Below are 144,179 nucleotides of genomic sequence, written 5' to 3' on the forward strand. Positions count from 1 at the left end.
GAAAGAGGCCATTTGGCCCATCATGTCTGTGCCGGCCGAAAAACAATCCACCGATTCAATGAAGAGTGCAGGAGGGCATGCCAGGAGCAGCACCAGGCATACCAAAATGAGGTGTCAACCTGGTGAAGCTACAACACTGTTCCTCAGTGTAGTGTCCTAGGCCCAACCATCTTCAGCTGCTTCATCAAAGACCTTCCTTCAATCATAAGGTCCGATGATTGCACAATGTTCAGCAACATTCGCAACTCCTCAGATACTGAAGCAGTCCATGTAGATCTGGACAATATCCAGGCTTGGGCTGAGAAGTGGCAAGTAACATTCGCGCCACACAAGTGCCAGGCAATGACCATCTCCAACAAGAGAGAATCTAACCATCTCCCCTTGACCACCCCTTGGGGCGGCACAGTGGCGCAGTGGTTAGCACTGCAGCCTCACAGCTCCAGTGACCTGGGTTCGGTTCTGGGTACTGCCTCTGCGGAGTTTGCAAGTTCTCCCTGTGACCGCTTGGGTTTCCGCTGGGTGCTCCGGTTTCCTCCCACAGCCAAAGACTTGCAGGTTGATAGGTAAATTGGCCATTGTAAATTGCCCCTAGGTGGTAGGAGAATGGTGGGGATGTGGTAGGGAATATGGGATTAATGTAGGATTAGTATAAATGGGTGGTTGTTGGTCAGCACAGACTCGGTGGGCCGAAGGGCCTGTTTCAGTGCTCTCTCTCTCTATGGCTTTATGACATTCAATGGCACTACAATTGATGAATCCCCCACTATCAATGGTTTACCATTGAACAGAAACTGAACTGGAGTAGCCATATAAATATCGTGGCGACAAGAGCAGATCAGAGGCTAGGAATCTGGCAGCAAGTACCTCACCTCCTGACTCCCCAAAGCCTGTCCACCATTTACAAGGCACAAGTCAAGAGTATGATGGAATATTCTCCACTTGCCTGGATGGGTGCAGCTCCAACAACACTCAAGAAGCTCGACACCATCCAGGACAAGAAGCCTGTTGATTGGCACACCATCCACAAACATTCACTCCCTCCATCACCAATGGACAGTGGCAGCAGTGTGTACCATCTACAAGATGCACTGCAGCAACGCACCAAGGCTCCTCACACAGCACCTTCCAAACCCATGACCTCTACCAGCTAGAAAAACATGGGCAGCAAATGTATGGGAACACCAGCACCCCCAATTTCCCCTCTAAGCCACACACCATCCTGACTTGGAACGATATCACCATTTCTTCACTGTCGCTGGGTCAAAATCCTGGAGCTGCCTTCATAAAAGCACTACCAACCTCACATGGACTGCAGCAGATTAAGAAGGCAGCTCACCACCACCTTCTCAAGGGCTATTAGGGATGGGCAATAAATGCTGACTTAGCCAGTGATGCCCACATCCCATGAATGAATGAAGAAAAAAAAGTATTCAAATCCCACCTTCCAGCATTTGGTCCGTAGCCCTGCAGATTACGGCACTGGAGGTGCATATTCAAACTCCTTTTGAATGAGTTGAGGGTCTTTGCCTCAACTATCCTTTCAGGTAGTGAGTTCCAAAGCCCCACCACCCTCTGGGTGAAAAAGCTTTTCCTCATCTCCCTTCTAATTTTTCTGCCAATCACTTTAAATCTATGCCCCCTCATCACTGACCTCTCTGCTAAGGTGAATAGACCCTTCACCTCCACTCTCTCCAGGCCCCTCAAAATTTTGTACATTTCAATCAGAATCTTCCCTCAGCCATCTCTGTTCTAAGGAGAACAACCCCAGCCTATCCAATCTTTCCTCATAGCTGCATTTTTCCAGTTCTGGCAACATTCTCGTAAATCTCCTCTGTACCCTCTCTAGTGCAATTACATCCTTTCTTAATGAGGTGACCAGAACTGCACAGAGTATTCAAGTTGTGGCCTAACCGATGTGTTATACAGTTCCAGCATAACCTCCCTGCTCTTATATTCTATATTCAGCAGATAAAGGAAAGGATTCCATATGCCTTCTTAACCACCTTATCGACCTATCCTGCTATCTTCAGGACATTCATTCCAAGGTCCCTCACTTAGAACATAGAACAGTACAGTACAGGCCCTTCGGCTCACGATGTTGTGCCGACCCTTTAGCCTACTCTAAGATCAAACTACCTACATACCCTTCATACTACTATCATCCATGTACCTATCCAAGAGTCGCTTAAATGTCCCTAATGTATCTGCTTCTACTACCACCGCTGGCAGTGCATTCCACGCACCCACCACTCTCTGTGTAAAGAACCTACATCTGACATCGCCCCTAAACCTTCCTCCAATCACCATAAAAATATGCCCCTTGGTGATAGCCCTATCCGCCCTGGGAAAAAGTCTCTGGCTATCCACTCTATCTATGCCTCTCATCATCTTGTACACCTCTATCAAGTCACCTCTCATCCTTCTTCGTTCCAATGAGAAAAGGCCTAGCTCCCTCAACCTTTCTTCATAAGACATGCCCTTCAGTCCAGGCAGCCTCCTGGTAAATCTCCTCTGCACCCTCTCTAAAGCTTCCACATCCTTCCTATAATGAGGCGACCAGAACTGAACACAATATTCCAAGTGTGGTCTAACCAGGGCTTTATAGAGCTGCAGCATAACCTCGCAGCTCTTAAACTCAATCCCCCGTTAATGAAAGCCAACACCCCATACGCCTTCTTAACAACCCTATCAACTTGGGTGGCAACTTTGAGGGATCTATGGACGTGGACCCCAAGATCCCTCTGTTCCTCCAAACTGCCAAGAATCCTGTCTTTAAGCCTGTATTCTGCATTCAAATTCGACCTTCCAAAATGAATCACTTCACACTTTTCCAGGTTGAACTCCATCTGCCACTTCTCAGCCCAGCTCTGCATCCTGTCAATGTCCCGTTGCAACCTACAACAGCCCTCCACACTATCCACAACTCTAGCAACCTTCGTGTCATCGGCAAACTTACTAACCCAGCCTTCCACTTCCTCATCCAAGTCATTTATAAAAATCACAAAGAGCAGAGGTCCCAGAACAAATCCCTGCAGAACACCACTGGTCACCGAGCTCCAGGCTGAATACTTTCCATCTACCACCACCCTCTGTCTTCTATGGGCCAGCCAATTTTGTATCCAGACAGCCAACTTTCCCTGTATCCCATGCCTCCTTACTTTCTGAATGAGCCTACCATGGGGAACCTTATCAAACGCCTTGCTAAAATCCAAATACACCACATCCACTGCTCTTCCTTCATCAATGTATTTTGTCACATCCTCAAAGTATTCAATAAGGCTTGTGAGGCATGACCTGCCCCTCACAAAGCCATGCTGACTACCTCTAATCAAACTATGCTTTTCCAAATAATCATAAATACTGTCTCTCAGAATCCTCTCCAATAATTTTCCCACCACCGACGTAAGACTGACTGGTCTGTAATTCCCAGGGTTATCCCTATTCCCTTTCTTGAACAAGGGAATAACATTTGCCATCCTCCAATCATCTGGTACTACTCCAGTGGACAGTGAGGACGCAAAGATCATCGCCAAAGGCGTGGCAATCTCTTCCCTCGCTTCCCGTAATAACCTTGGGTATATCCCGTCTGGCCCCGGGGACTTATCTGTCCTCATGTCTTTCAAAATTTCCAGCACATCCTTCTTCTTAACATCAACCTGTTCGAGCATATCAGCCTGTTTCACGCTGTCCTCACAAACGTCCAGGTCCCTCTCACTAGTGAATACTGAAGCAAAGTATTCATTAAGGACCTCCCCTACCTCCTCCGACTCCAGGCACAAGTTCCCTCCACTATCCCTGATCGGCCCTACCCTCACTCTGGCCATCCTCTTGTTCCTCACGTAAGTGTAGAATGCCTTGGGATTTTCCTTAATCCTACCCGCCAAGACTTTTTCATGTCCCCTTCTAGCTCTCCTAAGTCCATTCTTCAGTTCCTTCCTGGCTACCCTGTAACCCTCTAGAGCCCTGTCTGATCCTTGCTTCCTCAACCTTAATTAAGCTTCCTTCTTCCTCTTGACTAGCTGTTCCACATCTCTTGTCATACAAGGTTCCTTCACCCTACCATCACTTCCTTGCCTCATCGGGACAAACCTATCCAGCAGTCGCAGCAAGTGCTCCCTAAACAACCTCCACATTTCTGTCGTACATTTCCCTGAGAACATCTGTTCCCAATTTAAGCTCCCCAGTTCCTGCCTAATAGCATTGTAAATCCCCCTCCCCCAATTAAATATTTTCCCATCCTGTCTGCTCTTATCCCTCTCCATGACTATAGTAAAGGTCAGGGAGTTGTGATCACTATCACCGAAATGCTCTCCCACCGAGAGATCTGCCACCTGGCCTGGTTCGTTGCCAAGCATCAAATCCAATATAGCCTCCCTTCTAGTCGGCATATCTAAATATTGAGTCAGGAAACCTTCCTGGACACACCTGACAAAAACTGCTCCATCCAAACTATTTGCACTAAGGAGGTTCCAATCAATATTAGGGAAGTTGAAGTCACCCATGACAACAACACTGTTACTTCTGCACCTTTCCAAAATCTGCCTCCCAATCTGTTCCTCCATGTCTTTGTTGCTATTGGGGGGTCTATAGAAAACTCCCAATAAAGTGACTGCTCCTTTCCTGTTTTCCTCCTTTCCCTCCCTATTCCTTTTGAAACATCTAAACCCCGGAACATCCAACATCCATTCCTGCCCCTGTGATATCCACGTCTCCGTAATGGCCACAACATCGTAGCTCCAAGTACTGATCCATGCTCTAAGTTCATCACCCTTATTCCTGACACTTCTTGCATTAAAATAGACACACTTCAACCCATCATACTGGCTGCAACTTTGCCCTGTCAACTGTCTAACCTTCCTCACAGACTCTCTGCACTCTGTATCTGTCTGCTGAACAGCTACCCCATCCACTGATCCGTAGCTCCGGTTCCCATCCCCCTGCCAAACTAGTTTAAACCCTCCCGAAGAGCTCTAGCAAACCTCCCGCCCAGGATATTGGTGCCCCTCCAGTTCAGATGCAACCCGCCCTTCTTGTACAGGTCCCACCTTCCCTAGAAGGTATCCCAATGATCCACATATCTGAAGCCCTCCCTCCTACACCAGCTCTGTAGCCACGTGTTCAGCTGCACTCGCTCTCTGTTTCTAGCCTCACTAGCACGTGGCATCGGAATCAATCCTGAGATTACTATGCTCATCCTGCCTTTTAGCTTCCAACCTAACTCCCTATATTCGCTTTTCAGGTCCTCATCCCTTTTCCTAGCTATGTCATTGGTAGCTATGTGTAGCACAACTTCTGGCTGCTCCCCCTCCCCCTTAAGAATCCCGTAGACTCGATCCGAGACATCCCTGACCCTGGCACCCGGGAGGCAACGTACCATCCGGGAGTCACGTTCGCAACCACAGAATCTCCTGTCTGTTCCTCTAACCATTGAGTCTCCTATCACTATCGCTCTCCTATTCTCCCCCCTTCCCTTCTGAGCCACAGAGCCAGGCTCAGTGCCACAGACCTGGCCGCTGTGGCTTTCCCCTGGTAGGTCGTCCCCCCAACCGTATCCAAAACGGTATACTTATTATTGAGGGGAACGGCCACAGGGGATCCCTGCACTGTGCGCCTAATCCCTTTCCTTCCCCTGACGGTCACCCAGCTACCTTTATCCTGTAACTTAGGTGTCACTACTTCCCTATAACTGCTCTCTATCACCACCTCAGCCTCCTGAATGAACCGAAGTTCCTCTACATTTCTCAGTATTTTCCCATTAATCGTGTATTTCTTTGCCTTGTTCGACCTCCCCAGGTTGAATTCCATTTGCCACTTTTCTGCCCATCTGACAAGACCATCAATATCTTTCTGCAGCCTACAGCTATCCTCCTCGTTATCTACCACACGGCCAATCTTTGTGTTGTTTGAAAACTTCTTGATCATGCCCCCTACATTTACGTCCAAATCATTAATATATAACACAAAACGCAGGGGACCCAGTAGCGAGCTCTGTGGAACGTCACTGGAAACAGCCTTCCGTCAAAATTACCCTTTGTTTCCTGCCACTGAGCCAATTTTGTATCCACCTTGCTGCATTTCTCTGGATTCCATGGAATTTTATTTTTTTTACCTGTCTGCCATGTGGGACCTTGTCAAAAACCTTGCTAAAATCCATGTAGACCACATCAACTGCATTACCCTCATCTATCTTCCTTGTTTCTTTGCTCATTCCACAAAAAGGTGACCAGCCTCTCTTAAAGGCACTCTGATCGTAGATAATTTTCCAAGTTTGAGGAAGATGGCGGGAAGAGACCTAGACAGAGTACCCAGGTTCCCTGATGCCACACTGGAGGCCCTGGTCCAAGCAGAAGAAGATTTTGTTGCCCCACCTCCCCCCCACCATCTCAACCTCTGGGGAGCAGAATGCCCTCCAGATGGCACCTACTCACCAGTGCAAACAGGTTACAGACAAGGTCAATGCCAGGAGCTTAGTTCCCAGGAATTGGCTGCAATGCTCAGAAGCTAAAGGACATTAAAGAACAAACCAGCGACTAATCTGTATGTAGTGCATGAGATCTTTAAATAGTTTTGCAGAAGGGTCGCTACTGTCTGTTACCATCAAAAGTTTATCAAATAGCGAGTCAAAAGATGAGGTAGCCCAATATCAGAAAAGGGTCCGACACAAGCATTTCAAATACTTCCAGCATGCACTTTGGGCATTACGGAGGAGCCTGGTCCAGTAAAGTAGGCAGTGCACTTTGGGCATGGGATGGATGTCTCATGTACTTACCGTATTGGACACTTAGGTGCCCATTTAATCCCCGTAAAACAGGCAAAGTGCCAGTGAGTTTCTATGCCCTGATGTATAAATTTAAATTATTTCAGGACTTATACTCTTTCACTTCTTCCTTTCACGTCTATGCTTTTTGTTACTGCTTTCTCAGGTAAATAAAGCCATTTGTATAGTGTTCCTAGATCATTATCAGGCTTTTGCACCATATATAGAGTCATCGAGAGATACGGCACTGAAACAAGCCCTTTGGCCAACCGAGTCTGTGTCGATCATCAACCACCCATTTATACTAATCCTACATTAATCCCATATTCCCTACCACATTCCCACCTTCCCTCAATTCTCCTACCATCTACCTATACCAGGGGCAATGTACAATGGCCAATTTACCTATCAACCTGCAAGTCTTTGGCTGTGGGAGGAAACCAGAGCACCTGGTGGAAACCCCCGGAGTCACAGGGAGAACTTGCAAACTCCGCACAGAACCGAACTCGGGTTGCTGGAGCTGTGAGGCTGCGGTGCTAACCACTGCGCCACTGTGCTGCCCAAATGAATAACTTATTACAATATATTTTTCTCTCCTTGCTTTGTGTTCTTTCTCTTTATTGTGTGGTGTGCTTTTGTAACATCCATTATCTGAGTTTCTTCTTTCTCACAGTCTATTTCTCAGTTCCATGCTTTTCTCCTGATCTTGTGAAGATCTACCAAAGATATTACCTAGCTAAGAACAGCTCAAAGATCTCTTGTGGACTGAAGATCCAACTGTTGATGATGTTGAGTGTTGGCACATGGACAAGGACTATAGGAACAGTTCCCCTCCAATCTCACATCATCCTGACATGGAACTTATCGCTGTTCCTTCACTGTTGCTGGGTCAAAATCCTGGAACTCACTTTCCAACAGCATTGCGGGTGTACCTACATCCCAAGGACTGCAGCGGTTCAAGAAGGCAGCTCACCACCACCTTCTCAAGGGCAATTAGAGATGGGCAATAAATGCTGGCCTGGCCAGTGATGCCCACATTCCATGAATGAATAATAAAAAGGAGGCCAATCAGCTGCTCGAGCCTGTTCTGCCATTCAGTTCGATCATGGTTGATCTATATCTTAACTTCATTTGCCCACTTTGGTTTCATAATGCTTGATACTCTTACCTAACAAATATCTATCAATCTCAGTTTTGAAATTTCCAATTGACAACCACCCCCCCCTCCCCCGCTCCCCCCCCCCCCGCCCCCCACCCCCCACCCCACCCCCCGCCTGCCTCAGTGGCTTTTTGGAGGTCAGAGTTCCATATTTCACTACCCTACTGCCCTTCATGTGAAGAAGTGTTTTCTGACATCACCTCTGAATTTCTAATTTTAAGCTCTAATTTTAGGGTTATACACTTTTGTTCTGGACCCCCTCATCAGTTTCTCTCTATCTAACTTGTCAAATCCTTTACTCACCTTAAACACCTCAATTATATCACCATTTAATTTTCTTTATTAATTTTACCTTGGAAATATTGTGAACTGTGAGGAGGATAGTGATAAACTTCAGGGGGACATAGACAGGCTGGTGGAATGGGTGAACAAGTGGCAGATGAAATTGAATGCAGGGAAGTATGAAGTGACACATTTTAGTAGAAAGAATGAGGAGAGGCAATATAAATTAAAGGTTATAATTTTAAAGAGGGTGCAGGCGCAAAGGGATCTGGGGGTATATGTGCACAAATCATTGAAGACTGCAGGACAGATTGAGGAAGTGGTGAACAAAGCAAATGGGATCCTGGGCTCTATAAAATCGGGACATAGAGTACAAAAGCAAGGAAGTTATGATAAACCCGTATAAAACACTGGTTCGGCCTTAACTGGAGTATTGTGTCCAGTTCTGGGGATCACACTTTCAGAAGGATGTTAAGGCATTTGAGAGGATGCAGCAAAGATTTCCGTGAATGGTTCCATGGATGAGGAAATTCAGTTACATGGATAGGTTGGAGAAGCTGGGTCTGTTCCCCTTGGAGAAGAGAAGGGTAAGAGGAGGGGTCTGGGCAGAGTAGATGGGGAGAAACTGTTCACATCGGCCAAAGGATCCAGAAGCAGAGGACACCGATTTAAGGTGATTGTTCATGTCACTGTTGCTTCTTTTGCCAAAGAACAAAGAACAATACAGCACAGGAACAGGCCATTCGGCCCTCCAAGCCTGCGCCAATCTTGATGCCCGTTTAAACTAAAACCTTCTGCACTTCCGGGGACCGTATCCCTCTATTCCCATCCTATTCATGTATTTGTCAAGATGCCTCTTAAACATTGCTATCGTACCTGCTTCCACAACCTCCCCCGGCAGCAAGTTCCAGGCACTCACCATCCTCTGTGTAAAAAACTTGCCTCGCACATCCCCTCTAAACTTTGCCCCTCGCACCTTAAACCTATGTCCCCTAGTAACTGACTCTTCCACCCTGGGAAAAAGCTTCTGACTATTCACTCTGTCCATGCCGTTCATAACTTTGTAAACCTCTGTCATGTTGCCCCTCCACCTTCGTCGTTCCAGTAAAAACAATCTGAGCTTTTCCAACCTCTCCTCATAGTTAATACCCTCCAGACCAGGCAACATCCTGGTAAACCTCTTCTGAAACCTCTCCGAAGCCTCCATATCCTTCTGGTAGTGTGGAAAAACTTTTTTAATCAGCGAGTGGTTAGGATCTGGAATGCACTGCCTGAGGGTGTGGTGGAGGCCTTCAAAAGAGAACTGGATATTATCTGAAGAGAAAATAATTGCAGGGTTATGGGGAGAAGGCAGGGGAGAGGGACAAGGTGAGTTGCCCTTGCAGAGAGCAGGCATGGACTCTATGATTCTATAGTCTATGAAACCTGTCCTCATCATTTAACCCTTTTAGCTCCAGTATCATCTGTTGAATCTACCCCACACCCCCTCTAAGGCCAATATATCCCTCCTGATCAAAATTGAACACAGTACTCCAGATGCAGCCTCACCAGAGCTTTACAATGCTGTGGCATAACCTCTACCCTTTTGTATTCCCGTCCCCAACATCCAATAGCCTTTTTAATTATTTTTTGTACATGTCCACTAGTTTTCAGTGATTTCTGGGCGTGAATCATTAAATCTCTCTGCTCCTCCACAATTCCAAGAGGGAGACACTCTTTACTGCTTGGTACATCAATATGAGTCATATTCAGCAGAGAATTTCATCTCTGAAAACATTAGAAAATTTACGTGGAAGTAATATAAGTACAAATAACCATCCTTCGTCCAAACTGGAAAATGAATGGTATTTAAAAATGCTGAAATTCACTTGAGTTAGAATAGATTCATCTTGAACACACTTCAGAGCTTCAAGATTGAAATCCAATAAGTGAGGAAAGTCGAAAGGGCTCTAATGATTCACAGACAGGAAGATTAAGTGGAAAAGTCAGAGTATTAACAATAATAGCTCATATTTATATAGCACTTTTAATGCAATAAAATGTCTCAAGGGTCTTCACAGGAGCATTATGAAACAAAATATGACACCAAGCCACAGAAGGAGATATTAAGGCAGATGACCAAACACTTGGTCAAAGAGGTAGGTTTTAAGGAGCATCTTAAAGGTAGAAAGGCAGAGAGGTGTAGGGAGGGTATTCCAGAGCTGAGGGCCGAGGCAACTGAAGGCTCGGCCACCAATAGTGGAAGGATTAATATCTGGGATGTTGAAGAGGCCAGAATTAGAGCAGCTATCTCAGAGGATAGTGGGGCTGTAGGAGATTACAGAGATAGGAAGGGTTGAGGCGATGGAGGAATTTGAAAGCAAGATGAGAACTTTAAAATCAAGGCATTGCTTGACTGGGAGCCAATGTAGGTCAGCGAGCGCAGGGGTGATAATGGACTTGGCGCAAGTTAAGATTCAGGCAGCAGATTTTTTGATTAAAATGCGATATAATTGTGACCATTACAGAGACAATGATTATGGAACAGGAAAGTGCTAAGCAAAGGATTCATGTTGATTTTGAACCAAGCTTTGGTGGTGCATTTCTAAGTACATATTTTGTATTTTGAAAGGTACAGAAAGAATTTAAAAGGTGTTAAGAAAGTTTTTGCTTTATACTGTCTACAGCCCTTATCAGTGTCAGCTGTGGCTCAGTTGGTAGCATGCTTACATTTGAATCACAAGATTCTTGGGTTCAAGTCCCACTCCAAGGCTTGAGCACAAGAATTGTGCTAAGGGACAGCCGCACTGTTGGATGAGACTTTAAACTGAGGCCCTGTCTGCCCTCTCAGGTGGATCTAAAAGATCCTATGGTATTATTTCAGAATAAAGCAGGGGAGTTATTCCTAGTCCTGGCTATTTTTATCCCTCTATCAACATCATACAGATTATCTGGTCATTGTCACATTGCAGTTTGTAGGAGCTTGCTGTGTGCATATTGGCTGCTGTGTTTCCTAAATTACAACAGAAACTACACTTCAAAAGTAATTCATTGGTTGCAAAGTGCTTTGAGACGTCTGGTGGTCATGAAAAGTGTGCAAAAATAAATGCAAGTCTTCCTTTCTTTTCTGAACTTCCAGACATTTGGAGAAGGCAGAGAAAGCAAACCTCCAACAGAGTAGGGGGTGGGTTAAATTTGGACTGGAATCAAAATGCATTGGATTTCTGCCCTGAGCAAAAGGGACTGTCAAGTCCAATTGGAGGTGAGTGGCAAGTCTTCTTCTTCCTCATCCCCCCTCCACTCCACGCTGACATCAAGAAGGACAGTGGGGTGGGGGAGGGGGGCAGAGTTTCCAGGCTCTCATGGGCTTTTATATTGCCATTATCTCACTATGCATTTCATATTACAATCACCAATTCTGTTTCAGGCTGGATATTGATCCAGCTATTTTTGTAAAAGGTGCTCATCAAAATAGTATTGATTTTGCTGGGAATCTTATCCACGTATCCATTACTCTGTGGGGATAAGGGTTCCCTCTAATCTGGTCTTCCTATGAGCTGGTGAAGTGTGCATTCATATCATAAAAGCAAAATACTGCTGATGCTGGAAATCTGAAATAAAAACAAGAAATGCTGGAAATGCTCAGCAGGTCTGGCAGCATCTGTGGAGAGAGAAGCAGAGTTAACGTTTCAGGTCAGTGACCTGACTTTCTGATGAAGGGCCACTGACCTGAAACGTTAACTCTGCTCCTCTCTCCACAGATGCTGCCAGGCCTACTGAGCATTTCCAGCATTTCTTGTTTTTATTATGTATTCATATCTTCTGGTTCTACCCTCTTGTCCATAAATCTAATGTTATCCTAGTTACTTAAGTTAAATCTAAATTACCTAAGTGACGTTTGAAGTGTGTAAATGTACTAAATTTGGTAATAAAGTTGATGAACTGCAGGCCACATGGCAAAATGATGTTGTAGTGTTAACTGAGACCTGGCTCAAAAGAGTGAGGATTGGATGCTTAATATTTCTCAGTACAAGGTATTCAGGAAAGATAGAAAAGGAAAAGGAAGAGGAGGGGTAGAAGTTTTGATCAAGGACAATATTTACAGTACTATAGAGAATATCTCTAAGTGGTCAAAGACAGAATCTATTGGTTGGAGTTAATAAAGGAGCTATTACGCTACTTGGTGTATTTTATAGATCACCAAATAGTGGGAAGAAGATAGAGGAGCAGATTTGCCAAGAAATTACTGAGAGGTGCAAGAGCTATAGAATAGTGATAATGGGAGATTTTAACTGCTGCAATATTGAACGGTGCAATAATTTTGCTCAGGAAAGGGAAGGGGAGCAATTTCTGAAGTGTGTTCAGGAGAATTTTCTTAATCACTATCCTTCCACCAATAAGGATGGAGACATTTCTGGATCTAGTCCTGGAGAATGAAGTGGGTCAAGTGGAGAATGTCACACTTGGGGAGCATCTTGGGAATAATGTTCATAGTATCATAAGGTTCAGATTAGTTATGGAGAAGGACAAGGAACAATCTGGAATAAAATTACTTAACTGGAGGAGGGTTAATTTCAGCAAATTGAGGAGAGATCTGACCCAAGTGAACTGGAGTCAAAGACTAGCAGGCAGAAATATAATGGAGCAATGAGTGGCCTCTAAAGAGGAGCTTGTTCAGGTAGTCTAGTTACATTCCCACAAGGAGGAAAGGGAGGGCAGGCAAAGCCAGAACTCTCTAGATGATGAAGGTAATAGAGGTAGGATGAAGCAGAAAAAAGGGGGCATATGATAGATAGCTTGATAATAGAAGGGAGAATTAGGCTGAATATAAAAAGTCCAGAGGAAAAGTGAAAAAAAGGAAATAAGAAGGGAAAAGAGCAGAAGGAGAATAGACTGGTGGCTAACAAATAAGGGAATCCAATGGTTTTTTACAGGCATATTAACATTAATTGGGTTGACAGCAGGGTAGTGGGGCAGGTTAAGGAACAAAGTGGAGATCTATTGGTGGAGACAAAAGACATGGTTGAAGTACTAAATGAGTATTTTACATTGGTACTTACCAAGGAATAAGACTTTGCCAAAGCTATGAAAAGGAGGTGGTCAGGATACTGGATGAACTATAGCCCCTTAACGTGCTCATGTGACATTCTGAATTCGGCAGAGGTGTTAACCATTTTAAAATAAAATCTTGTTCCTATCATGTAGTTTGTCACACTTTCTTTACCAAAATTCGATTCTAACCAAGGCTTCAACAGCTACACATATAAACTTAAAGGAGTCTAGTTTCTGGTGTGGACTTCAATAATTGTCCCAGATTTGGCTTATTGTAGGTAATAAAAAAACTTTCAACAATTTGTCTCTTGCAGACTTTCAGATAATCCAGTAATACTGCTTACAAGCATAAATACGAGCATACGAATTAGGAGGAGTAGGCCACTCGGCCCCTTGAGCCTGCTCCACCATTCAACAAGACCATGGCTATCTGATTGTAACCTCAACTCCACATGCCCGCCTACCACCATTAGCCTTCACCCCCTTGCTTATCAAGAATCTATCTATCTCTGCCATCTATTCCATCTTCGCTGCCTTCGGAGAATACTTGGCATCAGGTGGCAGGACTATATCTCCAACACAGAAGTCCTTGAAGCGGCCAACACCCCCAGCTTATACACACTACTGAGTCAGCGGCACTTGAGATGGCTTGGCCATGTGAGCCGCATGGAAGATGGCAGGATCCCCAAAGACACATTGTACAGCGAGCTCGCCACTGGTATCAGACCCACCGGCCGTCCATGTCCCCGCTATAAAGACGTCTGCAAACGCGACATGAAATCGTGTGACATTGATCACAAGTCGTGGGAGTCAGTTGCTAGCATTCGCCAGAGCTGGCGGGCAGCCATAAAGACAGGGCTAAATTGTGGCGAGTCGAAGAGACTTAGTAGTTGGCAGGAAAAAAGACAGAGGCACAAGGGGAGAGCCAACTGTGCAACAGCCCCGACAAACAAATTTCTCTGCAGCACCTGTGGAAGAGCCTGTCACTCCAGAATTGGCCTTTATAGCCACTCCAGGCGCTGCTTCACAAACCACTGACCGCCTCCAGGCGCGTATCCATTGTCTCTCGAGATAAGGAGGCCCAAAAGAAAAAAAAGAAAAAAAAAAGAATCTATCTCTGCCTCAAAAATATTCAAAGACTTTGCTTCCACTGCCTTTTGAGAAAGACAGTTCCAAAGACCCACGACCCTCTGAGAGAAAAGTTTTCTTATCTCTGTCTTAAACGGGTGACCCCTTATTTTAAACAATGATCCCTAGTTCTAGATTCTCCCACAAGGGGAAACATCCTTCCCACATCCACCCTGTCAAGACCCCTCAGGATCTTATATATTTGAATCAAGTCGCCTCTTACTCTTCCAAACTCCAGCGGATACAAGCCTAGCCTGTCCAACCTTCCTCATAAGACAACCTGCCCATTCCAGGTATTAGTCTAGTAAACCTTCTCTGAACTGCCTCCAACGTATTTACACCCTTCCTGAAATAAGGAGACCAATTATGGGTGGCACAGTGGCACAGTGCTTAGCAGCACAGCCTCACAGCTCCAGCGACCCAGGTTTGGTTCTGGGTACTGCCTGTGCAGAGTTTGCAAGTTCTCCCTGCGACCACGTGGTCTTTTTCCGCTGGGTGCTCGGGTTTCCTCCCACAGCCAAAGACTTGCAGGTTGATAGGTAAATTGCCCCTAGTGTAGGTAGGTGGTAGGAGAATTGAGAGAAGGTGGGGATATGGTAGGGAATATGGGATTAATGTAGGATTTGTATAAATGGGTGGTTGATGGTCAGCACAGACTCAGTGGGCCAAAGTGCCTGTTTCAATGCTGTATGACTCTATTGTACACTGTACTCCAGATGTGGTCTCACCAATTCCATGTATAACTGAAACATAACCTCCCTACTTTTGTATTCAATTCCCCTCGCAATAAATTATAACATTCTATTAGCTTTCTTAATTATTTGCTGTACCTGTATACTAACCTTTTGCAATTCATGCTCTAGGACAACCAGATCCCTCTGCATCTCAGAGCTCTGCTATCTCTCACCATTTAGATAACATGCTTTTTTTATTTTTCCTGCCAAAATGGACAATTTCACATTTTCATACATCATACTCCATTTGCCAGATCTTTGCCCACTCATTTAATCTATCTATATCCCTTTGTAGCCTCGTTATGTCCTTTTCACAACTTACTTTCCTATCTATCTTTGTGACATCAGCATATTTAGCAACCATACCGTCGGTCCCTTCATCTAAGTCATTTATATGTTTAAAATAGTATAGGAACTAGTGGTAAGCGTAATAAAATATATTAAAAAAGGAAAATAAAATAAATAATTGAATAAAATAATTAAGTAGTTACAGTAGATCGGTGATGTGTCATGGCTGCAGCATGTGGGAGCTCCTGGATGCCAGTGTGATCCAGGGCAAACACGTCTGCAGTAAGTGTTTGTGGTTCGAAGAGCTTCGGCTCAGAGTCATTGAACTGCAGACACTGCGACACATCAGGGAGGGGGAAAGTTACCTGGACATTTAGTACCTGGAGGTGGTCACACCCCTTAGGATAGGGTCTTCTGATTTGTTCAGTGGTCAGGGACAGGAGTGTGTGGCTGCAGCTGAGGCAAGTAAGGGGACCCAGAGGGCAGGAGCCTCAGCCTTTCCGATTCTCCAACAGGTTTGAGCTTCTTTCAGCTTGTTTGGATGAGAGTGGGGGCTGCAGGTGGATCAGCAATCTGACCATGGCACCATGGTACAGGAAGCCATTCAAGTGGAGGGAGAAAAAGGAATGTAGTGGGGACACTATAGTTAGGGGGATTGACACTGTTCTCTGCAGCAAAGAGCGAGAGTCCAGATGGCTGTGTTGCCTGCCGGTGCCAGGATTCAGGACATCTGCTCAGGGCTGGAGAGGAACTTACAGTAGGAGGGGGAGGATCCAGTCATCGTGGTCCATGTAGGCACCAACGACATAGGCAGGACAGGGAAAGAGGTTCTGCATAGTCAGTATGAGGAACTCGGTGCCAAATTAAGAAGCAGAACCTCATAAGTAATAATCTCTGGATTATTACCTGAGCCACATGCATATAGGCATAGGGCAATTAAGATTAGAGAAATGAATGCGTGGCTCAAAGACTAGTATGGTAGAAGTGGGTTCCAGTTCATGGGGCACTGGCACCAGTATTGGGGAAAGTGGTGGCTGTACCATTGGGACGGTCCACACCTGAACGTGGGGCCAGTGTTCTAGCGAGCCGTATAACTAGGGAAGTAGAGAGGGTTTTAAACTGAATAGTGGGGGCAAGGGATCAAATTTGGGAAGATATGGTAAATCAAGGAGTAGAGACAAGGCAAGAGCGAAAGGTATTAATATGGGAAATGATAGACTGTGACAGGAAGGGACAGAATGTACAAATCTAAGACTAAATCAACAGATAAGGCTAGAGGTTACAAAAATAATAAAAGGACAAAACTAAAGGCACTGTATCTGAATGCATGTAGCATTCGAAACAAAACAGATGAACTGAGAGCAAAAATAGAAATAAATAAGTACGATCTGATAGCCATTACAGAGACATGGCTGCAGGGCGACATAGATTGGGACTTGAATATTGAAGGGCACATGGCATTTAGGAAGGACAGGAAGCTAGAAAAAGGTAGAGTGGTAGCTCTGTTAATTAATGATGGTATTAACACAATAGAGAGGGATGACCTAAGTTCAGGAGACAAGGATATAGAAGCAGTTTGGGTAGAGATGAGAAATCCTAAAGGCAAGAAGTCACTTGTGGGAGTGGTGTACAGGTCACCTAACATTAACCACACTGTAGGACAGGGTATAAAGGAAAAAAGAATGGCAGCTTGTCAGAAAGGTACAGTGATAATCATGGGGGATTTTAATCTACATATAGACTGGAAAAATCAGATGGGCAGAGGTAGCCTAGATGAAGAGTACATAGAGGGAGAATGTTTTTGGGATAATTTCTTGGAACAATATGTTCTGGAGCCAACCAGAGAGCAGGCTATACTAGATCTGGTATTGTGCAATGAGATAGGATTAATTAATGACCTCATAGTAAGGCGCCCCTAGGTAGCAGCGATCATAATACGATTGAATTTTAGTTTGAGAGAAAGAAGAGCGGGTTCAAGACTAGTCTTTTAAACATAAATAAGGGCAATTATGATGACATGAAAGCAGAGCTAGCTAAAGTGAACAGGCAAATCAGGTTAAGGGATAGGTCAATAGAGATGCAGTGGCAGACATTTAAGAGGATATTTCAGAATACACAGAATAGATACATTTCAATGAGGAAGAAAAATTCCAAGGGTGGGACCCGTCATCCGTGGTTAACAAACAGCTAAAGATAGTATCAAGTTTCAAGGAAAAGCTTATAATTGCGCAAAGATGGGAGGCGGGTTAGAAGATTGGACAGAATATAAAAAACAGCAAAGAATGACTAAAAGATTGATAAGGAAGGTAAAACTAGAGTACGAGAAAAAGCTAACTAGAAATATAAAGATAGATAGTAGATATTTAAAAAAGAAAGGTTAACAAAGTGAGCGTTGGTCCGATAGAAAGTGAGTCTGGGGAATTAATATTGGATAATAAGGAGATGGCAGATGAATTGAACAGATATTTTGCATCGGTCTTCACTATTGAGGATACAAGTAACATCCCTGTATTAGCTGTCAGTCAGGAAATGGAAGGGAGGGAGGAACTGAAGAAAATTACAATCACCAGGGAAGTGCTACTGAACAAATTGTTGGAGCTGCGGGCTGACAAGTCCCTGGGTCCTGATGGACTTCATCCTGGGTGTTAAAAGAAATGGCTAGTGAGATAGTTGATGCATTAGTTTTAATTTTCCAAAATTCCCTAGATTCGGGGAAGGTTCCGTTAGATCAGAAATTAGCGAATGTAACTCCTTTATTCAAAAAGGGAGGAAGACAGAAAGCAGGAAACTACAGTCCAGTTAGCTTAACATCTGTCTTAGGGAAAATGTTAGATGCTATTATTAAAGACGTTATAGCAGGGTATTTAGAAAATTCAAGGTAATCAAGCAGAGTCAACTTGGTTTTGCGAAAGGGAAATCATGTTTAACCAATTTATTGGAGTTCTTTGAGGGAGTTACATGTGCTGTGGATAAAAGGGAACCAGTGGATGTATTGTACTTAGATTTCCAGAAGGCATTTAATAAGGTGCCACATCAAAGGTTATTGCAGAAAATAAAAGCTCATGGTGTTGGGGGTAACATATTGACATGGATAGAAGATTGGCTAGCTAACAGGAAACAGAGAGTAGGCATAAATGGGTCATTTCTCGTTGGAAAGATGTAACAAGTGGTGTGTCACAGGGGCCTCAATATTTTACAATTTATATAAATGAATTAGATAAAAGGACGGAAGGTATGGTTGCTAAATTTGCTGATGACACAAAGATAGGTAGGAAAGTAACTTTTGAAGAGGACATAAAAGGGCTACAAAGGGATATAGATAGGTTAATTGAGTGGGCAAAGACCTGACAAATGGAGTATAATGTGGAAAATTGTGAAACTGTCCATTTTGGCAGGAAGAATAAAAAAGAAGCATATTATCTAAATGGTGAGAGATTGCAGAGCTCTGAGATGCAGAGGGATCTGGGTGCCCAAGTGCATGAATTACAAAAGGTGTGCAGTACAGCATGTAATTAGGAAAGCTAATAGAATGTTATAATTTATTGCGTGGGGAATTGAATTCAAAAGTAGGGAGGTTATGCTTCAGTTATACAGGGCATTGGTGAGGCCACATCTGGAGTACTGTGTACAGTACTGGTATCCTTATTTAAGGAAGGATGTAAATGCATTGGAGGCAGTACAGAGATTGTTTTCTAGACTAATACCTGGAATGGGCGGGCTGTCTCAACGCTAGGATAGACAGATTTTTGGTCTCTCAGGTTGTCAAGGAATATGGGGGGCAGGTGGGAAAGTGAGTTGAAGCCCAAGATCAGCCATGATCATATGGGATGTCTTACTAGGCTTGAATCCGCTAGAGTTTAGAAGAGTAAGAGGTGACTTGATTGAAACATATAAGATCCTGAGGGGTCTTGACAGGGTGGATGTGGAAAGGATGTTTCCCCTTGTGGGAGAATCTAGAACCTGGGGTCACTGTTTAAAAATATGGAGTCACTTATTTAAGACCGAGCTGAGGAGAATCTTTTCTCTCAGAAGGTCATGAATCTTTGAAATTCTCTTCCTCAAAAGGCAGTGGAAGCAGAGTCTTTTAATATTTTTAAGGCAGAGTTGATAGATTCTTGTTAAGCAAGGGGGTGAAAGGTTATCGGGGGTAGGTGGAAATGTGGAGTGATCAGTTCAGCTATTAACTTATTGAATGGTGGAGCAGGCTCAAAGGGCCGAGTGGCCTACTCCTGCTCTTAATTTGCATATCCGTATGTTATATAAATTGTAAAAAGTTGAGACCTCAGCACAGCTCCCTGTGGCACACCACTCATAACATCTTGCCAACCAGAAAATGACCCATTTATGCCTACTCTCCATTTTCTGTTAGCTAGCCAATCTTCTATCCATGCCAATATGTTACCCATTACACCATGAGTTTTTATTTTTTGCAATAATCTTTGATATGGTACCTTATCAAATGCACATTTCTTCTTCAAAGAACTCCAATAAATTGGTTAAACATGATTTCCCTTTCACAAAACCACGCTGACTCTGCTTGATTACCTTGAATTTTTCTAAACGCCCTGCTATAACATCTTTAATAATAGCTTCTAATGTTTCTGACCATTTTTCTTAAACTGCTTCAAATATTCATCTCCACAAATGAATAAAGATAACTTTTGAAGATTACAGATGTTGGGATAGATGGTCATCCTTTATTCAACCACTATAATCATTTTGTATTTGAGAGGACTTGACAGGGTAGACACTGAGAGATTGTTTCCGCTGGCTGGGGAATGTATAAAATGGGGCCACAGTATCAGGATAAGGGGTTGATCATATGGACTGAGATGAGGAGACATTTCTTCACTCAAAGGGTTGTGAATCTTTGGAATGCTCTCCCTCGAGGGTTGTAGATGCTCCATCATTGATTATATTTAAGTCTAGGATAGACAGATTTTTGGTCTCTCAGGGAATCAAGGAATGTGGGGAGCAGGCGGGAAAGTGATTTGAAGTCAAAGATCAGCCATGATCATATGGAATGGCAGAGCAGGCTTGACGGGCAATATTGTCTACTCCTGCTTCTATTTCTTATGTAATTTTTTCATTTGTGGGATATGGGCATTGCTGGCTAGGTCAGCATTTACTGCCCATCCCTAATTGCCCTTGAGAAGGTGGTGGTGAACTGCCTTCTTGAACTGCTGCAGTCCATGTGGCGTAGGTACACCCCAGTGCTGTTAGGAAGGGAGTTCCAGGATTTTGACCCAGCGACAGTGAAGGAACGGCGATATAGTTCCAAGTCAGGATGGTATGTGACTTGGTGGTGTTCCCATGCATCTGCTGCCCTTGTCCTTCTAGGTGGTAGAGGTCTCAGGTTTGGATAGTGCTGTCTAAGGAGCCTTGTTGTGTTGCTGCAGTGAATCTTGTAGATGGTACCTTATGAAAGGTTAATGTGTGAAGAGAATGCACTACTACAATACTTACAAAGTTGTATAACAGCACATCTGTGGTAGTTTAGAATATGTGATCTGTTGAACTTTTAATCCTTAAATATTTATTGATTGCTAACGTGAACAGAACAATAATAGCTGCCTACCACCATTGTTATTTTCAGTTACCACCCAGGAAGCATTCATCAATTTAACATCTTTAGAATGATTGTCCTTATAGTTGCTTGTTGTACCAGAATGGAACATCACATTTCTCTTTACAATCAATTGAGGTAAAGACTTAAAATTAAAAGAAAAGTTCCTAGCTATACTCAGTGAAAAAAATGTGCTTTGGCAATCACAACAAAGTTAATCCGAACCAAGCTTATGCACCTATCCTCATAATTTAACCCTGATGTAATTCTGATGAATTTTACAATAACCCCTCCAAGGCCAATATATTTACGGAGGTGTTTCCCAAAAACCGAACACAAAGTTCCAGATGGGATCTAGCTGAGGCTCTGTACAACAGGAGCATCGCTTTTGAATTCCAACCCAAGACCTAGATTCCATTAATGCTTTTGATTCCATTTTGTACCTGTGCACTAGCTTCTAGTGATGTGTGTACATAAATCCCTTTGCTGCCCTAGAGCTTCTAGTCACTCACCATGAAGAAAATATTTTGATTTGTCTTTCTTGAGTCCAAAGTGATCTATCATCAGGTCCTGAAGATTTGTCTATCTTAAATCCCATTATTTTCCCATTATCTTTTTTTAATCTTATAATACATTTACTAAGTTCTTCCACTTGACTTAGTTTTAGGCTCCCTTGTACCCTCTTTCTCCACTGTGAAAACAAACAAAGTACTCAGCTACCATTTCCTTAATGTTCATTATATCCTGACTTGCATCTATCGTTAATGGATCCATATTCCCTGATAGGGCTCTATTTCTCTCAATATATTTATGGAACTTTAACTGTTAAGATATTCCTTGAAAGGTTTTTTAATATTTCCTGTTTGCACCTCTTATTAATTTATTTATCTTCTTTTATAGCTCTCCCAGTTCGTTGGATTGCTACCTTTCCTTTCATTTGTGTAAGCTTTCTCTTTTAGTTCAATGCTCTCTTTCCTCATTTGCTGACTATGGTTGCTCACCCTCACAATCGGAGCCTTTTAGGTGTATGTACTGGTTTTATATTCCACTTCTTAAAATACTCCCCACTGTTAGTTTGTGGGCCTCTGCCTCAGCCCATCTGATGCTGAAATCCTTGATTTTATAATTCTCATTTTTAAGTTCAAATTCCTCCAAAGCCTCATCTCTCACTATCTCTGTAACCTCTTCCTGCACAACAACCCTTCAGGATCTCTGCTCTCCTCCAATTCTGGTCTCTCGTCCAGAAATCCCTGATTTCCTTCGCTCCACCATTGGTGGCCGGTGCTCCAGCTGTCAAGGCCCTAAATTCTAGAATTCCCTCCCTAAACCTGTTCACCTCTCTTTCCTCCTTCAAGTCACTCCTTAAAACCTACCTCTTTAACCAAGCTTTTGGGAATCTGCCTTGATATCTCCTGATGTGGCTCGGTTTCAAATTTTGTTTCATAATACTGCCTGTGCGGAGTTTGCACGTTCTCCCTGTGACCGCGTGCGTTTTCGTCGGGTGCTCTGGTTTCCTCCCACAGCCAAAGACTTGCAGGTTGATAGGTAAATTGGCCATTGTAAATTGCCCCTAGTGTAGGTAGGTGGTAGGGGAGTTGAGGGAAGGTGGGGATGTGGTAGGAATATAGGATTAATGTAGGAATAGTATAAATGGGTGGTTGATGGTCGGCACAGACGTGGTGGGCCGAAGGGCCTGTTTCAGTGCTGTATCTATAAATAAATAAAATAAATAAATAAAAATACTCTTGTGAGGTGCCTTGGGACATTTTATTCCATTAAAGGTGCTATATAAATCCAAGTTGTTGTTGTAATGGTGAGTGCGTTATGCAGTCATTTACGGCACAGAAGGAAAGCATTCGGTCCATCGAGTCTATGCCGGCTATACATGGAGCACTCCAGTCAGTCCCATGCTCTCGCACAATCCCCATAGCCCTGCAATTTTACTTCCTTCAAGTGGCCATCTCATTTCCTTTTGAAATTATTGATTGTCCCCACTTCCACCATACTTGTGGGCAGTGAGTTCCAAGTTATCACTCGCTGTGTAAGAAGGTTCTTGCTCACATTGCTCATATTTCCTTTGCCCAGATCTTCAATCTGTGTCCCCTAGTCCTTGTACCATCAGTTAATGGGAACAGTTTTTCCTTGTCTAACTCATCTAAGCTTGTCATAATGGGAAGGCAGTGGTATTTAATAGGGAGGTGGTGGCGTAGTGGTAATGTCACTAGCTTAGTAATCCAGAGCCCAGGCTAATGCTGTGGAGATGTGGGTTCGAATCCAACCGTGACAGATGGTGAAATTTATTTTAAATTAACAAATCTGGAATTAAAAGCTAGTCTAACAGTGACCATGAAACCATTGTCGATTGTTGTAAAAACCCGTTTGGTCCTTTAGGGAAGGAAATCTGCTGTCCTTACCTGGTCTGCCCTCCATGTACTCCAGACCCACAGCAATGTGGTTGACTCTTCACTGCCCTCTGAAACGGTCTAGCAAGCCACTCTGTTCAAGGGCAGTTAGGGATGGGCAATAAATGCTGGCCTCGCCAGTGACACTCACATCCCACAAAAAACAAATAAAAAAAAAAAATCTTGTACACCTCTATCAAATCTCCCCTTGATCTTCTTTGCTCCAAGGAAAACAACCCCAGCTTTTCCAACCTAACCTTGTAACTAAAATTCCGAAAGCATGACCCCGAGCTTCCGGTTACTTGCCATTTCAATACATCCACCTACTCTCATGCCCACATCTCTGTCCTGGGCTTGCTGCAGTGTTCCAGTGAACATCAAAGCAAGCTTGAAGAACAGCATATCATTTACCAATTAGGCACGCTACAGCCTGCTGGACTACACACTGAGTTCAATAATTTCAGAGCATGACAGGCCCCCCTTTTTATTTTTAGTTATTTTTTCTTTTTTATTTGTTTATTTTATTTTAGTTTGTTTCATCATTCTTTTTTTTTTCTTACCATGTGCCTGCCCACTGTTTCTTTTTTCATGTTTGCGCATTGGGCCAGGGGTGTTCATTTTTCTGTCAATTAACACCCTCTCTGCACTTACGCTTTGTCTTTCAGCACACCATTAACATACCATTTGCCTTTGCTCCATGACCTTCTGGTCAGTTATTCTCTGTGACCCTGTCCTATCAACACCTTCCCTTTTGTTATCTCTTGCCCCACCACTGCTTTATTTGCTTAAAACCTATTACATTTCTAACCTTTGCCAGTTCTGATGGAAGGTCACAGACCTGAAACATTAACTCTGCTTCTCTCTCCTCAGATGCTGCCAGACCTGCTGAATATTTTCCAGCACTTTTTGTTTTTATTTCAGATTTCCAGCATCTGCCGTATTTTGCTTTTATACTAAAATTCCCCATTCTGGTAAATCTCCTCTGCACCTTCTCAAGGACCCTCACATCCTTCCTAAATTATGGTGATCAGAACTGGACACAATACTCCAGTTGGAGCCTAACCAGAGCCTTTAAAAAGTTCAGCATAACTTCCCTGCTTTTGTATTCAATGCCTCTATTTATCAAGCCCTAGATCCGCTATGCTTTGCTAACTACACTCTCAATATTTCCTGTCACCTTCAAAGATCGACGCACATTCACCCCCAGATAGGTCCCTCTGTTCCTGCACACACTTTCAAACTGCGCCATTAGGTCTATATTGCCTCACCCTCTCTCTGCTGCCAAAATGCATCACCTTACACTTGTTTGTATTAGATTCCACCTGCCACTTGTCTGCCCATTCTGCTAGCTTATCTATGCCCTGTTGCAGGTGATTTGTATCATCCTCACTGTTTGCTTCTCCTCCAAGTTTGGCATCATAAGCAAATTTTGAAATCTGTATTCCAAGATCCAAGTCATTTATATGTAGCAAATACAGTTGTCCCAGCACTGACCCTTGGGGAACACCACTGTCTACCATCCTCCAGTCTGAAAAACAACCATTTGCCACGACTTGCTGTTTTCTCTCCTTAAGCCAATTTTTTTTATCCAATTGGACACTGACCCCACCCCCCCATGAGCCTCAATTTTGTTCAGCAGCCTTTTATTTGGTACGTTGTCAAATGCTTTCTTAAAATCCGTATAGACAACATCCACTGTATTCCCTTCAACAACCTTCTCTGTTACTTCATCAAAAAATTCAATTAGATTAGTCAAGCACGATCTGCCTTTCACAAATCCGTACTGGCTATCCTTAATTAACTCGAACCTCTCCAAGTGCCCGCTGATACCATTTAAGGTGAATTTGTGCTTCTAACCAGTTGTTTTATTTCTTATCCTACATGCATTTTTGGATAGAACTGTTATTTGGGTAACAGTTGCCCTAGGATGTGGGTAAAACCATGACATTGGGCAAGTACATTTCAAGCCTCTTGGGGTGAGGCTTTATATGAAGTGTGTTCATAAATAACAGACCACCACTAGTAAAAAACTTGTTGGATTGATTTAGTAAGTACTACTCTAGCTTCAAGTTCAGTCCAGGGCTTGAGCATGTATCTAAACTGACATTTCAGTGTCATAGTGGAAGGAACATTGTAATGTACAGAATGTGCAGCAAAATGATCGGGGAGACTGCTTCATTGCAGATTTGAAACGCCAGTGGGTTATTAAAGACTAGCCTCCATCCTATAAATCAATGAGTCAACCCCAGTCCCACTGCTCCAATTAGAAGGGACTGCTCAGTTCAAATTGGAGGCAGACAAGACAACACCAGACAACAGGGAATTTAGAAGCATATTACTCCGAAAACTAAAATAATTACAAAGTTCAGGTTTTATTTTATATACTGAAAGTGAACTTTAAGTGCAGTTAAAATCTTCATACACTACTCCGGGGTTGAATTTCCGTAGGAATTGTCTTGACCGTCTGCTGGAAATTCCATTGAACAATTGGGAGAATGCTGGTTGAAATAACCTGAGCTTATGTTTTATTGTAATGCTTATGACGGTTGATTTTGCAGTGTAAAATAATTTTATGGACATGCCCAGGCCATGAAAATATATTATTTATGGAGCGTACGCTGGGAAAAGGGAGTGGCGATGTGATTTTAAATGTAGCCACATCCCCTCCCATGCAAAATCTTTGTTGTGCACAATTCAATAGCCCCACAGTATTTATCCTATTAATGAAAATGATTGATGTTTAGTAATTCAAAAAGATATGATTCAGGAAAATCCCTGTAGCCGGAATACCCAAGCACTTGTGGGAGGCTGCAAAATAGTTCCAGATTGAGTCCAACACTTGCCCATCAATCAACCTAAATAGCCCAGGTTAGGTCTTTCAGCCAGATTGCTACAGTTAACATAGTATTAACGTATTTGGGCCATAATTTGCTAGCAAAATAAGAGTGTTTAATACGCACATCATTATTAATGTGTAAATTGCCCAGCACATCAGGGCGAGGGAAAGATACCCTGTGAGTTGTGAATTGTCACAAATTGCTGGATGATTTGTGCTGCTCTGCCGTTAGCCTTACAAAACTGGCAGCTCGGCCTCAACCTCCTAGTGGGTTTCAAGAGATTGCTGAATTTTCACATTATTTGACCATTAAATTCACCACAGCAAGTTAAGGTTGGCACTTAACAACGAAAGGACACTTATAACAACGAGTTATATTCATGCAATGCCAATCAACCAGTCTGGGCCAGAAAGGGAACAATTGCAACTGTGAAGTCTCATTCCTGCAGTAAGTAAATTGTTCTCAGAAATTTCTGAAAACGGTTCCCAGGAAGCTAAGTAAGGAAGGACGGGTCCAGGCAGGTTGTGGTCAGGGGGGCAGGGAAAGCCTGGGGCATGGGAGGCCCAAGGTTTTCTTGTGGGATGAGGAGGAAAAATTGAACTCATCTTGGTTGCGTCTGGTCTTAATATTGCATCTACAAGGATATGCTGCAACAACCTACTAAGTACTAAGGCTTCTTCAAACAATACCTCCCAGACCCGTAACCTCCAACATCTAAAAGAACAAGGGCAGCAAGTGAATTGGAAGACCATCACCTCCAAGTCATACACCATCTCAACTTGCACACTTACCACTATCCCTTCATCATTGCTTGGTCAACATCCTGGAACCCCCTATCTAACAGCACTGTGGCTGTATTACATCACACAGAATGCAGCAGTTCCACGAGAAGGCCCACCGCCATTCGCACCATACAAGTGCCAGGCAATGATGATCTCCAGTGAGAGAGACTCTAACCATCTCCCCTTGACATTCTACGGCACTACCATCGCTGCAAACCCCACTATCAACATCCTGGGGGTTACCATTGACTAGAAACTGAACTGGAGCAGCTGCATAAATGCTGTGGCTACAAGAGCAGGTCAAAGACTGGGAATTCTGTGGCGAGTAACCCATTTTCTGACTCCCCAAAGCCTGTCCACCATCTACAAGGCACAAGTCAGGAGTGTGATGGAATACTCTCCACGTGCCGGAATGAGTGCAGCTTCAACAACACTCAGGAAACTCAACGCCATCCAGGACAAAGCAGCCCACTTGATCAGCACCCCATCCACCACCATAAACATTCACTCCCTTCACCATCAACGCACAGTGGTAGCAGTGTGTACCATCTATAAGATGCACTGCAGCAACTCACCCCACTCCTTCCAAAGAACAAGGAAAGCAGGTACATAGGAACCCCACCACCCACAAGTTTCCCTCCAAGTCATGTACCATCCTGACTTGGAAATATATTGTCGTTCCTTCACTGTCGCTGGATTCAAATCCTGGAACTCGCTTCCTAACAGCACTGTGGGTGTACCTGCGCCACATGGACTGCAGTGGTTCAAGAAGGCAGCTCACCACCACCTTCTCAAGTGCAATTAGGAATGGGCAATAAATGCTGGCTTAGCCAGTGATGCCCACATCCCGGGAACCAATAAAAAAAAATATAGAGATAGAATCATAGAATGGCTACAGCACAGAAGGAGGCCTGTTGGCCCATCGTATCTATGCCAGCTCTCTACAAGAGCAACTCAGTTAGTCTCACTCTCCCACCTTTTCGTCGTAGTCCTGCAAATATTTTCTCTTCAGATAACTATCCAATTTCCTTTTGAAAGCCACAATTGAATCTGCCTCCATCATACTCTCAGGCTGTGCATTCCAGATCCTAACCACTCGCTGCATAAAACAGTTTTTCATCATGTCGCCATTGTTTCTTTTGCCAATCGCCTTAAATTGGTGTCCTCTTGTTCTCAATCTATCCACTAATGGGAACAGTTTCTCCCTACCTACTCTGTCCAGACCTCTCATAATTTTGAACAGCTATGTCAAATCTCCTCTTAATCTTCTCTTCTCCAAGGAAAACAGCCCCAGCTTCTACAATCTATCCATGTAATTGAAGTTCCTCATCCCTGGAACCGTTCTCATGAATCGTTTCTGCACCCTCTCTTATGCCTTCACATGCTTCCTAAAATGTGTTCCGCAGAACTGGATACAGTACTCCAGTTGAGGCTGACCAGTATTTTATAAATGTTCATCATAACCTCCTTGGTTTTGCACTCTATGCCAATATTTATAAAGTGCAGGATTCCATATACCTTATTAACCACTTTCTCAATCTGTCCTGCCACCTTCAATAATTTGTGCACATATACCCCCAGGTCCCTATGCTCCTGCACCTCCTTTAGAATTATATCCTTTATTTTATCGTCCCTCTCCTCATTCTTCCCACCAAAATGAATCACTTCTCTGCATTCAATTTCATCTGCCACTCGTTCACCCATTCCACCAACCTGTCTATGTCCTCTTGACCTTTATCACAATCCTCCTTACAGTTCACAATGCTTCCACGTTTTGTGTCATTCACATACTTTGATATTGTGCCCTGTTCAACCAAGTCTAGGTCATAAATATATATCAAGAAAAGCAGAGGTCCAAACACTAACCCCAGGGAACTCCACTTTATACCTACCTCCAGTCTAAAAAACAACTGTTCACCATTACTCTCTTTCCTGTCACTTGGCCAACTTCGTAGCCATGCTGCTATTGTCCCGTTTATTCCATGGGCTCTAACTTTGCTAGGAGGCCTGTTATGTGGCACTTTATCAAATGTCTTTTGGAAGTCCATGTACACTACATTATCCTCATCAACCATCTTTGTTACTTCAAAAACCTCAAGCAAGTTAGTTATGTATCACATGCAAAATTGAGAGCTGCAGACTGCCTTGAAATAGTGCATAGCCTTTCAATTTGCTCCTTGCTCTTCTGCATTACTAGTCTAAACCTTATGATGCAACAATCACTCTTACCCACAGGTTCTTGGTCCACCTCATTTCCCAGCACCAGATCCAGAGATGCCTCTTTTCTAGTTGGGCTGAAAACATACTGAATCAAGGAAGTTCTCTTGAACACATTTTAGAAATTTCTCCCCCTCCTTGCCCTTTACTCTAAAATTTTCCCAATCAATATTTAAGGTACTTAAAGTCCCCCAATATTACCCTCTATAGTTCTTGCACATCTCCGTAATTCTCCTGCGGATTTGCTCCACTATCTCTTTGTTTGGAGGCCTAGAGAATACTCCGAGCAGCATGATCCTTTTTGCTCCTCAACTCTAACCAAATGGATTCTGCCCGGCCCCTTCAAGGACATCCTTCCTTTCTAACACTGCAATGTCTTCCCTAATCAGGACTACCACCCCACCACTCTTTTCTCCTTTGCTATCTTTTCTGAACACTTAGGCCGGAATTTTATGCTCTGCTCGGGAGCGGGCTAGATGCATTGGTTGGGGGTGGGGGTGGTGGGGAGTCATAAAATTGTGGGATGCGGGGTGGGGAAGGGGTGTTGTTCCCATCGCCTTCCCGGCCCCGCTGCAATTTAATGAGCGGTGGGAGAGGTGACAAATGGCTGCTCGCCCCAGGCCAATTCTTCTTCTGTCTCCTTGTCTCGAGAGACAATGGGTAAGCGCCTGGAGGTGGTCAGTGGTTTGTAAAGGCCAATTCTAGAGTGACAGACTCTTCCACAGGTGCTGCAGATAAAATTGGTTATCGGGGCTGTTACACAGTTGGCTCTTCCCTTGCGCTTCTGTCTTTTTTCCTGCCAATTGCTAAGTCTCTTCGACTCGCCACTCTTTAGCCCCGCCTTTAAGGCTGTCCGCTGGCTCTGGCGATCACTGGCAACTGACTCCCAAGACTTGTGTTCAATGTCACAGGACTTCATGTCGCGTTTACAGACGTCTTTAAAACGGAGACATGGACGGCCGGTGGGTCTGATACCAGTGACGAGCTCGCTGTGCAATGTGTCCTTGGGGATCCTGCCATCTTTTATGCGGCTCACATGGCCAAGCCATCTCAAGCGCCGCTGGCTCAGTAGGGTGTATACGCTGGGGATGTTGGCCGCCTCGAGGACCTCTGTGTTGGAGATACGGTCCTGCCACCTGATGCCAAGGATTCTCCGGAGGCAGCGAAGATGGAATGAATTGAGACGTCGCTCTTGGCTGACGTACGTTGTCCAGGCCTCGCTGCCGTAGAGCAAGGTACTGAGGACACAGGCTTGATACACTCGGACTTTTGTGTTCCGTGTCAGTGCGCCATTTACCCACACTCTCTTGGCTAGTCTGGACATAGCAGTGGAAGCCTTTCCCATGCGCTTGTTGATTTCTGCATTGAGAGACAGGTTACTGGTGATAGTTGAGCCTAGGTAGGTGAACTCTTGAACCACTTCCAGAGCGTGGTCGCTGATATTGATGGATGGAGCATTTCTGACGTCCTGTCCCATGATGTTCGTTTTCGAGGCTGATGGTTAGGCCAAATTCATTGCAGGCAGCCGCAATCCTTTCGATGAGTCTCTGCAGACACTCTACAGTGTGGGATGTTAATGCAGCATCATCAGCAAAGAGGAGTTCCCTGATAAGGACTTTCCGTACTTTGGTCTTCGCTCTTAGACGGGCAAGGTTGAACAATTTGCCACCTGATCTTGTGTGGAGGAAAATTCCTTCTTCTGAAGACTTGAATGCATGTGAGAGCAGCGGGGAGAAGACGACCCCAAGCAGTGCAGGTGCGAGAACACAGCCGTTTCACACCACACAGGATAGGAAAGGGGTCTGATGAGGCACCGCTATGCTGAATTGTGCCTTTCATATTATCATGGAATGAGGTGATGATACTTAGTAGCTTTGGTGGACATCCGATCTTTTCTAGTAGTCTGAAGAGACCATGTCTGCTGATGAGGTCAAAGGCTTTGGTGAGATGAATGAAAGCAACGTAGAGGGGCATCTGTTGTTCACGGCATTTCTCCTGTAGCTGGCAAAGGGAGAACAGCATGTCAATGGTGGATCTCTCTGCTCGTAATTAATTGCCACTTAAGGGCCTTTTCTCATCACCGCTCGTACATTACCAGTGGCGGGCAGGCACTTTGTCAGGTGTGGAGGCCACCCAGCAATACCAGGCGGCCCCCTTGCCGGCCCAAGAGGCAGGCCCTCCTGTTCGGATACCCTGTGCCCCACGGAGGACCCCTCCACCACCTCCTGCCACCCACCTGGTTGAGCCCACCCCCCTCGCCGGGTCCCAGCCAATTATCCTCGGCAAGGTCCAAAAAGCCACATACCTTTTTCGGCGCTGGTGTCCACGATCCTCCTGAAGCTGGGTGCAGTCCCAGCAGTGCTGCTGGGACTGAGGAGCTGCTAGCCTGCTGATTGGCCAGCGGCTCCTGGAGGAAGGACTTCCTGCCTTAGAGGGGCAGAAGTCCTGCCTGAGGCCAATTAAGGGCCTGGGCCATGTAAAATCTCTACATGGCTCCCAGGCCCGGCAGAGGTGGGCTCGCCCCTGACTTTTAAGCCAGTGGGTGGGGTCTCTACCCCGACATAAAATCCCAGCCTCTATATCCTTGTATATTAAGCACCCAGTCCTCGCCATTCTTAAGCCACGTTTCCGTTATTGCCACTACATCATATTCTCATACTGCTGTTTGTGTTCGTATCGCACCAATCCTATTCACCACACATTGTGCTTTTACACACATGCATTCTTTGCATTCCTCTTAGTCCTTCTCAGTCCACTCTCATCTAATGTGGAACTGCTCCCTTCTCCAGTACTGTCCAACACTCTCACTTTGGCCCCACAAAATACTTTGTTATTTCCGACTCGACTGCTGTCGCTTCCAATTCTCTGTGCACTCTTGTATTATGTCCTGGTTCCCACACACCTGTCAAGTTAGTTTAAACCCTCCCCAAAAGCACGAGCAAATTACCCCGCAAGAAAATTTGTTCAGGTGCAACCTGTCTGGACTTATACAGGTCCCAGTGTGCAGGAAATCTAAAGCCCTCGCTCCTGCACCATCTTTCTAGCCATGCATTCATCGGCACTATCCTATTTCTATACTCACTTGCGTGTGATACTGGGAGTAATCCGGAAATTGCTACTTTTGAGATCCTGCTTGCTAATTTCTTACCTAGCTCACTAAACCCTTTTTGCAGGACCACATCTCTCTTCCTCCTATGTCGTTGGTGCCAATGTGGATCACGATGGCTGGCTGTTCACTCTCCCCCCTCAGGGTGCTCTGCAGCCGTTCAGTGACATCCTTAACCTTGGCACCAGGGAGGCAACACACCATTCTGGATTCACGTCTGTGGCCACAGAAACACCTGTCTGTTCCCCTGACTATTGAATTTCCTATCATTATTGCTCTTCCAGTCTTCCTTGTACCCCCCCGTACAGCTGAGCCACCCTTGGTGCCATAGCCTTGGCTGCACTCCCCAGATGAACCATCGTTTCTCTCAGTATTCAGAATTGAATATCGGTTGGAGAGGGAGATACATTCAGAGGTCTCCTTCATTATCTGCCTGCTTCTTCTGGTCTGTCTGGTGGTCACCCATTCCGTCTCTGCCCACATACTCTTAAGCTGTGGGGTGACCACATCTATAAATGTGTCTTCACATCTTCCTCCAATCTACAAGCTTGTAAAACCCAAATTGATGACATCTAACCACTACTACTTCCAACATCCCACCTTCTCAAGCTTGGTGCTGTCCTGCATTGAGTCTTGGGTCTACAGCTAGGTCTCATATTAATAAAAAATATGTTCCACAGATGCTAATAATACCTGACAAAGTAATTTACAAACATAGATTTGATTCTGAGAGTTTTATTTCAAGGCTTTTCAGTACAATCTGCAACATTCAAAAGAAAAGTACACTTTCCAGTCTCATGTGCAAATAATAAAGATTGTACAGAGAAAGGTCATGTATTTATTTACAGGAATTATAACACAAAATGATAGTTAACAGAACTGCTCTTTTTAATGTTAGGTTTGGTATTAAGATGGCAACAAGTCAATCGTTACTAATGGATTCCATCCAGGCATGAGTTATTTCACAAAAATAAACCCCTAATATCCCCTTAAAATGAGGTAAATGGAAAGCATTGTACCTATCTCCCACAACTTTACTGTCACTGGTTCAAGTCACTGTATTTTTTTATTTCGCTTATTGAAACCTATCAATAAATGTTTTACTTGTAAGCTCCAGGACAGAAAAGGAGGAACCAATCTTAGAAATACCAAATACACTTTAGCTCTCAGTAACCAAAATAACCAAGGGACATTAGGACTGATTTACCTCTTGGCTGGTGAACACAGGTTTTGGATGAGGGCCAGTCATTTACTGAGTTGACAGACCAATCAAACAGGCAGACAGACCTGAGGCAGCTCTGAATACTGCTTGGCTGTTAGAATTTAAAAGTACTAATACAATATTAGGGTTGAGATTGTGTTCATTAATTCCTCAAAATTTGCTTGTGGCTTTTAAGAATGCTTTGCTGGCTTTTAATTCCCTCTTATTGTTTGGGATTCTTACTCTTCTGAGGAGAGATGCTTTGCGTTGTTTAATCCAGCCAGGAACCAAAATTCCAGCCTGCATTGTGAAGTTAGCACCTTAACAACTACCCTACAATATTGATGTATTCTCAAGTGTGCTCCCAGTCAACACTGCACTTGAAATCTGCTATAGTATATCAATATGGTAAATAATGCAATTCAAATATCAGCAAAATTTATATTTAAATGCCATTTCCTGCTCTTTGATTTTGCTAGCTCTATTGGAATACAGATTAAGTTCTTTTTTAAATGAACAGCATTTAAGGCATTTGCCTGATGCACTCAGCAGCTCAAGTTTCAGGAGTTTAAAAATGGACCCGCACCACATCACTAGTACAGATTGTCCTGCTGCATTTCAAACAGGAGAGTGCTGAAGATTTCTGTCGCTCTGATAAACACGACCTGCAGATCAGATGCCCACACAGCAATCTGTACACAACCAGGTTCTTGGAGTAGGCGGAAAATGTCTTGTTGCAGCAGCTGCACACTTCATCAGAACTAACTCGATCCCACTCTGTGGACAGAAAGGCAATACATTATCTTTAAAGCATTTCAAAGATTATGTTGCACCAAACATGATTTCAGCAGGTAGCATTCCTTTCCCATTCGATTGTAGTCTCTCTCGCAAATTGAAATGCAATCAGCAATGATATCTTTATACTGAGGCTAGTTTAGCAGAAGGACATTTAAACAGGTATGGAAAGTTAATTATCTTAGTAAAATTCAACAGTAAGTTCCAACAGAAATACTTCAACTTACTCCATTGAAAGGAAATCGATTCTCAATTTAATTCTGCGGAACACAATCTTTACTGAGTTATCTGCTCTAATAGTCATAACACAATTCATAATTCAGATCAATCCATTTTTTCTAAAGCACATCTGCAGTTCAGAGTTTATTCACTTAGTTAATAAATTCCTCCTTTAAAAACTGCCTTTCAAATTCTAAATGTAGACAAACTGCTAAACAATATACCATCTTATTCGATGGAATTGGGGCACTTGCTTCTTAATGGAGACATAAAAATGCACTTTGCAGCCAAGAGTTTCACACCTGTCACTGTGATTTTCACTGTATTCTTTTGTCTCTTTGCTGCTTTCCACTCCGGTTCTCAAGGCTGTTCCTTGCTGGAGGACTACTGATTTCATGATCTTGCCACTTTCATTGAAAAGCTTTCTGAAATTGTTCAGCCCTGTTTATCTGGTGAACTTCCATTTATATAATGCCTTATCAAGTCCTCAGGACACCCAAAGTACTACAATTAAGGAAGTACTTTTAAGTGTAGTGTGACAGAAATCACGCCTGCCAACATATTAATTTCATGTGAAATCATACTTGAACTTTTTACTGGACATTGAACATAACTTGTTTAAAAGAACCACAGAGCTGAAAACATGGTTGCACATTTGCATTCTGACAGACAGTTGAGTAGAGACACAATGGAAGTGCTCACTGATTCAATTAACAAGATTAGTCTGGGCAACAGTGAATGACCCACATCTTGCCTGTGTAAAACCCAGCACTCCACTTCCCCCTCTCCCATCCCCTACAGGGTGTTTGGGAGACTCTGAAGTCCAGCAACCCTCTAAGAAGTTGCTATTTCAAACAAAGAGATGGTCACATGACTTATCTGCTGGCCAAACTAGGGACTGTTTGAATTGTGCCACACAGAAAGGTAACAGACTGCAATTTGAAGACAAAAGAGAAGGAAGATCTCTCCCTGTCTCTCTCTCCAGCAAAGTCCCAGGGATCCATGGTAGCATCTTCAGCCTCAAGACAGAGCACTTCTTCAACCTTCTGGTACCAGAGAAGCAAGTTGGAAATTGTGCACTGGGCCCCAGCGAGAACTCCAAGACTTCAGCTTTTATCAAGGACATTTCCACCCAGTAACTGAATTTTCTTTATTACGAATTCTACTTCAACTGCCCGCCCCCCCCCAATTCTTTCCTCCCCTCTGTATCTATGCGTGTGTTTCTCTCGTATGCATACCAGCGTGGTTCCGTCACGTATTTGAGTAATTTTAACCGAGTTAGAGCGGTAAGGCTAATAAACTTACATTTTTCTTGTTTAAACCTAAGAAAACCTGTCTGATTGGTTCATTTGCAATTATAATTGGAGTGCAGTGAGCAAAGGGCTCACTGAGGGGGTAAACTAAAATCACTGTTTTAAAAGATAAACCCTGTTACAGTCAAACCAGGAAAGGGGCAAAGGGGAGTCTGAGACCCCTTCCTCACCCAGTCGTAACAGTAGTCACCAGTGTTATGCAAGCAAATGAAGAAGCCAAGTGGCACACAAGCTGCTACAGATAAATGCACAGATAATCAGTTTATGCTGCTGCTATTTGAGGGAGGAATGTTGGCCAGGACACCAGGAGAATTTGCTGTACGTCAAATCCACCCAAACAAGTAGCTAGGTTTAATGTCTCATCCAAAAGACGACACCTACAATCAAGTAGCACACCCTCATACATTAGACTACCACATTAAAGATGTTATGTGAGTATGAGTTGTTTTTGTTATAGCATTACAAACTAGCTCAGAGCCACTGTTCATATATGGTACCTCTGCTGCCAACTGCCGACTGTGTTTTGTCTTGGCTTTGCCTGGCAGTGAATGATGGGAAAGTACTCAAGGCAGAAGCCAGGGCGTTGTCCAGACTTTGTGATAACCTCTGTTCATGTGAAGCAGTACCTGTCAAGCACAAACAAAAAGCAGATCACTGAGACACAAGTAACATCCACACCATTGCTAGGCAATGACCATCTCCAACAAGGGAGATTCTAACCATCTTCCCTTGATGTTCAATGGCTTTACCATCACTGAATCCATCAACGTCTTGGCTGTTATCATTGACCAGAAACAGGACCAGTCATATAAATACTGTGGCTACAAAAACAGGTCAGAGGCTGGGAATTCTGTGGTGAGTAACTCACCTCCTGACTACTCAAAGCCTGTTCACCATCTACAAAGCACAAGCCAGAAGTGTGATGGAATTGTGTCCACTTGCCTGAATGTTTTGATGAAGTAACAGAGGTGGTTAATGAAGGGAATGCAGTGGATGTTGTTTATATAGATTTTAAGATAAGGTACCAAAATTGAGGCTCATGGAATAGGAGGGCCAGTGTCCAATTGGATAAAAAAATTGGCTTATGGACAGAAAACAGTGAGTCACAGCAAATGGTTGTTTTTCAGACTGGAGAATGGTAGACAGTGATGTTCCCCAAGGATCAGTGCTAGGACCACTGCTTCTTTTACTATATATAAATTACTTGGATCTTGGAATACAGAGCAGAATCTCAAAATTTGCCATTGACACCAAACTTGGTGGTGTGGGAAACATTGAGGATGATACAAACAGCCTGCAAAAGGGCATAGGTAAGCTAGCAGAATGGGTAGACAGGTGGTAGATGGAATTTAATATTGACAAGTGTGAGGTGATGCATTTTGGCAAAAGGAATAGGGCGAGGCAATGTATACTTAATGGCACAGTTCTGAAAACTGTGCAGGAACAGAGGACGTGGGGGTGCATGTGCATCGATCTTGGAAGGTGGCAGGACATAATAAGAGAGTGGTTACGGGATCTCGAAATGAGAAAGTGCCAGAAATGCTCAGCAGGTCTGGCAGCCTCTGTGTAGAGAGAAACAGAGTTAACGTTTCTGGTCTGTGACCCTTCATCAGAACTCGCAAAGTTAGAAATGTAACAGTCTTTGAACAAGTGAGGTGGGGGGGCGGGGGGGGGTTTGCCGGGGGGGGGGGGGGGGGGGGGGAAGAACAACAAGGAAGGACTATGATAGGATGGAGGGGGGAGAGATTAAATGACAGAGATGTTATGGAACAGAATGCAAATGGAGTGCTAAATAGTTGTAATAAAAGACAAAACATGAGTCCAGAGAGAGTGTTAACAGTAGAATAATGAACAGCTCTGTCCGAAAGCAAAAACATGAGAAACAAGTTTAAGACTGCCAGATTGTTAAAAAAGAAATAATAAAAAGAAAATATATAATATTGAGTCCAGAAGGCTGTACAGTGCCTAATCGGAAGGTGAGGTGCAGTTCCTCAAGCTTGCATTGAGCTTCACTGGAACATTGCAGTAGGCCGAGGATAAAAATATGGGCATGAGAGCATGGTGGTGAACTAAAATGGCAAGCAACTGGAAGTTCGGATTCATGCTTGCAGACTGAGCGGAGGTGTTCAGCAAAGTGATCACCCAATCTGCATTTTCTCTCCCCAATGTAAAGGAGACCGCATTGTGAACACAGTAAATACAGTATACTAAATTGAAAGTAGAGTCAGAGTCATAGAGAGATACAGCACTGAAACAGGCCCTTCGGCCCATCGAGTCTGTGCCGACCATCAACCACCCTTTTATACTAATCCTACATTAATCCCATGTCCCCTACCTTCTCTTAATTCTCCTACCATCTACCTATACTAGGGGCAATTTACAATGGCCAATATACCTAGCAACCTGCAAGTCTTTGGCTGTGGGAGGAAACCGGAGCACCCGGTGGAAACCCACGCAGTCACAGGGAGAATTTGCAAACTCCGCTCAGGTAGTACCCAGAACTGAACCCGGGTCGCTGGAGCTGTGAGGCTACGGTGCTAACCACAGCGCCACTGTGCCACCCGCAGTACAAGTAAATCGCTGCTTCACCTGGAAGGAGTGTCTGGGGCCTTGGATAGTGAGGAGAGAGGTGGTAAAAGGGCAGGTATTATAGCTCCTGCGACTGCATGGGAAGGGGACGAGGTGTCGGAGGTGATGGAGTGGACCAGACTGTCGTGGAGGGAACGGTCCCTACGGAATGCTGACTGGGCAGGGGAGGGGAGAAGATGTGTTTGGCGGTGCCATCATGCTGGAGGTGGCGAAAATGGCGGATGATGATCCTTTGGTTGTGGAGTACAAATGCAGGAAAGTTATACTGAATCTTCTTCTGTGCTGTAAATTACTCTATGACTCTATGAGTACAGCTCCAACAACACTCACAAATCTCGACATCATCCAGGAGAAAGCAACCCGCTTGATTGGTACCCCATTCATCACCTTGAACATTCATTTCTTTCACCACCAGCACACCGTGGCAGCAGTGTGCACCATCTACAAGATTCGCTGCAGCAACACACCAAGGTTCCTATGACACTACCTTCCAAACTTGCGACCTCTACCACCTAGAAGAACAAGGGAAGCAGCTGCATGGGAACACCACCACCTGCAAGTTCCCCTCCAAGCCACACACAATCCTGACTTGGAATTATATCACTGTTCCTTCACTGTTGCTGGGTCAAAATCTTGGAAATCCCTGCTTAACAGCACTGTGGAGTGCAGCAGTTCAAGAAGGCGGCTCATCACCATCTTCTCATGAGTTTGATAGAATAGACAGAGGAAAACTATTCCCTATGGCAAGTGGGACAATAATCAGGTCATAAAATTAAAATCATTGGCAAAAGTTCTAGAGGGGAGAGGAGGAGAATTTTTTTCACTCAGTTGCCAGGAGTTGGAACACGAACTGAAAAGGTAGTGGAAGTCAATTCCATAAATAATTTTAAAGGGAATTGGACAGGTACTTGAGGAGTCACAGTAATTTATAGCACACTAGGAGGCTATTCGGCCCATCGAGTCCATGCCAGCTCTTCACGGAGCTATCCAGTCAGTCTCACTCCCACCAGAACGAGGTGCGGAGCGAACTTACAGCTGAGAGGTCAATTTCAGTGTAAGTTACAAGTTAATCCCCTTTTGTTTCGGAGGACCAGGGGACTGCTGGGTAAGGGAAAACTATTTATTTGGGCAGTTTTAAAATCTTTTTCTTTTTGCAAGGAGCAGCTTTGACAGAACGAGGTGCGGAGCGAACTTACAGCTGAGCGGTCAATTTCAGTGTAAGTTACAAGTTAATCCCCTTTTGTTTCGGAGGACCAGGGGACTGCTGGGTAAGGGAAAACTATTTATTTGGGCAGTGGCAGTACCCGAGACACTACACGTGTAGTGTCTCCCACCCACCCTCCTCCTCTAACCAAAAAAAAAAAGGACTCTGGTGTGTTGATAAGGTAAGCTTTTTATTTAAAAAGTTCAGTCCGTTGGATTGCTAAGCGAACAAGTTTTGACTTTTTTTTTTCGTTTGGTTTTTCAGTAGATTTGTTGGGAATCTAGAATAGTGGGAATGGAGGTAAAGGCAGTTGTATGTTCCTCCTGCAGAATGTGGGAGGTAGGGGTCGCCAAGAGTGTCCCTGCTGACTGCATCTGCGGGAAGTGCACCCAACTCCAGCTCCTCGCAGACCGCGTTAGGGAACTGGAGCTGGAGCTGGATGAACTTCGGATCATTCGGAAGGCGGAGGGGATTATTGACAGGAGTTATAGGGAGGCAGTCACACCTCAGGTAAAAGAAGTAGGTAGATGGGTTACAGTCAGGGGAAGGAAAGGGAACCAGCAGGCAGTGCAGGGATCCCCTGTGGCCGTTTCCCTCAACAACAGGTATACCGTTTTGGATACTGTTGAGGGGGACGACTTACCAGGGGTAAGCAATGGGGTGCAGGTCTCTGGCACAGAGTCTGTCCCTGTTGCTCAGAAGGGAAAGGGGAAGAGGAGCAGAGCATTAGTCATTGGGGACTCCATAGTTAGGGGAACAGATAGGAGGTTCTGTGGGAACGAGAGAGACTCACGGTTGGTGTGTTGCCTCCCAGGTGCCAGGGTACGTGATGTCTCTGATCGTGTTTTTGGGATCCTTAAGGGGGAGGGGGAGCACCCCCAAGTCGTGGTCCACATAGGCACCAACGACATAGGTAGGAAGAGAGATGGGGATTTAAGGCAGAAATTCAGGGAGCTAGGGTGGAAGCTTTGAGCGAGAACAACCAGAGTTGTTATCTCTGGGTTGTTGCCCGTGCCACGTGCTAGCGAAGAGAGGAATAGGGAGAGAGAGGAGTTGAACACGTGGCTGCAGGGATGGTGTAGGAGGGAGGGTTTTGGTTTCCTGGATAATTGGGGCTCTTTCTGGGGTAGGTGGGACCTCTACAAACAGGATGGTCTTCACCTGAACCAGAGGGGTACCAATATCCTGGGGGGGAGATTTGTTAGTGCTCTTCAGGGGGGTTTAAACTAAATCAGCAGGGGAATGGGAACCTAAATTGTAGTTCTAGTGTACAGGCTGTTGAGAGTAGAGAGGTAGGGGATAAGGTTACAGGGACGCAAGAGGGCACTGGCAAGCAAGAACTTGGTTTAAAGTGTGTCTATTTCAACGCCAGGAGCATCCGGAATAAGGTGGGTGAGCTTGCAGCATGGGTTGGTACCTGGGATCCTGATGTTGTGGCCATTTCAGAGACATGGGTAGAGCAGGGGCAGGAATGGATGTTGCAGGTTCCGGGATTTAGATGTTTCAGTAAGAACAGAGAAGAGGGTAAAAGAGGGGGGGGTGTGGCATTGTTAATCAAGGAAAGTATTACAGCGGCAGAAAGGACGTTTGAGGACTCGTCTACTGAGGTAGTATGGGCCGAGGTTAGAAACAGGAGAGGAGAGGTCACCCTGTTGGGAGTTTTCTATAGACCTCCGAATAGTTCCAGAGATGTAGAGGAAAGGATAGCGAAGATGATTCTCGACAGGAGCGAGAGTAACAGGGTAGTGGTTATGGGGGACTTTAACTTTCCAAATATTGACTGGAAATACTATAGTTCGAGTACTTTAGATGGGTCTGTTTTTGTCCAGTGTGTGCAGGAGGGTTTTCTGACACAGTATGTGGACAGGCCAACCAGGGGCGATGCCACATTGGATTTGGTACTGGGTAATGAACCCGGCCAGGTGTTCGATTTAGATGTAGGTGAGCACTTTGGCGATAGTGATCACAATTCGGTTAGGTTTACCTTAGCGATGGGCAGGGACAGGTATATACCGCAGGGCAAGAATTATAGCTGGGGGAAAGGAAATTATGACGCGATTAGGCAAGATTTAGGATGTGTAGGATGGGGAAGAAAACTGCAGGGGATGGGCACAAACGAAATGTGGAGCTTATTCAAGGAGCAGCTAATGCATGTCCTTGATAAGTATGTACCTGTCAGGCAGGGAGGAAGTTGTCGAACGAGGGAGCCGTGGTTTACTCAAGAAGTTGAAGCGCTTGTCAAGAGGAAGAGGGCGGCTTATGTTAGGATGAGACGTGAAGGCTCAGTTAGGGCGCTTGAGAGTTACAAGCTAGCCAGGAAGGATCTAAAGGGAGGGCTAAGACGAGCAAGGAGAGGACACGAGAAGTCATTGGCGGATAGGATCAAAGAAAACCCTAAGGCTTTCTATAGGTATATCAGGAATAAAAGAATGACTAGAGTTAGATTAGGACCAATCAAGGATAGTAGTGGGAAGTTGTGTGCGGAATCAGAGGAGATAGGGGAAGCGTTAAATGAATATTTTTCGTCAGTATTTACAGTAGAGAAAGAAAATGTTGCCGAGGAGATTACTGAGATACAGCCTACTAGGCTAGATGGGATTGAGATTCACAAGGAGGAGGTGTTAGCAATTTTGGAAAGAGTGAAAATAGATAAGTCCCCTGGGCCAGATGGGATTTATCCTAGGATTCTCTGGGAAGCCAGGGAGGAGATTGCAGAGCCATTGTTGTTGATCTTTATGTCGTCATTGTCGACAGGAGTAGTGCCGGAAGACTGGAGGATAGCAAATGTTGTCCCCTTGTTCAAGAAGGGGAGTAGAGACAGCCCTGGTAATTATAGACCTGTGAGCCTTACTTCGGTTGTGGGTAAAATGTTGGAAAAGGTTATAAGAGACAGGGTTTATAATCATCTTGAAAAGAATAAGTTCATTTGCGATAGTCAGCACGGTTTTGTGAAAGGTAGGTCGTGCCTCACAAACCTTATTGAGTTTTTCGAGAAGGTGACCAAACAGGTGGATGAGGGTAAAGCCGTGGATGTGGTGTATATGGATTTCAGTAAGGCGTTTGATAAGGTTCCCCACGGTAGGCTATTGCAGAAAATACGGAAGTATGGGGTTGAAGGTGATTTAGAGCTTTGGATCAGAAATTGGCTAGCTGAAAGAAGACAGAGGGTGGTGGTTGATGGCAAATGTTCATCCTGGAGTTTAGTTACTAGTGGTGTACTGCAAGGTTCTGTTTTGGGGCCACTGCTGTTTGTCATTTTTATAAATGACCTGGATGAGGGTGTAGAAGGGTGGGTTAGTAAATTTGCGGATGACACGAAGGTTGGTGGAGTTGTGGATAGTGTTGAAGGGTGTTGTAGGGTACAGAGGGACATAGATAGGCTGCAGAGCTGGGCTGAGAGATGGCAAATGGAGTTTAATGCGGAGAAGTGTGAGGTGATTCACTTTGGAAGGAGTAACAGCAATGCAGAGTACTGGGCTAATGGGAAGATTCTTGGTAGTGTAGATGAGCAGAGAGATCTTGGTGTCCAGGTACATAAATCCCTGAAAGTTGCTACCCAGGTTAATAGGGCTGTTAAGAAGGCATTGGTGTGTTAGCTTTTATTAGTAGGGGGATCGAGTTTCAGAGCCACGAGGTCATGATGCAGCTGAACAAAACTCTGGTGAGGCCGCACCTTGAGTATTGCGTGCAGTTCTGGTCACTGCATTATAGGAAGGATGTGGAAGCTTTGGAAAGGGTGCAGAGGAGATTTACTAGGATGTTGCCTGGTATGGAAGGAAGGTCTTACGAGGAAAGGCTGAGGGACTTGGGGTTGTTTTCGTTAGAGAGAAGGAGGAGGAGAGGTGACTTAATAGAGACATACAAGATAATCAGAGGGTTAGATAGGGTGGATAGTGAGAGTCTTTTTCCTCGGATGATGATGGCAAACACGAGGGGACATAGCTTTAAGTTGAGGGGTGAAAGATATAGGACAGATGTCAGAGGTAGTTTCTTTACGCAGAGAGTAGTAGGGGCGTGGAACGCCCTGCCTGCAACAGTAGTAGACTCGCCAACTTTAAGGGCATTTAAATGGTCATTGGATAGACATATGGATGAAAATGGAATAGTGTAGGTCAGATGGTCGGCGCAACATCGAGGGCCGAAGGGCCTGTACTGCGCTGTAATGTTCTAATTCTAATTCGATCCACATCGCCTTGCAAGTTTACTTCCTTTAGGTGCCCATCCAATTTCCCTTTGAAGTCATTGTTTCTGCTTCCATCACCCTTGTGGGCAGTGAGGAGGTCATTACCACTCGCTGCATAAAAAGGTTCTTCCTCATAGTCCCCCTGCATCCCTTGTCCAAAACCTTCAATCTGTGCCCCCTAGTCCTTCTACCATCAGTTAATGGGACCAGCTTTTCTTTGTCTAACTTATCTAAGCCTGTCATAATCTTTTACACCTGTATTAAATTGCCCCTCAAAATCATCTTTGTTCTGAGGAGAACTACTCTAGCTTTTCCAACCTGACCTTGTAACTAAAATCCCCTATCCTTGGAACCATCCTGGTAAATCTCCTCTGCACCCTCTTAAGGACCATCACACCCTTCCTAAAAGTGTGACGACCAGAACTGGACACAATACTCCAATTGGGGCCTAACCAGAGCTTTATAAAGGTTCAGCATAACTTCCCTGCTTTTGTACTCAATGCCTCAATATGTCCTGTCATCTTCAAAGATCATTGCACATGCACCCCCAGGTCCCCCTATTCCTGCATATACTTTAGAGATTCTACTCTGTATTCCAAGATCCAAATTGAGGATGAGGAACCTACACGGTTACAAACAAAAAGCGGGGGATGTGGGACTCAAATGTTCCCTTTTATCTTCTTCGCCATACACAGCCCATTTCTTGCACTGCGCGGTCCCTTTAAAATCGCCACGCAGTCACACATTTGTGCATCTTAAAGGGACCACTGCTTGTGCACATACTGTTCTGGTCTTGCGCAGCCAGGCACCTACGCAGATTAGACCGAAAGTTGAGATTAAGCATGAGTGCTCTTCCAAAGAGCTGGCACAGGCACGATGGGTCAAATGGCCTCCTTCTGTGTTATATCATTCTATAATTCCTTGAATGCAAGTGTACCTGCTTTTAAATTTTGGCTACCAGTCAGAAGATTACAGCATTTTTCTTTTTTTAAAAATATAGTTTTACATCTGTAACAAAGTGCAACACTTTGAAGTATGACAAATGCAAGCAGTGAAGGCAAGATTATCAAAGATACACATTTTAGCATTGGAATTTATGGTATAGCACCTAAATAAAAAGGGCAAAAAAAAAGGTCATTTGACTACTTGGCTAGTATGTGACAAAGTCATACAGATCTGGAGGGACCAGGTACGATTCCTCACCTTTGGTGAGTTAGCTCATCTAGCTAGGGTGGTGGCAGAGATATTACAAGTGCATCTATGCATCCATATGCTAAGGAGAGAGATATAAAATCAGCCAGGAATGCTACTCTTGATTACAGCTTGCTGGAAACTGTACGAGTAGAGGTAACAGCATGATCAAAATCAGCAACAATGGCCTCAAATTAATAAATACACTATCTGAGTAAGCTGAGACACGACAAATGGTCAGAGGAGCAAACTTGCAACTAACAGGTGTCTTTGGTTTCCAAATTTTTCAACCACTTGGGGCTTTCCTCATTTTATGTCTGGGTCTATTGTAGATTAATTACATAGCATTTTACAGCACAGAAACAGGGAATTTGGCCCAACTAGTCCGTGCCGCTGTTAATGCTCCTCCATCTTACTTCATCTCACTCTATCAATATATCCATTGATTCCTTTCACCCCTCATGTACTTATCTAACTTCCCCTTAAAAGCGTATATGCTAATCGCCTCAGTGAGTTCTCACAACTCTCCAAGTAAAAAGGTTTCTCCGAAATTCCTTATTAGATTTATTGACTGATAGCTATGATTAGTCAGCAATTCCATTATCTTTCTATCATGTGACTCAAGATGGTGGAAGGCAAACTACATGGACTTCTTTTGTCTAGAAATTCCAATGTTCCTATAACTTCTTAACACTCACACATGAGGAATGGTCTCTTGCAGGGGGATAACTGACACTGGTGGAACTGAACCCTAGTCATAAACCTTTAGGAGAAATAATAACTGACAGAAAGGAGAAAATGAAAGATGGTTATACCCAAATCTTGCAGTTCTTTCATTTCTGCTTTAAATCTCTTTTCAGCACAATCTGACACAGCAGTAGAGTTCCCACTTGTGCCAGTACTTATTCCTTCCAAGGCAGTATTCGTAGTTACATCCTGTACAGAGTCTGATTTTCTCTTCACTGCAGATGAAGCAACAAATCCAACACGAGTTCTCCCCACAACGGCACGATCTGGTATTGTGGTGTGCAGCAGGAAATAGTCCAGCCTTGTTTTAAGAGTTGAGTGAGGGACTGGCTTGGAATGCCGGCTGAAGGGAACGCTGGTGAAGGGATCATTTGGTACTCTTCCCCATGTGGCTTCACATTGACTGTATTTTTCCAGAGTGCTCTGATCAACCACTTTACCGCACGGAAGCAACATAGGAAGGACCATGAGCTCAGAGGTGATGGGATCCAGAAATTCTTCTGGAATGTTCCCAGTAGTCTTTGGAGATCCGTTAGTAACTGGCTGTTGGCTGACACTCGGTGTATTGCTAGTTGATGCAACAGAAACATTTTCGTGCTTGACTGTTGGAATTGATTGTCCAGCCTTGTATTTCTGATAAACTGTGAACACTCTTTCAATAACTTTACAAGGGGATGACCGAGATGGCTGTCCCCAGATGTCCACCCTCCTTAAACAAGGCAAACTGCCTCCTGACACGCAAGTGATACAGATCCTGAGGTGATTTATATTTGTCAGTGAAAACTGCCCCTTATTCCACAAATCTTGCACTAAAGTACTGTCGGCCACAGCAGAAGGCTCATTAAAGTCATTAAAAGGAGCCCTGGGCTTAAAGGCTTTGTGCCTGAAGGTTACTTTATTTTGGTTTTTCAGTACAGCCTTCCCTACCAATGTAAAAACATCATTGTCAGAAAAGGCCTGGCCTGCCAGCTGAGAGTTTTGTGAGGAAACTTCATTCCATCTCTCATTCTTACTACATGTGGTACATGTATAAATATCCAATCCCATAGAGCTTTGCAAGCCAGCTGAGACACCTACGTCAATCCTACACAGTTCCACATTAAACGGGAATGAAACGGTAATGTGTATAGGAGGTTTGATAAAGTATTCAGTACGGAATCCGCATTGTCTTTTCACAGGGTCCGCAGATATCAGGTTGCTCACTTCATAGCCGTCAGCACAGACCTGGGAAAAATGTAACAAGAAAATAAAAGATGGAACTCTTTTATCACTTTGCACCTGATGGATAAAAGCTTTCTTCCATTCATTCATCAGCACAGCACTGCGCTGGACCAGGCTGCAGGAAGGGACAGGCCCAATATCCCACTCCAGTCAGTTCCCAACTACAGCAGCACTGAACATGGAACTGGGCAAAGTCTGTGCCATCTCTCTGACAAAGGGGAGCTTCATCACTAGATTCCTATTCTTGCCTGTCAGTTGCCAGCCAAAGAAGCCGCTGGTGGCGATATGGAAGGGAATTGGTCACCTCCCTCTCAGCAGCAGAGGGATAGAACCCAGTGAGACTTTAAATGCTGATGGATGAATGGCCTTTAACGAAGGATAAACCTGAGTTAGAAAAAAATACTAAAAATGATAATATAGGTCTGTCAAATTGAGTAGGGTAGATGAGAAGTTTATTCCATTAGTGGAGAGTCCAAAACTAGAGGCCATAAATATAAAATAGTCACTAATAAATCCATCGATGAATTCAGGAGAAACTTAGAGAGTGGTTAGAATATGGAACACACTACCACATGAGGCAAACAGCCTAGATGCCTTTAAGGGAAATTACATAGAATTCCATAGAAGCTAGAAAAGTACGAGGTAGAAAGAAATAAGAACTTATATTTATATAGCGCCTTTAACGTAATAAAACATCCCAAGGTGTTTCACGGGAATGTTATAAAACAAAATATGACACTGAACCACAGAAGGAAATAGGTCAGATTACCAAAGGCTTGGTCAAAAAGGTAGGTTTTAAGAAGTGTCTTAAAGGAGGAAAGCAAGGTAGAGAGGTGTAGGGTGGGAATTCCAGAGTTTAAGACCTAGACAACTGAAGGTACAGCCACCAATGATGGAGCGATTAAAATCAGAGATGCTCAAGAGGCCAGAATTAGAGGAGCATAGATATCTCAACGGGGTGTGGGGCTGAAAGAGATAGGGAGGGGTGAGGCCATGGAGGGATTTGAAAACAAGGATGAGAATTTTAAAATCAAGATGTTGCTTGACCAGGAGCCAATGTAGTTCATCGAGCATAGGGATGATAGGGGAACAGGACTTGGTGTCAGTTAAGACAGGGGCAAAAGAGTTCAAGTTTACAGAAGGTAGAATATGGGAGACCAGCCAGGAGTGTGTTGGAATAGTCATGTCGAGAGGTAATAAAGGCATGAATGAGATTTTCAGCAGTAGATGAGCTGAGACAAGGGTGAGGTCGGGTGATTTCACAGAGTTGGAATTTACGGTCTTAGTGATGGTGTGAATATGAGGTCAGAAGCTTATTTCAGGGTCAAATGCAACCCCAAGGTTGCAAAAACGATGGCTTCTGTTTTCCTGATATTTAATTGGAGAAAACTTCTGCTCATGGATTTTAGTAAGGCATTTGACAAGGTCCCGCGGGGCAGGCTGGTCAGTAAAATGAAAGCCCATGGGATACAGGAGAACGTGGCAGGTTGGATACAGAATTGAGTCAAGGACAGGAAAAAAACAAAATAGTCGTCGACAGATGTTTTTGCGAATGGAAAGCTGTTTCCAGTGACGTTCCACAGGGCTCAGTGTTGGGGCCCTTGCTGGTTGTGATATAAATGAATGATTTGGACTTAAATGTGGGAGGCATGATTGGGAAATTTGCTGATGACACAAAAATTGGCTGTGTAGTTGATAGTGAAGAGGATAGCCGTAGACTCCAGAATGATATCAATGGTTCGATTGAGTGGACAGAAAAGTGGCAAATGGAATTCAAGCCAGAGAAGTGTGAGGCAATGCATTTGGTGAGGGCAAATACAGCAAGGGAATACACAATAATTGGGAGAATATTGAGAGGGGTAGAAGAAGTGAGAGACCTTGGAGTGCATGTCCACAGGTCCCTAAAGGTGGCAGGACAGGTAGATAGAGTGGTGAAGAAGGCATATGGAATGTTTTCCTTTATTGGTCGAGGTATAGTTTGCACTGGAGTCTTGACTTGGGTTGCATTAGAGTGCTAAAGTGGAAGTTTGGTGACTGAGGGCAATTAAGGGCTAATTCTATCTTAAGTCTAGTCTGTCTTTTATTTAGCACATTAACTTAACAGTTGCTGTTTGGGTTGGAGGTGGTGAGTTTTAGACCAGCTTTAAACAGGGTTCACTCGGCTCCGCTTGCAGCTGCACCTTGTTAATTGGAGAATTGGCTTAAACCAGTTTTCAGGGGCTAGAGTCAGTCAGTATAAAAGTGGGCCATCTTACAGTGCTGACCTTGTTTGTACTGGAGTGCTGACTTGGGTTGCATTAGAGTGCTAAAGTGGAAGTTTGGTGACTGAGGAAGTTCGGTGAGGAGGGAGTGAGGAGCTCCTTTATTTCCTACCTGTCCTCAGTGAGGGGAGCCGAGAGTTTCCAAAGAGCACAGCTGACTGGTGAGTAAGTCCTGGTGGGTATTTTTCAAACTGGTTTGAATTGTAAGTCATTGTTTTAGCAAGACTTAGTTGTTTTTTTTAAAAATTATAATAGTCTTCTATAGTTTTAAATTTAAAGGGTTTAGTCATGGCAGGAGAGCTTGAAGCCGTGGTTTGCTCCTCTTGCAGCATGTGGGAATCCGGGAACATTTTGAAGGGACTTGAGGGAGGAAGGGAATGGGTGACCACCAGGAAGTCCCAGAGAAACAGGCAGGTAGTTCAGGAGTCCCCTGGGGTCCCGCTTGCAAATCGGTATTCCATTTTGGAGGCTGATGAGGCTGGATCCTCCAGGGAGTGCAGACAGAGCCAAGCTTCTGGCACCGCAAGCAGCCTGTATGTACAGGAAGGGGGAAACAGAGGAAAAGCAATAGTAATAGGGGATTCTATAGTCAGGGGAACAGATAGGCGCTACTGTGGCCAACGTGGCTCCAGGATGGTGTGTTGCCTCCCTGGTGCTAGGGTCTGGGATGTCACTGAACGGCTGCAGGGCATCCTGAATGGGGAGGGTGATGAGGCAGAGGTCATGGTACATGTTGGTACCAATGACATAGGTAGAAAGAGGGATGAGGTCTTGCATCAAGAATTCAGGGAGTTAGGCAGGAGACTAAAAAGCAGGACCTCTCTGGTTATAATCTCTGGGTTACTCCCAGTGCCACGTGCTAGTGAGTTAGAAATAGGAGAATAGCACAGATGAACTCGTGGCTTAAGAGTTGGTGCAGGAGGGAGGGTTTTAGATTCCTGGACCACTGGGATCGTTTCTGGGGAAGGTGGGACCTGTACAAGCGGGACGGTCTACATCTGAACCAGAGGGGGACTAACATCCTTGCTGGTGGGTTTGCTAGTGCTGTTGGGAGGAGTTTAAACGAATTTGGCAGGGGGAGGGGATGCAGACTCCAGCAGAATAGGGACACAGCTAAACACAGGAAAGCGAACAAGTCAGAAGGAATACAGCGGAAGTTTCAAGGGAGTAAGACCAGGATGGAAGGCCTCTACTTCAATGCCAGGAGTATTGCAGGTAAAACGGATGAGTTAAGGGCAAGGATTGACACGTGGAATTGTGATATAGTAGCCATCACGGAGACATGGTTGAGGGAGGGGCAGGATTGGCAGCTCAATATCCCGTGATATAGAATCTTCAGGAGAGACAGAAGAGGGGGTAAAAGAGGAGGGGGCATTGCAATATTAGTTAAGGAGTCAGTTACTGCAGTAAGGAGAGATGATATCTTGGAGGCGGCATCAAATGAAGCTTTATGGGTAGAGTTTAGGAATAAAAAAGGGACATTGCTAGGTGTTTATTATAGACCCCCAGATAGTCAGCGGGAAATTGAGGAGCAAATATGTGCACACTTTGCAGAGGTGTGTAAAAATAATAGGGTAATTATATTAGGTGATTTCAACTTTCCCAACATTAATTAGGATAGTCATTGTGTTAAGGACTTAGATGGAGTGGAGTTCTTAAAATGTATACAAGAGAACTTTTTAGCTCAATATGTAGAGGATCCAACAAGGGAGGGTGCAGTGCTAGACCTAATTCTGGGGATTGAAGCTGGACAGGTGGTTGATGTGTTGGTGGGGGAGTATTTTGGTGATAGCGACCACAACATGGTACAATTTAATAAAAGCAAAATACTGCAGATGCTGGAAATCTGAAATAAAAACAAGAAATGCTGGAACCACTCAACAGGTCTGGCAGCATCTGTGAAAAGAGAAGCAGAGTTAAAGTTTCGGGTCAGTGACCCCTCTTTGGAACAATTTAAGCTTGTTATGGAGAAATAGATAATTTGCAAAAAAAGGTTTTGGATTGGGGGAGAGCGAATTTTAGTAAAATAAGGCAGGATCTGGCTAAGGTAGACTGGAAAGAGTTACTTGTCGGGAAATCTACAGAAGCGCAGTGGGGGGCATTTAAAAAGGAAATGGGGAGGGTACAGGCCCAACAAGCTCCCTCTAGGGTAATAGGTAGGAGCAACAAGCCCAGAGAACCATGGATGACCAGAAACATTCAAGGTACAAGGCGGTGCAGTGGTTAGCACCGCAGCCTCACAGCTCCAGCGACCCGCGTTCAATTCTGGGTACTGCCTGTGTGGAGTTTGCAAGTTCTCCCTGTGTCTGCGTGGGTTTCCTCCGGGTGCTCCGGTTTCCTCCCATATGCCAAAGACTTGCAGGTTGATAGGTAAATTGTCCATTATAAATTGCCCCTAGTATAGGTAGGTGGTAGGGAAATAAAGGGACAGGTGGGGATGTGGTAGGAATATGGAATTAGTGTAGGATTAGTATAAATGGGTGGTTGATGGTCAGCACAGACTCGGTGGGCCGAAGGGCCTGTTTCAGTGCTGTATCTCTAAAATAAAAAAATGGTACGATGAGAAGGAAAAGAGAGGCTTTTAGCAAATACAAGGAGAGCAAATCAATGGAAGCATTAGTGGAGTACAGAAAGTGGAGGATGGAGCTTAAGAAAGCAATTAGGAGAGCAAAGAGGGGATATGAGAAAGCTCTGGCTGGTAAAAGTAAGGAAAATCCCAAGATATTCTATAAGTATAAGTATATCAATGGGAAGAGGATAACCAGGGAAAGAGTAGGACCCATTAGGGACCAAGTGGGAAATTTGTGGGCAGAGCCAGAGGACATTGGTAGGGTGTTGAACAAATACTTCACATCTGTCTTCACCCAAGAGAATGAGGATGTAGATCTGGAACTTAGAGAGAGAGAGAGACTGTGAGGTTCTTGAGCAAATTGTCAGAGGGAGTGACAAGGTTTTGGAAGGCTGAAAAGTGGACAAATCTCCAAGTCCGGACGATTTGTGTCCCAGGATGCTGTGGGAGGAGAGGGTGGAGATTGCAGGGGCTCTGACCCTAATTTTTAATCCCTCTCTGGCCACGGGGTAGGTACCAAAGGACTGGAGAACAGCTAATGTGGTCCCACTATTTAAGAAGGGTTGTAGAGATAAGCCAGGGAACTACAGACCAGTGAGTCTCACGTCAGTGGTAGGGAAACTATTGGAGAAAATTCTGAATGAGAGTATCTATCTCCACTTGGAGAGGCAAAATTTGATTAAGAATAGTCAGCATGGCTTTGTCAGAGGGAGGTCATGCCTAACAAATTTGATTGAATTTTTTGAGCATGTGACCAGGTGTGTAGATGAGGGTAGTGCAGTTGATGTAGTTTACATGGATTTCAGCAAAGCCTTTGACAAGGTCCCACATGGGAGACTTATCAAGAAAGCAAATGCACATGGGATACAAGGTAACTTGATAAGGTGGATTCAAAATTGGCTTAGCTGTAGGAGACAGAGAGTGATGACAGACGGCTGTTTTTGTGACTGGAAACCAGTGTCCAGTGGCGTACCACAGGGATCTGTGCTGGGTCCCCTATTGTTTGTCATTTATATAAACGACAGAGATGACTAAGTGGGGGGTAGGATCAGTAAGTTCGCGGATGACACAAAGATTGGCCGAGTGGTTAACAGTGAGGTGGAGTGTCTTGGGTTACAGGAAGATATAGACGGGATGGTCAAATGGGCAGAAAAGTGGTAGATGGAATTTAACGCTGAAAAGTGTGCGGTGATACACTTTGGAAGGAGTAATGTGACACTGAAGTATTCAATGAATGGCCTGACACTGGGAAGTTCCAAGAAACAAAGGGACCTTGGCGTGTTTGTCCATAGATCTCTGAAGGCAGAAGGGCAGGTTAATAGGGTGGTGAAAAAGGCATATGGGATACTTGCTTTTATCAATCAAGGCATAGATTACAAAAGCAAGGAAGTCATGTTGGAGTTGTACAGAACTTTGGTAAGGCCACAGCTGGAGTACTGTGTGCAATTCTGGTCGCCACATTAGAGGAAGGATGTGATTGCATTGGAGGGGGTGCAGAGGCAATTCACCAGGATGTTGCCTGGGATGGAACATTTAAACTACGAAGAAAGGTTGGATAGGCTTGGGTTGTTTTCGCTGGAGCAGAGAAAACTGAGGGTTGACCTTATCGAGGTGTACAAGATTATGAGGGGCATGGACAGGGTGGATAGGGAGCAGCTGTTCCCCTTAGTTGAAGGGTCAGTTACGAGGGGTCACAAGTTTAAGGTGAGGGGCGGGAGGTTTAAGGGGGCTTTGAGGAAGAACTTTTTTACCCAGAGGGTGGTGACAGTCTGGAATGCCCTTCTTGGGAGGGTGGTAGAGGCAGGTTGCCTCACATCCTTTAAAAAGTACCTGGATGAGCACTTGGCATGTCATAACATTCAAGGCTATTGGCCAAGTGCTGGCAAATGGGATTAGGTAGACAGGTCAGGTGTCTTTAATGCATCGGTGCAGACTCAATGGACCGAAGGGCCTCTTCTGCACTGTATTATTCTGTGATTCTGTGATATAGAATACAAAAGCAGGGATGTAATGCTGAAACTGGTTAGGCCACAGCTGGAGTATTGCATGCAGTTCTGGTCACCACATTACAGAAAGGACATTAATGCTCTGGAGGGAATATTACCAGGGCTTGAAAGTTGTAACTATGAGGAAAGATTGGATAGGCTAAGGTTGTTTTGCCTAGAACAGAGGACGCTGAGGGGTAACTTAATTGAGGTGTACAAAATTATGAGGGGCCTAGATAGAGTAGACAGGAAGGATTTGTTTCCCCTAGTGGAGAGGTCAATTACCAGAGTGCACAGATTTAAGGTGATTGGTGGAAGGATTAGAGGGGACATGAGGAAAAACTTTTCACCCAGAGGATGGTGGGTGTCTGGAATTCACTGCCAGGAACCGCAGTGGAGGCAGAAACCCTCAATTCTTTTGAAAGGTACCTGGACATGCACCTGATGTGCTGTAACCTGCAAGGCTACAGACCATGTGCTGGAAGCTGGGATTAGATCGCAGCTAGTTTGTCCAGCCGGCACGGGCATGATGGGCTGAATGGCCTCCTTCTGTGCCGTAATTTTTCTATGGTTCATCCAGTTCTGAATTTCGGATACAGTCTCATAATTTAGTAACACAGATTCCACATGCAGGTACAGCAAGCAATTAGGAAGGCAAATGGCATGTTGGTCTTTATTGCAAGGGGATTAGAACACAAGAATAAGGATGCCTTGCTACCATTGTACAGGGAGAAACAGAGTTAACGCTTCAGGTCTGTGGCCTTTCATCAGAACTCATCAGCCGTTCTGATGAAAGGTCACAGAACTGAAACATTAAATCTGTTCCTCTCTCCACAGATGCTGCCAGACCTGCTGAGTATTTCCAGCACTTTCCGTTTTTATTTCAGATTTCCAGCATCCACAGTATTTTGCTTTTATTATACAATTGTACAGGGTTTTGGTAAGACCACACCTGGACTATTGTGTGCAGTTTTGGTCTCCATATTTAAAGGAAAGATAAACTTGCATTGGAGGCAGTACAGCGAAGGTTCATTAGATTATTTTTATTCCTTCATGGGATGTGGGCGTCGCTGGCTAGGCCAGCATTTGCTGCCCATCCCTAATTGCCCTTGAGAAAGTGGTGGTTAGCTGCCTTCTTGAACCACAGCAGTCCTTGTAGGTACACCCACAGTGCTGTTAGGAAGGGAATTCCAGGATTTTGACCCAGTGACAGTGAAGGAACGGCGATATAGTTCCAAGTCAGGATGGTGTGCGACTTGGAGGGGAACTTGCAGGTGATGGGTGTTCCCATGCATCTGCTTTCCTTGTCCTTCTAACTGGTCGAGGTCACGGGTTTGGAAGGTACTGTCTAAAGGAGCCTTGATGCATTGCTGCAGTGCATCTTGTAGATGACACACTGCTGCCACTGTGTTTTGTTGGTGGAGGGAGTGAATGTTTGTAGATGGGGTGCCAATCAAGCGGGCTGCCCTGGATGGTGTTGAGCTTCTTCAGTATTGTTGGAGCTGCACCCATCCAGGCAAGTGGAGAGTATTCCATCACACTCCTGACTTGTGCCTTGTAGGAGGTGGACAGGCTTTGGGGAGTCAGCAGGTGAGTTACTCGCCTCAGGATTCCTGGCCTCTGACCTGCTCTTGTAGCCACGGTTACTCCAGTTCAGTTTCTGGTCAATGGCAACCCCCAGGATGTTGACAGTGGGGGATTCAGCGATTGTAATGCCATTGAATTTCAAGGGGAGATGGTTAGATTCTCTCTTGTTGGAGATGGTCATTGCCTGGCACTTGTGTAGCATGAATGTTACTTGCCACTTATCAGCCCAAGCCTGGATTTTGTCCAGATCTTGCTGCATTTCTACATGGGCTACTTCAGTATCTAAGGAGTCACGAATGGTGCTGAACATTGTGCAATCAGCAGCGAACATCTCCACTTCTGACCTTATGACTGAAGGAAGGTCATTGATGATGCAGCTGAAGATGGTTGGGCCTAGGACACTACCCTGAGGAACTCCTACAGTGATGTCCTGGAGCTCAGGTGATTGATCTCCAACAACCACAACCATCTTTTCCTTTGTGCTAGGTATGACTCCAACCAGAGGAGAGTTTTCCCCCGATTTCCATTGACTCCAGTTTCTCTAGGGCTCCATGATGCCATACTCGGTCACATGCTGCTTTGATGTCAAGGGCAGTCACTCTCACCTCACCTCGAGTTCGGCTCTTTTATCCATGTTTGAACCAAGGCTGTAATGAGGTCGGAGCTGAGTGGCCCTGGCAGAACCCAAACTGAGCCTCACTGAGCAAGTGCCACTTGATAGCACTGTTGACGACACCTTCCATCACTTTACTGATGATTGAGAGCAGACTGATGGGGCAGTAATTGGCCGGGTTGGACTTGTCCTGCTTTTTGTGTATAGGGCATACATGGGCAATTTTCCACATTGTTGTAGCTGTACTGGAACAGCTTGGCTAGGGACACGGCAAGTTCTTGATGGTAATGGTAGAGTGATGGATATGCCGGGCCATGAGGTTACAGATTGTGGTTGAGTACAATTCTGCTGCTGCTGATGGCCCACAGCACCTCATGGATGCCCAGTTTTACATTGCTAGATTGATTCCTGGGATGAGAGGGTTGTCCTATAATGAGAGGCTGAGTAAATTGAGCCTATGCTCTCGGAAGTTTAGAAGAATGAGAGGTGATCTCATCGAAACATACAAGATACTGAAGGGGCTTGAGAGGGTAGACACGCAGAGGTTGTTTCCCCAGGTTGGGGATCTAGAACAAGGGGGCACAGTCTCAGGATAAGGGCTCAATCATTTAGGACTCAGATGAGGAGAAATTTCTTAACGCAGCGAGTTGTGAACCTTTGGAATTCTCTACCCAACAGGGCTGTGGACGCTCCATTGTTGAGTATATTTAAGGCTGTGATACAGATTTTTGGTCTCTCAGGGTATCAAGGGATATGGGGAGCAGGCAGAAAAGTGGCGTTGAGGCCAAAGATCAGCCATGATCATACTGAATGGCGGAGCAAGTTTGAGCTGCCATGTGGTCTACTCCTGCTCCTTATGTTATGCAATGTTACGAACACACAAATTAGGAACATGAGTAGATCACTCGGCCCCTCGAGCCTGCTCCGGCATTCAACAAGAATATGGCTGATCTGATTGTAATCTCAACTCCACATTCCCACCTACCTCGATAACCTTTCAACCCTTTGCTTATCAAGAATCTATCTACCGCTGCCTTAAAAATATTTAAAGACTCTGCTTCCACTGCCTTTTGAGGAAGAGGTCCTAAGACTCACGACCGTCAGAGAAAAACATTTTTCATCATCTCTACCTTAAATGGGTGACCCCTTATTTTTAAACAGTGACCCCTAGTTCTAGATTCTCCCACAAGGGAAAACATCCTTTCCAAATCCACCCTGTCAAGATCCCTCAGGATCTTATATATTTCAATCAAGTCGCCTCTTACTCTTCCAAACTCCAGCTGATACAAGCCTAGCCTGTCCAATCTTTCCTCATAAGACAACCCGTCCATTTTCCAGCTATTAGTCTAGTAAACCTTCTCTGAACTGCTTCCAACGCATTTACATCCTTCCTTAAATAAGGAGACCAATACTGTACACAGTACTCCAGATGTGGTCTCACCAATGCCCTGTATAGTTGAAGCATAACCTCCCTACTTTTGTATTCAATTCCCCTCGCAATATATGATAACATTCTATTAGCTTTTCTAATTAATTGTTGTACCTGCATTCTAACTTTTTGCAATTCATGCACTAGGACGCCCATATCGCTCTGCATTTCACCATTTAGATAATATGATTCTTTTTTATTCTTCCTGCCAAATTGGGCAATTTCACATTTTTACACATTCTATTCCATTAGCCAGATCTTTGCCCACTCACTTAACCTATCTGTATCCCTTTGTAGCCTCCTTATGTCCTCTTCACAACTTACTTTCCTACCTAGCTTTGTGTCATCAGCAAATTTAGCAACCGTATCTTCGGTCCCTTTATCCAAGTCAATTATATATTAAGAAATTGTAAAAGTGTTCAACAGTAGAGGAGTTGAGAGAGAGAGCTGGTGGTGAGGTAGAGCTGGGTGCCATTAGCATACATGTGAAAACCAATGCTGTGCTTTCAGATGATATGGTTGAGGGGGAGCACGTAGATGAGAAATAGGAGGGGACCAAGTACAGATCCTCAGGGAACACCAGAGGTAACTGTGCAAAAGCAGGAAAAGAAGTCATTGTAAGTGGTTCTCTGTCTATGATTAGATGGATAAGAAAGGAACCAGGTGAGAGCAGTCCCACTCAGCTAGAAGGGTACGTGAGGGAGAAAGAGATAGAAGAATATGCTGATAGATTATTTGAAATGGAGCACAGTCCAATTGGGCCGAATGGACTGTTTCTGTGCTGTACATTCTATGCAATATGATGTAAAAACCATTCACTGTATCTTACTACATTGTCATGCAGACCATCACCTGCCAAGAATGAAGCATATTAATTTTGTCATATGAACATTGATTTTAAACTGTTGCTGGAGCGAGGAAATGATTTGTTAAACAGATCAGCCATGGCTAGAAAAAACATTTGCATATTAACAGACAGTGCTTGTGGAGACAAAGGACCATTCCCTGACACATTCAACCCACAATGGACTTTGATCACCAGACATTGAAGGTGAGGAAGCTCACATTCCAGGATGACTGCTAAGATGGCCGAATCCACAAATAGACGTGGTCAAACCAGCTAGTCACATGACTAAGCTGCTGGGCAACGTGAGTTTTTTTCTGAATTGTACAGACAGTTTGAGAGACTGTTTTGCTCCTGGACTGTAAAGATCTCTCCTGGGTGGCTCGTCACAGCCTCTCTTATCTGCTCCCATCTCTTTCTCACGGAACTCCACATCCACTGAAGACGTGAACCACCAGAGAGAAAAGTCTACTACATCAAAGTTTAAGAAGAATACTTGGCCCCAATGAAAAGCAAGACCTACCTACAATCAAGGGCTCTACAGCGAGCTTGAAGAACAGTAACCAAAACCATCTTCAGAAATTGCCTCAAATTTTTCCAATTTATTTCTTCTGCTCTTTTCTGTCTCTATCTGCACGTGTGTATCGCGTATGCATGCTAGTGTGGGTGCATCGCGTATCCATAGGCATTAACCGAATTAGAGTTTAAGTTTAATTTCTTTGCCTTACAATTGGAAAGCAGTGAACATGGATTCACTAAGGGGGAGCTAAAAACACGGTGTGTTTAAAATTAAACCCTGTTACGGTAAGACCAGGTGAATGCTGAGAGGGAACCCTAGACCCCTTCTCACCTGGTCGTAACAACATGGTACACTGCTTCTTCCTGAAACAGTGACCCAACCTGCACTGATGCTTGCTTTTTGTTGCTGCCACAAGCTCAGCTCACACACAGGTGGTGAGCTCAACTTTGAATTTCGCCTCCACTTGAAAATGAATGCTTCACTGCTCTGAGTGCCCCATCTATTGACGAACAAAGAAGGTGAAGTGGAAATCTGATCCAAGTGTTCAAAATTGCAAGAGGTCTTCATTAAGAAAAGTGCGAAAAACAATTTCCAACTGGTTGGTGAATCGGTGACTAGACAGCATAAAATTGAAAAGGGAGAAGGGTGAAGATTTTGTTTTTAAAATGCAGAGCGCTGTTACTATGTAATGTAATGCTATGTAATACCCTCCCAGAAACAGTGATGAAGCAGAATTCATAACAGCTTTAAAGGGGAGTGGATAAATATTTCAAAAGAACATGTAAACTGGTATGGCAAATGGGATTAAGCACTGGCACAGATGCCTCCTTCTATGCTGTAAGAAATACTATGATCCCAATTTTACCTGCCCCCACCAGGTGGATGCAGTTAAAATAACGCGAGTCAGTTACCCCCTCTGATCTTGCTTCCATCCTGCCATGTCCTGTTATTAACTTGCTCTTCTGAGCAGGCGAGCAGATGCCCACTGGAAGGAAGTGGAGTCTTGTTTTAAATATGCAGACAGTCATCTACAATTTCTAGCTGAGGCCTGAGCAGGTAGGGACTGCGCTGGCCCCTCAGTATGGCAAAGACCTGCTGGAAGTCAGATCCTGGGCCTTCAGTGCTTTTCCAGGCCTCACAAGAAGGCTTTGTGCTTCCCTCACACCTGGCTATCACCCCTCTTCCCTATTGTGGCCAGACAACCCGATCGCAGATATCCCCGTCCCCCGCACTGCTGGAATCTGTGCCCACTGGTCCTCAGCTGTGTCCTCCTGCTGCAAATTCCTATTCTCGCCCAGCAGCTAGGCTGTCAATTTGACCAGCTGTCAGATAGCAGTATGTTGCAGATTATTTAAGTGAGGCCTAGGCATTAAGACTGGCAGGGCCTCTAAGTGCCTGGCCTTGCTTGGGTTCCCCTACGTTCCCTCATTCTCATGAAAGGTCACTGACCTGAAACGTTAACTTTGCTTCTCTCTTCACAGATGCTGCCAGACCTGCTGAGTATTTCCAGCACTTTTTGTTTTTATTCCCTCTCCACCTACCCGTTAATATTGGGCCCTATGATTCTAGTGGTCTAGTGCTGACCACATGCTACAATCTTCCTGAATGAAAGAATTAAGATAGGCAGAATGACCATCCTCATTCACAACTATCTTGTGTTTTATGGCATCTGTTTGCTCATGTTTTGTCTAAATATAGTAAAATGGAACAGAGGGAACTGAAAGGCAGGATGAGTTCATCGTTGTCAATGGGCTTTTTGCGTCAGTTAAACTGTATTGTAGTAGCTCAGGTCCTTACCAGGAACCAATCTAGTGAAGCACCTTAAGCCAAAAGAACAACTGGCTATTGGGGAATGAGGAGTGGGGATGGAAGGGGGTGCAGAGAAAATCCATCCTATATTTGATGCCATCAGCTGGTCTACTGGAAACCGGCAATAAATGTGGCCTAATCCATTCCCAGAAACAAATAATAACAAGTCCTGTGCAGCCATTTACATCACAAAGTTGCCTACAATTCAGCACGACTGTTGTGAAATTGATAATCTGGTTCAGGCACTCGACAGGGATGGCTAGTGCATCTTCTTCTGAGGCTGACTTTAGAGCAGAATGTGAACATCTTTGTGTTCCAGTTATAGTTAATATAGTAAATGTAATTGTTCTATACTTATGAATCAATGGTGGACCCCTGCCTTTTTCTGTTATTGAAAACATACTTACATCGTCAGACAGAATTACAAGGCGTCCACAGCACAGGAACAGGCCATTTGGACCTACTGGTCTATGCCAGTGTTTATGCTCCACACTGGCCTCCTCCCACTCTATATTAGATTAGATTAGAGATACAGCACTGAAACAGGCCCTTCGGCCCACCGAGTCTGTGCCGAACATCAACCACCCATTTATACTAATCCTACACTAATCCCATATTCCTACCAAACATCCCCACCTGTCCCTATATTTCCCTACCACCTACCTATACTAGCGAAAATTTATAATGGCCAATTTACCTATCAACCTGCAAGTCTTTTGGCTTGTGGGAGGAAACCGGAGCACCTGGAGAAAACCCACAGGGAAACCCGCAGACACAGGGAGAACTTGCAAACTCCACACATGCAGTACCCGGAATCGAACCCGGGTCCCTGGAGCTGTGAGGCTGCAGTGCTAACCACTGCGCCGCCCTTCTACTGCATCTCATCCAATTGGCATGTTCTTCTAGTCCTTTCTCCTGATGTGCTTATCTAGCTTCACCTTGAATGCTATTCGCCTCATCAAGTTCCTGTGGTCGTGTTCTAATTTATGCTCTACTTTGAATACTATCACAGTATATTTTACATTTACCTAAACAAGCAGACTGAGTTTCATTGCAATGTAAATTTCATCAGCCAGTTCCTTAATCCATAGCCATTGACAAGGGAAGAATTATTTTACAAGTGAAGGCCAGAAGCAGTTGGGGAAACTGGCTGCTCCTCAACATCCTGTCCTGTTATCTGCTTAAACAAGGGTTTTTAAAGTTGTTTTACAAACTGTTAGGAAGGTCGACTTTCGATTGCTTTGCAAATTCAACTAATTACAGTATGAAATGACCTGTTACCTTGTTGCACTGAATCCTTGGGCTGAAGTGTGGGAGGCAGAAGTTTAACGTCATTCTCTGCAGCCGAATTAAGAACAAATTCTGACTGAGGCTTCTTCTGTAACAGGGGGAAATAAGTCAATAGTTAACTGCAATCATATAACCTGTGCACAACTAGACTGAAATCAACTACCCCAACCTTCAGAATACTAGTAATTACAAACTTGGATCAGCAGCGCACTGAGAGGGAGTTTTTTTTTTATTTGTGCATGGGATGTGGGCATCGCTGGCTAGGCCAGCATTTATTGCCTATCCCTAACTGCCCTTGAGAAGGTGGAGGTGAGCTGCCTTCTTGAACTGCAGTAGTCCTGGGGGTATAGGTACACCAACAGTGCTGTTAGGAAGGGAGCTCCATGATTTTGACCCAGTGACAGTGAAGGTACAGCGAGATAGTTCCAAGTCAGGATGGTCTGTGGCTTGGAGGGGAATTTGGGAGGTGATAGTATTCCCGTGCATTTTCTGCCCTTGTCCTTCTAGGTGGTAGAGGTCACGGGTTTGGAAGGTGCTGTCGAAGGAGCCTTGGTGAGTTGCTGCAGTGCATCTTGTAGATGGTACACACTGCTGCCACTGTGTGTCAGTGGTGGAGGGAGTGAATATTGAAGATGGTGGATGGGGTGCCAATCAAGCGGGCTGCTTTGTCCTGGATGGTGTCGAACCTCCTGAGTGTTGTTGGAGCTGCACCCATCCAGGCAAGTGGAGAGTAATCCATCACATTCCTGACTTGTGCCTTGTGGATGGTGGACAGGCTTTCGGGAGTTAGGAGATGAGTTACTCACCATAGAATTACCAGCCTCTGACCTGCTCTTGTAGCCACAGCATTTATGTGGCTGATCCAGCTCAGTTTCTGGTCAATGGTGACCCCCAGGATGTTGATAGTGGGAGATTCAGCATTGAATGTCAAGGGGAGATGGTTAGATTCTCCCTTATTTGATATGGGCATTGACAGGCACTTGTGTGGCGCGAATGTTACTTGTCACTTATCAGCCTATGCCTGGATGTGACAGTGGTAGGATTGAACACAATTGCGGTATCAGACAGTTTACGCAGATAAACTCCCCCGGTTTGCTATCTCATCCTCTCCACCCTGTAAAATCTATAGCATGTATCTGTGCAATAAAGGGTAAGTGATTTGCTGCAGCAACCATCGGCCAGCACTCAGATAAGCGCAGAAAGTGGCATTCCAATACTTCTCTGACATTTTACACAAAATTGCAGCACTTGATAAGTATAGAAATTTGAGACGTTTGTATTGGGACAAAGTACTGTGCCAGATCACTTGCTCTAATAAAATACATGCTGAAACTGTCAAGTTTCTTTTCAATCACTACTGAAACCATTCGGGACTTGGTTGCAACATGACTGCATTTTACATCACACTTTATTGACTGAGACCTGTAATTATAGCCAATATGCTTAATACAATATCCCCCCTTTTTTCTAAATCACAGATGTCTTAAGATAATCGGAACTACTCACAATACAGGGAGTGAAAAAGGTATTAAATGTTTAAAATAAAAAGCAACAAATTTACAAGTTTCTAAAGCGTATTGGAGGGCTAAGGGTCACAGTAAGTTTAGCTTGTGGTCGCTGTATAGTCACAGTTCTGACTGTTGGTGGAAATGTTGGGTTTGGTCGTGTCTTCAAATGTGTCCTGTTGGTAATGGGATTTCTCGGCGCTTCTTGGTCTGGAACTTCTTGAATTTGACAGCGGTTCCTACGCAATGTCATGCCATTGGACGTTCAGACCTGGTATGACCATGGTTCTGGATAAGAACTGACAACTTACACTGGATTCCACGTTCCACGAGTCAGATGTTGAACACAAACTTTTTGACCAATACGGAGACTGGGCAATTCTTTTCCTGCATGATGGTCACGAGTGTCTTTCATTTTTTTCTTGCCTGTCGAGCAATTCTCTCCTCACCTCTGGAAGTGTCAATAACTGGTGACCCGGTAGGCTTGCACGCACTGGCCGACCAACAACAACTCGGCTGGAGGTGGGTTTGTTGCACTAAGCGGCGTTCCTCCGAGATGTAACATAGCAACATATAAATCGCATTTGGTTTGTCGGCATTTTGTGATCATCGATTTCACAGTGGGAACCATACACTCATACATGCCATTAGGATGAGGATAATGCAGTGATAAAGTGGTATGGCAGACTCCCCATTTGTCAACATGGTTTTAAACGGTTTTCCTATGTTCTGGGTTCTGTTATCTGAGACGAGTTCCTGCAGTGCCTCGAAAAGACTGAAAATTGAACTTAAAGTGTCCACAATTTGGAGAAATAATCTGTCACAACTATGAAATCCTCTCCATGCATACTAAAGAGATCAGTTGCAATTCCAGTCCATGGATGTGCAAGAACTTCATGGGGTAACAGAGGTTCACTCTGAAGACTGGGCACGTGAGCTTGGCATAGCTCACAGTCCTTCACGCTTGTTTCAATGTCATGCCGTATCCCCGGTCAATAAGCTGTTTCTCTGGCCAACAATCTTGTGCGGTCCATACCCATGTGTGTTTGATGTTGCAAGATGGCCTGTCTGCAAGGTTTTGGAACAAGTATTTGTTTGTCTTTAAAGATGACACCCTGAGATATTCCAAGTTCATCTCTGAATGGCCAAAATGGTCAAATAGCCTCTGGGTCAACCTGGAAAGGTTCTGGCCAGCCATCCATCAGGGTTTGCCAGAGCTGTTGCAAAGTAGGGTCATCAGACGTTTGGTGTCGAAGCTGTTGACATTCATAAGGTACACCTTCAATTTCAAAGTTAATAAGATCGACCTGAAGTTCTAATGAAATGTCACTGGTTTTGGACGGGTTGGTTAACTGACTCAACGTATCAGATGTGATCAAGGTAGTACCTGGCTTGTAGCGAATGTCACAGTCATAACCTTGAATTTTAACAAACATTGTGGTCGAGGTGGCACGCTTATCAGCGGTTTCCACCAGATCGTCTCCAGGGGAGATGGCGGCGTAGTGGTAATGGCACTGAACTAGTAATCCAGATGCCCAGGCTAAAACCCTGGGTGCACGTGTTCAAACCCCACTATGGCAGCTGGTGGAATTTAAATTCAATTAGTTAATTAATAAAAAAATATGGAATTGAAAGTTAGTCTCAGCAATGGTGCCATGAAACTATCAATTGTCATTAAAAAAAAAAAACCCATCTGGTTCACTAATGTCCTTTAGGGAAGGAAATCTGCTGTTCTTACGTGGTTTGGCCTACATTTGAGTCCAGTTCCACAGCAATCTGGTTGACTCTTAACTGCCCTCTGAAACGGACTAGTAAGCCACTCAGTTGTCAAGGGCAATTCAGGATGGGCAACAAATGCTGGCCTTGCCAGCAACGCACACATCCCATGAAAGAATTAAAAAAAACTCAAGGAGTTTGTGATCTGTTTCAACAATGAATCTTTACCCCAAGAGATATGAATGGAAACTCTGAATTCCGAAGACTAGGCCTAAAGAGTCCCGATCAATGTTGGAGTAATTTGTTTGGGCATTCGATAGACGCTTGGAGGCAAATGCAATTGGCTTTCCTTTCTGAAGGATGCACGCTCCAAGGCCTTTTTGAGATGCATCGACTTCTCATAAGGTCTCCTCTGCTGGGTCATAGAATTGGAGTGTTGACAGTCCCCTCAGTGATTTTGTTTTGAGATCATCAGATATGCGTTGATGATCTTCATGCCACACAGATGGAACTTTCTTTTACGGGAGATGACGAAGAGATTAAGACTTTTGAGCAAAATTTGGAATATACGGCGATAACAACATTGCAGAACAAGCTTGTCTTTCGGGTTTGGTATTGAAGTGATGTCTTCCAGCTTGAAAGGGTCAGGATGGATACCTGGATCGGAATAGATGGACCCGAAGAAATTAATCTGCTTCACATTGATGTTGCACTTCTGTCCCTCTCAAGTGTGCTGCTGCCATGAGGAGATGTACTGGCTAACGGACAGCCCGAATGGTAACCTTTGGAAACAGTATCTTCCGAAAGGAGTGCGAAACGTAGTTAGTTCTTGAGGTGACTTCGCCAAAGCAAGTGACCAGCTTCTGGCATCCAGTTTGGAAAAGAATTTTGCATTCGCAAACTCGGTTTAATTCCTCTCGGGTTGGGATCTTATGTAGACATTGTTTCAGTGCCACATTTAGACGTCTTGGGTCAAGATAGGCTCGAATGGATCTATCTTTCTTTATCATACGTGTAACGGAGTTGTATCAATCGGTGCGGTGCTGTACCTTTTGTATGATGCTATCTTTCTCCATCTTATCCAGTTCAGTCTTTAATTTGGCTTGAACATGGATGCTGTACTTGCATGGAGGATCAATCGAAGTGATGGCATCGGCGTGAATGCGCAAAACTGTATTGCCCTTAAAACTGCGAATCTCGACAAACCTGTCTGGTTAGAGTGAGGTTAAATCAGTTGCAGAAGCTTGTCCTTCTGGTCGGTAAGCTTAGCATGCGAGTCGAAGCTGTGGATTGTCACTAATGTGAGGTCTTTGCATGCCATTAGGCCTGCAATTGATAAACCTGTGTTAAACATGATATAAAAAAATGTGGGGTAACCAGGGTGAGTTGTTATATCTACACTCGAGCATTATGGATCCCAAAGACAGAATCGCTGAACCATTGTACACCGTGAGCTTGGCGGTAATCGGTTGAGCCATAGTTTGCCATTTCTGTGGATACATATTCTTCAGAATACAGAGAGGTAGAATACTGGCGCTCACACCTGTGTCAATCTTGGTCCAGAGCGAACCTTTGCCAGCTGTGATGAAATGTTACAGACCTGAAACTTTAACTCTGATTCTGTCTCCACAAATGCTGCCAGACCTGCTGAGTATTTCCACTACTTTGTTTTTACTACAAACTTAACTTTAATTGCTTGTCTATCTGGCTCAGCAATGGCCAAGTTTTTTTAATTTGTTCATTTACGGGATGTGGGCATCGCTGGCTAGGTCAGCATTTATTGCCCATCCCTAATTGCCCTCGAGAAGGTGGTGGTGAGCTGCCTTCTTGAACCGCTGCAGACAATGTGGTGTAGGGACACCCACAGTGCTGTTACGGAGGGAGTTCCAAGATCTTGACCCAGCGACAGTGAAGGAATTGCAATATAGTTCCAAGTAAGGATGGTGTATGGCTTGGAGGGGAACTTGCAGCTGCTGGCGTTCCCATGCATTTGCTGTCCTCGTCCTTCTAGGTGGTACAGGTTGTGGGGTTTGGAAGGTGCTGTCGAAGGAGCCTTGCTGCAGGGCATCTAGTAGATGGTACACACTGCTGCCACTGTGCATCAGTAGTGGAAGGAGTGAATGTTTGTGGATGGGGTGCCAATCAAGCAGGCTTTGTCCTGGATGGTGTCGAGCTTCTTGAGTGTTGTTGGAGCTGCACCCATCCAGGCAAGTGGAAAGTATTCCATCACACTCCTGACTTGTGCCTTGTAAATGGTGGACAGGCTTTGGGGAGTCAGGTGGTGACTTACTTGCTGCAGGATTCCCAGCCTCTGACCTGCTCTTGTAGCCACGGTATTTATATGGCTGGTCCAGGTCAGTTTCTGGTCAATGGTAACCCCCAGGATGTTGATAGTGGGGGATTCAGCGATTGTAATGCCATTGAGCTTCAAGGGGAGATGGTTAGATTCTCTCTTGTTGGAGGAGGTCATTGCCTAGCACGTGTAGCATGAATGTTATTTGCCACTTATTAGCCCTAGCTTGGATATTGTCCAAGTCTTGCTCCATTTCTACACGGACTGCTTCAGTATTTGAGGAGTCACAAATGGTGCTGAACATTATGCAATCATCAGTGAACATCCCCACTTCTGACCTTATGATTGAAGGAAGGTCATTGATGAAGCAGCTGAAGTTGGTTGGGCCTAGGACACTACCCTGAGGAACTCCTGCAGTGATGTCCTGGTGCTGAGATGATTGACCTCCAACAACCACAGCCATCTTCCTTTGCGCTAGGTACAACTCCATTCAGCAGAAAGCTTTCCCTCTGATTCCCATCGACTCCAGTCAAGAAAGAACACCTCCATTTCTCTGTCTGAATAGTTTAAATTCAGTGAGAAGGTCTGCAGCCTTACAATTTAGGGCTGGCAACTTCATTGTCATTTTGTTTTGGCAGCATTGGTGGCAGGAATTTTTAAAAAAATTTATCCAGCACAGCTTCTCAGTGCTTGAAATGTGTGGTCACTGTCTTGCCATTCTTCCAGTGGCTACACCCTGTTGCCGGAGTAGGGATCAGTGGTGATATTGCTGCCTCCTGCCCTTCCAAAAGGCCCTGCCCATGAAGCAGTGTTTAGGTGCGAAGAGGGCCCCAACGCCCTCCAGAGAAAAAAGAAAATGGCGATGAAGGTGGTTCTGTCCTTCTCAAATGTATGGAGGCTGCCACACATGAATGCTTCAGCTTGACCGTGTCGTGATTGATCAATCACCCTCCAGTGGCCCGTCAGTGATGATGATGCTCCCTCCCGAAGGAGCTCTGCCCAGCGCTCACCTCGCGGAGTCAGCTTTTGACTGATGGTTTCCTTTGGAAACTGTTATCGTGGCTTGTCGCAGACTCACGTTCCCTTAATGTAAAGCTATAGAATCGGGACTCGACGACTGCCAGTCAATACGAGGTGTGATGATCCGGCGATGCAGACATACAGTGAGTTGGGTGACAGTAGTGCAGACTCACTTACACAGACTTTGCTGCTGCCGCAAGGATCGCGGAGGAACCTGATGAACTTTCAAACCTTCACACCTGAGCATCTGAAGCAGATGGGTTCAGCTCTGCAGAAACATGAAGTCAGGTCCTCCAACAACCACCAGCTGTTGCCGTATTGTGTTTTGTTGCTCAACACAAATACACCAATCACACAGGTAAGATTAGTGAATCTAAAAGGTGTTTTTTTTTATTGAAGATGCTAACTTTTTTAAAAATTCTTTCATGGGATGTGGGCATCGTTGTCAAGGCCAGCATTTGTTGCCCATTCCTAATTGCCCTTGACAACTGTATGGCATGCAAGGCCATTTCAGACAGCAGTTAAAAGTCAACCACCTTGCTGTGAGTCTGCAGTCACATGTAGGCCAGACCAGGAAAGGATGGCAGATTTCCTTCCCTAAAGGATATTAGTGAACCAAATGGGATTTTACGACAATCGATGATAGTTTCGTTGCACCATTACTGAGACTAGCTTTCAATTCCAGATTTTTTTATTCATTCATTGAATTTAAATTCCACCAGCTGCCATGGTAGGATTTGAACCTGTGTCTCCAGGGCATTAGCCTCTGGATTACTAGCTCAGTGACATTACCACCGCGCCACCGTCTCCGCCAACTTTATATACAGCAATCTTAGGAAGGTAGGGTAACACGTCATCTCTGGAGCTGCTTCCAACAACTGCCTAGCAATCACATGGGTCTGTACATCACATCCTTTCTGGTGATGGACAGCAGTTTTAGATACACCCCTTAAAGTAATACCACAATGATTGAGATATGTAATTACAGCCAACGTGCTTAGTGGAAACATCCTGAATAGAATTTGAGGATCTGGAGGTATATGCTAGCAAGGAATTCTACAATGTTTGAAATGTGGAGGATCGAGCCACGGAGTGGGACTGACTGCATAGCTCCTTGGAGAGCCAGCATGGAAATGAAGGGCCGAATGGCCTCCATCTGTGCCATAAATTGACTATATATCACTCAGACCTGGCTAAAGAGGGATGTCGATTTCATGGGTGGATTTATAGGAACTTGATCAAATATGAAATGTACATGGGTGGTTTGGGGTGGGGGTGGGGGTGGGGGGGCGGGGGTCAGGGAAGCTGTGAAGTTACAGTGGTATAAATTTCACCCAAGAGATTGGGAGAAGGTATAACTTGATATGATAATGGAGATAGAGAAATCTGGATTGGATGCAAAGTGAAAACACAGTTAGTGAAGGCAAGTGATGTTATCTGACCAAGTCAAAGGGAGAAACTCGACCTGAAATTTTATACTGAAATAATGAGACGATGTGAGGGATAAAAGGTAGTTCTCATGGGTACGTTCAAATTTATCAGCGATAAATTCAAAGTCTTGAACTGTAGTAAAAGGAATGAAATGTGTTTCTGGACAGGTTACCCACCTGTCACAAATCTCAAGGGTGAAGGAGCCCTCATGGGGAAGAGGTGTTGATGCAGCATGGAATACTTTGGCACATGGAAGTGCTGAAACAGAAACTATTGCATTATTTAAGGGAAAACTGCATGAATATTTAAAGCCGAGGGCTATGGGGGAAAGAGTGCAGGACATCTAGCAAAATGCAGAAAGTTTGAATGACAGAAAGATGCCCAATAATTCCAGTGTCGGGCCTCCAAGTCTACAGGGCAGAGACAGAGCCTGAGAAAGGGAGTTCTTCAAAAAATATCTCTACACTGCCCACACCATATTGAACCACAAGAAATTTGTTGATAGCTGGAAAAGGAAACTGGGCCATTACATCTGTGTTCATACCCAGCAAGAACTGTTCCAACTTCAAGGCACACTGCTTCACCCAATAGTGAAGACAAAGCACTGAAGAACAATGCAAATACCAACTGCTGCTGTGGAACTCTGGTTGAGGCCAAGAAACGCACCACAGAAATCTCCAGGGAAGGTTGGCATCGCCAAACAAAATCATTAAATATCTAGGCAAAGAGAAAACAATCAGCACAGCCAACATGGATTTCAGAACAGAAGATCCACTTAATAAACCTGATTCTTTGAGATGTCAGATATGGTGGAAGAGGGAAATGTCGTTGGTGGCAGGTTTCAGCAACATTCAGTCACAGAGAAACTGCAGGTGTAAGATCGAACTTTTTTGTGTGACTTTTATCAGTACATAAAATGTAAGTTTTGATTAGGTGTTTTTAACTTATAAACCACTCACCTTCAGTTTAGGCATCTTAACACATATAACCAGCTCATGCTTATGGAAATTAGATGAAGCATTAATACATAAAACAGCTCAAAATTGAAAAATGGTCAAATTAGAGCAACCCATAACGCAGAAGCATATAGCAAGCAAACGATTTTCCCCAGCCATCTGTTTGAAGCCTGGGAAAGAAATGTGAAGAGAAATGAGACCTTATTAAACTAAGATACAGGAGGTCTACACATTCCAGAGTCTGGAACAAGTGCTGTAAATAACCACACAAGGACAGGAGACAGTCTCAATATAAGAAAGGGGTTAAAGTGTCTCTATTAGACCTCCCAAATCCATGCCCATCTTTTCCTCAACTCCATGCTTGAATCCCTCCAATCAGCACTGAAGCAGTTCTTATCAAGTCACAAATTACATGCTATGTAATTGTGACCATCATAAACTATTCCACCTCGTCTGTCTCAACGTGTCTGCAGTCTTTGATGCGGCTGACCACATCATCCTCCTCCAATACCTTTCCTCCATCGCCCAGCAAGTTGGGACTGCCCTTGCCTAGTTCCATTTTTATTCATCCAACTGTAGTCAGGGTATCACCTGCAATGGTTTCTATTCCTGTCCTGCTTCAGCAGCTGAAGGCATGACCACCAATTGTGCAGCGATTAAAATCAGACATGCGTAAGAGACTAGACTTGGAGGAGCACAGATATCGCAGAGGGTTGCTGGGTTGGAGGAGATTAGAGAGATAGGGAGGGGAAAGGCCATGGAGGGTTTTGAAAACAATGATGAGAATTTTAAAATCAAGGTGCTGAGACCAGGCACCAACATAAGTCAGCGGTCGCAGGGGCGATGGGTGAATGGAACTCCTACCAGAGTCATGCTGAGATCTGAAGAGATTCCTGCAGATGCAGAATGTCGGCGGTAATGCTTCAGAGCAACTTGCAATTAGCCATTTTTTTTTTGGAGTGAGTGAGGGGAGCAGAGAAATTGATATGGCTAATGTCTCGCCGACAGTTTTCAATGAAAAGATCAGGAGTGGGTAAGAGGCCAGAGAGAGGGGTGCAGGTGGAGGCAGAATGTTTTTTTCCCCCTGGTCCAGTCTCTTTCCCACCTATATCCGTGACTCTTCTCAGATTGAACAACTTCTCCTTCAACTCCACTCCCTTCCTTCAAATAAAAGATGTTGCTATGGGTACCCGCATGGGTCCTAGTTATCCCTGGCTTTTTGTGGGAAATGTCGAACATTCCTCGTTCCAATCCGACTCAGGCCCCCTCCCCCAACTCGTTTTCCAGTACATTGATAACTGTATAGGTGCCATTTCCTGCTCCTGCCCTGAACTGGAAAATTTTATCAACTTTGCTTCTAATTTCCAGCCTGCTTTCACCTTTACATGGTCCAGCTCCAACACATCCCTTCCTCGACTTCTCTGTCTCCATCGCTGGGGATAGGCTGTCGACTAATATTCATTACAAGCCCACCGACTCTCACAGCTACCTCGACTACACTTCTTCACACCCTGCATCCTGCAAGGACTCCATTACATTCTCCCAGTTTCTCCGTCTCCAATGCATCTGCTCTGATGATGCAACCTTCCACGACAGCGCCTCTGATATGTCTTCCTTTTTCCTCAACCGAGGATTCTCCCTCCCCCCCACCATTGTGGTTGACAGGGCCCTCAACTATCTCCGGCCCATTTCCTGCATCTCTGCCCTCACACCTTCCCCTCCCTCCCAGAACCGCGACAGGGTTCCCCTTGTCCTCATTTTCCATTCCACCAGCCTCCACATCCAAAGGATCATCCTCTGCCATTTCCGCCACATCCAGCGTGATGCCACCACCAAACGCATCTTCCCTTCCCCGTCAGCATTCCGAAGACATCATTCCCTCTGCGACACCCTGGTCCACTCCTCCATTACCCCCAACACCTCATCCCCTTCCCAGGGCACCTCCCCATGCAATCGCAGGAGGTGTAATACCTGCCCATTTGCCTCTTCTCTCCTCACAATCCAAGGCCCCAAACACTCCTTTCAGATGAAGCAGTGATTTACTTGTACTTCTTCCAATTTAGTATACTGTATTCACTGCTCACAATGCGGTCTCCTCTACATTGGGGGAAATCAAACGCAGATTGGGTGACTGCTTTGCGGAACACCTCCGCTCAGTCCAAAAACATGACCCTGAGCTTCCTGTCACTTGCCATTTCAACACACCCCCCTGCTCTCCTGCCCACATCTCTGTCCTGGGCTTGCTGCAGTGTTTCAGAGAACATCAACCCAAGCTCAAGGAACAGCATCTCATTTACCAATTAGGCACACTACAGCTTACTGGACTGAACATGGAGTTCAATAATTTCAGAGCATGACTGGCCCCCTTTTTAATTTTTAGTTTTATTTTTTCTTTTTTTAAATTTTATTTTAGTTTGTGTCATCATTTTTTTTTTTAAACCATATGCCTGCCCACTGTTTTTTTTAATGTTTGTGCCTTTGGCCAGGGCTGTTCGTTATTCGGTCATTTAACATCCTCTCTGAACTAACGCTTTCGTCTTTTACCACACCAGCCTTTGCTCCATGACCTTCTGATCAGTTATTCTCTGTGACCCTGTCCTATCAATACCTTCCCTTTTGTTATCTTTTGCCCTACCCCGCTTTATTTGCTTAAAACCTATTACATTTCTAACCGTTGCCAGTTCTGACGAAAGGTCACTGACCTGAAACATTAACTCTGCTTCTCTCTCCACAGACCTGCTGAGTATTTCCAGTATTTTTTGTTTTTATTGAAGTCAATAGGAATCAGGGGAAAAACTCTCCATTGGTTGGAGTCATATCTAGCAAAGAAAGATGGTTGCAGTTGTTGGACGTCAATCAGCTCAGCCCCAGGATTTCCTCAGTGTAGTGTCCTAGACCGAACCATCTTCAGTTCCTTCATTAATCATCTTTCCTCTAACGCAAGGTCAGAAGTGGAGATATTCGCTGATGTTTGCACAGTATTAAGTTTCATTCACAAGTCTTCAGATACTAAAGCAGTATGTGCTCCCACGCAGCAATATTCAGGCTTTGGAGAGTGACAAGTAACATTCATGCCACATATGTGCCCAGCAGTGAACAACTCTAACTAGAGAAAGTATGAACATCTCCCATTGACTTTAAATGCCATTACCATTGTCCACAGCACCTTATGGCCATCAGCAGCAGCAGAATCGTATTCAACCACAATCTGTAACCTCATGGTCCGGCATATCCCCCACTCTACCGTTACCATCAAGCCAGGGGATCAACCCTGGCTCAATGAGGAGTGCAGGACAGCATGCCAGGAGCAGCACCACATAACAATGAAGTGCCAACCTGGTGAAGCTACAACACAGGACTACATGCATGCCAAACAGTGGAAGCAGCGTGTGACAGACAGAGCTAAGTGATCCCACAACCAAAGGATCAGATCTAAGCTCTGCAGTCCTGCCAGATCCAGTCGTGAATGGTGGTGGACAATTAAATAACTAACTGGAGGAGGCGGCTCCACAAATATCCCCATCCTCAATGATGGAGGAGCCCAGCACATCAGTGTAAAACACAAGGCTGAAGCATTTGCAACCATCTTCAGCCAGAAATGCTGAGTGGATGATCCATCTCAGCCTCCTCCTGAGGTCCCCAGCATCACAGATGCCAGTCTTCAGCCAGTTCAATTCACTCCACATGATATCAAGATACGACTGAAGGCACTGGATACTTCAAAAGCTATGGACCCTGACAACCTTCCAGCAATAGTACTGAAGACTTGTGCTTCAGAACTAGCCATGCCCCGAGCCAAGCTATTCCAGTACAGCTACAACATTGGCATCTACCCGACAATGTGGAAAACTGCCCAGGTATGTTTTGTACACAAAAGGCAGAACAAATCCAACCCAGCCAATTACCGCCCTATCAGTCTACTCTAGATCATCAGCAAAGTGATGGAAGGGTTCGTCAACAGTGCTATGAAGCGGCACTTACACAGCAATAAAATGCTCACCAATGCTCAGTTTGGGTTCCGCCAGGGCCACTCAGCTCCTGACCTCATTGCAGCCTTGGTCCAAACATGGACAGAAGAGCTGAATTCCAGAGGTGAGGTTAGAGTGACTGCCCTTGACATTAAGACAACATTTGACTGAGTGTGGCATCAAGGAGCCCTTGCAAAATTGAAGTCAATGGGAACCAGGGGGAAAACTTTCTGTTGGTTGGACTCATGCCTAGCACAAAGGAAGATGGTTGCAGTGGTTGGAGGTCAATCATTTTAGGCACAGACCTCACTGCAGGAGTTCCTCAGGGCAAACCATCTTCAGTTGCTTCATCAATGACCTTCCCTCCATTCAAAGGTCAGAAATGGGGATGTTTGCTGTAGATTGCAAGATGTTCAGTACCATTTGCAATTCCTCAGATACTGAAGCAGTCCCTGTCCACATGCAGCAACACTTGGGCAACATTCAGGCTTAGGCCGATAAGTGGCAAGTAACCTTCACTTCACACAATTACCAGGCAATGACAATCACCAACAAAAGAGAATCCAACCATCTCTCCTTGGAATTCAAAAGCATTACCATCGCTGAATCTCCCACTATCAACATCCTGCGGGGGGGGGGGGGGGGGGGTTACCATTGACCAGAAACTGAACTGGAGCAGCCACATAACTATTGTGGCTATAAGAACAGGTCAGAGGCTGGGAATTCTGCGTCAAGTAACCCACCTCTTCACAGAACAGAATCACAAAATTGTTTCAGCGCAGGAGGCCATTCAGCCCATCATGTCTGCACCGGCTCTCTGAAGGAGTAATTCACCTAGTGCCATTCCCCCACCTTCTCCCCATAACCCTGCACATTCTTCCTTTTCATATGATTCCCTTTTGAATGCTTCAATTGAACCTGCCTCCACCACACTCTCAGGCAGTGCATTCCAGACCTTAACCACTCGCTGCGTGAAAAAGTTTTTCCTCAGGTCGCTTTTGCATCTCTTACTCATTACTTTAAATCTGTGCCCCCTCATTCTTGATCCTTTTACGAATGGGAACAGTTTCCCCCTATCAACACTGTCGATACCCCTCATGATTTTGAATACCTCTATCAAATCACCTCTCAGCTTTCTTTTCTCCAAGGAAAATAGTCCCAACTTCTCCAATCTATCTTCATAATTGAAGTTCCTCATCCCTGGAATCATTCTCATGAATCTTTTCTGTACTCTCTCCCTAACCCTAACTTGGTGCGGAGCCCAGAACTGGAGGCAATATTCCAGCTGAGGCTGAACTATTGTCTTATATAAGTTCAACATAACTTCCTTGCTCTTGTACTCTATGCCTCTATTAATAAAGTCCAGGATACTTTATACTTTACTAACTACTCTCTCAACCTGTCCTGCCACCTTCAAATACATATACACCCAGGTCTCTTTGCTCCTGCACTCCCTTTAGAATTGTACCCTTTATTTTATATTGTCTCTCCATGTTCTTCATATCAAAATGAATCACTTCACATTTCTCTCCATTGAACTTCATTTGCCACCTGTCTGCCCATTCCACCAACTTGCCCATGTCCTTTTTGCAGTTCTACACTATCATCCTCACAGTTCACAATGCTTCCAAGTTTCGTATCATCTGTAAACTTTGAAACTGTGCCCTGTACACCAAGGTCTCAGTCATTAATATAGATCAGGAAAAGGGTCTCAACACTGACTCCTGGGGAACTCCACTACAAACCTTTCTCCAGCCTGAAAACATCACTCAGCCAATGTGGCACAGTATCAAGCACCTTTTGGAAGTCCATGTACACCACATCAACAGCATTACCCTCACCAGCCCTCTATTACCTCCTCACAAAACTCCAGCAAGTTGGTTAAATATGATTTTCCCTCAAGAAATCTATGCTGACTTTCTTTAACTAATCTGCATTTGTCCACGTGACTATTAATTTCATCCTGAATTATTCTTTCTAGAAGTTTCCCCTCCACCAAAGTTAACCGGACAGGTCTGTAGTTGCTGGGCTTATCTTTTCACCCTTTTCTGACCAAGGGGGTAATGTTGGTTGTTGACTCCCCAAAACCTGTCCACCATCCACAAGTCAGGAGTGTGATGGAAAAATCTCCAATTGCCTGGATGGGTGCAGCTCCAACAACACTCAGGAAGCTCAACATCGTCCAGGATAAAGCAGCCTGCTTGATCAGCACTGCATCCACTACCTTAAACATTCACTTCCTCCACCACCGATGCACAGTGACAGCAGCGTGTACCATCTACAAGATGCACTGCAGCAACTCACCCCGCCTCCTTCCAAACCCACGATCTCTACCACCTAGAAGGACAAGGGCAACAGATGCATGGAATCACCATCATCTGCAAGTTCCCCTCCAAGTCACACACCATCCCAACTTGAAAATATATCGCCGTTCCTTTACTGTCGCTGGGTCAAATTCCTGGAAGTCCTTTTCTCACAGCACTGTGGGCGTACCCGCATCAGATGGACTGCAGTAGTTCAAGAAGGCAGCTCACCACCGCCTTCTCAATAGCAATTAGGAATAGGCAACAAATGCTGACCTTGCCAGCAATGCCCACATCCAATGAAAGAATAAAAAAAAAATTGCGACTACAAGAGCAGGTCTAAGGCTGGGAATTCTGCAATGAGTAAGTCACCAAAGACTTCCCAAAGTCTGTCCACCATCTACAAGGTACAAGTCAGGAATGTGATGGAATATTCTCCACTTGATTGGATGAATGCAACTCAAAGAACATCGAAGAAGCTCAAGGCCATTCAGGACAAAACAGCCCACTTGACTGGCACCCCATCCTCCACCACCAACGCACAGTGGGAGCTGTGTGTACCATCTACAAGATGCACTGCAGCAACCCACCAAAGCTCCTTAGACAGCACCTTCCAAACCCGTGACCTCTACCAACTGGAAGGAAAAGGGCAACAGATGCATGGGAACACCACCACCTGCAAGTTCCCCTCCAAGCGACACACCATCCTGACTTAGAACTATATCACCGTTCCTTCACTGTCACTGGGTCAAAATCCTGGGACTCCCTTCCTAACAGCACTGTGAATGCACCTACTCCACATGGATTGCGGCGTTTCAAGGCGGTGGCTCACTGCCACTTTCTTAAGGGCAGTTAGCGATGCGCATATCGCAAAAATGAATAAAAGTTTTGCTGTTATTAATCTTCACGTACAAAGGTTTTTGGTATCAAAAACAATACACTGACTGTGTTTTTTTTCACAAGGCTATCTCCGTGATGCTGCCGCCTTCAAATTTACTGATTTAATTCTGGAGGAAACAATTTTGCTGGAATTGTTTTGAAACTGAGATGGGTTAATATACTGCCGGGTTAGCTGACTGTAGCCAGGCAACAACAGTGTATGATTCACCTCAACACCCCTTAGCTGGGGAGGGGCAAGAAAATAGCCAGGGTTCCTCTGCTTGATTTCTGTCCTATGTCTCACAGAATCACATGTATATGCACGCGCACGGATGCTAAACAAGAAAAAGTTTCCACATGATAGAATAGCAGTCCAAAATCTAAGTTTCACATCGGAAGAATGAAGAGTTAGGCAATGTACCAGTCAGTATTCATGCCATGTCCCCCGGAAAGCAACAGAGTCTTTGGGATTGGAAGAGAGAAGATGAACACAAAACATGTGAAAAGAAAGGGGAAAAGAAAACTTTTTAAAAATTCTTAAAACCTTGTTTTTCATTGAAAACCAAACAGCTAATTATTTGCAGCCATAACATAATCGGCAGACCAGCCAAATCCAATTGTCCCATCAATACGGAGCTTCTGGCAGCAGTAGGTTCCCATAAAACAAATAATTCATCAAAAAACAGTGAAATGAATTTGACATAAAGCAAGTAGTGCAAGTTTTTTTTTATTGCATTAAACTCCAGCATCTGTGCTCAGCACCAGAATGTATTAATTCAGGTCTGAAATACAGATTGTCCACTTTCTGGAAGGCACCCTCTCTAATTCAATCCAGTGAACTGTAGAGTTTCTGATGCAGATATGAGAGTTTCTCCGAGCGAGTCCTTTTGAGCAATGGGAACCACTCCCAGTAGGGCAGTTCTACGACCACATAGCCAGCTTGAATGAGCTGTCTTCTCTTCATACTGTGCAACCCCAAGAGGATGCGGGAACTGTAGCAGTAATGATTGCGGTTGGATACCTGAATGGCGAGTTTTCGGATCTCCGATGGGCTCTTGGGCTGAATAGCAGCTGCTTTTAATGGAATCTTTGAGTTAGTTAACGAGCTTAAAAGACTGTCTGTTAGGGGCACTCCACTTCGAAATACCTTTAGATTCAACGCTGTACATCCTCTATCTTCGACACTAACTGCAGTTTTGAACACGGTTTTAACAGGCTCCACAGCTTCTCCCCCAGCTGAGTTGTCGGGCTCACTTTTCAAACTTGACCCACGAGCTCTGCGTTTTGCGAGTTGGGAAATTAATTGGTCTGTTACCGGGACCCCGCTGAACTTGAACTCAAGTTTCTGCACTTTTTTGTTTGACGCTTCCATGTTAAGTGGCAGCGGTTTTCCAGCGGGGTCAAAGTGCACCTCAAAATCAGCTGACCTGGTGTGAGGCAAAATCAGGTGATTCTTTACAAACTGAGGGCCACCCAGCATGATCTGCAGCAAAATGGTGGCTTCGACCATCTCCGGCTTCACACAAATGTCCTGCCTGGCAAAATTCCAGAGCATTTCTGTAACTTCTTGCTGCAACTGCAGCGGGAGACGATGGCCTTTGTAATCAGGGCACTCAATTGCCACCGTTCCATCAAGTGTGAAGAGATCTTTTTTCAGCTCGAACGGACTTCCTTCAGTTGCTAGCTTTACAAACTGCGGGCTCAAAGCAACATCGATAAGATCATGAGGGAAGCGCCCCATAAATGCCAGCGCTAGCAGGGCGGTAAGCAAGTGTTCCGGGAAGCGCTGAAACTCATGCATTTTATGGTGCAGCTGCTCAGTCAAGCTGGAGAAAAATTCTTCAGCGTTTTCAGGTTCGTAGTTCAAAGCTGAAAAAGACCAGAGGTATTTGGCAACATCTTTGCTCCGACAGTAGTGCACCTTTGAAGGAACCTTGGCAGCGACGGCATCCAAGAGACGCTCATCTCGGTAGCGCAAAGACGCGCACGCCAGCACAATATGCATGACCCCCTGAGTGCCAATATTAGGAATCCTTTCATGTGCCACCTCTCCTAATCGCTTTAAGAAAGGCAAATGATCCACATGGGTATAACGGAACATTTTCATCACGTTCACCAAGCTATAATTGCTAATGTCATCCATCCTTTCCGCGACCTTGTCACCAATTCTTTTCATCAGCTGCTCAGAAAACCCATTTTTAGACTTAAAGAAGCCCAGGCAGGCAGCTCCAACCTCCTCCATGTTCATCTGGTCCAAATACGCGGACAGCAGCATTTCCAGTTTTTGCATCAGCTCTGGAGGTGCTCGGCGATTTTCCCCAATGACGTAGAGGAGTTGAACCAGCTGGGGCATGGTCAGTTCCTTCCATCGCAAGGCAACGTAGCTCAGAACTATCTCCATGTACTGCGGCACGCTGCGCCCAAGGCAACGCCACAAGTCAGCAATCATCAAGAGCTGGTTGAACTTCATATCCCACACGCGGCGGCAGAACTCCGCCTCATAGACCTTCAGGAACTCATGGGAAGAGGAAATCTGGAGGCGGACGACAGCCTTGAAAAGCTGGAGGAGCTGCGGCAAAGTGAATGCACCCCGGTTGTCGACGCTGTACCGGCAGAGCATGGCAAAACGGGAATCCGCCCTCACCACTGCATGCTGTTGGCCCGGTAACCAGCTGAGCCGGCAAAAATAGTCCAGGATATTCTCCGGGGTCAGACTACTTTTCAGGAAGGACACATCACGCAGAATCTTCTGCCCCTCTTCCTCTGAGAGCTGCTCTCTCTGCTCTGAGCTGTTGAAACAAAGAGCCCTGTAGGCATCACGAAGCTTCTGAAAACCCCGAGGGTCCTCTTTCGTATCGTAGATCTCTACAATGTCCGAGTCCAACTTCTGCTTTGAGGCTGCAGGCCACTGGACACCACCACACTGCTCTTCATCGGACTTATTATAGACCAGATTCAGTAACGTGTTTCTGGCACTGGATAGTCGGCGAGAGCAGGTCACCATGTAGGTGTTACGCACTTGCTTGATTCCCAAATTGAACAGAACATTTTCCAATAAACCTGAGAAATCATCACTGTAATCATCTGTCTCATTAGAAACACTCTGTCTTGACCTGCTTTTAGTGCTGCTGTATGCTGCTGGGTTGGAATAAACTTTATAGTCCAGCAACACTGAGTCTCCCTTCGGTAAGCAGAGGATGGTCCTGCCATACATTTCATCTTGCTTGTTATTAACGTCCTCTTCCTTTTGTTTAGGTTTTGTCGCTTCAGTGCACCCAGTGGTTTTTGAATACGCTCGCCGGTTGCAGATTCTTCTGGGAAGCTTCCGCCAGACGACTGCAGCCATGTTCGTGAAGAGTGTGGGACTCAGCTTGCCTCCAGTACTGAAAAAAGGTAAAAGGATAAGTGGCTTTGACGCTTGAGAGTTTCCAAGGTCACCTGCATTTATAATTTAATGGGAAGCTACTGGTAAATTTGCAACTACCTTTAACATCTAACAACTCCTGTATTGCATACACACACAAGGAAACTGTTCCTCTACAGTAAACAGTAATTAGACAGAACCCATTCACCAAGTCTACACCACTAATTCTGAGATCTAGCAGGATACACACCTAGAATGGGTGTGGTGCATCACCCCTCATCGAATGGGTTGTGGAAGCCCATAAAAATTCGAGCATTTAGTGCTAATTACCCTATCAGTTGTTAATCAACCTGCAAATCCTTCCACTAATTCACACTATTTTCCAAGGGAAGAGTATAAAGATATGAAAACAAGAAATGAGGAATTGACAGTGCACAAAAACGTCCAGCAGCAAAGAAATATTACAGAAAACTAATCTTCCTCAGTTGCGGATGAGCACTTGACAGCTGACAATTGTACAACGGAAGACATGAACTACACTTCAGTCTCTTATATAGGTCTAACTTAATAAACAGTTGTCTATTATTGTGACAGTCTGGAAGATCTGACTGAAATGTACATTTTGAGGGGCCTGGATAGAGTGGAGGTGAAGGGTCTATTCACTTTAGCAGAGAGGTCAGTGACGAGGGGGCACAGATTTAAAGTGATTGGTAGAAAGATTAGAGCAGAGATGAGGAAAAACTTTTTCACCCAGAGGGTGGTGGGGGTCTGGAACACACTGCCTGAAAAGGTAGTTGAGGCAAAACCCTCAACTCATTCAAAAGGAGTCTGGATATGCACCTCAAGTGCCGTAATCTGCAGGGCTATAGACCAAATGCTGGATTAGAATAGGTGGATCGTTTTTCTGCTGGAACAGACACGATGGGCCAAGTGGCTTCTTTCTGTGCCTTAAACTTTCTATGATTCTGTGAATCAAAATAAGCTAATTAACTGTAGCTCCATCAAGCAACGCCCAGGACAATGGATTTAAACTGGCGCATAATATAATCTTCCACTGGCCAAAAAGCACAGTAACACAGCAGTAAGCGTCCCACTGAACTGTACCAGACAATTTGCACTTACTGTAGCACACCAGTCAGAGAGGCAGCATTAGCTACAGTAACTGAACTGCAGTAGCCAAAAAATACTGTGGCTACAAGAGCAGGTCAGAGGCTAGGAATCCTGCAGCAAGTAACTCACCTCCTGACTTCCCAAAGCCTGTCCACCATCTACTAGGCACAAGTCAGGAATGTGATGGAATACTCTCCACTTGCCTGGATGGGTGCAGCTCCAACAACATTCAAAAAGCTCGACACCATCCAGGACAAAGCACCCCATCCACAAACATTCACATCCTCCAGCGATGACCCACAGTGGCAGCACTGTGTACCATCTACAAGATGCACTGCAGCAACGCACCAAGGATCCTTAGACAGCCCCTTCCAAACCCGCAACCTCTACCACCTAGAAGGACAAGGGCAGCAAATGCATGGGAACATCACCACCTGCAAGTTCCCACACACCATCCTGACTTGGAACTATATCACCTTTTCTTCACTGTCGCTGGGTCAAAATCCCTTCCTGGCAGCACTGTGGGTGTACCTACCCCACATGGACTGCAGCAGTTCAAGAAGGCAGCTCACCACCACCTTCCCAAGGGCAATTAGGGATAGGCAATAAATGCTGCCCTAGCCATCAACGCCCACATCCCATGAATGAATGAAAAAAATATCACCGAGAGACAATTTGTTTTTATTCTTTCATGGGATGTGGGCGTCACTAGCAAAGCCAGCATTTGTTGCCCATCCCTCATTGCCCTTGAACCTGAGTGGCTTGGTAGGCCATTTCGGAGGGCAGTTAAGAGGCAACCACATTGCTGTGGGTCTGGAGTCACATGTAGGCCAGACCAGGTAAGGATGGCAGATTTCCTGCCCTAAAGGACATTAGTGAACCAGATTGGGTTTTACGACAATTGATGATAGTTTCTTGGCACCATTACTGAGACTAGCTTTCAATTCCAGATCGTTATTATTTAATTGAATTTAAATTCCACCAGCTGCCATGGTGGGATTTGAACCCGTGTCTCCAGGGCATTACCCCAGTCTTCTGGATTACCAGTACCAGTACAAATACAGAATCGAGAAGCGAGCATTCAGGGACACTATAGCAAACAGGTTACACGACATTCACAGAAAATATTTTTAACAGCTTAACTTACAAAAATAAAATCCTGTGTACCTACTGCCATTCTGAAGGAATAGAAACAACACTGTACAAGCTACTGATAAGTTTGAGGAACTTTTGGTTCCCTTCTCCACCCGCATCAGAAAAGACTACAAAGAACCTTTTGCTGTAACAATGAAGACAATGTTGTTTTAAATTGAATACTTCCATGTTGTACACCATAACCTGAGCCCAAGATGGTAGGCAGTATCAGCCTCTATCAATACCACCATGAAGATAGAAGCTATTCACTTGTCCAAGGCTAACTCGCCCTCTTAGTTTCACTTCCCCCCTCTCTGTGGGAGATGAAAGTCATCGGCATCCACTTGATAACTTTTGACACCACCACCAAGACTTGGAGACCAACATGCAGAAACAGTAGGCAGAATAATTGATTGAATGCTAACTTCAGCACCCCTTAAAAAAAAGGAAACATGCTTATTCCAATGATTTCTCATTTACTCATACGATTGAATAGTAAGTGTGAGTAATGTCCCTGCTTTCAGTTAGAAGAGGAACCCAAAAGAAACAAAACTGGCCTCGAGTACAAACTGTGCCTTTACAGGGTAAAGAAACTCAATGTACAGATTAGTTACCAATTAATAATTGTCTTAATAACTGTAATGACTGAACTTCATTCAGCTCCTTCCGTCGATCAGGCATAAGATTAATGATCGAGATGTAGGTTTTAGGGGCAGTATTTGCAAATCTGTGTGAGCACTGTATATAATTCTCAACAGCTTCAGACAGATTTTGATGTTTTGGGAGGTTGGGTTTATAACTGGCAAATACTGTTTAATTTGGAAAAGTGCAGTATTCTGCATGTGGATGCTGGGACAATTGCAATTTCCAATACTCAGATCGACAGATTTTGTTATATAACAGTATCAAGGTAGGCTTCTGCACCATATTCACATCGTTGTTTGGAAAATGTGCTGATCCTGCCGGAATATTGCTCACCATTGTGAGCTTAAACAGGTAGAAAATCCTTCTAATATCTGGAAATCTTTATAAGTCCTGAACCTTCTTTGTAGCTTTGAACCTTCACTTAACCTGACTTTTCTAACCAGGAGATTCAAGGGAAAATATATACCATGAGTTATATTATTCATTCAACAATTCTCAGAATTTTAAAATAGTATATCAGAATTTTTGATCTCAGTAAGATGCAGGTGCGACATTCTTCTCCATTTCAAGTACTCAGTATCAATAATCTGTCCGCTCTGATAAAGTTTAGAAAGAACTCCTAACTGAAAGCTCTCAGCACATCTTTACAATGTTTATTCCAGTCTCAAGTAAAGGTTAACATTCATACATTATACACTGGGACTAACATTTCCATCCAACATGGCAAACTTCTTCCCAACACACCTCCCCTCAACAACTGCAGGACAAACAGGTCAGAGCTCGGACTACTTTCCCAATATAAGTTTTTTTTTTTGCAAAAGTTACCTTCCATAGGCAAGTCCTCACTTCCTATGAACGGAAACTGGACCTTAATTGTGAAATACTTGGGATGACCAGTAATCCATATATCATTGGAATATCCACCAGAAGTAGCACAGGATATTACCATCCATTCCCGAGTTCAGAATCGCTGGAAAACATCACGCAAATCGATTATATAACACAGGCTGGAAACTATTATACAAGTTTATTATGAGATGAAATTCTACAGCGGTAAAAATAAATCAACAGGTTAGATAACATATTACTTAAACTTCAATGGTGCATTAAGTGGTTACTGAGATTCTTTAGTTTTTTTTTTAAACAAGAATCTCTAAAATCGTTACAAATATATAATCAGGAACTTTCAAGCTCCATGGAGTCTTGTCTTGCTACGATGCCGCAGATGTACATTACAGGCCAAAGCCCATCTAGATCACCTTCAACCATCCTGGCAGTTGCATGATACAACGGTAATGGAGATATTGATTAAATATAGCAATCCATCTCTATCAATGAATCAACAACTGACCCAGACATGACATGAGGTAAACCCCAGTGATGGAGAGCTTAGGGAACAATGGTCCAAAGTCACCTGTTCCTCCCAAGCATTTTACACTACTGCATGTATTGTCTCAAATTGTTCATATATTGCAAAATATTACCTTCTGAAGAAATCTATCTGGTTTGTATTTGAAAGAATCAGTACTAACTGCTTCCACTATCTCCCGAGGGATTCCATATTTGACTCTATATTTCAACTAGCCTGACAACTGCACAATTCTCTGAATAAATAATTTCTCTTACCCTCTCGTCTCAGTAACTATTTTAAATGGATCACTCGTTTATCACTGACTCCCCCACCATCAACATCCTGGAGGCCACCATTGATCAGAAGCTCAACAGGACCAGCCATATCAACACCACGCCAGCTCAGCGGGTACTCTGCAATGAGTGGCTCATCTCCTGACCCCGCAAAGCTTCTTCACTGTCTACAAGTATGATGGAATATTCATCTGGATGAAAGTAGTCACAAGAACTTGAGCTGATCCTGGAAGAAACCATACACTTGACTGACACACCTTCCAATGAATCCAATACCTACCACAGGCACACTGTGGCAGAAATATATCCAATCTACAGGGCGCACTGCAGAAACTCACCAAGGTTACATTGACAGCATACAAACATACGCACGAACACATGAACATACGAACTAGAAGCAGAAGTAGGCCATTAGGCCCATCTAGCCTGCTCCGCCATTCAATAAGATCATGGCTGATCTGTTTGTGTCTCAAATTCCACACTCCCATCTACCCCCGATAACCTTTGATTCCCTTGCCTAACAAGGATTTATCTAACCCCACCTTAAAATTATTCAACGACCCCGCCTCCACCATCTTCTGAGGCAAAGAGTTCCAAAGTTGCACAACCTGAGAGAAAAAATTTCTCCTCATCTCTGCCCTAAGAGGGCGACCCCCAATTTTAAAACAGTGACCCCCTAGTTCTGGACTCACCCACAAGAGGAAACATCCTTTCCACATTCATCTTGTCAAGACCGTTCAGGATCTTATATATTTCAATCAAGTCTCCCCTCACTCTTCTAAACGCCAGTGAAAACAAGCCCAGTCTGTCCAACCTTTCCTCATAAGACAACCCGATCATTCCAGGTATCAATCTAGTAAACCTCCTCTGAACCGCCTCCAACACATTCACATCCTTCTTTAAATAAGGAGATCAAAACTGCACACAGTATTCAAGATGTGGTCTCACCAATGTCCTGTATAACTGAAGCATAACATTTTCAATTCCTCTCGTAATAAAGGATATCATTCCATTAGCCTTCTTTAATACTTGCTTTACCTGCATACTAACTTTTTGTGACTCATGCACTAGAACACCTAGGTCCCTCTGCACCTTGGAATTCTGCAGTCATTCGCAGTTTAAGTAATACTCTGCTTTTTTAATCTTCCTGCCAAAGTGAACAACTTCACATTTTCCCACATTATACTCTATCTGCCAGATTTTTGTCCACTCACTCAACCTATTTATATCAGTCTACAACCTCCTTATCTCCCCTTCACAACATACTTTCCTACCTATCTTTGTGTCATCGGCAAATTTAGCTACCATGCCATCGTTCCCCTCATCTAAGTCTTTGATATAAATTGTAAAAAGTTGAGGCCCCAACACAGACCCCTGCAGGACTCCACTCGTCACGTCCTGTCAATCCGAAAAGTACCCATTTATGCATAGTCTCTGTTTTCTGCCAGCCAGCCAATCTTCTACCATGCTATATGTAACCCCGTACAACATGAGCTCCTACTTTGCTTAATAATCGTTTACGTGGTACCTTGTCAAATACCTTCTGGAAATCCAAGTACAGTATGACAATGGGCTCCCCTTTATCCACAGTGCAAGTTACTCCTTCAAAGAACTCCAATAAATTGGTTAAACATGCTTCCCTTTCACAAAACCATGCTGACTATTCCTGATTACCTTGAGTTTTTCTAAGTGCCCGGTTATAACTTCCTTAATGATTGATTCTAACACCTTCCCTACGACAGATGTCAAGCTAACTGGCCTATAGTTACCTGTGTTCTGCCTCCTCCCCCCTTCTTGAATAGAGGGGATATATTTTCATCTCCTGGCCTTGTGACTTGTACCACCAAGAAAGGCAAGAGCAACAAGATCACAGAAACACCATCACCATCCAGTCAAACATCATCCCGTCTGGGACATACATTACCGTTTCTTCATCATGATTGGGTCAATATCCTGAATCTCCTACCTAACAGTATCCTGGGAAAATCATCACCACAAGGATTGCAACTAGTCAAGAAGAGGCATCATCATCTTAAGGGAAACTAGGATGGCTAATAGATGCTGGCCTTGCTCACATCACTCAGTAACAACACTCAAGAAGGTCGACACCATCCAGGACAAAGCAGCCCACTTACCACCACGTTCAGCAGATGCACTACAGCAACTCACCAATGATCCTTCGACAGTACCTTCCGAACCCGTGACCTCTACCACCTAAAAAGACAAGGGTAGCAGATGCCTGGGAACACCAGCACCTGCAACTTCCCCTCCAAGCCACACACCGTCATGACTTGGAACTATATTGCCGTTCCTTCACTGTTGCTGGGTCAAATCCTGGAACTCCCCTCCTAACAGCAGAGTGGGTGTACCTACACCACATGGACTGCAGCAGTTCAAGGCAGCGAGTAAATTTAAGAAAGGAACTGGGTATCCATCTAGTCAGACCCAAACTAGCATGCTATTCAACCATGCTTTACATCATACATACTGCCCTTACCTTTCCCCTAATATCCACCCAGATAATTAGAAAACTTGCTCCACTTTTCTCGAGGTAGTCCCGAGCCAGTTGGTCTCAAGAGAGGGTGCTACCAATATTCCTGGTACTCCTGGACTCGGAATGAACAGTATTGATCCAAGTTAATTGACAAAAAAGAGGTGAGAGGGGGAGAATTTTTTTAGACGCAATGTGGTCAGGAATGCACTGCCTGACAGGACAGTGGAAGCAAATTCAATCATTAACGTTCAAAAGGGAATTGGATAAATACTTGAAGGGGAAAATTTTGCAGGACTAAGGGGTGAGAGACTAACTGGAAAGCTCTTCAAGGAGCCAGCACAAGCAAAATGGGCCGAATAGCCTCGTATGCTGCAGTATTCTGAGTCGAAGAGCATTGCTGGGCTCACCCATTGACCCCAACCAGCGACTCCTCCACATGCGCACAGCTGCCCACTCAACCACGGCCTCCCGCACATGCGCACAGTTGCTCCCATCCAGCACCTCCCGGACATTCGGACAGCGACGCACTCGGCCAGCACCTTCCGGACAGGCGCACAGCGAGGCACTCGGCCAGCACCTTGGCACATGCGCACAGCGAGGCACTCGGCCAGCACCTTGGCACATGCGCACAGCGACGCACTCGGCCAGCACCTTGGCACATGCGCACAGCGATCCACTCGGCCAGCACCTCGGCACATGCGCACAGTTGCGTTTCCTCGCCAAACGAACGCAGCTTTGGTTACCAGGGTGACCGGATCGTCTGGCCTAATGTCACCCAGTCCAACAACCGCAGCCGGTGAGTCTCCCGACGATGCTTATGCTTCATCTCGCTTCACTTACCCTCGGAAGCAGCCACCATTCTCCGGGAACAAGAAGGGAAAGGCGGGGCGCTCAAAACGGAACGGCCGGAAGGTCAAAAAGCGCAAGGGCAGTTCAAAACAGCCAGGGATGAGAAAGGCAAGATACAATAATTGTGTTTTAAGTTTTCCCCAATGATAATGCAGGTTTCAGTTTGCAACGCAAGTCTTATATTCAGGTATTTGTACAGCAAATACATGTCTTTAGATGTCAACTGTGGCTCAGTTGGTTCTGAATCACAAGGTTCTGGGTTCAAGTCTCACTCCAGAACTTGAGCACAAAAATCAATGTTGATGCTCCAGTGCTGCACTGTTAGAGGTGCCAACCTTTGGATGAGATAAGGCCCTGCTCTCTCAAGTGGACATAAAAAAATCCCATGGCACTACTTTGAAGAAAAACAAAGCAGTTATCCGCGGTGTCCTGGCCAATATTTATTCTTCAAGCAACATTACACAAACGGATGGGAACCAGGATGTAACATTGGAAAGAAGAAACATGATGCAAAAAGGATTGGGATAGAGAGTTAGCACGAGAGTAAGAAAAGAAAATTGGGGTCAGAGTAAGGTCTAAATTAAAGCAAAATACTGCGGATGCTGGAAATCTGAAATAAAAACAGAAAGTGCTGGAAAAACTCAGCAGGTCTGGCAGCATCTGTGGAGAGAGAAGCAGAGTTAACGTTTCAGGTCAGTAACCCTTCTTCAGAACTGGCAGATAAAAGAAATGTAGAAGATTTTAAGCAAGTAAAGCAGGGGTGGGACAAGAGATAATAAAAGAGAAGGTATTGCTAGGACAAGGTCACAGAATAGCTGACCAGAAGGTCATGGAGCAAAGGCAAACAATATGTTAATGGTGTGCTGAAAGACAAAACGTTAGTACAGATAGGGTGTTAATGGACTGAAAACTGAACAGCCACAAGCACAAATATGAAAAAAAAACTGTGGGTAGGCACAGTAGAAACAAACGGAACAAACTAAAATAAAATAAACACAAAAAAGAAAAGAAAAAAGAAAAATAACGAAAGATAAAAGTAAAATGGGGGGCCCGTCATGCTCTGAAATTATTGAACTCAATGTTCAGTCCATCAGGCTGTAGCGTGCCTAATCAGTAAATGAGATGCTGTTCCTCGCGCTTGCGTTGATGTTCACTGGAACACTGCAGCAAAACCAGGACAGAGATGAGAGCAGGGGGGGTGTGTTGAAATGGCCATCAACCGGAAGCTTGACGTCATGCTTTCGGACTGAGCGGAGGTGTTCCACAAAGCGGTCACCCAGTCTGCATTTGGTCTCTTCAGTGTAGAGGAGACCACATTGTGAGCAGCGAATACAGTATACTACATTAAAAGAAATACAAATAATTTGCTGCTTCACCTGAAAGAGTGTTTGGGGCCTTGGGTAGTGAGGAGAGAGGAGGTAAATGGGCAGGTATTACACCTCCTGTGCTTGTAGGGGAAGGTGCCGTGGGAAGGGGACGAGGTGGTGGGGGTAATGGAGGAGTGGACCAGTGTGTCACGGAGGGAACGATCCCTTTGGAATGCTGACAGGGGAAGGGAGGGGCCTTTGGTAGTGGCATGACACTGGAGGTGGCGGAAATGGCGGAGGATGATCCTTTGGATGTGGAGGCTGGTGGGGTGGAAAGTGAGGACAAGGGGAACCCTGTCACGGTTCTGGGTGGGAGGGGAAGGGGTGAGAGTAGAGGTGCAGGAAATGGGCCAGACATGGTTGAGGGCCCTGTCAGCCACAGTGTGGGGGACTCCTTGGTTGAGGAAAAAGGAAGACGTATCAGAAGTGCTGTCATGAAAGGTAGCATCATCACAGCAGATGCGTCGGAGACGGAGAAACTGGGAGAATGGAATGGAGTCCTTACAGGAGGTAGGGTGTGAAGAAGTATAGACAAGGTAGCTGTGGGAGTTGGTGGGCTTATAATGAATATTAGTTGACATCCTATCCCCAGAGATGGAGACAGAGAGGTCGTGGAAGGGAAGGGAAGTGTCGGAGATGGACCATGTAAAGGTGAGAGAAGGGTGGAAATTAGAAGCAAAGTTGATCAAGTTTTCCAGTTCGGGGCGGGAGCAGAAAACGGCACCGATATAGCCATCGATGTACCGGAAGAAGAGTTGGGGGAGGGAGCCTGAGTAGGACTGGAACAAAGAATGCTCGACATATCCCACAAAAAGACAGGCATAACTAGGACCCATGCGGGTACCCATAGCGACACCTTTTACTTGAAAGAAGTGAGTAGAGTTGAAGGAGAAGTTGTTCAATGTGAGAACAAGTTCAGCCAGGCGGAGGAGGGTGGCAGTGGATGGGGACTGGTTAGGCCTCTGCTCAAAGAAGAAGCGGAGAGCCCTCAGACTGTCCTGGTCAGGGATGGAGGTGTAGAGAGATTGGACGTCCATAGTGAAGAGGAGGCAGTTGGGGCCAGGAAACTGGAAATTAGTTCCAAACTTGGGTGTCAGAAGAGTCATGGATGTAGGTGGGAAGAGACTGGACCAGCGAAGAAAAGATAGAGTCAAGATAGGAAGAAATAAGTTCAGTGGGGCAGGAACAGGCTGAAACAATGGGTCTGCCGGGACAGTCCTGTTTATAAATTTTGGGAAGGATGTAGAAGCAGGCTGTCCGGGGTTGCGGGACTGTGAGGTTAGAAGCTGTAGAGGGAAGATCTCCAGAGGAGATGAGGTCAGTGACAGTCCTGGGGACTGTCGCTTGATGTTCAGTGGTGGGGTCATGGTCCGGGGGAAGTAGGAAGAAGTGTCTGAGAGTGGCACTGAGCCTGTACAAGGTAGATGTCAGTACGCCATACATCAACAGCACCACCCTTGTCTGCAGGTCTGATGACAATACCGGGGTTAGACCTGAGAGTACGGAGTGCGGCAAGTTCAGAGGGGGACAGAGAAACTGAGAATTAAGTTTGCAGTGCAATTATGTAAATGCACAAAAATAATATTGGTGAGCTGCAGGCACAGATAACCACATTGAAATATGATATTGTGGCGATAATGGACACTTGGCTCAAAAAGAGCAGGACTGGGTACTAAATATTCCTCGATATAAAGTGTTCAGGAAAGAAAGGAGGAGGGGTAGCAGTATTTCTTAAGAAGAATATTACAGTGCTGGAGAGACAGGATGTCTTAGAGGGGTCAAGGACAGAATCTATTTGGTTAGAGTTAAGAAAAAATAGAGGTGCCATTACATTGGCTACCGACTAGTGGGAAATTTGCAGGTAATAAAGGAGAGGTGCAAAAACTATAGTTGTAATGGGGGACTTTTTCCTAATATAGGCTGAGATAGTAATAGTGTTGTTAGATAGAAAGAAACTGTTCCCACTCATGAAAGCATCGACAACGAGACTTTGTACTAAAATATTTGGTCAGAGAAGCAAAAGTGACACGAGGAAAAACCTTTTCTCACAGAAAGTGGTTAGGGTCTGGAATGCGCTGCGTGAGAGTATGGTGGAGGCAGGTTCAATTGAAGCATTCAAAACGGAATTAGCCTGTTATATGAAAAGGAAGAATGTGCAGGGGAGAAGGCAAGGGAATGGAACTGAGTGAATTGCTCTTACGGAGAGCCGGTGCAGACACGATAGGCCGAATGGCCTCCTCCTGCACTGTAACGACTCTGTGATCAAGTTTTTGATGAGGTAACAGAGAGTGTTGATGAGGGTAATGCAGTTGATGTCGTGTACATAGACTTCAAAATGGCCTTTGATAAAATGCCACATAATAGGCTTGCCCACAGATTTGAAGCCCTTATAATAAACAAAGTGATTCCTGACAACGCTGGCCAGCGCCGATGTCATCAGGCTGTGCCACGGTGCGCACATGCGCAGACGGTCTCCTGATCTCTGCACATGCGCTGCATTCCTGCTTGCCAGGACCAGTTTGCGCATGCGCTGGTGACGTCATCACGTTACGTCGTCTTCCTCGGGCAACGCGCCAGGTTGGCCTCTGCGCATGCACTTCATGCAACGCCACTGGATAGTCACGCATGCGTCAATCTTCCGATATTCACGCATGCGTCAAAGCTTCGGCGCGAGTTTTTGAAAGTGGAAGAAGGAGAGGTTTCGTCGGGCATTTTCTCGCATTTTATCTCAATTATTTAGTCGTTTTGGAGATTTGCTTCATTTTTATTAGACAGAGGAGATTGTTCAAAGGTAAGTTGCTCTGAAAATATTTCCATTGTCTGGGGCACTGCATGTGCTCCAGTCCCTGTTGTAAGTTGCTGTGTGCGGGCAGTACATGTGCTGCAGTTCAGCGAACAACCTTCCATCTAAACGGTCACTTTCGTTTTTGTAACGTTTCAATGGAGTGCATTCTGTATTTCTTATCTCATGTATCCCGTGTGGTCCCTCAATAGCCTTCCTGAACCTCCTAAACATATGCCTACTTGTTCAAAGCTCCACTTCCCCCACCTGCGGTACCCTCGCCTTGCTGTTCAGTTACACAGTCACCTGTTCCTGCACCCATCCGAGCAGTGCACATGGACACACAGCCACCTCATGCCGTGTCCAGTGGTAGCACAAATGTGAATGCTCTTACTGCGTACACAACTGGTGAGGTGGGAGTGCAGCCACACCATTCTCCATCCTCAGTGTTGCTTTAAGGCAAAGGTAGGTAAGAGTGAAAGAAATGGAAAGTGATGCTGATAGTAGTAGGCAGGATTAAATGGGAGCGTATGGGAAGGCGCAGGAGTAGCATAACCACTAGCAGGGAACAGCTGGGCTAAATGGCCTGCTTTATGTTCATAGTCCAAAAGAAATATGCTTCTTTTTCCAGCACCCTCACATCATTCATGTTTTCCCTGAGAGCAGCATTGAACCATCACGAGATAGGGGCAGTAACATCATCCTGACTCCTACAGCTGAGGTGGGTACTAAGTGATTCATTGGCGGTGTTATCAGTACATGCCTATACTGCAGAACATAAAGCATGCTCACCAGTAATTTCACTGGAGGGAGGGAAGCTCTGACACTCTTGTTCTTTCCTTATTTCTTTTCATGTAAAACGTGCCCTTGAGAAAACAATCCTTGAGACTTAAGGACGGCATTCAAGCAAAGGAGGCAGTGCAGGAGAGGACGCAAGGATGCGCTGATTCCTGCATCTGAGGTGGGTAATAAGTGCTTCATTGGCGACGTTATCAATTGGTGCCTTCACTGCAGAACTTAAAAAGGTGTGCACAACAGTAATTTCAGTGGATGGAGGGAGGCAAGCTCTGACTCTGATTTGCTTTATTTCTTTTCATGTAAAACATGCTATCGAGAAAACAATCCTTGAGACTTAAGGTCAGCATTCAAGCAACGAAGGCAACTGGATCATGCTGCGGAGCTGGTCACGATGTGGAAAGGAACATTGCATTTATGGATGAATTGAGAGTGCACATTGGGATGCGCTTGGGGAACATTCACCAAGAATAGACTGAGTTCAGACTCTTGTGACTTTGCCTTCTTCACATGGACAATACAGTGGTGGAATAGAGAGCCAAGCGTTCATTCACCACAAGGCTCTCCAGGAACAATCTCTTTAGCTGTGCATAGCAGAGACTCGGCCTGTCTGTCTCACGGGAATGCTGGACACAACACTCATGTATCCATGCACAGCAGTTCCTCGGATGCTTAATGAACTTAATAAAACTTCTCAATAATTAAATCCAGAATTGTTGAGGTTTTGTTTTGGATGCTATTTCCCTGACTTTGCAACTGCACTTCAGATATTCAACTGGGGTGGAGGTAGGGGGGTAGAGGGAGGGGTGGGTGAAGAGTGGGATAGAGGGATGGGTGAAGAGGGGGAGGGTGGGGTGGGTGAAGAGGGGGAGGTGAAGAGGGAGAGGGGGGAGGGGTGGGGAGAGCAGGGAGGGGTGGGGAGAGGGAGCATGCAAAAGGCAGGGACCAGACTGTTGAGAAGTAGGGGAGAAAGCAACTGGGTAGGGGAGAAAGCAACTGGATTGGGCATCCGCAGCTGGAGGGAATGGCTGAATGGAGAGGGCCGGAAGCGAGAGGCCGTAGAGAGCCGCGGGGAGCGAGCGGCCGAAGACCTTGGTGTCGCCGGGTGCAGGGACTGGCCGGTAAGTCTTTTGCTGTTGTGTTTATGGCGCATGCACAGAAAAAGGCACTACTCTTCCGCTCCACTGCTCCCCCCCCACTCTCCCCCACCGCCGCCCTCCCCCCCACTCTCTCCCCTCTCCCCCACCCTCTCCCCTTCCTCCCTCTCCCACTCCCCCAGTTCTCCCCCTCCCTCTTTCCCACCTCCCTCTTTCCCCCCCTTCCCCTCCTTCCCTCCCTCTTTTCCCCCCTCCCTCCCTCCCTCTTTCACCCCCTCCCTCCCTCCCTCATTCCCCCCCTTCACCCCCTCCCTCACTCCCTCTTCCCCCCTTCCCTCCCTCTTCCCCCCTCCCTCTTCCCCCCTCCCTCTTTCCCCCCCCCTCCTCTCTTCCCCCCCCCCCTCTCCCTCCCTCTTTCCCCCAGCTCTCCCCCACCCCGCCGCCATCGCTCTCCCCGCGCTGGTCACCCCGCCCCCTGCGCTGCTCTCCCCGGCCTGCACCACTCTCTCACTCCGGCCATTGTATGCTGCCACGTGCTTGTTAGGTTGCCTCTGTGTGATTCTTTGACCAGCGCCATCTTTAGTCCTGGCAGCTGCTACAGTCGCAAGCTGTGATGTTTTAGTGGCACATGCTGTATTTGCGCATGTGCCAAAACAGTGCCACCTACCGATAGCGTTGTCAACAAATTCAGTCTATAATAAAAGGCACAGTGACAGCATGGATGTGTAGTTTTGGTCCCCATATCTAAGGAAAGATATACTTGCATTGGAGGCGGTACAATGAAGGTTCACTAGACTGGTTCCTGGGCTGAGAGGGTGTACTATGATGAGAGGCTGAGTAAATTGAGCCTATACTCTAGAGTTTAGAAGAATGAGAGGTGATCTCCTTGAAACATACAAGATTCTGAAGGGGCTTGACAGGGTGGACACTGAGTGGTTGTTGCCTCGGGCTGGGAAATCTAGAACATTGGGGCAAAGTTTCAGGATAAGGAGTCAATCATTTAAGACTGAGATGAGGAGAAATTTCTTAATGCACAAGGTTGTGAGTCTTTGGAATTCTGTACCCCAGAGGGTTGTGGATGCTACAATTTCAAAGTACTTTGTTGGTTGTAAAGTGTTTTGGGATGTTCTGAGATAGTGAAAGGTGCTGTGAAAATGCAAGTTGCATGTTTCTTTGAGATTATCACGTTACTAAGCTAGCACACGTAATTACATGGTAGCACCACTGGATGGCACTTGTTTATCATTTAAGGAGTGCCCAGAGCTATTTGAGCTGTCAAACAAGAGTTGAAGCTCAAGGGAGGAATTTTATGCTCTCCTCTGCCATGGGTTTGGAGGCGGAGCGAACATAAAGTTGGGTGGGATGGTGGCGGAGCGGGACCCCGCCACCTTCCCACCTCCGCCAAAACTCAGGGCAGGAAGACCAGTGAAGGGCCTTCCCGCCTAGCCGCCAATTGTGCCCCTTAATTGGGCAATTAATGTCCAATTAAGGGCCTCATCCTGCCACTGCCGCAATTAGCCATGCGGTGGGTGACTCTTTCGCCTTACGGGAAGCACGGCACGAAAAACTGTGTGGGCTGTTTTCTGGCTCCGGGAGGGGAGTGGTGGGATGGTCCCTCATTAAAAGGACTTAGTGCCACCCTGCCCTTACTGCTGACCCTCCTACACTCGCTTCCCCCGCGACCCCCACCCCATGAGACCCCTCCTGCCCTGACCTACCTGTGGTCTGGGTCCAGCAACGCTCTTGGGCCCTGGGTAGGTGCTCTATCAGCAGCAGCTGCCACCTCCACAGTGGCACTGCTCAGTGGAAGAGATGCTGACCTCCGATTTGCTGGCAGCTCTGAGGGTGGGACGTCAGCCGCCGGGGTCCTTGATCCTGTGGATGGCCCGCTGCTGTCCACTCTGGTGCCTAATTGGCACTAGATTCAGCAGGCCTCCCACAGAAGAGGCGACGCGGGATTCTCAGCGTGGCTTTTTCTGGATATCAATACCCCCTTTGGCAGCATAAAATCCCAGCTCTAGCTTCCTGCAGTGAAAGTAATGACACTAGGTAGGGCCATGAAATAAATATTGTCACGCACATTGCAAGTGCGATGATACAACATTCACCGACTAACTGCAGAGTTATGAAAAAACTTGGTTATCATTTAAGGAGTGCCCAGAGCTATTTGAGCTGTCAAACAAGAGTTGAAGCTGTAGGGGGGAATTTTATGCTCTCCTCCGCCATGGGTTTGGAGGCGGAGCGAGCATAAAATTGGGTGGAATGGTTTCTTAAATAAAATGAAGCTTTACTTTAAAAGGTGAACAATGGTCCAAAATGGCCACCGAAGAAATAGCAGATTGGCCTTTTATGTATTTAAACAGGGGCAAATTTTCAAAGCCAAAGGTGTTCATGAAACCAATCTCACACCTATCCTAAAAACATTCCAGAATTGAATGTCTTCTTCAGAAACAAAGGAGGTGTAAAGTAGCCATGTCCTGGGCCATTGTGCGATCACCATGGGAGGAAACCAGAGAGTCTCCTACTAGGAGGTAAGAGGTGATGCAGTTTTACCTTAAAAACAAAGAAGACTAGAGAGAGAGAGACTGGCCCAGAGGTGAAGCTACTTGTAACAGCTTGCATTCCAGCAAGCCAGAAAGCACATGCCCTGCTGAAAAAAATCTGACATCAATATTATACAGCAGGGAGAGCTGGAAGTAACCCACCATCTTCAACCGAACCTTCAATCAAGAGAGAAATCTACAATCATCTCAGGCCTGCAACCATCTAGAACTTGAGTCTCTGAAGAATTCAACAGGTTTATCGTAACCTTTCACCCCCACTAAAAACCACCTTCCTCTTTCCCTTCTCTATCTGTTACATGTGTGTGTGTGTGCACACGTGCCACAAGCGAATATGGGAGTGGATGTGTTTGCGACAATTTCACAATTAGGTGTATTGATCAATAAACAATTGACTTTCTGCTTTTAAAACCTACAAGAAAACCTTTCGCTCACTAGTTATTTGAAAAATACTCCAGGGACTAAACTCTTAATACAAATACACTTACTGCGGTCAAGTGGGGAGTTGAACAGTGAGAACCACCGACGTCAGACCATGTGGCTGTAATAATATCAATGGCAACAGAAAATAGGTGATGGCTCCAGGAAGGAGATGAGGAACACAGTGGCGGCACAGTGGCGCAGTGGTTAGCACTGCAGCCTCACAGCTCCAGGGACCCGGGTTCGATTCTGGGTACTGCCTGTGCGGAGTTTGCAAGTTCTCCCTGTGTCTGCGTGGGTTTCCTCCGGGTGCTCCGGTTTCCTCCCACATGCCAAAGACTTGCAGGTTGATAGGTTAATTGGCCATCATAAATTGCCCCCAGTATAGGTAGGTGGTAGGGAAATATATAGGGACAGGTGGGGATGTGATAGGAATACGGGATTAGTGTAGGATTAGTATAAATGGGTGGTTGATGGTCGGCACAGACTCGGTGGGCCGAAGGGCCTGTTAAAGTGCTGTATCTCTAAACTAAACTAAACAGCTAGAAATGCAATCACAATAGGACATTCAATGGTTAGAGGGGCTCTCACAATGGGGGTAATTTTGACTGCAATGAAAATAAATATCAGCAAAGATGTATAATAGAGGGCTGATCTGATATTGCCTGGTTTAAGCAATCACCCAAAGTCAAAATCACTCCTAATACTTTGCAGTCCAGGTAACAAACCGGGAGGCTTTATTGTCTCCCAGGTGCGAGGGTAAGGGACATATAACATTCAGCCCCTCAATGACCCCTGTTCTGCTATTCAGTGAGATCACGGCTGACCTGTATTTTAACTCCATCCAGCTGCCTTGTTTCCATATCCTAATATACACTTGGAAAAGATTGTGCAACCAGTTATTGTGATTGAAGTGGGAAGCAATGATATAAGTAAAGAAATGCCTGAAGTCCTGCAGAATGAATTTAGGAGATTAGGAAACAGGTTTAGGAGCAGGACTGAGCAATCTCAGGATTACTTTTTCAGCCACGCTCTAGAATAGGGATGAAGGAAAAGATAAGGGAAAGTTAGCAAAAGGGATTCCATGTTGTTAGGTACTGGTACAGTTCTGAGCAGATGGGAATTATTCCACAAGGACGGTTTACTCTGAATAGGGGGGTTGCTAATATACTAATATACTGGTTAATAGGGATGTGCCAAAATACTTAAACTAGGAGGGTTAGAGAAGGAACTGGGAAACCGTAAACAACCAGGATCAGAAAATTGTGAAGGGTGAAATAGATACAAGATATCAGTCTACAAAGTAATTAGGAGGGATAGAGAAAGGACTTGGAGTGACAATATTGGTAGAAGAGCAAATAAATATTATAGCGAGGACTGATGTAGACAAGAAAAGAGTACAGACAGAGCCAATATGGTAAGAGATGATACAAGGGCTTGTTATATTAGGAGTAGTGTATAACAAACCTTCAAATTGTGGGAAGGAAATGGAGGAGGAAATTTGCAGTTAGATTAGAGAGTTTAGGAATAAACAAATGATTCTTCTGAGAGCTGATAGGAGCTCTATGGAGTCCTACGAAATGCCGTAGCCCTATCTGGAAGATATAAATTACCTTTATCTTAATGGTAAATACTTTCATCAGGAGCCAAAGACATTTTTCTTGTCTTTAATCTTCAGCTGGGAAGATTCTTGAGATATCTGCTTTTGCATGGTTTTGGGTTGCTCCGCCTTCTATTGCGGGATTCAAAAGTGTGCCCCAAATGTGTTCTTAAATAATGAGAAGCCCACCCTGACTATGCTATTGACCCAGTCCCTGCAATTTGGGTGGGATCTGTGGCCACACACAACAGTAGACATCTGGCCCCCTTCTGCTGGCAGAACAGGCCTGATTGGAATTGTGGTTCCTCTGAGCACCCACTGCTCCTGGTGGAGCTTCCGGCCTGACATTGCTGCGGCCCCTCTGATTGGGTCTGCAGCACTGGGAGCCCGAAAGGACTGCAAGCAATGAGGTGGCCAATTATCAGGCTGCTTCCTGGAAGGTTGTGCTGGAGGGCAGCCTACCGAAATTGGTGGGCTCAGGAAATCCATTTGGTCCCTATTTCAGGATCCCGACGCCTGCCAGAAAATCTAATCGTAGAATGGTTACAGCACAAAAGGTGGCCTTTCAGCCCATTGTGTTCATGCTGGCTCTCTGCAAGAGCAACTCAGCTAGTCCAACTCCCCTGCTGTTTCTCAGTAGTCTTGCAAACCTTTTCTCTTCAGATGCTTATTCCCTTTTGAAAGCCACAACTGAGTCTGCCTCCAGGCAGTGCATTTCTGATCCTCACCTCTCACTGCGTAAAATGTTTTGCCTGATGTTACCTTTGGTTCTTTTGGCATTCACCTTAAATCTACGTCCTCTGGTTCTCACCCCCTTCCACCAATGGGAACAGTTTCTCTCTATCTACTCTGATTTTGAACACCACTATCAAATCTCCTCTAAACCTTCTCTTCTCTGAGAACAACCCCAGATTCTCCAATCCATTTAAAATAACTGAAGTCCCTCATCCCTGGAAACATTCTTGTAAATATTTTATGCACCCTCTCTAAAGCTTTGATATCCTATCTAAAGTGCAACACCTGGAACTGGACACAATAGTCCAGTTGAGGCTGAACCAGTATTTTATACAGGTTTGTACTCTATGCCTCTATTTTTATCGCCCAGGATGCCTTTTTAACCACTTTCTGAACCTGCCCTACCACCTTCAATGATTTGTGGCTCTCCCTTCAGGAATGCACCCTTTATTTTTTATTTCTTCTCCTTGTTCTTCCTAGCAAAATGTATCACTTCACAATTCTCTGCAGTAAATTTATTTGCCACCCATTCTACTGGCCTGTTTATGTCCTCTTGACGTTTATCACTATCCTCCTCACTGTTCTCAATACTTCATTATTGTTTCATTCTCATATTTTGAAATTGTGCCCTGCATACTCAAGCCTAGGTCATTAATATATATCAAGAAATACAGTGGTCCTAGTACCAACATCTGGGGAACCCTACTGTATACCTTCCTCCAGTCTGAAAAACAACTGTTCACCACTACTCTCAGCCAATTTTGTATCCATGCCATCACTGTCGCTTTTATTCCATGGGCTTCAGCTTTGCTGACAAGCCTGTTATGTGGAACTTTATCACTTTACTCTCATCAGCTTTCGCTGTTACCTCATCAAAAAAACTCAATCAAGTTAGTTAAACATGAATTGCCTTTAACAAATCTGTGTTGGCTTTTCTTAATTAATTCAACTTGTCCAAGTGACAGTTAATCTTGTCCTGGATTATCGTTTCTAAAATTTTCCCACCACCAAGGTAAACTAACTGGCTTGTAGTTGCTGGGCTTACCTTTACACCCTTTCTTGAATGGGGGTATAACATTTGCAATTCTCCAGTCCTCTGAGGATTGGAAGATTATGGCCAGTACCTTTGCAATTTCTACCCTTACTTCCCGCAGCATCCTCAAATGCGTCCCATCTGGCCCTGGTGATGTATTAACTTTAAGTACAGCCCGTCTTTCTAGTACTTCCTCATTATCAATTTTTAGCTTATCCATTGTTTCAATTACCTCCTCTTTCACTATGATTTCGGCAACATCTTCTTCTTCATTAAGGACAGAACCAAAGTACTCAATTAGTATCTTAGCCATGCCCCCTGCCTCCACGCGTAAATTCCCTGTTTGGTTCCTACTCAGCCCCGCTCCTCCTATCACTACTTTTTTACTATTTATATGCCTATAGAAGACTTTGGGATTCCCTCATGTTAGCTGCCAGACTCTTCACTTCTTTGCTTCTCTTATTTCCTTTCTCACTTCCCCTCTAAACTTTCTATAAACAGCCTGGCTCTTACTTGTATTATCAACCTGATATCTGTCATATGCCTGCTGTTTCTGCTTCATCTTACTCTCTATCTCTGTCGCCATCCAGGGAGCTCTGGCTTTCTTTGTCCTACCATTCCCTCTTGTGGGAATGTATCTCGAATGTACCTGAACTATCACCTCTTTAAAGGCACACATTGCTCAATTACAGTTGTGCCTTCCATTCTTTGATTCCGATTTACCTGAGCCAGATCTGTTCTCACCCCACTGAAATTGGCCATACTCCAATCAAGTATTTTTACTCTGGTTTGCTTCTTTTCACAGCTAGCCTAAAGTTTATGGTTTATTATGATCACTGGTCCCCAAATGCTCCCTTACTGACACTTGATCCACTCGACCCACCTCATTCCCCAGGACCAGATCCAGCAATGCATCCTTCATTGTTAGGCCAGAAACATACTGATCAAGAAAATTCTCCTGAACACATTTCGGAAGCCCTCCCCCCTCTGTCCTTTATACTCTTAATATCCCAGTCTATATTAGGATAATTAAAGAATGCTATTACCACTACTCTGTAGTCTTTGCATCTCTCTGTAATTTTGCTGCAAATTTGCTCCTCTATATATTTCCCACTAGTTGGTGGCTATAGAATACACCCAATAGTATAATTGTATCTCTATTGTTTCTTAACTCTAACTAAATGCATGCATTATAAACAAAATTTAGAGCTTATTGTATTCCCTCTTACCCTGACTCCACCTAATGCCTTACGTTTTCTTACTCTAGTGCTATGTGTCTCTTCCAAACTTTTGTGCAACTTGTTTCTCCTAACACTACATCCTGGTTACCATTCCCTGCCAGTTTGAACCCTCCCTAACAGCACTAGCAAATCGCCCCACGAGGACTTGGTCTTTCGTCTTCCGTCATCTTATCCGACCCACTCCGCAGTTTCATTTCATCCTTCGTCTTATCCGACCTATGCGCCACCACATGTACACACTGGACCTCTCTTTCCAGAAGCACCGCCTTGCCTTATCTCAAAGCATTTCTGCTCCACAGTTTCATTTCATCTTTCGTCTTAGGGCGGCACAGTGGCGCAGTGGTTAGCACCGCAGCCTCACAGCTCCAGCAACCCGGGTTCAATTCTGGGTACTGCCTGTGTGGAGTTTGCAAGTTCTCCCTGTGTCTGCGTGGGTTTCCTCCAGGTGCTCCGGTTTCCTCCCACATGCCAAAAGACTTGCAGGTTGATAGGTAAATTGGCCATTATAAATTGCCCCTAGTATAGGTAGGTGGTAGAGAAATATAGGGACAGGTGATGATGTGGTAGGAGTATGGGATTAGTGTAGGATTAGTATAAATGGGTGGTTGATGGTCGGCACAGACTCGGTGGGCCGAAGGGCCTGTTTCAGTGCTGTATCTCTAACTAACTAACTTATCTGACACCATTAATATACTGTTGCCTTTGGTCCAGGACCTTCTGGTCAGTTATTCCCTGTGACCTTGTCCTTTTGTTATCTCTTGCCCCACCCCCGCTTTACTTGCTTAAAACCTATTACATTTCTGGCTCTGCCAGTTCTGATGAAGGGTCATTGACCTGAAACGTTAACTCTGCTTCTCCACAGCTGCTGCCAGACCTGCTGAGTATTTCCAGCATTTCTTTTTTTTATTTCACATTGTGAACCTGACACGTGTTGATGAAGTGAAACACTGGAAGCTTTTGCTACCATTAAAATTCATGCTCCCAAAGAAAGTTGGCAAACACACTCAGGATTAAGACTGACACCAGAGCTAGAGCAAATATCCTACCAGTCTGAATCCTGAAGGATATGTACCGGGAATATTGGAAATTAATGATACAACTGACAACTGCAAAGTTGACTGCATACAATGGGTCACCCATTGCTTGCAGTGGCACACTAACAATGCAGTGCAGCTCTAGCAAGTGAGCATGGAAACCACAAATATTTTACCTGGTGGACACGAGCGGACCAGCAGTGGTAGGACTGCCAGAGTGTATAAACCTCAACATCATGACTATCCACGAGATCACCAAGGTACCCATTACAGCAGAAGAGACCAAGGGTACCCGCACTGAGTCAGTCCAGGACTTACAACAAATGTAACCTCGAGAGAATGCAATTCTGTCAATCAACCCTCTCAGAAAGTGCAGCGTGCACTTACAAGAAAAGCTTAGTGTGACTTGGATGACATGGAGCACAATGGCATCATCTGTTGTGTGCATCATTACACAGACTGGTGGAGCTCAATTTTATGCGTACTGAAGAAGGATGGAGCAATTAAGGTATGTCTAGATCCAAGGTCTCTAAACCTCTCCATAAAGAGATGCCCCCACAAGATTCTGACACTAGAGGAATTGAATCCCACGTTCACAGGAGCCAATTCTGCTCCAAGTTGGATGCTAAACATGGATATTCATCAATAAACCTAGCTAAGGATTCTCAGGAAGTCACCACCTTCAGGACACCATTTGGAAGATATTGCTTCCAGAGACTACCCTTCGGTTTATCTGTCAGTCAAGATCTGTTTCTGCAGCACAGGGACAGAATTATAGAAAATGTGCCTGGATGTATATGAATTGCCGATGATATTGCGGTAATGGGCAAAACAAAAGAAGAGCATGATCGAAATCTTCATTCACTGATGGCAATAGCTCATCATGAAGGGCTCATTTTTAATAGCAAGAAGTGCCAGGTGAATGTAAGTCAGATCAGTTTCTTTGGCACCATCTATTCAGGTTGTGGAATCCATCCTGACCCAGGCAAAGTCAAAGATGTAAGGCATATGCCAACCCCAAAAGACAAAGAAGACCTACAGAGATGTCTTGGATTTTTCAACTTCTTGGCACATACATTCCAAGTTTTTCTGACAAAGCATCATCATTGAGAGAGCTCTGAAAGAAAGATGTACCATATGTATGGCAGGAGGACCATCAGTATGTGTTTGAGTCTGTCAAATAATCTTGTAAGCAGAAACCTGTACCCTGCAGTACTATGATCCGAGGAACAAAGAACAGTACTGTAATAAAAGCAAAATACTGCGGATGCTGGAAATCTGAAACAAAAACAAGAAATGCTGGAATCACTCAGCAGGTCTGGCAGCATCTGTGGAAAGAGAAGCAGAGTTAACGTTTCGAGTCAGTGACCCTTCTTCGGTGTTCTGAAGAAGGGTCCAGTGACCTTTCTTCGGTGTTCCGAAGAAGGGTTACTGACCCGAAACGTTAACTCTGCTTCTCTTTCCACAGATGCTGCCAGACCTGCTGAGTGATTCCAGCATTTCTTGTTTTTGTTAAAGAACAGTACTGCACAGGAACAGGCCATTCAGCCTTCCAAGCCTGCCTAAATTAAAACCTTCTGCACTTCCGGGGACCGTATCCCTCTATTCCCATCCTATTCATGTATTTGTCAAGATGCCGCTTAAACGTCGCTATCGTACCTGCTTCCACCACCTCCCCCGGCAGCAAGTTCCAGGCACTCACCACCCTCTGTGTAAAGAACTTGCCTCGCACATCCCCTCTAAACTTTGCCCCTCGCACCTTAAACCTATGTCCCCTAGTAACTGACTCTTCCACCCTAGGAAAAAGCTTCTGACTATCCACTCTGTCCATGCCGCTCATAACTTTGTAAACCTCTATCATGTCACCCCTCCACCTCCGTCGTTCCAGTGAAAACAATCCGAGTTTATCCAACCTCTCCTCATAGCTAATGCCTTCCAGACCAGACAACATCCTGGTAAACCTCTTCTGTACCCTTTCCAAAGCCTCCATGTCCTTCTGGTAGTGTGGCGACCAGAATTGCACGCAATATTCCAAGTGCGGCCTAACTAAAGTTCTGTACAGCTGCAACATGACTTGCCAATTTTTATACTCTATGCCCCGACTGATGAAGGCAAGCATGCCGTATGCCTTCTTGACGACCTTATCCACCTGCGTTGCCACTTTCAGTGACCTGTGGACCTGTACGCCCAGATCTCTCTGCCTGTCAATACTCCTAAGGGTTCTGCCATTTACTGTATACTTCCCACCTGCATTAGACCTTCCAAAATGCATTACCTCACATTTGTCCGGATTAAACTCCATCTGCCATTTCTCCGCCCTAGTCTCCAACTGATCTATACCCTGCTGTATCCTCTGACAATCCTCATCACTATCCGCAACTCCACCAACCTTTGTGTCGTCCGCAAACTTATTAATCAGACCAGCTACATTTTCCTCCAAATCATTTATATGTACTACAAAGAGCAAAGGTCCCAGCACTGATCCCTGCGGAACACCACTAGTCACATCCCTCCATTCAGAAAAGCACCATTCCACTGCTACCCTCTGTCTTCTATGACAGAGCCAGTCCTGTATCCATCTTGCCAGCTCACCTCTGATCTCGTGTGACTTCACCTTTTGCACCAGTCTACCATAAAGGGACCTTGTCAAAGGCTTTACTGAACTCCATATAGATAACATCCACTGCCCTTCCTTCATCAATCATCTTTGTCACTTCCTCAAAAAACTCAATCAAATTAGTGAGACACGACCTCCCTTTCACAAAACCATGCTGCCTCTCGCTAATAAGTTCGTTTGTTTCCAAATGGGAGTAAATCCTGTCCCGAAGAATCCTCTCTAATAATTTCCCTACCACTGATGTAAGGCTCACCGGCCTATAATTTCCTGGATTATCCTTGCTACCCTTCTTAAACAAAGGAACAACATTGGCTATTCTCCAGTCCTCTGGAACCTCACCTGTAGCCAACGAGGATGCAAAGATTTATGTCAAGGCCGCAGCAATTTCTTCCCTTGCCTCCCTTAGTAGTCTGGGGTAGATCCCATCAGGCCCTGGGAACTTATCTACCTTAATGCTTTGCAAGACACCCAACACCTCCTCCTTTTTGATAATGAGATGACTGAGACTATCTACACTCCCTTCCCTAGGCTCATCATCCACCAAGTCCTTCTCTTTGGTGAATACTGATGCAAAGTACTCATTTAGTACCTCGCCCATTTCCTCTGGCTCCACACATAGATTCCCTTTTCTGTCCTTGACCGGGCCAACCCTTTTCCTAGTTACCCTCTTGCTCTTTATATATGTATAAAAAGCCTTGGGATTATCCTTAATCCTGTTTGCCAAAGACAGTCCCAGAAAAGCCTCGGAGCATGCATCCTACAGGATGGCAAACCAATTGCATTCAAACCTAAATGTTTATCCTCCGCACAATTCAATTACTCAAACATGGGGCATGAAACACTTGCTCTGGTGTTTCAGATCACAAGATTCCACACCTACCTGTTCGGTAAGCTATTCACTGTGGAAACCGACCACAAACCACTGGAGATGATCTGGCTCAAACCATTGACAAGCGCACCACCTTGACTACAGCAACTTTTAGTGAATGTACAGGGGTACCTCTGCTACAAACCGGGTGCCAAAATGGTTACTTCTGATACGCTGAGCAGACTGCCAAATACAACCAAGAATGAAGAAGTCCCACCAGATCTACAGCGTGGACATCGAAGTGGAAGATGTGCTCAAAATCTATTTATTGCATTTTGGTCAGCACAAATGTGACCAACTGCAATCAGAAACAGCTAATGACCCACAACTGAAGGCACCATGGAGAATCATTAGAGAAGGATGGCCTAATTCAATAAAAGAGGTGCCAGAAACCCTCAGATGCTTTTGGCCTTATAGAGATGAACTCGGTATCTCGAGAGGCGTCACCTTCAAAGGAAAACAAGTGATTATGACCAATGCTCTCCAATAGGACATCTTGTCATAACTTCACCAAGGCCATATAGGCATAGATAGAACAAGACGACTGGCCAGGGATCAACAGTGACATTGAAAAGTCAGTGAGCATGTGTGAGGCATGCCGGAGCCACCAGCCACAACAATGTAAAAAACCTCTACACTCTCACGAGATTCTGTCAGTCCCTTGGTCCAAAATCGCCACTCATCAATTCTCTGTCAATGGGGATGACTTTATCTTAGTCACCGGTTATTTCTCCAAATTTCCAATTGTCAGACAGGTAAAAGACACATCCAGTGCCGTCATTGCAGACACAACAAGTGCCATATTCAGTCTGTTCGGTGCACCTGAAGAAATTATTTCTGAAATGGGCCACAGTATATGGGCAGACCCTTCAGGGATATGCGTGCCAAATGGGGCGTAAACCATGTGATGTCTTCACCACATTATCCTAGATCTAATGGTCTCACCGAGCGAATGGTTTGCACAGTTAAATCACTTATTCTGAAGTGTAGAACAACGAAACAAGATTTTCATGCTGCCATGTTCTACCTCAGAGCTACACCTATGGATATGGGCTTACCGTCACCAGCAGAGATCATGTTTGGCAGACAAGTGAGAATGACTCTGCCAAGCCATCATTTGTCCAAATTCTCTGTGATGCAGGAGACACCGCTTGAAAAACAAGGGAGAATGAAGATGGTCCATGACCGACATGCAGGGGTGGAACTACCTCAGCTACACGGGGGACAAAAGGTCAGGGTCATACACCCCACAATGAGAACTTGGTTATCTACAGCGGGACTGGTGGTCTGAAGTGCATTTGTTTCAATGTGAGAAGTATAACAGGTAAGGCAGATGAACTTAGAGCTTGGATTAGTACTTGAAACTATGATGTTGTTGCTATTACAGAGACTTGGTTGAGGGAAGGACAGGATTGGCAGCTAAATGTTCCGGGATTTAGAAGCTTCAGGCGGGATGGAGGGGGATGTAAAAGGGGTGGGGGAGTTGCATTACTGGTTAAGGAGAATATCACAGCTGTACTGCGGGAGGATACCTCGGAGGGGTCATGCAGCGAGGCAATATGGGTGGAGCTCAGGAATAGGAAGGGTGCAGTCACGATGTTGGGGGTTTACTACAGGCCTCCCAACAGCCAGTGGGAGGTAGAGGAGCAGATATGTAGACAGATTTTGGAAAGATGTAAAAGTAACAGGGTTGTAGTAGTGGGTGATTTTAACTTCCCCTATATTGACTGGGACTCACTTAGTGCTAGGAGCTTGGATGAGGCAGAATTTGTAAGGAGCATCCAGGAGAGCTTCTTGAAACAATATGTAGATAGTTCAACTAGGGAAGGGGCCGTACTGGACCTGGTATTGGGGAATGAGCCCAGCCAAGTGGTCGAAGTCTCAGTAGGGGAGCATTTCGGGAACAGTGACCATAATTCCGTAAGTCTTAAGGTAATTGTGGATAAGGATAAGAGTAGTCCTCGGGTGAAGGTGCTAAATTGGGGGAAGGCTAATTATAACAATATTAGGCAGGAACAGAGGAATTTAGATTGGGGGCGGCTGTTTGAGGGTAAATCAACATCTGACATGTGGGAGTTTTCAAACATCAGTTGATTAGAATCCAGGACCGGCATGTTCCTGTAAGGAAGAAGGATAAGTTTGGCAAGTTTCGGGAACCTTGGATAACGAGGGATATTGTGAGCTTAGTCGAAAAGAAAAAGGAAGCATTCATAAGGGCTAGAAGGCTGGGAACAGACAAAGCCTTGAGGAATATAAAGAAAGTAGGAAGGAACTTAAGCAAGGAGTCAGGAGGGCTAAAAGGGGTCATGAAAAGTAATTGGCAAACAGGATTAAGGAGAATCCCAAGGCTTTTTATACGTATATAAAGAGCAAGAGGGTAACCAGGGAAAGGGTTGGCCCACTCAAGGATAGAGGAGGGAATCTATGTGTGGAGCCAGAGGAAATGGGTGAGGGACTAAATGTATTCATCAAAGAGAAGGACTTGGTGAATGATGACTCTAAGGAAGTGAGTGTAGATAGTCTGGGTCATGTCGTTAGCAAAAAGGAGGAGGTGTTGGGCGTCTTGTAAAGCATTAAGGTAGATAAGTCCCCAGGGCCTGATGGGACCTACCCCAGAATACTGAGGGAGGCAAGGGAAAAAATTGCTGGGGCCTTGAAAGAAATCTTTGTATCCTCATTGGCTACAGGTGAGGTCCCAGAGGACTGGAGAATAGCCAATGTTGTTCCTTTGTTTAAGAAGGGTAGCAAGGTTAATCCAGGAAATTATAGGCCGGTGAGCTTTACGTCAGTGGTAGGGAAATTATTAGAGAGGATTCTTCGGGACAGGATTTACTCCCATTTGGAAACAAATGAGAGGCAGCATGGTTTTGTGAAGGGGAGGTCGTGTCTCACTAACTTAATTGAGTTTTTTGAGGAAGTGACGAAGATGATTGATGAAGGAAGAGCAGTGGATGTTGTTTATGTGGACTTCACTAAAGCCTTTGACAAGGTCCCTCATGGCAGACTGGTACAAAAGGTGAAGTCACACGGGATCAGAGGTGAGCTGGCAAGATGGATACAGGACTGGCTCAGTCATAGAAGACAGAGGGTAGCAATGGAAGGGTGCTTTTCTGAATGGAGGGATGTGACTAGTGGTATTCCGCAGGGATCAGTGCTGGGACCTTTGCCTCTTTGTAGTATCTATAAATGATTTGGAGGAAAATGTAGCTGGTCTGATTAGTAAGTTTGCAGACGACAGAAAGGTTGGTGGAGTTGCAGATAGTGATGAGGATTGTCAGAAGATACAGCAGGATATAGATCGGTTGGAGACATGGGCGGAGAAATGGCAGTTGGAGTTTAATCCGGACAAATGTGAGGTAATGCATTTTGGAAGATCTAATGCAGGTGGGAAGTATACAGTAAATGGCAGAACCCTTAGGAGTATTGACAGGCAGAGAGATCTGGGCGTACAGGTCCACAGGTCACTGAAAGTGGCAACACATGTGGCTAAGGTCGTCAAGAAGGCGTGCTTGCCTTCATTGGTTGGGGCATAGAGTATAATAATTGGCAAGTCATGCTGCAGCTGTACAGAACCTTAGTTAGGCCACCCTTAGAATATTGCGTGCAATTCTGGTCGCCACACTACCAGAAGGACGTGGAGGCTTTGGAGATGGTACAGAAGAGGTTTACCAGGATGTTGCCTGGTCTGGAGGGCATTAGCTATGAGGAGAGGTTGGATAAACTTGTATTGTTTTCACTGGAATGACGGAGGTGGAGGGGCGACATGATAGAGGTTTACAAAGTTATGAGTGGCATGGACAGAGTGAATAGTCAGAAGCTTTTTCCCAGGGCGGAAGAGTCGGTTACTAGGGGACATAGGTTTAAGGTGCGAGGGGCAAAGTTTAGAGGGGATATGCGAGGCAAGTTCTTTACGCAGAGGGTGGTGAGTGCCTGGAACTTGCTGCCGGGGGAGGTAGTGGAAGCAGGTACGATAGTGATGTTTAAGAGGTTTGACAAATACATGAATAGGATGGGAATAGAGGAATACTGTCCCCGGAAATGCAGAAGGTTTTAGTTTAGACAGGCATCAAGATCGGCGCAGGCTTGGAGGGCCGAATGGCCTATTCCTGTGCTGTACTGTTCTTTGTTCTTTGTATCCAAAGTATGCAGTGTGCCTAGGTCCTGCAAGATAACAACATCTGATGGAACAGTGTTGTGGAGGAACCAAAGACAATTAAAACAAGTGTACAGTACTCCAATTGTGCACAGCGGACTCGAAAGATTACATTCCGATGATGAGGGTGTGATGGAACAACAGGGCAACAGCCAACACATTAATAACACATCTGCAAGCCAAGAACAACCAAGGGTTGTTATACTGTAACAAGATCTGGAAGATCTGAAATGTCAAACCACTGAAATGATATATGGACTACTAAGCTTCTGCACTGGTAAATTTCACAATCCCTATCCTTATATGTGTAAATTTATCCCTATGTAACTAATTTTGATGTTATCCAATTTTATGTTTTTGCTTGTAGCATATGAAAGGGGATGTCGTATGATTGCTTTAAGGTGCCTTTAAGAACTCAGTATATTAATGAGCTAAGTACCAGGATGTAGCCACACTGCAACTGTAATACCCTAGACAAAGGTTCTGTATTGTATATACTAGTTTAGCTGTTATTAAACCTTACTGAGATCTTCAAGCAGCTGGAATCCATGTACCTCATTGTGTTCCTTAAGATAACACAAAGTAACCCTTGGCAATCTTCAAACTGGACCCTCAGCTCCGTGGATGACTGTTCAGCTCCTGGTTTCCTGAAATTATTTGTCCCACTAGTGGACAGAGTAAAAGGTCTTCAGGCATCACATCATTCACTTTCTACATTAAACTGACGAGCACATTCATTTTTTGATCGAACATTTTTAAAATTATACATTCATTATTGGGATGTGGGCATCACTGGCAAGGCCAGCATTTATTGCCCATCCTTAGTTGTCCTGAGAAGGTGGTGGTGGGACTTCTACTTGAATGGTTTGATACAACTGAGTGACTTTCTAGGCCACTTCAGAGGGCAGTTAAGAATCAACCACACAAATAAGCCAGACTGGGTAAAGATGGCAGGCTTCTTTCCCTCAGAGTGTTTGGGATAGAAATACAATACTGTACTAATATGCCTCCTGGCTTGCCATAGTCATGTGGCCTCTAACATGAGGCACTCACTGCGGGTAGCCATCAGAGGACAGTTCGATAAAGACACAGTACAAGCAAGACTTTTGTCCTGTGAGCTTGTAACAAAGAGTGTGTTAGTGGTGACTTAATGATAGCACTCTGAGGCAGAAGGTTGTACGTTCAAGTCCTATTTCAGAGATTTGAGCATAAAATCCAGGCAGATACTTCAGTGCAGCATTAAGGGAGTGCTGCCTCTTGGGTGAAATGTTAAACTGAGGCTCCATGTGGACATAAGAGATGTGTTAACTTAGATCACTGGAACATAATTTTCATTATTTGATCATTACCACACTGCTGTTTGTGGGAGCTTGCTGTGTGCAAAATGGCAGCTGTATTTCCTCTCTTACAGCAGTGACTACATTTCAAAATAACCCGATTGGCTGTAAAGTGCTTTGGGATATTGTGAAAGGTGCTATATAAATGCAAGTTCCTTCTTTCTAATGGACATTAGTAAGTGGCCATTAAGAAGCATTAAATCACCAAGTCCAAATAGTCTACTTCTCAGGGAAGAAAGCTGCTGTTATTTGGGCACTTGGCCAGAATCAGTCAGAAAATGAGCATCAGTTATTAAATATAAGTTCTCTAATACAGGGAAGCCCATATTCATGGAAAAGAAAAATTTGCAAGGCTATGGGGACAGAACAATTTTTATTTTTTTCTTACATTTCCTTTTCTATTTTCTGGGTATCTTACTACCACAGGCCATTCGAAACTGCAATGTAGATGTTGCAGATGCTTACCTTGTACTGAGAACGTAGAGGGCACTGGTGTGTCAGGATTAAGATTTTGTTTGTCTTTGGTCTTGTACGGTTTTAAATCGTTAGAATAAATCAGTATTAAAAATGCGTCAGCCAGTTGTGACTTTGGAATGTCTGAATTAAATTTCTTTTGTCCTGTAGAAGTTATTCTGTTCATGGCCAATCTACTTTGTTGATGCCAACATAGTCAGCATTGATCACTGTGAGAGAGATTAACAAGATTTAATGTTAAATTCATCAAACTGTTACATCGCCAACTTGACAATAAGGATAAGGATATCTGTTCTAAATATGTTTTTGTTGTCTAGCTGCCCAAAATATAAGCCCATTGCTTGTTTTGGTAGGATTCTCTGGAGGAATACTTATTCATCTTGATGAATGAATTCTGAAAATGTAGGGGTAGATTATGAAAATTCGAGTTCCGGATTGCACACAAACACAATCTTATCTGACAGGAGCACAAATCAGATGCGGGGGTGAATGGGAAATAGGGAGTATCGCGGATGGGGCACTCTGACCTGTACAATGATTTTTATAAAGCTGCACTCCTTCTGCTACCTGAGTTGATTTACTCGGTGATTTCTTTTTAATTGTGCTGCCTATTCTGAGTTTGATGTTTTCGGAGGTGAAGGCAGATCAGAAGGATCATGGAAGACTAGGCACATGTCTTCTTCATTTATTTAAGATCAACACTATGTCTTTCTGTACAGAACCAGACTTTCTACCAAATGAATGCTTGAAAACACTTTGGGGTAATTTTAAACCCCAAGAATGGGTGGGTTTGAATCAGATGAGAAGATAAAATTTGAAAAATTTCCAATCCGTCTACTTTAGGTTTTAATGGAGGTGGGACAGTCAGGGAGACCAATCCGCTTTCAGGAGGTGGGCCAGTTGGTGAAAGCTTTTAAAGAGGCTTTGTGCCTCCAATTTAACAAGCTTTTTATTTGTTACTCATTTCAGTCAGGTTTCCCGGGCCTCGGTAAAAGGAGGTGAGAAGGGCCAGATTCATGAGATAAGTGTATTTACAGCACTGATCGTGGGCCAGGAGGAGCAGGTGTGTTTCCTCCAGATCCAATAACTTTATCTTTGTACCTCCAACATTCAGCCAAACCTCTCCCTGATCTCCCTGCAATCGCTCCAGTGATCTCCTTCTCTTCCAGTCTCCCCACCGACTTCCTATGATCTCCCTCTAGAAATATTCAACTTCCAGTGGCATCCGCTTGCGAGAGTAGAAATAGGAAGCTAGGGAGGATCAATCCGTGGCTTCAGACGTGGTGCAGGCGGGAGGGCTTCAGATTCTTGGGACATTGGGACTGGTTCTGGGGCAGGAGGCATCTGTTCAAAAGGCACCTCAACAGGACTGGGACCAATGTCAGGAGGGTTTAAACTAAATTAGCAGGGAGATGGGCACCAGCATATAGAAGTGGAAAAGAGGAATAAGGTGCATAAAGGAGTGTGTGTGTTGGATAGTACTAAAGAAGGAAGTAGTACCATATTGGATAGGAGCAGAATAAAGAGGACCTTGAGGAATATGAAGACAGGTTTATAATGCATGTATGCAAATGCACAGAGTAGGGTGAATGAGGTTGGTGAACTACAAGCACAAATAGCCGTTTGGGAATATGATGTGGCAATAATGGAAATGTGGCTTAAAAATGGTGAGGGCTGGGCACTTAATATTCAAGGATACAAAATATTCAGAAAAGATAGGGAAGGAAAAAAGGAGGTGGGGTGGATGTACTGATCAGGGAAGACATTGTAATGCTGGTTAGAGATGACAGATCCATTTAGCTAGAGCTGAGAAGCAAAAAAGGGAAGATCATGCTACAAGGGGTATTCTATAGGACTCTAAATAGTGAGAGAGAGATAGAGGAGCAAATCTGCAGGGAAATCACAGAGATGTGCAAGAACTATACAGTGGTGATATTGGGGGACTTCAATTACCCAAATATAGATTGGGATAATGTTAGAGTAAAGGGTAAGGAGGGGGTGGAATTTCTGGATTGTGTTCAGGAGAACTTCCTTGACCTGTATGTTCTTGGTCCAACTAGGGAGGAAGCATTGCCATATCTGGTTCTGGGGAATGAGTTGGACCAAGGGTGGAACTTTATGGGTTGTACAAGAGTGGATTTGGTGGCACGCAGGGTGATATAATTAGGCAGGAGGTGTTTTTTCAATTTCCTGAAGGTAGGATATTTTAGAGAAATTAAGTCGGTGGTGGGTTTGCAGCTTTGCATTCATTTAAATAAGATGAACACTCATTACCCTACGAATAGTTAAAACCTGCCAGATTAGGTGAATGGCGAGCTTTATTCCCGTACCACCCAGTTCACGATTGTTTTACCATGTTGTGCAGCAGTCGGATTTGTGCAGTTGAGTCTCAGGCCTGTTCTGTTCTCTCTTTAACTCAACACTAATGCCAGCATTGGAATGGATGTTTGCCTCCAGGATCGGCACCAGCAAGGGTGAATCAGGGGATGGTGGCAAAGGCAATGGGTGTATGCTACATGGAGGATCAGGGCAGGGTACTCAGGGAGGGAAGAGTGGGATTGATTGGGTGCATGGAGGAGCAGGGGAGGGTGGAATGGAGTGTCCAGGGTGTGGAATTGTTGCTGTTGATACTGAAACGGGTGTGGTGGGTGGATCATAGCATTGCAATGTGAAGATATTTGGCAAGGGCATAAAGGGAGGGATGAGTGCTGTCAAAGTCGGGGAGCTGTGGGGAAAATTGAGGGTACACGTTGACATCTGACTCACTTTTGCTGCAGGGTAAATAAATGATGTGAAGTTGGTGGTGACTTTCACAAAATAAGGGAAGCAAAAACATTTTGAATTAAGTAAAAGCTTCAAATTAAGTTAATCTGAAGATACTTACATGAAAGGAAGGCCGATGATCCTTGAGGCTGCAAGCACAGAATGTTTCATATCTGTGGTGATCATGCTGCTTGGGCCAGTGATGGCAGGTTCCACCAATGAAAGGCCGCTCCCACCATATGGTCCCATGTATTCGCCGTGCCCGTCGCTGCACGGCTCATTTACATATAAAACTGCGTGTAAAACAAGAAATGCGGCAAAGTGGAAGTTACGTCAACTTCTGGTCCTGCTGTTGGGAATGCCGTGACACTCATAAAATCCTGGCCAGTGTCTGTGAAGGCACACTTGGGTATGGGTTATCATCGTATCATAAGGTTTTAATTATTAATGGAGAAAAGCAAGGAACAATCTAAAGTAGAACTTCTAAATTGGAAGAGGGCTAACTTCAATGAGATAAGAGGGGTAAAATGAAACTAAACATTAACAGGAAAAACTGTAACAGAACAATGGGTTATCTTTATCTGAAAGGCTGGCGATGCATAGAGTGGATAGGTTGTCGGGTCCGGATTTCTTGCATCCTAGGTTGCTCAAGGAAGCGGGGGTGGAGATAGCAAAGGGCTTGCCATAATTTCCAAACTTCCCGAGATATAGGGGAGGTGCCAGAGAATTGGAGAGCAGCAAACGTGACACCCTTATTCAAGAAAGGGTGCAGGACATTCCTAGTAACTACAGGCCAGTCAGTTTAACATCAGTGGTGGGTAAGGTTTTAGAAACAATAATCAGGGAAAAAAATCAACTGGCACTTGGAGAGGTTTAAGTTAATTAAGGAGAGCCAGCACTGATTTGTAAAAGGTAGATCGCACTTGACTAATCTAATCAAATTTATTGATGAAGTAACAAGAGAAGGTTGATGAAGGGAAAACAATGGATGTTGTCTATATGGATTTTAAGAAAGCCTTTGACGAAGTACCACATAAAAGGCTGGTTAACAAAATTAAGACTCATGGAATAGGAGGGTCAGTGTCAGCTTGTATAAAAAAAATTGCTTAAGAACAGAAAACAACAAGTCATGGTAAATGGATGTTTTACAGGCTGGAGGATGGTATACAGTGGTGTTCCCCGAGGGTCAGTGCTAGGACTACTGCTTTTTTGATATATATAAATGACTTGGATATTGGAATACCGAGTGAAATTTCAAAATTTGCCAATGATACCAAACTTGGAGGTGTGGCAAATAGTGAGGATGATATGAATTGCCTGCAACAGGACATAGATAGGCTAGCCGAATGGGCAGACAAGTGGCAGATGGAATTTAATGCAGAGAAGTGTGAGTGATGCATTTTAGCAGAAGGAATAGGAACAGCCAATATAGATTTAATGGCACAGTTTTAAAGAGGGATCTGGGGGTTCATGTGCATACATCTTTGAAGGTGGCAGGACATATTGAGAGAGTAGTCAGCAAAGCATATGTGATCTTGGACTTCATAAATAGAGGCATTGAGTACAAAAGCAGGGAAGTTATGCTAAACCTTTACAAAGCTCTGATTAGGCCAGTTCTGGATGTGAGGGTCCTTGAGAGGATGCAGATGAGATTTACCAGAATGGGTCCAGGGATGAAGGATTTTAGCTAACAGATTATGTTGGAGAGCTGGAGTTGTTCTCCTTTGGGGAAAGGAGATTGAGGGTAGATTTGATAGAGGTGTACAAGATTATGACAGGTCAGATAAGGTAGACAAAGAAAAGCTATTCCCATTAGCTGATGGTACAAGGACTAGGGGACAAAAATTTAAGGTTTTGGGCAAGAGATGTAGTGAGTGGTAATGATCTGGAACTTGGTACCTACAAGGGTGGTGGAAGCGAAAGCAATCAATGATTTCAAAAGGAAATTGGATAGGCACTCAAGATAAATAAGCTTGCAGGGCTACGGGGGTATAGATTGAGTGGATTTCTCTGCAGAGATCCAGCATGATCTCGTTCTGTGCCATAATGATTCTATGATTCTAGAGCCACCTTTCACTGAAGTTTGTCTTGCACTAAGATCTAGGAGGAATTCTTGGTAAATGGACAGTTTGTCTTTCCAGCTTTAAAATGTCCTGAACCTCTCGGCAGATAATGCATTATGCACTAGGATATTTTAAAAAAATCTTGAAATGAACTGTCCTGATAATATGGTGCAAGATGCTCCATGCATAAATGTTGCCAGATGTGCAGGGGTCCCATTGCCACTTTGGCAGGAATGCAATATTGGACTTCATGACTTTCCAAGAGTTTTTTGAGAGAAGTTCAAAGAATTTTTGGACTTTTTTTCTAAACAGCCAATTTGGTTTGTTCTAGCAGTAGCTTTTGTCTTCTGTGGTGATAGGAGAATGGTGGGAATCCTGTAGGTTCTTCAATAAGCAATGTTTCACAATCATGGTTAATTGTAAGACCTGGAATAAACTAATCAATTTAAAGCACATAATGATTGGCCTGTTCACAGAGACTGCAGTTCATATAAAGAGAAAAAGCTACTGCAGGAAAGCCTGAACTGTAAACTGGTTCAAAATTAGAACTTAAAAAGGATTTTCTTTTCCTCATCATACTGGATTATGTGGATTAGCAAACACAGTTAATGCTGTTTTGATTCAGAAAAGAGTTAGAAAGTGAACTTTTTGGTGGTTTCAGAGATAAGATTCTCCTCAGGACACAGTGACCTCAGTTTTAACCTCCCCCCATCTCCCCCCACCCCGGCCAATGGGCGGAAATAGATGATAAAGATGATGATGAGGTCCTGCCAGGGTCCTGCCATTAAGTTCAGCAGGAGGAGAAGGAGGTGGATTTATGGGAAGGATTCCAGGGTCCAGGTGGCTAAATGCTCAGCTGCCAATGACAGAGCGAAGGGAGGAGGAATGCACAAGATGCTAGGATTGGAACAACACAGAGTTCCGCAGTTTGGGAGGGGATTGTACGGCTGGAGAAGGTTATCAAGACAGGAAGGTCATGAAAGCATGTAAACTCGTGAATGGGAATTCTAAATTAGAGATATTGGCGGACAAGGAACCAAGGTAAATCAACAAGGACATAAGTGATAGATAAGTGGAACTTAGCCTGGGATGGGACACATGATGCAGAGTTTTGGATGAGCTTCATTTATGGAGGGTGGACATGGGACACCTGTCAGAAAAGCATTTGATCTCAAGTCTGTAGGTGAAGAAGGCATGGATGATGGTTTCAGCAGCAGATGAACTGAGTCAGGGGTGGAGATATGCTATATTACAGAGGAGGAAAGAGGGATCTTTGTGATGGAGGATATATTAGGTTGGAAGCTCAGCCACCATGATTGCAAATAGAACAGAGACAGTATCAGCAAAACACTGTTTCCCCCTAAGGTCAGTTTCAGCGGGAAATGTTTCAGTCTGTTTTTTTTGTAGTTTTGCTGTATGTTAGCACCTCGGGGCACTTTTTTACATTAAAGACACACCTCCTGAGTAGTTACTGACCCAGATAATGCTATTTCTGTTTAGTCCCTCTTAAGGGACGGGTGTTATATTCGTCTTTGATGTTGGTGTTATTGTTCTCTGCCTCTCCTCTTCTCTTTCCTTCTTTTAGAGCCTACTTAAAATTTACCTCTTTGACCAAGCTTTAGGTCACCTGTCCGAGTATCTCCTGATGTGACTCGGTATCAAATTTTATTTGATAATGCTCCTGGGAAGTGTTTTGAGATGTTTCACAACATTAAAGATGCCATATAAATTCAAGTTGTTGTTGTTGTTCAGCAAATTATCAGATCCCACTGTGTAATGTCCCAGTGTCTAGGTTTATCTGTTCAGCTGCAGAGCTTGAGGTGACATTGACATGTGCTATTTCCCAAAGTGGTAATTTAGTGAACCCAAATATGGAAAAGACAGCAGCATAGTGAGGCTAATCAAACAATAAACAACAAACTTGCAAACAATTGGTGTCACGGCTTTTTTGATAGAATACCCTTTCAGCTTTGGGACCTGGATTTGAAGCCAAGACTGGAAAGAAATTTGACTGTAAGGGTCATAAGTGAAATAAAATTAGGGCAATCGCTACCAGTGACAGAGTTTTACTTTCGTCGGACTGGAGCCCGTCCACCAACTGGTAAGTTGGTAGCGAACCCGCCTCTGCCAGGCCTGGGGATCTGGACCACAGTTTACGGTCCCTAGGCCTTTAATTGATCTGAGGCGGGACTTCCAGCTCATTGAGGCAGGAAGTCCTGCTGAATGGAGCGGTGGCGACTGCGAGGACTGCAACCCAGCATCAACAAGAAGAGGAAGGACGCCCTGGGAAAAGGTACATTTTTGGGGCCTCACCAGGGGTGATCGATTGCGCTCCGCCAAGGCAAGGGTGGTTGATTGGGGGGACGGGGGCGCGTTGGGCATTGGGGGTGGTTGGGGCATCAGGGGCGGCCCTCCGTTGGGCACAGGGTGCCTGATCATGTGCCCCCCCCCCCCCCCACAGGCTGTCAGAAAGCCGCTTGCTTTTGTCAGGCGGCTTTTCTCAGGCCTGGACTGCCTGACCGGCCACAGGTAAAATCCACGTGGTGGCAGGTGGAGGCCCTTGACTGGTCATTAGCTGGCCACTTAAGGGCTGGATTGGCATGGGGCAGGTGGGCTGGTTTTCGCCATCGCCACACTGCGTAAACTGGGCCAGAATTTTATGCCCCCCCACCCCTCCTCCACCAACCCGCTCTTTTGGGGGCGGGGGGCATAAAATTCTGGCCCAGGTTTCTCACAGGCATAGAACATAGAACATAGAAAAATACAGCACAGAACAGGCCCTTCGGCCCACGATGTTGTGCCGATCCTTTGTCCTCTGTCAAGGACAATTTAATCTATACCCCATCATTCTCCTTTATCCATATACCTATCTAAAAGCCGTTTGAAAGTCCCTAAAGTTTCTGACTCAACAACTTCCCCAGGCAAGGCATTCCATGCCCCGACCACTCTCTGGGTAAAGAACCTTCCCCTGACATCCCCCTTATATCTCCCACCCTTCACCTTAAATTTATGACCCCTTGTAACGCTTTGCTCCACCCGGGGAAAAAGTTTCTGACTGTCTACCCTATCTATTCCCCTAATCATCTTATAAACCTCTATCATGTCACCCCTCATCCTTCTCCGTTCTAATGAGAAGAGGCCTAGAATGTTCAGCCTTTCCTCGTAAGACTTATTCTCCATTCCAGGCAACATCCTGGTAAATCTCCTCTGCACCCTCTCCAAGGCTTCCACATCCTTCCTAAAATGAGGCGACCAGAACTGCACACAGTACTCCAAATGAGGCCTCACCAAGGTCCTGTACAGCTGCATCATCACCTCACGGCTCTTAAATTCAATCCCTCTGCTAATGAACGCTAACACCCCATATGCCTTCTTCACAGCCCTATCCACTTGAGTTGCAACTTTCAACGATCTATGCACATAGACCCCAAGGTCTCTCTGCTCCTCCACATGCCCAAGAACCCTACCGTTAACCCAGTATTTTGCATTCGTGTTTGTCCTTCCAAAATGGACGACCTCACACTTTTCAGGGTTAAACTCCATCTGCCACTTTTCAGCCCAGCACTGCAACCTATCCAAGTCCCTTTGCAGACGACAATAGCCCTCCTCGGTATCCACAACTCCACCAACCTTTGTATCATCTGCAAATTTACTGACCCACCCTTCGACTTCCTCATCCAAGTCGTTAATAAAAATCACAAACAGGAGAGGACCCAGAACTGATCCCTGTGGCACGCCACTGGGCATAAACCTGTTCCTAACTTGGCACTCCCACACAGCGTGTTCAAGAGTAAGACTGGTATGGGAAATGTCACATTGGTGCAGTGAGATTGGGGGGTTAAGGGTTATTTTTAGTCAAAACAAAAGATGCTTTAGTCTGCATTTAACCCCATTGAATCTGATCGGGCATGCTTGATGTTAACACCGGTTGCCAAAGACAGGAAAACCTTTCAGTCCCAAGTACTAATATCTCTCATCATGATGACTCTGAAAGCAGTTACACGGTCTGACATCTGACAACATGGATTTTAATGAGTGCTATCCTTCAAGAAGATTTTCTACATGTTCATAAGCTCTTAGGGCAGACTCTATTGCTGGCACAGATCTAAATGCTCAGGGTAAGGCTAAAGATCTGCACTGGAAGCCCGAAACCATAAAAAGTTTAGAAACTTTTTAAAATTCTGAGACCTAGTCAGAACTGGCTCAAACTCCCCATTTCTTTATTATTCGGTTACTTTTTTGACATTTTATAACCGTGCACCCTTTTTAAGCATTGGTAGAACAGGTTTGACACATATTTTATAGTGATGCTGTTGTTTGAGTGGCATTCAGAGCTCTTTATGGGTTAACTCTATCCTGAGCATTTAAATCTGTGCCAGGTTGGAGTCTATCCTAAGAGCTTTTGAACATTTAGAAAATCTTATAAGATAACACTCATTAAAATCCATGTACTCAGATTACAGACACACTTGTCTTAATCGGATTTAGGAGCTCTTGTTATGTAACTTAATTATTGTTGCCCTAGCATGCTGTTTGGCATTGGGCTAAATTTGTCATCATTGTTGGAAACAGTTTAATGGAAATTTTAACATCGGTGAGTGCATGGGTTTGGGTGCTGGAAGGGGGGGTGGTGGTGGGGGTGGTTTAAAAGCGGGGAAATTGACAGCGTGTCGGGAAGCTGACTCCAACACACTGACCCCCACATTTAACCTCATATTCATAAACTTGAGCTTATCTGAAACCCTGCTACCCATATCCTAACTCACCTACTGGCTGACCTACATTAGCTTCCTGTCTGGCAATGCCTCAATTTCAAAATTCTCAAAATCCGTCCGTGGCCTCTCCCCTTCCTAACTCCATAACCTTCTTCAATTCTACAACCCTTCGTGATCTCTCCGCCTTCTAATTCTGGCCTCTTGTGCATCCCTGATTTTCATCACTTCATCCTTGGTGGACATGCCTTCAGCTGCCTGTGTGCTAACCTCTGGAATTTCCTCCCTAAACCTCTCCACCTCTGTACCTCACTTTCCTCCTTTAAGATGCTCCTCAAAACCTATGTCTTTGACCAAGTATTTGGTCACCTGTCCTAATATCTCCTTATGTGGCTTGGTGTCAACTGTTGGTAATGCTCTTGTGCAGCAGGAGATATTTAACTATGTTAAAGGTGCTATACAAATGCAAGTTGATATTGTTGATATCACTGAATACTGTCCAGCAATGTTGATGAATGGTGCATTCAGTACAATGAAAATCTCCACTACATCATTACTCAGCCAAATTTCAGCTGAGAGATTTTCGTTAACATAAGCACATGCAGTCAAAGATTAAATAGAACTGGAACTGTGCCACTGATACAGAATTGGAGCTTGTCAGACTCCCGTGTGTAATGACTAATAGCATACCAGTGCACCAACTGCATTATAAGTTAAATGGTATCAGCTACTGCAATGCTTTTAATAGATGGAAATGATTGTATGTTTGTTGTGGATTTCCCCTAACAAAATATTACCAAATCATTCCCATTATTGTTAGAAAAACGACTAAAATGGATTTTCTCACAACAGGCATTTTTTATCAGCGTAGTTCTTGAAATTACTGGATTAATAGCTCCTTAAAACGGTAGACTAAGGAATGCCATAGGGATGCTTTAATCATTTGCAAATGAACAGCACACACAATAATTTCGAGGTTTATATTAGATTTTATTAGATTTTACTTCATCTTGCAGCATTGACAATTACCCTGAATATTACGGCATGCATGACATCCTCACTTTGCACTTAGTATCCAATATTTGAACGAGATGCGTCAATGAACAGCAACTTTTCACAGATAATGGTCTATAAATCTTCACACAACCAGGGTATGCTCTGCAGATTTGCTAAGACAAAATGATTGATTAGGTGGCACATTCCTGAGGGAAGAAGAAGGAGGAAGTTTACTCCAATATTTTAATTGCTTTATAAAATAGAGACTGTAAACACATGAAATGCTCAGTCATTGGCCTTGGCCAGCACTAAAGTACATCAAATGATGGTTCTGAATATCATAAATGTATAATTTATTGTTGGTGCATTAATATATCTTTAGATAAATATCATTTAACAGAAACTAGATGGTGCATTAAGTTAGCACAATATATTTTCATCGCTGGGATCTGACCTAGGATAGACTGAGTGTAGATTGATGGGATTTAGGTTTCTTCTCTCTGACTGCTGTAATAGTCCAATGTAAGAGGAAGTAGGACAGCCCTAACAAGCTTTGAGTGTTCATAGCCCAAACCTGCACATTTACTGTCACTAATTAGCACTAGTTTGGCAGTCTCAGCCAGAGACTGATGTAATATTGTTGGGACAGAGTAGTGGAGGTTTTACTGTGCCTTTTGCCTGTTGTGTATCTGGCCTGGGAATGCTTGACACAACAACAACTTGCATTTATATAGCACCTTTAACATAAGGGATGCACAAGAGGCCTGAGTTGGCAAAACATGGAGTTCTTAGAGGATTGTAGGGCTGGAGGAGGTAACAAAAATGGGGAGGAGCAGTGCCATTGAAGGGATTTGGATATTGAGAATGAGAATTTAAAATTGGGGGCATTGGGGGAACTGGGAGCTAACGTAGGTCAGCATGCACAGGGATGATGAGTGAATAGAAATTGATCCAGATTGGGCTTTGGGCAGCAGCATTTTAAATGAGCTGAGGTTTATGGAGGATAGGAGGCTAGCCAGGAGAGCATTGGAACAAGCAGGTCTGGAGATGACAAAGGCAAAGATTAGAGTTTTAGCAGTAGATGGCTAAAGTGGTGATGGGCAATGTTATGGAGGTGGAAGTAGTGTTGGACACAGGTTCAGAAGCTCAGCTCATGGTCAAATAGGACACTGAGGTTGTGAACAGTTGTCTTCAACCTGAGACAGTGACCGGGGAAGCTGATGGAGTTGGAGGTGAGGAACGGAGTTTGTGGGGAGGGATCAAAGACAATGGCCGAATTTTTCGCATGGCGGACAGGAACCATCCACTGGGCCTGGGGATCTAGTCCGGATTTTACGGTCCCCAGGCTCTTGATTGGTCTGAGGTGGGACTTTCACCTCATAGAGGCAGGAAGTACCACCTAATAGAGCTGCCAGCCAATCAGCGGGCCGGCAGCTCATAGTTCCAGCAGCGCCACTGGGAGTGATGGCCACTGCTGGGACTGCAACCCAGCTTCCACATGAAGAGGAAGGATGGCCTCAGAAAAAGGTAGACTTTTGGGGCCTCACCAGGGGTGATCGGTCGGGCCCGGGCGAGGCAAGGGGAGTCGATTGGGCGGGGCGGGGGTGTGTTGGGCATTGGGGATGGCTCTCCATCGCCCGCCCCCCCACCCCACTGCGCCAGGCAATCAGAGAGCAGCCTACTTCTGTCAGACGGCTTTTCTCCAGCCTGGGCCACCACCTGCCAATGGTAAAATCCTCATGGCGGCGAGCGGAGGCCCTTAAGAGGCCGTTAAATAGCCACTTAAGGGCCTTGATTGGCCTGGGGCAGGCGGGCCATTTCCCACCACCATCGCCCAGCGTAAAATGGCGGTGGAGGTGAGAGTGGATCGGGAAGGGCCTGCTGAGCCTCCCACTCCATTTACGCACACAGTCTCCACCACCACCGCCACCAGCCCGCTCTTTGGTGGGGGGGAGGGGGGGTGGGTGGAGGGCGGCAAATGGCTTTGTTCTTCCCAAAGTTTAACTGGAGGAAATTGTGGCTGATCCAGAACTGGATGTCAGGCAAACAATCTTGGAATCAAAAGTGTAAAGATGCTCATTTGTCCTTCACCCGAATGAGGACAAATTGTAAATCAAGCAAATGTCATTTATTTTCGTATACAAATTGATGTTGATTATGTTAAAAGTTGTTAATAAAATCTTCTGCCGAGCATTAACAACATGCAATTTGTACAGCATATTTGGAGTAAGGTGACGTATCTTATGATAATTTCCAATAGATTTTACCTGAAATAGCTTATGCCTGAAAATTCTGAGCAGAAGTGAGTTAATTATATTAACAATGCCTCTTTACCAATGGAAATGATTTAATTTATGTGAAACATCCTCAGTTTTGACCTTTTGAAAGTCTTGCCAGTTGTATAATGTTCACTTCATTCCGTGCAAACACCTGTCTTTCTTTCATTCTCTGGATAGAGTCTGGCAGGTCAGTACTCCAAATATCTATTAGGCAAAGCCTCTGCTCTTGCTTTTAGGATCTGTACATAGAAGCAGGAAAATTATCCAGAGTACTTGCAGGGCCTGAATTCATTACCTAGGATTGAGGGTGTAAGGAGTTTTATGCCGTGCTGGGTTGTGCGGTCAGGTGTTATTTTCATGCTAACAGAAATGTAGTCAAGAATCATCAAAAAAAAGCAGGGATGGAACCTTTTAAAGAAGAGAAGGGCAAGAGAAAGGGGAGACTATTTATATGAAGAAGCTTTTTGTCCACCTATTTTGGAAGATATAAGTAGCATTCAGAAGTAAGTAAGCGAATCACGAAGCCATACCTGGAATGAAAGGCCTGAAAAGTAGGGACTTTTTTTACACTGTAACAAAGAAGGTATTGAGAGGGTGAATACTGAAATATTCCCAGTGTTTAGGTAATAAATAACTAGGGGGCCATAGAGTGAGGATTATTGTTAAAAGTAAAGAGGGGGAAATTAGAAGAATTTTTTTGACACAGAGGGTTATTGGAACATGGAATTCAATACCACAAATGGCTATTGAGGCAGAGACTTTTTTTTACAGGGAATTGTGTAGTAAGAATTTGAAAAAGAAAGAATATATAAATTAATGTGGGGAAAGGGCAGGGAGTTGGGCAGGGAATCATTCTTGGTGAAGACCTAGCACCAGTAAAGGCAGGATGGGCCAACTGAGCTCTCTGTGTAATGTAAGATCTGTCATTCTATGAAGCTGAGATGTTTGAGTTTATGAAGAAAGTAACTGATCAATAAAATCTAGAAAGTACATTTAATAAGACTAACTGTTGGACATTTAACTCCTCTGAGGAATGGAAATGGCTGTTGTGTCCTGATAAGCACACAGAGGGTGCAGAAGAGATTTACTAAAATGCTTCCAAGGATGAGGGGTTTTAGCTATTAGGTTAGGTTAGAGAAGCTGGAGCTGTTCTTCCAGGAGCAAAGGAGATTGAGGGGAGATTTGATAGAGGTGTACAAGAGTATGACAAGTTTAGATAAGGTAGACAAACAAATGCTGTTCCCGTGATCTGATCATACAAGGACACAGAATTAATGTTTTAGGCGAGAGGTTGATGGGGGATGTGAGGAAGAACTTTTTTACATAGTGAGTAGTAATGACCTGGATCTCGCTGTGGACGAGGGTGGTAGAAGGGGACACTATCAATGATTTCAAAAGGAAATTGGATGGACACTTGAAGGAAATAAACTTACCGGGCTATGAGGATAGAGCGGGGGAATTGGACTGACTAGATTGCTCTAAAAAGAGCCAGCATTGACTCAATGGGCCAAATGGTCTCCTTCTGTGCCATAACGACTCTAGGACTCTAAACATGAATGAAACAAGAGTCCAGGTAGGACAAGGCTAGTTGTTAACAATAAATTGTTGTTTACTTCCAGACAATCTTTATGGATCCAAAAGTCAGTTTCTATTACCTATTTAAAAAATGTTTTATTCGTTCATGGGATATGGGCATCGCTGGCTCGGACAACATTTATTGTCCATCCCTAATTGCCCTTGAGAAGGTGATGGTGAACTGCCTTCCTGAACCGCTGCAGTCCTTGGGGTGTAAGTACACCAACATTGCGGTTAGGAAGGGAGTTCCAGGATTTTGACCCAGCGACAGTGAAGGAATGGCGATATAATTCCAACTCAGGATGATGTGTGGCTTGGAGGAGAACATGCAGGTGGTGCTGTTCCCATTCATCCCAAGCCCTGATTTTATTGCAGGGTGGGATTGTTCTGCATGAGGGTAAGCAACATGCTTGCATGTCAAGGTCTGAAGCAGTTTTATCTCCCGGGTCTCATTTCCATTATCCAGGCCTTGACTCCTACCCGAACCCAGCAGAAATCACTGCCTGGCTAGTCATCAGGAGTGGGACTTCATGTGTTAGCAGGCCACAGCAGCAGACCAGCGGAAATGATCCCTATCAGTCCGGTAAAAGGTGAGTGGAGAGGGAGGCAGGGGCGATTGAGTTAGCATGGCATGGAGGGCAGGAGGGTGTGGTGCAGGGTGGGGTCAAGGTTTCCTGTTGTGTTTGGAGCAGCACCTCCTACTCCTCCTGGCCCACAGGGAAGCCTAAAAAATGTTATTAAAATGTACCTGCCTTGGCTTCTCTCCAGGCAGGTTTAGCCCTGCTCAGGCCTCCAATTAAAATAGCAGCTAGGGCCCCAACTATGACATTGGAGCCCGATCTGCATATTTAAGAAGGACCTTGATGGCTTGAGCTGGGTGTCCTTGCTATATCGAATTTTAATTGCAATCTTTCAGACTGAGATGGGAAAAGAATGAGTAAGTCACCCACTCTAATTTAACAGTCCACTGCCTGGTTACTGCTAGATATCAGCAGTTCATACCAGGGTCCAGGTTTGTGAGTTTGTTAGTTTCTGATTTGCTGTCACCCATTTTACACTATTGCATAGTTACTTAGGTTCTACAGCACCAAAACAGGCCATTCAGCCCAACTGGGTCTATGCCAGCGGTTATGTTGCAGTGAGCCTGCTCTATTACACAAGTTCAGGTTCTATCCTGGGGTGTGTGAATGCAACCCAAATGTTTTTGCGACTGTCTTGTATTAGAGTATTGATTTTCTATGAAAAGTATTAGAGTCTTTTATTGGAATAATGAGGAGAACAGAGTCAGTTCCCTACAGGAGAAGAGAGCATGCTGCAAAGCCAGTGCCTTCACCCGCAGTGACTTCATACGTAATATTTGTTATCGGATCTGCAAATCAAAATTAGGTTTAACATCACATATGAAACGACACCAACCTAGACGGTGAACAACCTTGCTGAACACTCATCCGTCGAAGCGATGGGACAATCCATAAAAACAGACTGTAAAAGCATCTCTAGGTATATAAAAAGGCAAGACAAATGAGGGTCCATTACAGGCAGAGTCAGGAGAATTTATAATGGGGAATAGTGAAATGGTAGAGAAGCTAATTGATTACTTTGTGTCTGTCTTCACTGAAGAAGATACAAGAAATCTCCCAGAATTAGAGATCCAAGGGACTAGGGAGAATGAGGAATTGAAGGAAATTAGTGTTTGTAAGAAGGTTGTATTGGAGAAATTAATGGTGCTGAAGGTTGATAAGTCCCTGGGACGTGATATTCTACATCCCAGAGTGTTGAAAGAGGTAGTTATGGAGATAGTGAATGCATTGGGGATCATCTTCCAAAATTCTACAGATTCTGGAGCGGTTCCTGCAGATTGGAAGGTCACAAATGTCACCCCACTATTTAAAAAGTGAGGGAGAGAGTAAACAGGGAATTACAGACCTGTTAGCCTTACATCAGTAGCAGGAAAAGTGCTAGAATCTATCCTAAAGGATGGGATAAATGAACACTTGGAAAATAATGATCTGATTGGGCATAGTCAACATGGATTTATGAATGGGAAATTATGTTAATGAACCTGTTGGAATTATTTGAGGATGTTACTAACAGAATTGATAAAGGGGATTTGGTGGACGTAGCATACTTGGATTTTCAGAAGGCTTTTGATAAAGTCCCCCACAGGAGGTTGGTTAGTAAAATTAAAGCACATGTGATAGGAGGTAATATACTGGCATGGATTAAAGATTGGTTAACAGGCAGAAAGCAGAGAGTAGGAATAAACAGGTCATCTCGCATTGGCAGGCTGTGACTTGTGGGGTACTGCAAGGATCAGTACTTGGGCCCCAGCTGTTCACAATATATATCAACGATTTGGATGTGGGGACCAAATGTAATATTTTGAAGTTCACGGATGACACAAAACTAAGTGGGAATGTGTGCTGTGAGGAAGATGCAAAGTGGCTTCAATAGGATTTGGACAGACTTAGTGAGTGGGCAAGAACGTGGCAGATGGAATATAATGTGGGAAAATGTGAGATTATCCACTTTGGTAGGAGGAATAGATATGCAGAGTATTTCTTAAATGGTAAGAGACTAGAAAGTGTAGATGTACAAAGGGAACTGGGTGTCCTCGTCAATAAGTCATTGAAAGCTAACATGCAGGTGCAGCAAGCAATTAGTAATGGTATGTTAGCCTTTATTGCAATAGGATTTAAGTATAGCAGTAGCAAAGTCTTGTTTCAATTGTAAAGAACCTTGGTTAGATCGTACCTGGAGAACTGTGTGCAATTTTGGACCCCTTACCTTTGGAAGGATATTATTGCCATCGAGGGAGTGCAACGATGGTTCATCAGACTTGTTCCTGGGATGGCGGGACTGACCTATGAAGAAAGATTGAGGTAAATGGGCCTGTATTCTCTAGTGTTTCGAAGAAGAGTTGAACTCATTGAAACCTACAAAATATTTAAAAGGATACACAAGGTAGATGCAGGTAAGATTTTCCCCTGGTTGTGGAGTCTAGAACCAGGGAACACAATTTCAAAATAAGGGGGAAGCCACTTAGGACAGAGATGAAGAGAAATTTCTTTACTTAGAGGGTTGTGAATCTTTGGAATTCACTACCCCAGAGGGCTTTGGAAGCTCAGTCATTGAGTATGTTTAAAGCAGAGATTGACAGATTTCTAAATACCAATGACATAAAGGGGTATGGGGATAATGTGGGAAAAAGGCATTGAAGTAGATGATCAGCCATGATCGTATTGAATGGCAGAGCAGGCTCGATGGGCTGAATGGCCTACTCTTCCTCCTATGTTTCTATGTTCCATCAATCAATTGGAAGTGCCACGATATAGGCTACAACACAACTGGGTTACTTCTGCTTGTTCATTTTCATTTTTTCCTTATTAATAGTCACTTGGCAGTATAGAACTTGAGTATTGTTGGAAAAAAGAGACATGCTGTCAAAGCTTTACATCGTGCACCTATCAGGACAGACGCAAAAATGCTAAATTTCAAAGGGAGCAACAATTTATACCGTATGAGGAAAGGGTGCTGATTATTTGGTAATTCGACACTGATTGGTCTAGGTATTGCCATGGAGAACTACTGTCTCCATGCTATTGTTTAATTCAAAAAAGGCTCAACACCTGGACATGTTCCTTTTGCCTTCAGAGGACAGGTTCCTGTGTATGAATATATGTAGCTTCTAGCAGCATAAATTAATTCTTAGTGTAATTCTTAGCACACTTGGGATTGTGCGGAATCACATCTAACATTATACATTGTATTCTGAATTTTGTTAGTAGGGGCTGGTTCAGTACGGTCAGTACTTTGCCTATTGCGAACAGCCAAAGGGAACTTATATTTGATATGCTCCACCAGTCATTAGGAGATATGGCCTACATACCTAGCATCACACCGGTACTGAAACTCATATCTCACATTATTCATTTGTATGGTAGGAAGAACATTTGGCTTGATGGCAGCATCCTGTTAATGGAAAATACCACTTGTGTTGCTACTGCATTGTGAAATGTTGCTCATATTTTTGAGATACCTTTCCCTTCCAGGGTAATTTGAGGTAGACTGAGCACTTTTCAGGTCCGCAAGTGGCGGCCCTAGGCCTATTCATGAGAATGCGCGATACACAGCGAGCAATGATCTGATCAAGGTAGCCATTATCCCGCAGGATAGCTTTGATGTGTCCTATTTCGGCATTATGCTTGCATGGTGAGCAAATGGCTTGGGCCCTATTTACGTGATTGCTGATAAGGCTAGTCTTATAGCTCATGGAGATGTAGGAGTCCCAATGCATATATTGGCCAGTGAAGGTAGGCTTGTAGTAGACAGTAGTAGAAAACCCATTAGCGGATTTCTCAACTAGCACGTCGAGGAAAGGGAGCTCATTAGACTGCTTCATTTCAAAGGTGAATTTGAGCACGGGATTCAGCACATTAAGGTATGTTTGCAATTGGCCGAGTACTGATTGTATTGAAACAGCCAGTACTTGCAAAATTCAGAACACAATGTATAGTGTGATTCTGCGATTGGACAGCACTTGCTGAACAATTCCGAGTGTGCTATGAATTACATTAACAATCAATTTAAGATCATCAGTAGGGCTCACAACGTGGCTCACATATGCTTGCTAGAAGCTACATATACGCAGGGACCTGTCCTCTGCAGGTAAAAGGAACATGTCCAGACTTTGTGCCTTTTTAGTATTAAGCAAAAGGAGGGGGGACAATAGTTCCCTGGTGCATTCTCCATGACAATGTATTGACCAATCAGAGACGACTTGTTAACCAATCAGCACCCTTTTATCATGCAGTATAAATTATTGCTCCCTCTGAAATTTAGCATTCTTGCATCTGTCCTGACGAGTGCAAGATGAAAAGCTTTTTTGTTATTCTTTCTTTCTGCCTCATTTTTCTCTCTCTCTTACTGCACTATCTTCCTTTTGTTCTCTTTCTGCCTCTAATCTGACTCAAATTCATTATCCTTTTCTATCATTGGCTTAGGAGATGGACCATTGGGCAGGAGTTTATGAGGTCCCAGGAACAACACTGACATGACTGCACCATTACCTATTCACATTTTCAGCAGGTTGCAATGTCAATTTAATGCGATCTGAAGGGTGAGCTTTAAAAAAGTCTAATTCACGTCACTCGCCGCGAGATGCCCCATTGCAGCAATTTCTGGAAATCTCTGAATGTAAATTCTGGAAAGGGACGATTAAAACAAAACATTACTATCGGCTGGATTTCAGAATTGAAGATAGACCAAATGACAGGTCGTAAATTTGAATACTTTCCTAAGATTGAGTGGCTTAATTTAGTGCTAGCAGTAAAATAAAGTAGAGTGAAAGGTTGGCTCACCACAACCTTCTCAAGGGCAATTAGGGATGGGCAACAAATGTTGGCCTTGCCAGTACCATTCTTGTGTGTCAGTACCCAGACTCTGTGTGAGCCTACACAGTCAGTGTTAGCTGGCAATTTGACTGTGAACGGCATCACATGAAAGCCTGTTCTTGTCCTTACCTCATATTCTCATGTGTATATGTTTTAGCTTGGGTCATTCAGGAGCATGAACCTGGATGACTTTTTCGTCTCAACTATAAATCAATCATAGAAAGCAAACAGCACAGAAGAAGGTGATTCAGCCTGTTGTGCCTGTACTAGCTGCTTTAAGGAACTATCCAACTAGTCCCACTCCCCCTCTGCACTTTTCACATAGCCCTGTAGATATTTTCCTTTTCAAGTATATATGCAATATATTCTTCATTTTTCTTTATACATTCTTGGGATGTGGGCATCGCTGGCAAGGTGGCATTTATTGCCCATCCCTAGTTGCCCTGAGAAGGTCTTCATCTCAAATTGCTGGTAGCAGTTTGATAGACCATTTCAGGGGGCAGTTTAGAGTTAACCACATTGATTTTTTTTATTCGTTCGGGGGATGTGGGCGTCGCTGACTAGGCTAGCAGTAATTGCCCAGACCTAATTGCCCTTGAGAAGGTGGTGCATGAGCTGCCTTTTTGAACCACTGCAGTCCTTGGGGTGTCAGGCTTCTTGAGTGTTATTGGAGCTGCACCCACCCAGGCAAGTGGAGAGTATTCCATCACACTCTTGATTTGTGCCTTGTAGATGATGGACAGGTATTGGGGAGACAAGAGGTAAGTTACTCGCTGCAGAATTTCCAGCCTCTGACCTGTCCTTGTAGCCACGGCATTTATGTGGCTGGTCCATTTCAGTTTTTGGTCATTGGTAACCCCAAGATGTTCATCGTGGGGGATTCAGTGATGGTAATGTCATTGAATGTCAAGGGGAGATGGTTAGATTCTCTCTTGTTTGAGATGGTCATGGCCTGACACTTGTGTGGCGCGAATGTTACTTGCCACTTATCAGCCCAAGCCTGGATGTTGTCCGGGTTTTGCTGCATCTGGACATGGGCTGCTTCAGTGTCTGTGGAGTCATGATTGGGCTGAACATTGTACAATCATCAGCGAATATTCCCACTTCTGACCTTATGATGGAGGGAAGGTCATTGATGAAGCAGCTTAAGATGGTTGGGCCTAGGACACTACCCTGAGGAACTACTGCAGTGATGGCCTGGGACTGAGATGATTAACCTCCAACAACCACAACCATCTTCCTTTGTGCTACATATGACTCCAACCAGCAGAGAGTTACCCCCCCCCCCCCCCACCCCCACCCCCACCCCCGATTCCCATTGACTCCAGTTTTGCTAGGACTCCTTGATGCCATACTCGACCTTGTTGTGGGACTAGAGTCACATATAGGCCAGACTTGGTATGAATGGCAGGTTTCCATTCCTAAAGGACATTAGCGAACCAGATGGGTTTCTATCACAATCCAATTTCAGTGAGCTGAAGTCGTCATAAAAGGGCCAGCAATTATTCAGTATAGAATCAGGTTTTGAATTTGGTAGCACTTCAAAGGAAGTAGGGTTTGAGAACAAGGAGAACTAATATGAGACCACTTCGGGACCCTGGAGTTTGTGTGCATTGGCAGCACTTGGGTGGGAGAGAAATTGGGCAGCCATGATTGCCAATCTGGGAAGGGAGAATGACCTCAGGCACTGATCCAGTGGGAGTACAGACTGGGAGCAGTGACTGCAGTGCATAAAGAGCGCAACATATGAATAACTGGGGGCTGCTGGAGCAGGGAGTTTGCCATTTATTGAAAATAATGATACTTGCTGGAAGAAATTTGTCTTGGTTAGTTATGGAAACATCCCGCCAACTTGCTGTAAATGCAGGGAACTGACATGAGCCGGTCTTTTGAATGAGGGCAGGGCTAATATAAGTTAGCAGCAGTGGGTTACGGCGAAGCAAGTTGGTAGGTACTGATTTTTCAGTGTAAAATCGATGTAAAGGATGCAAATTGTGCTATGCTGCCCTTATACTGTGGTTACACCTGGAAATTCCAGGCCATTATTTCTAATGTAACTGGATGTGACAAAGAGTCAGTTGTTGACTGGGCAGCTTGCTTGAGGGAGAAGACAAGAATCATAAATACAAACCTGATGTGTGATTTGCTCAATTGTATCTACAGCTCTTGGATTTAACAGGCAAGTCTTTAAATCCTCCTTGGGTCCAGTTACTGTTTGTGAAGAGATTTATCAGCCTGACTTTTCAAATCAATTGGCCATACTTTCAACTTGTGTAAAGCTGGTGCTGCAGATCAGCCACCTGGTTTCTACGGCAACAAAGTGGGCCAGAATTTTGTACTGGCGACCAATCAACAAGACCAGTTATACTCCTAGGCAGATAGTTGATAATCTATCCCAATGATTCTCTGTGGAGTTCTTGAGTGGAAAACAGGCTATCTGTGATCTTCAAAGTTAATATGCATGAAACTTCGAATGTTGGCTCACCAGCTACTTCCATTGTTCCTGAGAATACGAAAAGAACAAGTGCGTTTCAAATTATTTTGCTTTTTATTCTGTTACGGCCAGGTGAGAAAGGGGTCTAGGGGTTTCCTCTCAGCCTTAGCCTGGTTTGACCGTAACAGGGTTTAATTTTTTAAACACCGTGTTTTTAGCTCCCCCTCAGTGAATCCTTGTTCACTGATCTCCAATTATAAGGCAAAGAAATCAACTGGACAGGTTTTCTTAGATTTAAAACAGAAAGGTGGAAGTTTATTAACCTTCAAACTCTAATTCAGTCAAAACGACTACGGATATGCGACGCGACCATGCTAGCATACAAACGTGATAAACGCACATGCAGATAGAGACGGAAAATGAATAAGAATAAAGGGGAAAAGTTTGAAACAATAGCTGGAGTTCATTTACTGTTCTTTGAGTTTGATGTGGAATCTTTGCTTGCTGTTAAATCTTGCTGTTTCGTTGGGGCCCAGTGGACGCTTTCAAACTTGTTTCGATGTAGGAGTATTCTCACTTGTGGTTTAAGTGTCTTCAGTGGATCTGGAAATTACTGAGAGAGAGAGAGAGAGAGCCAGGCAGAAGAGAGGCTCTTTCTTCAAGTTCAGTTGCAGTCTGATCCAAACGTTTCCGTGAGCAGTTCAAAACCAAACCTGGGCCAGCAGGTTCGTCATGTGACTAATTGTTTTTTTACAAACTCCCCTGCGTTCTTGTGGATTCCTTTCACCTTAGTAGACACCCGCAGTGGGGCGGGGTGGGGGAAATGGAATGTTGGCTTGTTCCACACATTCAATGTCTGGCGATGTGATCAAAATCCATTTGGGTTAATTGGATCAGGTTCTTGGCAGGTGGGGTCTTCATGACAATTCTCTCACAGGTTGTGGGTGTTGCTGGCAAGGCCGGAATTTATTACCCATCCTTAATTGCCCTTGAGAAGATGGTGGTGAACTGCCTTCTTGAACCACAGCAGTCTATGTGGAGTAAGTACACCCACAGTGCCGTTAGGGAGGGAGTTCCAGGATTTTGACCCACTGACATTGAAGGAATAGTGATATGTAGTGATATATTTCCAGGTCAGGATGGTGTGTGACTCGGAGGGGAACTTGCAGGTGGTGGTGTTCCCATGTTTCTGCTGTTCTTGTTCTTCTAGATGGTAGAAGTTGTGACTTTGGAAGGTGCCGTTGAAGGAGCATTGGCGAGTTGCTGCAGTGCATCTTGTATATTGTACACACTGCTGCCACAGTGCATCGGTGGAGTGAATGTTTAAGGTGTTGGAAGGGTGCCAATCAAGTGAACTTCTTTGTCCTGGATGGTGTCAAGCTTCTCAAGTGTTACTGGACATTCATTCATCCAGGCAAATGAGGAGTATTCCATCACATTCCTGAATTATGCTTTGTGGAGGATGGACAGGCTTTGGGGAGTCAGGGGTTGAGTTACTTATTCAAATGTAGCTTAGCTTAGAAGTTACAAACTAAATTGTAACTTACAATGAGAGGTTGCTTAGCTTAACCACCATTGTGCAAATATATTTTATGCTACTGTTTCTCTTAACTGCTTCTGTCACTGCTCAAAACTATTTAGTGTGTCACCTGAACGGCAGAATAATACTTGGTGTATTACATAGTATAATGCACCTAACCTTAATAAACAGCACATCCTGTGTTATATAATGAGCAGAATTGCATGATAAATTACTAGTGATTGTTAAACATAATGGGGCTAATATTTTGAATATATGTTCCAGAACATGAGCCTCACCTGGGGAGAGCACAAGTTGGGACCTTGCAGGCAGGCTGCACATGACTTGCCATCTGTTTATTTTGGAATGCCACGAGGTATCCACTGACTGTTACCCAATATCCCCACCCAGCTCCATGTTACAAATGCACATTTGGCAAGTTGGGCCTGACAGCTTGGATTACAGCTCTGTTCCTGACTGATGTAAGCTATGGATCTCTAAATTTGAATGCTTAAAAACCAAAACTCCACCCTTTTAACTGAAAGCGATGAATCTTCCAGTATATTTAAGAATAACTCACTGTGAATAAACTATCTATTCCTACTTTCTCCTTACTCATTCAATCAGTCAAATAGTTTTCCTGTGAGCTCTTTTCTCTAAATCCTGAAAATATTTATGCTTTTCCAGCAATCCATCACTCAAATCACTCATTCTCTTTCCAGCATAATGGTCCTTCCTCCCAGAACTTGACATGATTTTCCCACAGAGTTAACCGTCTCCAACACTACCATCAATCACATGATATATGCATCCATTTGTATGCCATTAGCTTGACTCCAGTTCAATTCCTAATATTCTCTAATATACTGTAAAGGTTTGACATCTTCCAGGCTGGTGTAAGCATTTTAGCATTTGTTGCCACTGGACCAACTTCAACCCGCTCCCCTTCCTCTCCTACTCCCACCAACCCTTACAAAATGGTGGCTGTTAATTGGCACCAAGCAACAATTTTTGAAATAATACTTTAAGCATATTTTCAGTAGCAGTGTTACAATTTTCCAGCTTTACCAGCTATTGCTATGTGTTCAGTTCCAGGGCCCAGTACTGTAATCAAGCCCTTATGTGTCAGCCTTGCCTCAGTGGTAACACTCTTGCTCTGAGTCAGAAGGCTGTGGTTTCAAGCCCCAGTGAAGAGATTTGAGCACATAATCTAGGCTAACAGTACTGAGGAAGTGCCGCACTGTCAGGGGTGCTGTCTTTCAGATGAGACGTTACACCAAGGCCCCATTTGCCCTCCCAGGTGAACGTAAAAGATCCATAGCAATTTTTAGAAAAGGGCAAGGGAATTGTACCCAGTAATAAAAACAGCAAGTGTTGGAAATACTCAGCAGGTCCAGCAGCATCTGTGGAGAAAGAAATGTTACCTTTGTTTCTCTCTCCACAGATGCTGCCAGACCTGCTGAGCATTTCCAGCACTTTCTGTTTTTATTTCAGATTTCCAGCATCCACAGTATTTTGCTTTTATTTTAGAGTTCTACCCAGTGTCCTAGTCAATACTTGTCCCTCAAGGAACATCATTTAAAACAGGTTATCTGGTTATTTATCTCATTGTTATTTATGGGACCACTCTGGGCACATCATGGCTGCTGCATTTCCCTAATGTAATTAGTTGTTAATGGACGGCACAGTGGTTAGCACCGCAGCCTCACAGCTCCAGGGACCCGGGTTCGATTCTGGATACTGCCTGTGCAGAGTTTGCAAGTTCTCCCTGGGTCTGCGTGGGTTTTCGCCGGGTGCTCCAGTTTCCTCCCACATCCAAAGACTTGCAGGTGATAGGTAAATTGGCCATTGTAAATTGCCCCTAGTGCAGGGAGGTGATAGGGAATATGGGATTACTGTAGGGTTAGTATAAATGGGTGGTTGTTGGTCGGCACAGACTCGGTGGGCCGAAGGGCCTGTTTCAGTGCTGTATCTCTAAATAAATAAAACAAAATAAAATCATCTTGGGGTATCAAGAGGTTGTGAAAGGTGTGAGACACATCCAAGTTCTTCCTTCTTAAAAATTGTAGTGTTGAGCAAAATACCCATATTTACTTAATTTCCTCACTGACAGTGTCCCAAGCACTGCCATCTTTTCCAAGTTTTTCAGATAGCAGAACATATGCTATCAGCCCATGTAATTTAGGCTACAATCTGAAGTTAAGATGGATAACTGGGAGAAACCCCTGCCCACCCACCCTGGAAATTCAACCCTATCCAACCTTCCCAACCAGAAGAATTTCTCCCATAAAGTTAGTCAGATATCTTTACCTTTTTGGTTTGCAGCTGTTCCAAATGTACTCCTCACTTGATTTTTGCCAATGTGAGTTAAACTCAATCTCAGGTAAAATGTAATTCTTTACTTCAGCTAAAACCTTTCCTTCCCCATTGTCATTAGTGCCGTTTGTAAGTAATAAGCAAACACTTCATTTCACATTTGCTTGTCCATTACCAATTTTAGTGTTGCCCATTAATCACCAGAATGTCCTTCTTTGATTAATTGGCTCACGAGCAGTGTTATGGAATTTCTAAGAATACTCATAAATATTAGAACACAATGATAGCATGTGTTCCCTTTAATATTACACTCCAGGGAGAGAAATGGAAAATCTGAGTTGGGAATACTTTTTCTGAGTGCTGCTAATTTTCCTAACAAGTTCTGAGAAGTTAGGTAACATTGTATAAAAGAAACGAGCTGTCAATTTATAATGAGACCTGAATGCCTTTCGATCTGAGGATATCATATTATAGTTCAGCTATTCCTGCACATTTGCATTACTAATAAATCAGTAATAGTTATAAAGATATCATTGCTGAAGTATTTTACAAAAGGATTTTGAGAATTGTCTTTAGTTTTAAGCAAGTTTCCTTATTTGCTTCAGAGATTTCAAAAGTCTGTGGTGTAGGAATTTATGAGCTGGATGAGTACCGTCTGCCATATTGGGAAAGGCAAAGAGAATTGGCATCCAGGGCCCACAGCTGAAACAGGCAGTAAGCCCTTTGCATTTGCAAATAGGAGACCGAAGGCTTGTTTGAGACCCGATCTGCAAGATTGATTTGCCCTGAGCCAGCCGCTGCACTCTGGATAAACAGGTCTACATGTGGCCTAATAGGCAGTTGTTAAAGGCTGCAGCTAACAACCTGAATGTGGAGTCAAGCATATTGGACACTGCAGGTCATCGATTACCCCCGTTTCCCACCCTCCAACCCCAAATCCCCTGACCAAAGACAAATTCATACATTCAGCTGAAATGGCTTCCTATCAGCTTGGTACATATTTTCTTAGTCAATGCCATGATATCACTAAAATAAAAGCAAAATACTGCAGATGCTGGAAATCTGGAATAAAAACAGCAAGTCCTGGAAATATTCAGCAGGTCAGGCAGCATCTGTGGAGAGAGAAGCAGAGTTAACGTTTCAGGTCTGTGACCTTTCATCAGAACGCAGACCTGAAACGTTAACTCTGCTTCTCTCTCCACAGATGCTGCCTGGCCTGCTGAGTATTTCCAGCACTTTCTGTTTTTATGCCATGCTATCACTCTTGGGCCATGCTGCCAAAGTTAACTTCATACCATGCCCATAGAACGCATGTATTGCTTATTAACATGCATTTGTAGCTCCCTCTTTTTTTATTTGTCCATGGGACACGAACATCGCTGGCTAGGCCAGCATTTATTGCCCATCCATAATTGTCCTTGAGAAGGTGGCGGTGAGCCACCTTCTTGAACTGCTGTATTCCATGTGGTGTAGGTACACCCACAGTGCTGTTAGGGAGGGGGTTCCAGGATTTTGATCCAGTGACAGTGAAGGAACGGCAATATTGTTTCAAGTCAGGATGGTGTGTGTCTTGGAGGGGAACTTGCAGGTGGTGGTGTTCCCAAGCAACTGCTGCCCTTATCCTTCTAGATGGTAGAGGTCGCGGGTTTGGGAGATGTTGTTGAAGTCTTGGCGAGTTTCCGCAGTGCATCTTGTAGATGGTACACACAGCTGTCACTGTGTGCAATGGTGGTGGGAGTGAATGTTGAAGGTGGTGGATAGGGTGCCAATCAAGTGAGCTGCTTTGTTCTTTATGGTGTTGAGCGTGTTGAATGTTGTTGGAGCTGCACTCAACCAGGCAAGTGGAGAGTATTCCATCACACTCCTGTCTCATGCCTTGTAGATGGTGGACAGGCTTTGGAGAGTCAGGAAGTGAGTTACTCACTGCCTTTGACCTGCTCCTGTAGCTATTTGTATATGGCTGGTCCAGTTAAGTTTCCGGTCAAAATGCTGGTGTTTAATGGCACAAAAGGTGGACTAGTGCCTGAAGTATGCTGATCTCATCCAATCCTTGTGTTTGAATGTTACTGACCCTTGAAGTAATGTTTTCTGTGCAGTTGTCAAGCTGGGTAAACATTGCACTGTGCCATTAAGCTATGCTACAAACTACTTTTTGTTAAAATACAATACATCAGAAAATGCTGATACACTGATATGAATTGCAAGATTATGCTACAGAGCAACTTGCAAATATTTTAACAAAGCTGGTTAGGTCATACAATAATGTAGAATACCCAAGGCAGCTGCCTCATCTGTGTAAGAGAACTAACTTTGCTTATCCTGTGGGAATATTTGATACTGATTAATTTCAGAACGTGGAACCATATGGTGCTTCCCATTACTGGCATGGTTTTGACAAATACAAGTTTAACCTGTTTTTTAAAAATGCAAACCACTGTACAGAACATAAAAGAGATGCTTTGCATCTCCATTCGACATATGACAGTGCATCCCTGAGCTATAGAAATGAAATTGATCGACGTTTGCTTGTCACGGAAGATTAAATACTGTGTGGGCGAGAGTTCCACAGGCTGTGATGTTTACACCCTCATCCCTGTTAGTCTGTCCAGACTTTCTCGATTGATACAGAAGGAATGTTAAAGTGCAACTGCAGCAGGTCTTATGTCATTAGTCTAATCGCCAAGCTCTGGCAAATGCATTAACAACCCTTGATTTAGTCTTTTGGTTATAATCTTGTAGAGGACTAGAGCCAGCACAAAAGGTGGACTTGGATTAGGTTGACCTCATTAGGTTGGCTTTAGACGGTCTGACCTTTGAATTTTCTCTGCAGTTTGCTGAAGAGAGCAACAATAATCTATCACTGTTGGCACTGCACCATCAGCTATGCTGTAAATGACTTTTTTAATGAAGTACAATAAATCACAAAATGCTGATGCACTGAAAGCTACTGCCACGTTAGTAGCCAAAGAAATATTCATAAAATATTCTTTACCATAAGGTGAAAGGATTACTGGGGCAAAGTCACCATTGTAAAGACATTTGACCACGGCCATAAACTTCATTCCTTAGCCACTGAATCCATCCACAGCCATGGCCAGTGTATAAGATTGAACCAGATTATTTGCATTCGCAGAGTCCTAATTGACACTAAGCTGAGCTTTTGACTTCATAACCTCTCCATCACTAAGACCATCTACCTCATCTCCCTAACATTGCCCATCTCTGCACCCACCTCAGCCCATCTGCTGCTGAAACCCTCATCCATGCTTTTGCTACTTCCAGGCTCAAATATTCCAATGCACTCCCGATAAGCATCCCATCTTCCATTGTCCACATACTTAAGCTCATCCAAACCTCTGCTGCCTGTATTCTAACCAGCACCAACTCCTGTTCTTCCATTACCCTTGTGCTCACTGACTACATTGGTTCCCACTCCACCAATGCTCAAATCTAAATATATTCAAGAAGGTGATAGATATATTTCTTAATGCCAAAGGGATCAAGGGATATGGGGAGAAAGTGGGAACAGGGTATTGAATTAGACGATTAGCCATAGAACATAGAACATAGAACATTACAGCGCAGTACAGGCCCTTCGGCCCTCGATGTTGCGCCGACCTGTGAAACCATCTGACCTACACTATTCCATTTTCATCCATATGTCTATCCAATGACCACTTAAATGCCCTTAAAGTTGGCGAGTCTACTACTGTTGCAGGCAGGGCATTCCATGCCCCTACTACTCTCTGAGTAAAGAAACTACCTCTGACATGATCTTTTTTGAATTGTGGAGCAGGCCCGAAGAGCCAAATGACGTACTCCTGCTCCTATTTTCCATGGTTCTATGTTTCTATGTTAAGGTTCTCATTCCTGTGTTTAAATCTCTCCAAAGCCTTGCCTCTCCCTATCTCTGTAACTTCCTCCAGCGAACCTTCAGAGAACCCTGCATGCCCCCAATTCCCCAACTTCTGTCACTCCACCACTGAGGACAATGCCTTCAACTGTCTAGGCCTTATGCTCTAGAATTCCCTCCCTAAACCAATCATGTTACAGGCCTGAATTTCAAGGCAATGCTACAGCTTCTGTAACATCAGGAAATACCAACATAGGAAAATAAGTTGCCGTCGTCATCACCATTCCCGGGTACGCCAGGACAGACCCAGCAGAGGTGGTGGCACAGTGGTATACAGTAGGGAGGGAGTTGCCCTGGGAGTCCTCAACATTGACGCTGGACCCCATGAAGTCTCATGGCATCAGGTCAAACATTGTCAAGGAAGCCTCCTGCTGATTACCACCTACCGCCCTCCCTCAGCTGATGAGTCAGTACTCCTCCATGTTGAACAGCACTTGGAGGAAGCACTGAGGGTGGCAAGGGCACAAAATGTACTCTGGGTGGGGGACTTCAATGTCCATCACCAAGAGTGGCTCGGTAGCACCACTACCGACCGAGCTGGCCGAGTCCTAAAGGACATATCTGCTAGACTGGGAATGCGGCAGGTGGTGAGGGAACCAACAAGAGGGGAAAACATACTTGATCTCGTCCTCATCAATCTGCCTGCTGCAGATGCATCTGTCCATGACAGTATTGGTAGGAGTGACCAGCGCACTGTCCTTGTGCAGCCAAAGTCCCGCCTTCACATTGAGGATACCCTCCTTCGTGTTGTGTGGCACTACCACCATGCTAAATGGGATAGATTTCAAACAGATCTAGCAATGCAAAACTGGGCATCCATGAGGCGCTGTGGGCCATCAGCAGCAGCAGAATTGTACTCAACCACAATCTGTAACCTCACGGCTCGGCATATCCCCCACGCTACCATTACCATCACGCCAGGAGACCAACCC

At 44.6% G+C, this 144,179-nt stretch overlaps 2 protein-coding genes and 1 long non-coding RNA gene across 8 annotated transcripts; 1 reads left to right on the forward strand and 2 right to left on the reverse strand.

The window, feature by feature from the left end:
* Positions 1-33,008: 33,008 nt before the first annotated feature.
* Positions 33,009-89,215, reverse strand: ubox5 (U-box domain containing 5). 4 transcript variants are annotated; one of them, XM_068028939.1, is made up of 5 exons: positions 89,162-89,215; positions 61,851-61,947; positions 45,800-46,955; positions 36,315-36,443; positions 33,009-34,267 (listed from the first exon to the last, which is right to left on the reverse strand). In XM_068028939.1, the coding sequence occupies exons 2-5, from the start codon at positions 61,902-61,904 to the stop codon at positions 34,059-34,061; spliced, it is 1,548 nt and encodes a 515-aa protein (XP_067885040.1). In that variant the 5' UTR covers positions 61,905-61,947; positions 89,162-89,215; the 3' UTR covers positions 33,009-34,058. The 4 variants fall into 4 exon arrangements, with proteins under 4 accessions (XP_067885040.1, XP_067885062.1, XP_067885055.1 ...); XM_068028961.1 differs by lacking the exon at positions 89,162-89,215 and adding an exon at positions 88,729-88,789; XM_068028954.1 differs by lacking the exon at positions 89,162-89,215 and adding an exon at positions 88,325-88,383.
* On the reverse strand, positions 78,651-89,209 carry LOC137368730 (FAST kinase domain-containing protein 5, mitochondrial). Of its 3 annotated transcripts, none has more exons than XM_068028922.1 (2): positions 89,162-89,209; positions 78,651-81,313 (listed from the first exon to the last, which is right to left on the reverse strand). In XM_068028922.1, exon 2 carries the CDS (start codon positions 81,274-81,276, stop codon positions 78,757-78,759), a length of 2,520 nt encoding a protein of 839 aa, XP_067885023.1. In that variant the 5' UTR covers positions 81,277-81,313; positions 89,162-89,209; the 3' UTR covers positions 78,651-78,756. The 3 variants fall into 3 exon arrangements, with proteins under 3 accessions (XP_067885023.1, XP_067885031.1, XP_067885017.1); XM_068028930.1 differs by lacking the exon at positions 89,162-89,209 and adding an exon at positions 88,729-88,788; XM_068028916.1 differs by lacking the exon at positions 89,162-89,209 and adding an exon at positions 85,009-85,098 and having other exon boundaries at positions 78,656-81,313.
* Positions 88,853-94,827, forward strand: LOC137368767 (uncharacterized). Its single transcript, XR_010974831.1, has 2 exons — positions 88,853-89,117; positions 93,951-94,827. It is a non-coding gene; the product is annotated as an uncharacterized lncRNA (long non-coding RNA).
* Positions 94,828-144,179: the final 49,352 nt, after the last annotated feature.

The sequence above is a fragment of the Heterodontus francisci genome, chromosome 1 (assembly GCF_036365525.1).
Source record: "Heterodontus francisci isolate sHetFra1 chromosome 1, sHetFra1.hap1, whole genome shotgun sequence".
In the NCBI taxonomy this organism is placed as follows: Eukaryota; Metazoa; Chordata; class Chondrichthyes; order Heterodontiformes; family Heterodontidae; genus Heterodontus; species Heterodontus francisci.

Coding starts and splice junctions, on each gene's coding strand:
- ubox5 (XM_068028939.1), bottom strand. CDS start 61,904: ATGACGTTAAACTTCTGCCTCCCACACTTCAGCCCAAGGATTCAGTGC. Junction 46,956..61,850: donor CAAGGATTCAGTGCAACAAG/GTAACAGGTCAT, acceptor CATTTTTCCCAG/GTCTGTGCTGACGGCTATGA. Junction 36,444..45,799: donor GAAAGAACTGCAAGATTTGG/GTATAACCATCT, acceptor TGTGCTTGACAG/GTACTGCTTCACATGAACAG.
- LOC137368730 (XM_068028922.1), bottom strand. CDS start 81,276: ATGGCTGCAGTCGTCTGGCGGAAGCTTCCCAGAAGAATCTGCAACCGG.